General features: G+C 46.1%; 6 protein-coding genes across 6 annotated transcripts; 2 read left to right on the forward strand and 4 right to left on the reverse strand.

The window, feature by feature from the left end:
* Nucleotides 1-22,379: 22,379 nt before the first annotated feature.
* LOC119381215 (uncharacterized) lies at nt 22,380-27,964 on the reverse strand. The gene is made up of 3 exons (XM_037649162.2): nt 27,841-27,964; nt 27,320-27,413; nt 22,380-22,729 (listed from the first exon to the last, which is right to left on the reverse strand). Exons 1-3 carry the CDS (start codon nt 27,870-27,872, stop codon nt 22,469-22,471), a joined length of 387 nt encoding a protein of 128 aa, XP_037505090.1. The 5' UTR covers nt 27,873-27,964; the 3' UTR covers nt 22,380-22,468.
* Nucleotides 27,965-29,099: 1,135 nt separating this feature from the next.
* On the forward strand, nt 29,100-66,003 carry LOC119383310 (transcription elongation factor B polypeptide 3). The gene is made up of 13 exons (XM_037651388.2): nt 29,100-29,249; nt 29,772-29,828; nt 30,149-30,241; nt 32,259-32,579; nt 33,087-33,467; nt 35,044-35,164; nt 35,280-35,369; nt 39,631-39,684; nt 40,853-40,950; nt 43,510-43,611; nt 44,369-44,447; nt 50,186-50,389; nt 65,186-66,003. The coding sequence occupies exons 1-13, from the start codon at nt 29,181-29,183 to the stop codon at nt 65,248-65,250; spliced, it is 1,734 nt and encodes a 577-aa protein (XP_037507316.1). The 5' UTR covers nt 29,100-29,180; the 3' UTR covers nt 65,251-66,003.
* Nucleotides 66,004-70,256: 4,253 nt separating this feature from the next.
* On the reverse strand, nt 70,257-86,341 carry LOC119383311 (TAF5-like RNA polymerase II p300/CBP-associated factor-associated factor 65 kDa subunit 5L). Its single transcript, XM_037651389.2, has 14 exons — nt 86,158-86,341; nt 85,844-86,001; nt 85,288-85,406; nt 84,646-84,775; nt 84,332-84,395; nt 84,190-84,244; nt 82,843-83,077; nt 81,864-82,049; nt 78,766-78,863; nt 77,264-77,345; nt 75,323-75,434; nt 74,445-74,613; nt 71,113-71,296; nt 70,257-70,608 (listed from the first exon to the last, which is right to left on the reverse strand). The coding sequence occupies exons 1-14, from the start codon at nt 86,224-86,226 to the stop codon at nt 70,449-70,451; spliced, it is 1,821 nt and encodes a 606-aa protein (XP_037507317.1). The 5' UTR covers nt 86,227-86,341; the 3' UTR covers nt 70,257-70,448.
* A 356-nt stretch (nt 86,342-86,697) lies between these two features.
* On the reverse strand, nt 86,698-88,582 carry LOC119383313 (GRB10-interacting GYF protein 2). The gene has a single exon (XM_037651391.2). The coding sequence runs from the start codon at nt 88,378-88,380 to the stop codon at nt 86,743-86,745; it is 1,638 nt and encodes a 545-aa protein (XP_037507319.1). The 5' UTR covers nt 88,381-88,582; the 3' UTR covers nt 86,698-86,742.
* Nucleotides 88,583-89,210: 628 nt separating this feature from the next.
* Nucleotides 89,211-100,732, forward strand: LOC119383315 (acireductone dioxygenase). Its single transcript, XM_037651394.2, has 4 exons — nt 89,211-89,454; nt 92,268-92,387; nt 94,054-94,233; nt 100,485-100,732. Exons 1-4 carry the CDS (start codon nt 89,329-89,331, stop codon nt 100,614-100,616), a joined length of 558 nt encoding a protein of 185 aa, XP_037507322.1. The 5' UTR covers nt 89,211-89,328; the 3' UTR covers nt 100,617-100,732.
* Nucleotides 100,733-100,779: 47 nt separating this feature from the next.
* On the reverse strand, nt 100,780-118,069 carry LOC119383314 (uncharacterized). The gene is made up of 6 exons (XM_037651392.2): nt 117,562-118,069; nt 113,159-113,246; nt 111,868-112,160; nt 109,868-110,507; nt 108,154-108,293; nt 100,780-104,973 (listed from the first exon to the last, which is right to left on the reverse strand). Exons 2-6 carry the CDS (start codon nt 113,172-113,174, stop codon nt 104,863-104,865), a joined length of 1,200 nt encoding a protein of 399 aa, XP_037507320.1. The 5' UTR covers nt 113,175-113,246; nt 117,562-118,069; the 3' UTR covers nt 100,780-104,862.
* Nucleotides 118,070-144,179: the final 26,110 nt, after the last annotated feature.

Raw genomic sequence — 144,179 nt, forward strand, 5'->3', positions numbered from 1 at the left:
GTTGACTGGCAGTGGCGTCGATGCTGTAGCGTGGAACTCTACACGGATATAATCCCGGTGACATGGTAATGTCACTGTCGACCGGAATATATCCGCTAGACTTCACCCGCGCTCATGCAGATTGTAGTAGTGTTGTCTGGCAGTGGCATCGATGCTGTAGCGTGGAACTCTACACGGATATAATCCCGGTGACATGGTAATGTCACTGTCGACCGGAATATATCCGCTAGACTTCACCCGCGCTCTTGCAGATTGCAGAAGTAGTGTTGACTGGCAGTGGCGTCGATGCTGTAGCGTGGAACTCTACACGGATATAATCTCGGTGACATGGTAATGTCACTGTCGACCGGAATATATCCGCTAGACTTCACCCGCGCTCTTGCAGATTGCAGAAGTAGTGTTGACTGGCAGTGGCGTCGATGCTGTAGCGTGAAACTCTACACGGATATAATCCCGGTGACATGGTAATGTCACTGTCGACCGCAATATATCCGCTAGATTTCACCCGCGCTCATGCAGATTGTAGTAGTGTTGTCTGGCAGTGGCATCGATGCTGTAGCGTGGAACTCTACACGGATATAATCCCGGTGACATGGTAATGTCACTGTCGACCGGAATATATCCGCTAGACTTCACCCGCGCTCTTGCAGATTGCAGAAGTAGTGTTGACTGGCAGTGGCGTCGATGCTGTAGCGTGGAACTCTACACGAATATAATCCCGGTGACATGGTAATGTCACTGTCGACCGGAATATATCCGCTAGACTTCACCCGCGCTCTTGCAGATTGCAGAAGTAGTGTTGACTGGCAGTGGCGTCGATGCTGTAGCGTGGAACTCTACACGGATATAATCCCGGTGACATGGTAATTTCACTGTCGACCGGAATATATCCGCTAGACTTCACCCGCGCTCATGCAGATTGTAGTAGTGTTGACTGGCAGTGGCATCGATGCTGTAGCGTGGAACTCTACACGGATATAATCCCGGTGACATGGTAATGTCACTGTCGACCGGAATATATCCGCTAGACTTCACCCGCGCTCTTGCAGATTGCAGAAGTAGTGTTGACTGGCAGTGGCGTCGATGCTGTAGCGTGGAACTCTACACGGATATAATCCCGGTGACATGGTAATTTCACTGTCGACCGGAATATATCCGCTAGACTTCACCCGCGCTCATGCAGATTGTAGTAGTGTTGTCTGGCAGTGGCATCGATGCTGTAGCGTGGAACTCTACACGGATATAATCCCGGTGACATGGTAATGTCACTGTCGACCGGAATATATCCGCTAGACTTCACCCGCGCTCTTGCAGATTGCAGAAGTAGTGTTGACTGGCAGTGGCGTCGATGCTGTAGCGTGGAACTCTACACGGATATAATCCCGGTGACATGGTAATGTCACTGTCGACCGGAATATATCCGCTAGACTTCACCCGCGCTCTTGCAGATTGCAGAAGTCGTGTTGACTGGCAGTGGCGTCGATGCTGTAGCGTTGAACTCTACACGGATATAATCCCGGTGACATGGTAATGTCACTGTCGACCGGAATATATCCGCTAGACTTCACCCGCGCTCTTGCAGATTGCAGAAGTAGTGTTGACTGGCAGTGGCGTCGATGCTGTAGCGTGGAACTCTACACGGATGTAATTTCGGTGACATGCTAATTTCACCGTCGACTGGAATATACCCGTTAGACTTACCCGCGCTCATGTAGATCCAGAAGGACGCTCCCCTGGTGGAACTGTTGCCTTGGTGGAACTGCGGCATGCCTTTAAAAATCTTGTCACGCACGCAGCTTAAAGAAAGAGGTGTTGACTGGGAGTGGCGTGGATGCTGTAGCGGGGAACTCTAGACGGATAGCATTCCGGTGACAAGGTAATTTCAGTGTCGACTGGAATATATCCGTGAGACTTCACCCGCGCTCATATAGATCTTCAAGAATGGGAGACTTGCCTACTGGTGAAATGGCTGTAGGGTTTTAGCGTGCTGGCATGCACTAAGCGGTGAAGAAATGGCTTCGACGTTGTAGCGTGGATGTTTAGCGAATATTGGCCCTGTGACAAGATAATTTTACTGTCAACTGAACCAAATCCGCTAGACAGCACGCGCGGCTGTGTAATTCTTGAGGGATGTGAGATTGGCATCCGATTTTTGACTACTGTCATGCACTTAGCTCTGTGAAGGTCTTTGTTGCTGCAGCGTGGAACTTTTTAAGAATCATACTGCGTGCGGTAACATAACTAATTTGTTACCGAAAGATATTCGCTGCCAGGTCGAAATTTAGTTGCGTTGGGACAGTTGTGCACGAGTCTCAGACTAACACGTAGCCGTGAGAATTTTTCGAAACGGTACCGTAATATCGGAGTTACACGCGTTTGGTGATCGGAACGCTATGATCGCTTGTTTCACTCTTTCCTTCGCTACCCTCCGCTCGTCGGCTGGTCTCCTCTCCCAAAGCCGCTATGCCCTCATCGCCGAGTGCCCTTCCCAATCTCATGTGACAACCGTCATCGCTGACGCACTCTTCAATACAGCGGGCACTTCTGGTTGCCGCGACCCCGTGCTTCTCGGCTGATCGCTGTTGTTTCTTTGCCGGCCCGTGCTCCTACGAATTGTGCCGGTATGGACCCTGTGTTGCGCGCACGCCTTCAAAGGATGGCCAACCTGATGGACCCGTACGGCGACACGTGTCGCGTCTTTTCGTTTTTCCAGTCGCCGCTTTTGCAGCCAAGCACAGCACACTGATGCGTGAAAGCCATCACAAAACTCTCTGATTCAGTCCGCACAGACTATCAGACCGCTAGGCGTGACTGTGCTGGTACGCTAGCGATTTGGCACTTGCGTTACGAGCCGCAGTTGCCATTCGCAAGCGCGCACACGCGGGCAACACGACGAAGAACAGCAAGGAGCGCGGGCAGTTGCATGCAGACTACCCGGAAGTCGTAGATTCTTGTTCGACCAATCGCAGCATCGTCTACAAACCGCATCACAGATTCAACGTGTTCACGTCACACACGTCACTAGTGAGGCCGGAAAGGCCCGCAGAGGAGAAGGGATTGTTTCTTGGAATTTGTGGCGCGCCCGCGGCTTGTAGCGCTGCCACGTGTGGCATCGTTGATCGCGACCGCATTCTGCACACGATGCGCGTGTTTGCTTGAAATGTTTCAAAAAATATCGGAGGTTGTTTAGGGGCCCTTTAAAAAAGGGGTAAGAAACGACAAAATAACGATCGTAAAGTGCGTAAAGTGAGCTAGGACAGTTGATTTTTACGAGGTACTGAGTGCCTAGAAGTATCCAAACGACAAGATTGTGAAAAACTAGGAATAAAGATGAACGGAAAACGTTTTAGTAAAGCGCTGTTTGTGGGCGACATTGTTCTCTTAAACAATATTGGTGACAAAGCACTACGAATGACGTGGAAATTTTCGGATAGTAAGCATCGGAATAATTCGTGCCCTGCAGGCGTTTATAAATTATTACCCTCAACTTAACGCTATCCTTATAGCTAAGTGTAGTGAGGCGCAAGCTTGGAGGGTAGAAGAGATACGCGAAAATAAATAAATGACTGCCCAGCGTGCGAGGGAACGATTCGTGATAGGCCTAACATAACAAGACGTGAAGGCAGCAAGCAGGGCTATCAGATATCCTAGTTGATACCAGGAGATAGAAATGGAGCTGTACGGGACCCGTAATGTCTAGTGCGGCTAAGGAGCGGTCAGTAATAGCAACGCAGAATCTACGCTGAACGCAGGAATGGACCAAACTGGCCTTGTTGGTACATCGTCAAGACGGTGAAGGCGAATAGACCATGCATAGGAAATCATGACAGTAGGACTTACCGAAACGATGAGTTGAAATCCTCACTCTGAAGGGGCACTCCAGCTTCTCAGCGCCTACTGACTGCCGACGCATATTGTCACTGCTTTTTATAAGGATCTGTACCTATTCTTGAACGACCACCGGGAAAGGCAGAACCAATCGGAAGCTTCGAGTGGCGTTTCTAGCACTTTGAATGACGAAGCAACACCTCATTGGTCTCTCCTCGGTCACGCGAGAGAGAGAGATGAAAAGAGGAAAAAGGGGGGAGCAACGAAAGGGAGGAGAGGGAGAACAGTGGAGTGCTGACAGGGGAACCATGATAGGGAACCAAAGCAGCAGGCTGCGCCTTTTCTTCTGTATGATTCACGCTAGTCCCTTGTGTGTTTCCACTGGTTCCGAGAATCGTACAATGTAATGAACAACTCCTCCTTCCCCCCCCACTATCAGTTTTTGTAGTAATTTTTCAAAAGGCTTCGTGGCCCACGCAAACCTACTCGTGGTGCTGGGACTGGTAAACGAGCCGCGAAAAGCAGCTTATGAATGCATTTTGTAAAAAAAGTCTTTTGCTCGAAGACCACTTGGGCAGCTGATACTGCATGCACTCGTGTAACGACCGCGTTTTATTATTATCTTTTTTTTTCGGTCTTGACGACGTTCGGCCCTCAGATATGGCGTAATTTTTCAGTGCAATAGCTGTCTCCTTGCGGGCAGTACCAAAAGATCTCTTTGCTTCAAAAGAGGAAAAGTCATCGTTATCATAATGCATTGCTGTTTTCAAGGGCTGTACGTAGCGTACACATAATATTCAATATAAAATCGTTCAAGGACACCGTACGCGCTAGCTCTGGTCGAGGCATGTGCTTGTTTTTGTTTCTCGTATTCACCGCGGCGAATTTCATTTGCGACCCTTTAGTGATGTGCGTGTGGTGTAAGCGTACATCACGCCAGCCTGTCATATTGTGAGACACGCGACACAAACCTACTAGGCAGAGCATGTGTTCAATGCGCAAGGGACAATACAATATATGCGATGCATTGATGCATATTCATCAGTATTTGAGTACAATCAGGTTGAACTCTCTGCGGTCAAGCGCGCTGTGAGGAAGGCGTTTGGAAGAGAGCGGAAATGAGAGGCGAGTTTTTTAAATATGAGTACCCACAACACCGAGCACCAGACCGGGGAGGGTATTTCTCTATGTATTAGCAAAACCGAAATTAGTGAAGAAATGGAGAAAAATGAATTGAAATGGTGTTTCATCATGCTGCCGTGGGGCTCGAGTTAATCGGGTATAGGCAGAACTGTGCTCTTCATTTAAGCTGTTTGCCCAGAATACTGAGGCGTAATCGAATCAAACGATTCGGACGTGAAGTCAATTGCGTTTAAAAAATAAAACCAGTACTATGCCTGCGTCTTTTCTTTTTTTTTTCTTGGTTCTAAAATTGGGAACGCTTAACAATCGACGCATTAGTCGTTGCGCTCGTGTGACCAAAGCCACGAACACGCGCATCAGCAACACGCGTTACTGAATTCAGCTCATTCAACACAAGATGGGCACGTACGAGTCCTCACTTTCGAAGAAATGTTTTGTTAGAAAAACTGTGTGTGTCGTATGTAGTACACTAATTATAATAACGACAGCATGCCACGATCGTGGTGCTATTGACTACGGAAAGGTGTATTTGATGGTATTCAAACGGATGAAGACATATCAACGCATCGCGTATCTTTTATCGGCTCTCGCGTAGTCGACACGTTCCATGTTTATGTGGCGCAGCTAGCAATGTAAGAGGCGAGTGGGATGAGTTTATAAAGGCTTGCATTCGGGCCATACTCGAGTCGAAAACGATGTTCGCCGCTCTGAATTCGAGGCACAAAAACAAGCACACGCATCGGTCCGAGCTGGTGCGTGCGGTCTCCTTGAAAGTTTTAATTGTTAGAATAAGATGTACACTACGTACATCACATGAAAAATATTCTATATTATCACAGCGATGGCTTTTCCTCGGTTGAAACAAATAAATATTTCGGTAATTCTCGCCAACCCACAAGTATTGCCCTGAAATTGTCCGCCATGTCTTAGTGCCGAACCTGTTCAAGAAAAAAAAAAAGAAAAAAAATACTGCGGTCGTTACACGCGAGCACATGCGGTATAACCTGTCCACTAATTTTTCGTTTTTACTTAAGTACCGACAACTGCCTCCCTTCACGGCCCTCTCTCACGCGCAGCTGGCGTCCGACGCCATTTTCTTCCTAACTTGGAAGATTTACAAAGCCATGTGCATCTAAGTACATTAGCCACGCATCTTTCAGCGGACAATATGCTACCGCGACGAGCCTTTCTCCTCCCGTCAACCACCTGTCATTAGTGAATGGAGGACGCGTTTCACCAGGTGTTGGAAAAGAGTTAGGAAGAACATGGCTACCGAAAACGAGCGTTAGCCAATGAGATTCGTCGCCGGCGCTTCAAAAATCTAGGGACTTTAGTTTTCCGTGGAACAAAAATTTGCACAGGCTGTTTTTCTCAAGGTCGTTTACGAGCCCCTCTACATACAAGCGAATGGTTCCCGTGCACTACAAAGGCTTTTCGAAAATCTCCCCAGAAACTGACACTGCGGGAGAGGGGGGGGGGGGACACTTTTACGTGATATGGTTCCTGGAACCGCCGGACAGGCACCAGGCTTTCAAAAGAAGGAAAGCATGACTAATCAGGCTTATTTCTGTAAAGCATGAGATAGCAGGCCTATGCTCCCGCATGTTTTGCACTAGCCCATATCTGACCCACTGCGGTGAGTCAGATATAATCGACAGGTTTTCGTCTTAACTACAAGTCAAGGACACTGAGTCATTGATTCAGAGGACCTATTGGTCAAGAAAATAAAATAGAGGAGGGGTACAAAACTGACGACTTCGTGCTTCGTTATCGAAAACTAGCACATATCTACGCAATAGATATTATGAAGGAAGCGATACTAACTAGCACTTCCTGTCAATATCAACTCACCGCGGACTACAAATCGAAGAATCATGAAAAACACAAAGAAAACTTTTTAATATATTTAAATAAATAACATGTAACCCTGCAGTGGTGCTTCTGGAGAGGTGCATAGATTAGAAACTTCAAAATAAGGTAAAGGATGAACGACAACGTATCCAGTGGAGGATTATTGCATTAATATGCAGTTTTTAGTTAAACGGGCGTAGCAGAATACCGGGTTCGAAATGCGCATGCGCAGAACGCCATACGGGCCCATACCGTTTATACTTACGCGCGCTATTTGTCATACTTGACGTTACCGTATTTACGAGGGCTAGGCTGTGTGCATGAAGACTAGAAGTGGTTGGATTATGTATTCTGACTAATTAAAGAGGAAGGAGCAGACTCGAGCAGGTCATGCGGAACGTAGCACGAATGGTCCTGGTTCTGCTAGAGTAGACGAATGGTTACGAAGATAAGATATGGCATCAGTCACAATGAATTAAGGATGTGAAGAGCTTAAAGAGTCATAACTAAGCACAGAAATCACACGGGCGAGACGAGTTATATTCCTTATGAGTCATCTCGCCTCAAAAATGCGTTCCTGCATGCAGAGTAAGAGAATCCCCAGGAAAGCCTATATTCTGCTCAGTGTTGTAGGCGTTACTGAAAAAAAGTAACTAAATACGTTACCCGTTACACCATAAAAAAAGGAACGCGTTACCGCCCTACGTTACCTACAAAAAAATGTAACGCGTTACCGTTACCGTTACCGAAAAAAAGTAACGGACGTTACCTCTGCCGTTACTCCGCAATCATAAATTATAATCGATGTGTCTTTGCTGCACGAACCCACAATAGCAATAATTTAAATCTGAAATTTGTTTCACATAAAACTTCTAACCCAAACAACGAATATACCCAAAATTCTGATCTAATGAGTATTACTTGCACAAATGTACCGGACCTCAGCAATGGTATAGGGGCTTAAAGTTGCCTTTAGAGTTACGTGTGATGGCTTCTGACTCTGACACATGGTGAAGGCGTTTTTGTCAATGTGACATTATACAGAATATGAGAGTCAATCATCAACGCTATTCGCAAAGAAAGCATCAATGAAATCTCAAGAAATTTACAATAATTCTGATGGTGTGCTTCTGCTAGCAAAATAAATGTGCGAATTTTGTAGTAATAAAGAAATGCTTAAACGGGCTAGTTACGTAAAAAAATATCTGTGCATAAACATTTCTTGTTCACTTTAACCTGTATATTTACCGCAAAAATTGCGAGCGTTTATGTGAGGGTGTTCAGGATCAGCCTCACTCGCTGAGGAGTTCAATAACCAGAAACTTCGCTGCAGTTGCAGATAGAAAAAGCAAAATTTATTTTTTAAAACAAAGTTGATAGGCCTATCAACTTTGTAGCTACTATAAAACGTCGCATATTTAGACATTTTTCAAAAACAAAGTTTCCTTAGCTCTACAAGTTTCAAACAATCTTACTTTACTCTTTTTTGCGCATACATTTCATACACAAAATATCTTCTTTGTAACGATAATATTTCTGTTTACAGCGTCGTGAACTTTCGAGAACGACAGGCAATGAAATTGGTCCCTCCGGATTGAATGTGTTTGATATTTTTCCCTCGTAAATTATGCAGTTAATAAGGAAATTAAGTTCCTTTTCGGGCTACTGGCATGGGACATGCATAAAATATAAAATACTCAATTAAACTTAAAATATTTGTTTTCGGATCCGTGTCGATCTCTCGTGGAATCACCCGTTTGCAATAACCACGATTAGTACACTAACTGCGGTAATGTCTGCCGTGTAGCTACCTGTAACCGTGGTTAGCCGTAACCGTAGTTCGCTTAACCGCGGTTAAGGCTGTTCGTGTGACAGCGGTATTAAGGTAGTGAGTAAAAAAAAAAAATTTTTTTTTTTTGCGTTACAAGAAAAAGTTCTACGTTTCGTGTCCCGCTCGCACTCTTTTTCAGGGTTTTCTTCCAGCCGGGGGTCACGCCAATTCTCCACAATAAGGCAGACTCTTGATCGGCAGCGCACCTGTAGACCGGTTGACGTTACCGGCTGTCGCCTGGATCGGCCCGAATTCCACAGAAAGCCGTTTAAGTCGACGACGTGGGAGTTGTCGAATTCGATGCGGTGGTCGTTTACCATGCTATGCTCAGCGAGTGTACTCCTTTGTCACGCGAACTTGAGGGCATCGTTTTTATGTTGTCGCAGCCTTTCGGGGGAGTTCTTTGTTTCCGCCACGTACAAAATTTCACGACCAGCACGTGGTATGGAGTAAACCAGCCCCTGCGCTTTCTCTTCGGCCGGCCTGTCATTTGGGCACGAAAAGGCGCAGGTGCCAGCAATCCACCTGCTACATCCACTTCCACGAGAAGCATGTCCGTACAGTTTCTCATGGCGAATTATGCGGCTTTCATCAAGCTTTGTGTGGCGATGGCCAAAACCTCCACACAAGGAGTCGGCGCGTCTTAAGAAATTGGTCCCAACAATTTCCACGAAAAAGAAAAGCGATTCCGCCCGCGCTTTCTTGGTCAATTCCTTGGAGGCCGACAGCAGTCCGACGCTGCGACAAAAGAATTTGTCGGGGTGAGCTCTAAGACTGCATCCCCAGGATGAAAAAGTAACGAGTAACGTGACACCACACGTTACCGAAAAATGTTAACGTAAGTACGTTACCCGTTACAGTTTCTAAATTGTAACGAGTACGTTACTAAGTTACCGAAAAAAGTAACGCGTTACCGGTAACGCCGTTACTTGTAACGCGTTACCGCCAACACTGATTTCTGCTAGAGATGCGCTCACGGCGAAGGCGACCGATTCTTTCCTCACCGGGAACGTTATTTTTGTACTTCAGCTCTGGTGCATAGAGTGATGCATTAATTATTCCCGTTAAGACACGCTTTGTATAAGACGTATGTCACTGCGTGAAGATAACCACGTGGTAGATGATTACTGACAGGGAAAAAAACGCATATGTGTTGAAATTACTGCGAGTAGAAAAAAAAAACGAGTTCATATCATACGAAAATTTATCCGAACGCCTTATCTCGAGCAAGCAAGTGCTTAGCTGACTATATATGCGTTGCTCTTCACGTCCTCTTTGAACCATTTTCTGCTACCTCTTGCCACGACTGCTGATTAGGCTTAACCTCATTGTTCCCTTATTCGAGAAATAATATTCGTCTGCACCAACCATATTAAGAATGTCACGAGCAATGTTCTCAAAAGATGAATGACCAAAACGACATGCGCGAGTCCTAACATCGTAATCTTGTCTGCAAGAGTAAGTTTTCTCAGATGACGTGATTCGTAAAACAGACATAGGGGCCTTGGTGAGGACAGCGTTTTAAGGCTAGTACACGCCTTCGCTTTCTGTCACTTCACCTACGTAGCAGGTCTACTCAAATGGTCTCAGGCGGAGCTGAAAAAGCTCAATATTATTATCAGAAAGCTAGTTAAGATTACCTTAGGTATACCTAACAGCACCTCGAACGAGAAACTCATGAGCCTAGGCGTACATAATACGATGGAAGAGATGGCGGAAGCGCAACAGATGGCGCAGCAGGAAAGACTGACAAAAACGCGCGCGGGTAGGCTTATACTCAAAGCGATCGGGACAGACCCCAATAGATCGAGGACCCCGAAGGAGGCCGAGGTGGAGCTGAGCGCGGAACTTAGAGCCGCAATCAGAACCACCCCTCTCCCAAGAAACATGCACCCGGAGCACAATGTTAGCAGGAGAAAGGCGAGAGCGAAAGCTTTATTGAAAGAAATTGAACAGGTAGGTGAAGAGGCAGCCCTCGTAGACGCCGCCTGGGTCAAAGGCAAAGAGGCCTACACGGCCGTGGTGGTCGACAGCCAGGGCGAGATACGGGACGCCGTCACCCTGTTCACTAAGGAATCAACGGTGGCGGAGCAAGCCGCGATTGCTTTAGCTATCAGGAACCGAAATGGTCTTACATTTATAGCGATTCCAAATCAGCAATTAAGAGCTTTGACAAGGGCTATGTCGCTGGGACTGCTGTTAAACTTATCGGCAATGTAGAACCTATAGAAACTGAAATCCGATGGTTTCCTGCACATATGGGACAAGTGGATGAGGCTCGGGTCAACCTCAACGAGGTGACGAATGATCTGGCACGAGGACTCGCTTGCCGTGCCGGTCAGAACCGAACCGACGCCCACTACCATTCCGGGGATCATAAAGATAATTTACTAACCTACAACGAGATCACTAAATACTACTACTTGGGGCGTAGACAATTCCCACTGCCACACGTAAAGTTGAACAGGGCTCAGGCAGTCACGCTACGTTTACTGCAAACTGGGACGTACCCCACTCCGTATTTTGTAACAAAAATTCACCCTGAAAGTGAAATTAGAAAAGAATGTGACGCATGCGGTGGCATCATTGAAATCAGACACATGCTGGCGGGCTGTCCCGCGACTCTCGCCAACCCCGAAGAAAAATGGCTTCACTGGCAGAAGATGATCTCCAGCTGTTCGTATCAGGATCAACTACGGGCTGTCCAGAGGGTTCACGATGGCGCCCTAAGGCTCGGCCTAACGGTGCCGACGTGGACGCGGCCCGCCTCGGTCTGAAAAGACCGGGCTTCAGGACTCTTAATAAAGTTTTGTGAATGAATGAATTCACTGCTCTTCATGCTATCCCGTTTTCAACTGTAGCATACTATTGTAATTCGGGTGACAATTATACGGCAGCTGCAGTTTTTATAGAAAGTAGCATGCTGCTTTACTTACTGTTTTATTTCAATACTGTCGCTAGGCATAACGATTCTGGAAATATTGTAGTAGCCTAGTTGATTATTCAACTGATTTCTTTGGGAAAATAAAAAGAAGCGACGTTGCTCAGGATTAGGAGAACAGTTCTACAAAAATAGTTCTTATATCAGCGTACCCTCATTGCTATAATCTCTTGGTAGATCACAATTATCAACTAAATAGAAGGTATCTTTCGGGGATTTGGGTACTCATATTTCGGGAACTGGCCTCTCCTTTCCGCTCTCTTTCACTCTCATTCTTGATGGCGCGCTTGACCAAGGAATGTTCAGTTTGATGTTACTGAAATAATCACAAAAATGTATCAATGCCTAGTGTATATTTGTCCGCTCTGGCGTATTGAACCTATGCTCTCTCACCTATGCTTGTATGATGGGCGTACACTCCGTATACACTTCGATAAGAGCCGCAAACGAAATTCGGCACTCTGAAATTGAGGAAGAGAAGCACACGCCACGATCAGAGGTAGTGTGTCCTAGAGATATTTTATTATGAAAGTTAGATGTACACTGCGTACATCACACGAACAGTGTAATGTGTTATGACAACGATAGTTTGCCTTCTTTTTGAAAAAAAAGACAGAGAAATACTTTGGTACTGCGCGATGTGTGTTGTCGAACAGAACGATTTGTCCAAATTTGAACAGACCTTGGAAGACTATCTGTGCGAGTGTACCGCTTGACCTTGATGTAACCGGTATTTGTGTATTGCGAATGATGTTCTTTTCTGTTTTTATTACGTTACCCTCTCTGTAACAACTCTCGCAAGAGAGTTGACAGTATTGTGAAATAAATAAATAAAGCCGCAAATATTGCAATCATACAGCTCGCAGTGTAAAGGCTGCATGTCGTCAAGATCGCAAAATTAAAAAAAAAAGTACTGCAGTCACTACACGAGTACATGCGATATATGCTTCGGGCCTGCTTTCCGAAAAAAAAAAAGACAGGCTCTATTCACGCGCGCCCACAAAGGGTTTTCAGAAGCGAGATAAGTTAACGTAGCGAGGGGGAAAAGGGGGGATGTTGAGTGCTTGTTCCATACCCGGAACCTCGGTAAACGCACGGTTCCACCTGAAGTCCCTAGTCCATCATGTGACTCGATCATAGCAGGGTCACAGAGGCCACGGCCGGACTAGAGGAGCGGCACGCGCGCACTTCCAGGAAGTGCGCGCGTCCCGCTCTAGTCCGGCCGTGTACGGGCTTAGCAGACTTTCTTTCTGTAAAGAGAATGGGGAGGGAGAGGGTCGAAGTGCTGAACACACATCTGTTTTCCAAACTTGACAAACGGACGGACGGAAAAAACTTTAAGAAAAAAAGACACCTGCAAGGTTGCCGGCGAAAACCTGTCTACCTTTTGACCCATTCAGTATAGTCACTCACGTGGGCTAAGCTGGAATTTCCCATCTTATGTCTCAGCGCAAGAAAAGACGGGCGTGTAAAGAAAGACACGAGGACACAGCGCTGTTTGGAACTTCGTGTCAGTAGGTGGCGGAGGGGGAAGGGGGGGGGGGGGTCGAGTAGCGTGGAGAATTCCTACGCAGTGCCTCCGGAAACCTACTGGTTTTTTTTTTTTCATGCGGGGATAGGTACTTCTAAAGTCCCTAGATTTTTCCCTGTTCTTTCTTAAGTACCGACAACCATTGAAGCGCCGTCGACGAATCTCATTGGCTAACGCTCGTTTTCGGTAGCCGTGTTCTTCCTAACGCTTTTCCAGCACCCGGTGAAACGCGATCCCCCATTCACTAATGACAGGGGTTTGACGGGAGGAGAAAGGCACGTCGCGTTAGCATATTGTCCGCTGAAAGATGCGTGGCTAATGTACTTAGACGCACATGGCTTTGTAAATCTTCCAAGTTAGGAAGAAAATGGCGTCGGACGCCAGCTGCGCGTGAGAGAGGGCCGGGAAAGGAGGCAGTTGTCGCTACTTAAGTAAAAAGGAAAAATCTAGGGACTTTAGGTACTTCCACTACAGTGTCCTAGAAGGGGCGTTCTAGAACACCATACTTCCACGTGGCACTCGCGTCCATATTGAACATGACAAGAATATCCTGAGCAGTATTTTGAAAAGCTACATCGTATCTTGGGCCATGGGTTATTCATAACGCATTGGCAGCGTAGTAAGTGACACCGTGCAGAATAGTTGCTGCGCATGCGCGAGCAAGTATGTTTTCATACTAACATTCTCGACCAGAGACTAACAGGCAGATTATATTTATGGCGCTAGCACCTAGCGACATTATGTTTTTCAACGAGCATGCCGGAATTCGCCCCCAACCAACCGGAAGAGTAGCGTTGGCTCGAATGGGCCAAAACCCCAATACAAAAATAAAAACCCATATAAACAGAGCTAATGGTTCAGGTTAAGAGTTTTCTAGGATAGATGTGATATCGGAGCATAAGTTTACTTTAGGTAAGGGCCAATTAACAATCAGGAAAATTATTGACAATTAATAGAATAAGTCAATTGAAACAGGCGGTTTTCTTCAGAACAAATGGTATCGTTGCGGCCCCTGGCGGAGCAGATCTCAACTACACTCTTCTTTCTAGGTGGACTCTGCGATTCACTTCGGCGAGCTGCCGGAGTTGACTGCAAAGGCCACTTAGTGTATCCGACTTACTCAAATTACACAGGCATGTCGATTCACGTTCGTAAAACTTGAGTCAAAGCCAAAAAAAGTGGCACAAGCAGGTACTCGCTTAACTGCTTTTCATGAAATCGATTCCCACAAGGCGTGTGATCTGCCCGAAACCATTACTTAAAGGGGCCCCGCAACACCTTTCCAGCAGGGTCAGAAAACGCTGCCGATCGGTAGTCGAGGCTCCTGAAAACACGCGACTCAAATATTTTATCGCAGCACGCGGCCTGGAATTTACAATTAACTCTCAAAGTCGGCTATCGTTCGTTCTTTCTTCTCTCGACAAATGATGCCATAAACCCAAATGACCGCGCCATACACCCAAAGCCCACGGCCATTGGCTGATTTGAGCATCGTGAGCTGCTTATTTAGCGCGGCTGCCGTGGCATGCCGCGACGGACCCGTGCGCTCGCTCGCGATCACACTGAAAGTAAGCCGCACGTTCGATGAAAAAAAAAAAAAACGAAAAGAAAGCGCTCAAGGTCATGAGGCGCGCTGACGAAGGGACGCATCTTCTTGCCCCCTTGTGATCCCCCTCCCTGCGTAGCTTTCAGCGTGCTCGCTAGAACGAAAGGAGAGAGAAAGCGCTTGAAGCGTGCGTCGAATCACTGTAACTCCGCCCTTTACCTGACGGATTCTAAATATTTTTACGGCAGTCGATTCGTCAAGCCACTCGACGACTTCTTGGAAAACTGTTGCAGGGCCCTTATAAGATCGCTAGACTTAAAGATGGTAGAAACAGTCTAGTACCCAGTTGATCATTTTGCTTATTTCATTGAGGGAATAGGCCCCTCAGTGCAATGTACCTGTCTAGGTTTAAATATTGTATTTCTAAATATTGTATTCCAGCATTGCGTTTTAAGAAAGTTGTTCTAGCAATATATTTATACAGTAATCGCTTCCTGAATAACAATTATTAAGTAAATATAGTGTCCGCAATGTGTTCACGAAGGGCGTTTTTTCTTTTGTTTTGTTTTCAACTCTCTTTGATCAGTGCTGCATACCCGGTAGCGGTAACTTCCAACCAAAATCGTTCAAACCACACGCTAGCCGAACGAAGCACGGTTCTCATTTCAACAGCTTTATCGTCATCATGCCACAACTTTTGTCATGCTTGTGGGCGGCAAGTGCCGAAATAAGAAAAACGCCATTCTTATGCAGGATGTTTTCGTTGACGAAACGCCTTCCCTCCCCACCACTAGTATGTTTTCGCGAATAGATTTTGTTTGATATGCCGCAATGGAAGTTTTCACGGGCTCCCGATAGCCCAATCCCGTGTCCGGCCTGTGGGACGAGCTACGGTAGCCCGAAGTCACCATAACTCAGACCGGGGTTAGGTTATGTGCAAAGCCCTACTCGAGCCCGAAATATGGACGCTGTCCAGCATGTAGCACCTTCGCCTCCATCTTCTCTTGTGACGGTCTTTTAATACATTCCTATATGGTTCTCCGTTAATTTGGCCACATTCAGCACATAGCGCTAATGCGAGGGCTCATGCACGTGACACGCCCAACTTCATCCGAAACACACTGAATTCTGCTTACATTTATTCGCGCATTTGTTCGCTCAGTGGAGGTGATTCTTAAGAAGCAGGCAAGCATGACGCTATCTTCTGGCTACCTTTGCGGGAGTACTGTACATGCTACATTTAAGCAGCAGAGTTACACGCCTGTTTTCAAACGCCGCCAGCAACCTGGCATTGCGGGCAATCGGATGTTCAGGAGTATTTTTTGTTTTCTCCGATGCCTCCGCTGAGAGCCAACTTGATTGACACTTGCCATCGCTGGTCGGCGACACGCCAGATTTGACGCATGCAAAAACGGAGTGCGGCTTCGCCGTATAGCTGCGGTTGCTAGTAAGGCAAGACGGCGGACCTAAGCGTAAATCTGGCAAATCTGCTGCATAAAGATAGCATATACCAGGGGCGATTTTGCTTGCGTATATTACACGCACACATACAAATGCACACCCGAACATACATAAAGTATGGTAGAACCCCCCCCCCCCCCCGGAAGAACTTTCCCGCTATGCCCCTGGCATATACAGTAGCTTTATGCGGGCGCAAGGCTACGCGCCACAGCACACAGCAGCGGTCATCTCTCTTCCCCGATTTGATACATGCCAGCGTTTACAAGTAACATGCCAAACGACGTGACCGATTCGCTTTCCTGTAGTGCACTGTGAATCTTTACACGAATTGGACGAATTACACGAATTGCTGGAAGGGCGATAAGGCGTGCTGCAGTGGCGTGTAAGTAAACTGTGCTTCGTGCTGCACCGCTAAGTTCGAGGACGTTGGTTCGGATGTCTGGGTGCTATTCTGGACATATTCAAATTCCGCCATGTGTCAGATTCCGCCATTGGTCAACTCTGATTGGCCCAGAGAGCTGCTACGGCCTCTCTGATTGGCGTAAAATGCCGCCTTTACGAAATTTGACAATATGGCGGTATTTGACAGTGTCCAGAATAGCACCCCCGGTTATGGTGACCGCATTGCCACGGTGGCTTAACGGACCCCAGGTGGTCAAAACTAATTTAGTGTCCCCAACTTCGGCGTGCCTCAACCGTACCGTGGTTATGGCACGTCAAATTCCAGAATTGTTTTTGTAGTGTTAGCTACACCGGCCGAGGCGGAGCAGTTTCGCGTGGCTCTAGCGTGGCAATTCGAGAGCCGTGCTGCGCATGCGCGAGGAGCAGTGACGTCACATGGCGCACAGCTGGCGCACCGGAGCCGCCCCCGCCGCCGTGCGCTTCGCCAGTCTGCGCATTCCAGAGGAGTGGCGTCATAGCCACTGCAGACGCATTGGCGCAGGCGCGCGCCCAGCTGCGCGCCTCCGTTGCGCAGTGGCCGTCTGACGCTGCGCCGGAGCCGCTTGACAGCTCCTCTCATTTTGCGCACATGCGCAGACGTACCAGTGGGGGTATACATATAGCGGGGGGGAGGAGGAGGAGGAAAAGAAAAAACGGAAGGATCGGAAGGTTAGCCATTTGTCAGACCGGCTGGCTGGCGTTTGCCAGTGTGGTATATTCATGGAGAAGGAGAGCGCAAATGCTGCTAAGCGCGCAGAAAAGCGGACAAGCTTGACAACCAGGAAAGCTAGGAATAATCAGCTGAACCTTAGCTAACGCTACGTTTATATAGCCGAGCTAAGCCACTGCAAATTTTTTTATCCTTTGTAAAATTTACTTGACGCAGCAATAAAATGTCAGGCTATCAAAAAAGTATGTCCCGCCCCCGCTCCCCCCCTTTCCGGAAATCTTTTTCGCTGGTATGCAAGGTCGTTATTTAGTTTGTTTCGGGCAGGGCTGGGCAGAAAAGCATTCCGAAATACAGGTACAGGAATATATATTATATATATATATATATATATATATATATATACATATATATATATATATATATATATATATATATATATATATATATATATATATATATTCTTTCTTTTTTTGCTTCGGAGATACTGATGCTCCGTTATGGCATTTTTTAGGTGCAGGATAAGGTTGTGATTAATGTTCCAGCGTATTGAACCTTGCGAGGCGAGTATATCGCTCAAATCACTAGCGAACACTAGTAGATTACGAAAATGTATACATTTCTGTTTTGTTGTTGCGTTAATTGCACTTAATCAGCAGCAGCTTTTCAAATAGGCTGTCACTTAGACAGCGTCGGCTCGGCATCAACACAAGACTCGCGAACTCCTGAAATGGCTTGCCACAAAAAAAAAAAAAAAGAAATCGGGGTGTCTTATATACCTACCTTGAGAGACAGCTACTTTCGTCGGCAGAGGATGACAATATTGCTTCCGCGATTCTGCCGTCGACGGCGTCGGGCACTTTAGCACATGGGCCATTCTGTGCGCGTGGGAACCCTTCGCCGCCCTCAGTGTGACGCGGACCGGCAGCGCTCTTTGCTTGGATTAGGAAAAAAAAGGTATTCCTTCCCTATCGGAAACACGTCAGCTCATCTGCGACAAAAAAAGTAACGAGATGTCCATGCCCTGCACTGCATCGCGATATAACCGATACACCGTAAAAGCATTTAACTGCTGGGATACAAACACAGTTTGCTAACGTATCTCGATACAGAAATACAGATACTCAAAAGTGTCTCCAAGATACTATCGCGATAGTGCCCAGCCCTGGTTCCGGGTGCATAAGCTGACCATTGCATTTAGACAACCAAACGCAGATGTCAAGTGTAGCAATGTCTGCTAGTCATTCGCAAGTTTCACAAGCAACGCACCTTTTTTTCTAGGCAGCTCGGACACGAGAGCACGAGCTCAAACACGAGAAAGGAAATAAAGAAGAGTAGACTTACCGAATAGAATGATACCTACCATCAGCTTAATTCATCCTGTTGAATACAACGCGGTGCAGGTGACCTGAGAACCTCTTCCATCGTGGTGACAAATTAGTGAGAACCACGATTATTTCGAATAGATATACTGCAGACAGGTTCGTTGACAGTGCTGTGGTGGTGCTGTTTTATTATTGCTAGGCAATATGCAAAACTTGTCTACTTTTTATTTCACGCTTATTAGTAGCGATTGCAGATGTGGTATCGTTTGAGTTTCACGGGGTTTTTTACTGGGATAGCTTTTCTGCCCGAGGCGACGCCGTGCCTGCAAGAAGCCCTGGTGGTCGATGCGCACTGAGAGATATCTTTACATCCGGCGGTGCTGATCGCAGCCCAACGATGGATCCTCTTGGGGAAGAACACATGGTTCCTACGGGGCGAACCATGACAGAAAGAGAGAGACGACGTGATATTTACGTCAGTAAACGTCAAGCATGGAAACACTCCGTTTACCTGTCGCTCAATACGTAGCATACCACAATACTATAGTCTTCGAAATCTCGTTTACAGCAGATATCGCTTTTGCGTACCTGAATGGTTGTTCCATGTTACCCTTCCTTGACATCCCATGATCACAACTATATATAGTAAGACCGCGTTTCCTTCTCTGCTTAACTGTTGTTTCTATCTTAATCGTCTTAATATTTATTTATTTTTATTATATTATTTTGCCTCGCCGTTGCTAGACATAGCACACTGTTAGAAAGTAGTTGAGATTCGAACACGCGCGCTGCAAGAGAGTCAACCAGAACTCGCCTTTCCGCAAAGGTAGTGAAATTCTTTTTCCTTCCGGTCGTTTGCTGGAAGTAATTCACGTCTACCGAGTTATTTGGTTCTACGAGATCATTTAGCACGCGAAGACATAAAGTAATACCCGCCAACAGAACCCTCAGTAGAGCAGCTGGAATTGTTACGAGTCCTTTTCTGCAAGACCTCGAGGAAAGTGAGAATTCCGAATGAGGCATAATTATTGAGGAGTTATTTCCATATATTACAAAACATACACTGCGAAACCTAGCTAAGAAGGTACCATTTGCAAAGAATGTGTCATTGTTTAGTATGCATTATCGGTGCTTCCGCGACTCCAAAGCTAGAAATTGGGTAACTCCTGGTTGAAACCAAAGTTAACCCGCAGAAACCAAGGTTAACGATCGCAGCAGTACTGTTCTATATATAATTAGTCGCCGTGGTGGTCTAGTGGTTATGGTGCTCGACTGCTGACCCGAAGGTCGCGGGATCGAATCCCAGCCCCGGCGGCCGCATTTTGATGGAGGTGAAATGCTGGAGGCACGCGTGTGCTTAGATTTAGGTGCACGTCGAAATTTCTGGAGCCCTCCACTACGGCGCCGCTCATAATCATATCGTGACTATATATAGTTTCCGTAAGAAAACGTTTTCAATCTTTTCAACATGATATGTAACGACAGGAAGAGCAAAATGACGCTGATGAACAGCCCCAGAGGAGTTTAGGATGATAAATGTTTATTTGAGAACTTTATTGTCGTTAATTTACATCTCAGAAATATGAAGATCAAAGTTTTGTTTTTGAATTTGGCGCCGAAACTCCAGCACATGAATATCAGCGGGGACGTCACCGATTTAAAAAAAAAATGTATTTTAGTATTTTGGCCATACCGACACGATAAAACTTTCTGAAGCTTGCCATGACCAGCTGACACCGATGAAATCTATATGACGTCGTGGCAGGTTTGTGCAGGAACTTCAAAGCGGCGTGGCCGATTGCATTTTCTTTCCTCGCGTTTTCTGGCACGCCAAGCGTATTGTCGCCGCAACATTGGTGCTTTTGACATTGTGTTAGGGTACTTAATAGGGATGGGTGAATAGTAAATTTGAGGTTCAAAGCGAATTCAAAAATTGGGGGACGCTTAAGCTTCGCCTTTAAGAGTTGAACGCGATAGCGATATCCTGCCCCTAGTGCGCACTTCGAACGCTACGAGTGTTTAACCGAATGCGCGCAATAAGGTGTGTGCCTTATGTAATGGGTAGCATGCTTTAAACCAGGAGCAATTATGCGCGAGAAACTTTTTCGAAGCTGCGATTCACCCACTACGTGGTCTTAAGGGAATACGCGCAGTAATGTGTGTGCCTTTTGTAATGGGTGGCTGTCTTTAAACCACCAAGTCGTTATGATATTGACATGGTGTGACGCCCGATGGCAATGTACGCTTGAACCACCCAATACTACTGTGATATTACATCTCGTACTGTGACACCTGTATACAGGACGCGTATTTTTGGGAAGCATGAAAGTTATACTTTCAGTGCAGCTCCAAGCAGAGGCGTGGCTGTGTGGTAGAACACCTATTTGCCACGCAGACGGCCTGGATTCGATTCTCACTGGGACCCAACATTTTTATTATATATTTTATTTGCAGCTTTTTCGATTTTTCGGTCACAACCAATGGCGCCGACGCCGACGGCGGAATTTCTGCGATACGAGCTCTTTAACGCTATTGCGTTAAAATGAATTGTGGTCTGGTAGAATAATTTCGAATCAGATAGTTCGTATAGTATATATCACATATTATTAAAAAAATATGAGCATTTTTTCTTGACCCAACGAACTTGCAAATATTTTCAAAAATTATAACCAGGCTTGTGCGAATGTCCCTTTTTTGGTTTGAAGTGAAGTGTAAGCAATTTTAGTAGCAGGATTCGAATTATAGTAGGTTGCAAGTTATAGGTGGTAGAATATGGTACGCTTTAAATTTTGAAATACTTAGTCCACATAGGCTCCTGTCACGTGCTTTTGAATACGGCTGCAGGCAACATACACATTCAACCTGCAAGTGTGGTTTCGCGGCAGTGCGTACTTTTCCTGGAAAGCTTGTTTCATGGCACAACGGCCCCAAATGTAGTGAAGCCACCTCTTTAGGAGAGTATCAATGCGGTATACGTCTCTTCGTTTTTTTAGGGGCGAAGCTCCTTAAGGCGGCACCCGTTCGTCCCTCGTCGTGCTCGTAGTAGTGAGTAACAAGTCTTACCCTTTGACCTCCAAGGTGGTGCCTGTGGGAGATTTCTCCTGTGCGTTGTTGAACAATAAAAAATTCGCAGCGTGCGCGTTAACTAAAAGCCGAATTCTTCTGTCTCTGTAGAAGTGTAAGTGTTAGCTAAAAGCCGACTTCTTCTGTCTCTCATTCCCATTAGCAGCCATTGTTTACCTCCAAGGTAGTGCCTGGTGAGATTTCTCCTGTGCGTGATTAAACAATAAAAATTTTGTTCAAAACGCCGTTGATTGATGAAATAAACCAACGAAAGACGCCAGATGTTTTGTAAAAACAAAACGAAAGAACGCCAGATGTTTCTAAAGCAAAACGAAAAAGACGCCAGCTGCTTAACGAAAGACGCAAGGTGTTTTCTAAAGCAATGGTTTTCTAAACAATGAAAATTCACAGCGTACATGTAAAATTAAAGTGAGCTGCAAGTCGTCATAACTCATCGAACCTTTAGTATAAACGCGCCCGATCTCACGTCGGTGATGATGTACTGGGCAGAATTCACGGAAGATTCACGGTTTACCGATGAACCTCCGCAGCTTCGCCCACTCATCATCATTCACTCCGTGGATATGCTGTGATTTTTTTTTTTTCGAATACTTCGAAATTACGGAAATTTTAAATTCGTTCCTAAGCGAATTCGAATGCATTAATATTCGTTTTAATATTCGAAATTTTCGGATATTCTCCCGCGGCTAGTACTGATTTATTAACACGCGTGATTTTTTTTTGTGGTTCTTGTTTAATGTCCCTCTCAACTGCATGTTCTTGAATATATGTGAGAGACCTCGCAAGGTGCGGCACGAAGATTGAGCCGAAATAAGAGCTTCAGTTGGCTTCTTTCTCGTTGGCTGCCGACTCCGAAGACGAGTGTTCATCCTCCTCTTCTTCGTCGTCTTCGTCTCCGGAGCCCTCGAGTAGCGGAGTGGTCTCGTCCTTCCGGCCACCGGAACTGCTCGTCGGGCCGTTCGCACTGCTGCTGCTTTCCTTGGTACGCTGCTCACTGCCGGCTGGACACGACGACGCACTCTCCGAACCGCACGTCATATCCGGTCTCCGCATGAACAAGTAGCCAATGGAATACGTGATCTGCAGAGAAGTCAGCACCAAGTACGTCACTACATAACGCCAACAGGAATGGGGCGATACGACATTCACAAATAAGAACGCAACGTAGTCGTCTGCGGGGCTTGATAAAATTGTGGTCAACTTTGTTAACTCAGAACATTCAGATTTTTTTTTTTTGTAGCGTTAGCTACACTTGCCTAGCCGGAGCCGATTTCGCGTGGATGGTCATGAGCCGTGCTGCGCATGCGCGAGGATCAGTGATGTCACGCAGCTGGGTCACCGGAGCTGGCATCTCACGCGCTCTCCGACACCGCCGCGCGCGGCTCGCCGCTGCTGGTCTGCGCCGCGTTCGAGAGGAGTGACGTCGTAGCCATAGACACAGTGGCGCCGGCGCGCGCGCAGCTATTCGCCTTCGCTGTGCAGTCGCCGTCTGACACTGCGCTGGGACCGCTTGATAGCGCCTCTGACTGGCGTTTGCAGGTGGGTAATGCCATGGAGAAGGAGAGCGCAAATGCTGCTCTACGGCGCAGAAGAGCCTAGAAGCTTATCTCATCGGATCCCGAAGTAGTTGCCTGGCAATTAGCTGTTCAGCGTACGAAGAATGAACAGAAGAAGGCTAATAATCCTAGACAATCTGGAAAGCTAAGAATATTCAGCTGGACCTTTGCTAACGCTGCGTATATCCTGGCATAGCCGAGCTAAGCCACTGCAATTATTTTTATGGGGATCGCTTGCCTGCAAACAAAAAAAAACATCACTGCGGCATTGCTCAAACGTGGGCTGCTTTACTTAAATATTGCCATAAAGAGCTGTACACACTGCATTTGCACCGTGTTCGTGTTGCAACTTGCCTGAAGCCCTTTTGCGCTGCATGTATATTCATACACAAAAAAAAAAGCGAAACGGGGTGTTAAAACGTGGATAGATAACAATATATATTTACTGAAAAACTGCACATTTAATTGCCACAGATGGTAGCGCAACTTCTTCAACGCTACAGGTATATATACCTGTAGTCGCGTTTGCTGAGCATGAGCCCGTACGTCGGCAGCGCTGCGTATGCTTGCTTCACAAAACAGTTTTTTTTTTTCCTTGTGTGCTCGTGCTCCTTATATAAATATAGTCTCCAGCAGACTGAAGCGACGAAAAATGTGTTTCGGAAATCCTCAACATGAGTACATGGAAGCGGGAGCATGCTTTTACGTTCAGTCCGGGCCGTGCTATAGTACACGGCTGAGGTGTCCTCCCGGACGAGAGACATTTAATACACTGCGCAATTTTCTGTTCCCCACTCTTTCCTTATTTACAAGATTCTCATTCTCTCTACAGTGCACTACAGCTATCCGGAAACCTGCCGCGCAAACAAAAGGCCTTTTGTTTGCCGTTTTCGCACTCACGACGCACAAATGTGGTTGTCAAAAAAAAAGAAAAGAAAAAAGTTTCCTTCTTTCTGGTGAAATGAGCCGTGGTAAATCCGCAATCCTGACCGCCGATGAGGCTTATTCTAGAGAAATTGTTATTGAGAAAGAAAGTGAGACTACTCTCTGTAACCCTTGTGGGAGCACGGCTCAGCGCCAGCTGACCACATGTCCTTTTGAAGGAGGGAGGGGGGGGGGGGCTGAGAGAGGCATTTTTTTTTTTTAGGAACTGAATAAAGTTTTTGTACTGTTCTTTTATTAAAGCGAGGTTATATATAGTAGCGTATGCTCAACGCTTTCTAATTAATGCCTTCCTCCTTCCCCAGTTTATGAAAGCCTATTTTTTCCTTACTAATATAACTTGCAACGCCCATGTAGTCTTTTATTGAATTTTAGTATAGCGTCGCACGCTTACTGCAATAAATTTTTCCGATGTGAAACTGTGCAAAAATGAAGCATACATACATACATACATACATACATACATACATACATACATACATACATACATACATACATACATACATACATACATACATACATACATACATACATACATACATACATACATACATACATACATAACACAAGTTATCGGACCATGCAGGCGGACATCACATTCAAGGAAATCTCATTCACAAAATAAACAATATCAACTCTTATTTAAACATTTACACATTATAATAGTCATGAACGTATAGTTCTAACAGTGAAATGTCCCACTTGGATGCGGCTATGCGAGAAACGATTAGACCTGCTGGCATCGACTCGAATGCGGAATATTTTGTAATTTCCAACTCGCCACCAAATACGAAGTTCTTGCGTTATTGCGATGTTACAAATCTCTTGTTATCCCACAGGAACCTTGTTATCACACAGGAAGCGGAAAGAGCGCCACATTACACGCGATATGATACATAACGTACAGTTCGCTTACGTAAATCAGGTTAAAAATTTCCAGCGTTTCGATTAATGAATTGTGCCATCGTTTGTTTAAGAAGCCTCGGTAAAAGCGCTATCCAAAATTTTTTTCACTTATGACGGCGTGAGCCGTCTCAGCCTACGTATTGTCCCAACCTATGCATTGTCAGGATACGATTTCGTCAGAATCACTCCTTCAAAAATTTTATATAAAGGAGTGCAATGTCCCAAGAGAAGCGCTACCTGCTTAAAGGGGTACTGACGCGAAAATGTTAATTTTTTTTTTTTTGCGTCATATGAAAGGCCAGGCCCTCGAGAGCCTAGAAAATGTACTGCTAAGCGTGAGTGCGCCCTGAAGAAGTAATTACAGTATGTTTAAAAAAAAAAACTAGTTTCGGTTTCTACCGTACCCTGACGTCACAACACGGTATGAGCTTCTCGTCACGTTCTCGAGCAAGATATCGTGACGTTTCCGCTGCCGCTCCGCACCGTGGCTTCACTGATGACGCACAAGCGGCCATATTGAATGTTTTGGTGACGCACAAGCGGCCATCTGTTTTGGTACCTGACGTCATCAGAACTAGCCAGACTACTGCGTGAGGGCTGTAGCCTGACGTCAAGCTAGTGTCGATGTTGGTAGGTGCGCCATGGAAAAACTGATTTAATATCAAAATAAATGATCTTATCAGCATTTGCTGAGCTTCACACTTGCTCAGAGCCGTCTCTGCATACACGAGATTTCTACAGTAGTGTGACTCACCATGGGCGTAGCCAGAATTTGTTTTCGGGGAGGGGGGGGGGTTGCAGCCCCCCCCCACCCCTCCTGGCTACATTCCTGGAACTCACCTTCGAAAACTGGTGTCAGTGCACCTTTAACCTATCCATGGCTTCTCTCTTATTTATCCCATTTGTCAATGCGCATGAGTGTAATATTGGCTAAAAATATTTAAAAGGTCGCCATTTTATCAGACCTTGAGGTTTAGCGGACAGGCTACAGGTCATAGATGGCGTTGGATAGGTAATGTTAATTCAAGGGGAGACGCTTTACGGCTTGAAGCGAGGTCGGGTTGCCTTAGAACACGCAGTTATGAAGCGAGATTCAGTAAAGAAGATGAACAATGCACATGCTGTCGGTAAGATAAACGACGGAGCATGTTCTGATTGAATGTGGCGATATCCACCCAGGTGTACGTTTGGGCACGAGCGTACATGAGGCCTTGGGTTTTAGGGACAACAATGGAAAGCTGAACAAGCCCGCGATGGAAATAAGTAAGAGACGGCTAGAGCATTGGTGGCAGAAAACTAGAGAGAAAGGACAGAAATAAATAGTGGGAAATGGAAGGACATTCTGCCGTAAGGGGCAGAGAACTGGGCTGTGAATTTGTTTTGTTTTTCTCGATGGTAAGATTGATGTAATCGTAGTAGACAAGGCATTACGTCAACGTAAAAACAAACAAAAAAAAGCTCTCTTTTTTTTTTTTTTTGTCGAGCCTGGTGGCACACATGTCACCGCCCCGTTATAAAGGGTGAGCTCATAGCATCCATCCATCCATCCAGGGTTATACGGAAGATGGAGTAAATAAGAATGTGTGCCGATTCTTTTATGACACTTGGAATCCTCCAGAACGGATACGTGTGAATAAAAGTGTTTCATATCGAATAATAAGTAAAGAAGATTACGATTTTAAATTGTTTTACGTTGTATTTTGTATAGCTTAGAGAAAAACGATTTTTTTTTTCATATTAGTTAATTACTCTTTAACAATTCCGAAGTCACCACGCTTGCCGCGTGAAGACGCTTGGTAAGCGAGAAAACGCTCATAAAGAAAATGCGGGTGGCGACGCCCCCTTGAAATTCCCGTAACAAACACCGTGACGTCATAGACTTTGACGGCGTCTACTATATAGGCTCTACATAGGTCCTAATCCGTAAAAATGAAGTACATTGTTCTCTACGGGGGCCATAGACTAAACATACGAAGTTTCAGGAAATTTCGTTGAGCAAATGTCGCCCAAATACGAAAAATACTCTTTGAAATCCGTGACGTCATGCGCGGAGATTTGGCCGCAAAATTTAAACATGAAACTTTGACCTCGATTTTCTCCTCTGTTATTAAACCTACGAAGCTGAAATTAACTACGTTAGAGTTCGCAGAGTACAGTTTATCCATGTAAACCAATTCATTGTTTTACTTTAGTGTCCATTTACGAACGACACGGTGCTGTTATCACTGAAGAAACGGTCACATCAAAAACGTATACTTGAACTTACCACAAAGGCAAACACCAATATCAGCAGGAGGCTAGCGTTGCTGCTCCCAATTGTCTTGAGGAACATGCTGCCAAACGAAGATCCAAACAAGGCGCTGTAAAGAAATGTAACAGAACCGCCTGTAGCAGTGGCGTAGGCAGAAATTATTTTCGTGGGGGGGGGGGGGGGTCGCCTCCTTGATCTGATATTGGGTCCGGACACATAAAGGGGGGCGACTGTCATTTTGTGCTCTGCATCCCATGGGGAAAAAAATCCCCCCCGGCTACGCCACTGGCCTGTAGTGCCTGTAATCTGCTCAAACCATTCACGTTGTACAAGCAGAACCATAGGCGTGCGCAGGGTTCCCCATCAGGGGGGGGGGGGGCGAAGACTCATCGCAGCCCCCACCCTAAGTAAATGTATGGGGCAGATTCTGCACCCCACCCCTCCCCCCGTGCGCGCTCCTATGAGCACAACAAAACCTGCCACAGAAGATATTAGAATAATGTGCGTTCATATATACGATCTGGAAGCAAACTTACGTTGACGGTAGAACCATCGCATACGGCTTCATGTGGCTCTGTGTGGAAGTTTTCGTTTTCTTGATCACATGGCCTAGGTAGCGCTTCGCATCAAGGTTCACAGGTTACAACCTAGACATCAAGATAAAGAATCATGAAACGTTTGTGTCATGCAACAAAGCGTACTCTCACACACATATACGCATCAACACGTGCAATTTTAATTTATTTTTGTATGTATTGCATGAAGCCGCCGAGCCCAAAGCAGTATTCACCAGGCGACGTTATATGTCGGTTTTCTTCAACGACCGCATCACTAGCTTTAAACGGTAGTGGCTTTAAACCTGGGCCGTAACTAAGGGGGGGTTGATGGGGTTCTGACACTCCCCGAAATTTTTTCACGCTTAACTTTTCAGGTGACACTAAAATACTTGCACGCCCTCACAGCGACCACCAGTTGCCAAAGTGAGCCGTTCTACGCACAAACACCCCCCGAAAAAAATTCCTGGGTATGGCCCTGCTTTAAACAATATTAGAGAATACGGCAAACACTGTCCTATCAGTAACATTCTCCTCGCCTCTTCTTTTTTGCGTTTTTAGTGGCTGTCGATTGCAGCCAGACTTCTTCAGCCAAGGTTCTATCTTTCGTCATCGCCTATTGACGTATACTACAACCTTGGGGCAAAGATATACCTTGTCAATAAATTCTCAAGTACCCCTTTCGTGAACATCTGCAATGAGTGGCAAATAAGGCGAAAAGAAACGCTCACGTTCTTTCCCAAGCGCTGGTTTTTGCGACCGTAAAGAAAGCGGTCACGAATCCGGTAACTACTACGCTGAACAGCAGTTACACTGTAATGACGGTCAGTGCACCGTACGCGACTTGTACGGTGTGTGAGGTGTACGCGACCGCGTGACACACATTGATTGTTTCCCAAGAGAATTCATCGACCTTAGCTACCGTTGCTATAGGCGAAAATACGAGAGCAGTCGTCTCCGAATCAATGAAAAGCCCAAAATGTAAACGTAGACAGCACTACGTTGCACGCGCGCATCAGCTTGCTCTTGAGGAACGTTATTTCAACGCAGACCTCTTCGCAGTCCCTCGCAGCGACATCAAAACCCGACCTTTTCGCCCCACACCTCTTGTAAAAGACATAATCGACTTCCACGTTACCCATCAATTCAAGATTCCCGCTAAGACGTAACTTGGAAGCGAAACTGCGGTGTCGCTGCAAAAAACAAAAAACGTCACCAAAAGACACGTGTATGCGTGGCAAAACGATGACGTTCTCGGGTCAAGTTTGTCCCTATATGTAGTTAGTGCCAGCAACACTGGCAATTTTCCATCAGCTGGCAAGATGGCCGACTGCAAGGAAAAAATCTTGCACTACGGTAAACGACTAGAGAAAAATCAGAGCGATGAAAAGGCGAGTTTCATCCTATTTTGTACCGATTCGCTTATTTTGTGTTTCATAATCCTCTAGACCTTGCTTGTGGTGGGATTCGGCGGCAATATTTTGCGATGGAAACGTTTGAGCTGCGACTCTAGGCAGCCTCCGTCGCAGTGCCAGCGGTAATAAACACGAAACGTCAGCTATCGGCATGCTCACGCTGCGCTAAAAGTCGTGGAAGGACAACGGATTAAAGAAAGTGAAAGCAAAGGGCACGACCTCTCGAAACACGCCAAAGTGTCGCCGGCCGGCGATGGCATCAAACGAGACTGCACTGCTAAATATCGCGTCGTGCGACTACGACGTGTAATCTGCGCACTGCGGCTGGCTTCTGTTCATTTGTGTAGCGCTTATGTGCACAGCTGCCTTTCTCCCACCTGACCTCTTTGTATAAGAGCGGTCTGTCGGGGCAAATAAGTTGTGCGCGGTTCTTTGGAGTGGTGGCCGTCTATGGTGCTGGGGATCCTGGGGAAAAATAAGTTTTGCTTTATTGCGCAGGTTTTGGAAACTCTGCGGAAACTTCAGAAAGTGCCCATGACATTAAACCTACTGCAGGTGAGTGAAATGTGACGTTTTTCTTCTTTTTATACTGTGCTACAGTCGACGTAGGTAACGATGGAACCCGGACGAACAAGCGAGTGCATATTCGCGGTGAACTAAGTTGCGCCGCACGATCGCTTCGCGAACTCTTTTGCATTCGTTCCTCGTAAGCTTGACGTTGATGTGCTTCCAGGTGTTGTGTATTCGCAGTTTCGCCCGCTTATGATTTTATATCACCGCAAATGTTAGCTTGAGGTGTCGTTGTAGCTTTTTCACGAATGCTTACCCATAACTTTCTCAGTAATGAGCGAGCTCTCACCTTTCCTCTCGTACAGGACACTGGCATTGGACGAACTGTGAACCATTTGAAGAAAAACAGCGGCGTTATTGGAGAGTTGGCCCGGGCTATCATCAGCTCATGGAAACAGGTATTACGCCGTACACTTTATTTCACTCCTTCTTCCATTTGGCTTGCACGAGATCAGAAATGAATAACACGTTAAGAGTTATCTGTTTAACATGCAGGGAAACGCTCATATGCTTCTGTAAGGCTATTTCGCTGTTATACCTCGAAGGCTAGAACAGCCAGTATAACTGCAAAAGTTTTTGGGGCAAGAAAGCCACTGGAAAGTTAAATTTCTGGGAAACTTCATCACTGGGCTTGGAATTTTGATGAAACATTGTTGTGATCAGATGACAGAACTTGTACTGCCCCTAATTATTTGAGAACAGATGTATTGGCTGAACAAAATTTAATTTTTAAAATAAGATCTCGTGCTTCGAAAATGTTTGTGGTTGAGGACACATATATGCCTAAAAACACTTCGTAAATGTTTTGGGCAGAATGTGGCACTTGAATGATTAGAACGCTTATTTATAATTAAATTAGAAAAATGACTACTACTGCATTGCTGCTAGATGTGCACGTGGTCACACTCGCTTTTCCTCAATACGTCATACAAAGCTCTCAAGAGGCATTTAGTGCCTCATTGAAAGAACTTGTGAGGAGTGCGGTTGTGAGTCACGAGCCTCTGTTTTGTTTGTGTCTATCGTCACAATAATTTTCCTTATGGAGTCCTTCACAGCCTGTCAGAGAGGCCCTATTCTTTAGTGGCATTTGACAACGTGGCGTGCTGCCCTTTCCACTCTGATGTTTACAGCACAAGCCTGATCTCACATGATGACAGTGCACTGAAGCTGTCCATATTTTCTTATTGAAGCACGGGGAAGTTTCCTTTGTTTCCTCATATTGCAGACCTTGTGTCTACTGCAGTTTAGCTGTACTCAGAATAAGTCACTAAAGTCAGTGACACTAGCAATAAAAATGATATCACTTGTATCTGTAAATTACCAACAGTATTGAAAGTTGGGCTAGTTGGTACGGCAGCATGTTTGTGTACAGCATGTTTGTGTTTGTGTTCTTTCCGTGTTCGTCGATCCTCGCGCTGTACACAAACATGCTGTAAATTACCCTTTCACAGAACCAAAAACACCACTGTCGTCACAAGATGATGCTTGGTAAGCCGGAAAACTTGCTGAATGAAAATACTGGTGGCAAATCCGCCTTGATTTTCCCACACCAGCTCACAGGGGCTTTTTAAGATTTTTGTGGTGCCTTTTAAAGCCTCCATCATTCTTTATCAGCAAAGATTAATTAAATTGTGTACTCAGGGGGCCAATGATTCAACATGACATGTTTCAGGAAATCTCGTTGAACCATTGTGGCCAAAACACGATAAAGATGCTGAATTTTATGGTATCATGCTAGCATTCGAGTGCCGTTGTTTCGGCATGCAGTTTAAATATGAAACTGTGGCCTTTATTTTCTTTCCTAATAATGAACCTACAATGGTGAAAATTAATGAAAATAGTGTTGTCAAAGGATTATTTTTTTATTTATTTTGACAATACATTACATGATTGCCATGGAACAAAAGGCAAAAGTACAGGCTTGACTAGGATGTCAGTGCCGTAGATACACTAGAAGCACAACCACAAAGGTGAAGTAATCGTAAAATGATAACAGTACAAAATGAACGGCATGCAGCAACTTGCATGCATCAGAATGCCAAGTATCGTATTTTCTGAACACAAGATAATGAAGCACAAGTGTACATAACATTTGAAACTAAGGAGAGATGGCCAATTCAACAGCACTACATACACAGAAGCAAACTCAATACAAACAATATTACAACTTACGAATGTATTACACTATAAGCAGATAAAGGATTCAGGAAATGTCACATTACTATGACAGAGAAAACGCCTAGAAAAAGCTACAAACAATCTAGGAAGAACGTTTTTGATCGCTTTCTAAATGTAAGGAAAGATGTATTTATTTGTCTATAATTGATGTAGTGCTTCGTTTTGGTGTCTATCTCAACTAATTTTCTGGGCACTGTTGGCTTCGAGTGTTCCCACAGACATGCTTCCTCCTTTCAGGTGGTCTCGGACTCCACGGCCGAATACCCCGAACAGCAGCAGCAGCAGCCACCTCCGCCAGCGTCATCAAAAAGGCACCATGAGGGCAAACAAGATGGACCGCCAGCCAAGACTAGCCGGACATCAAAGCCGTACTCTATTGAAGTTGAGACATCTAGCCCCGTCGAAAATGCTTCTACGCACTCCCGGCACAGACAGAATGGGGACAGCCACCAAAACAACAGACACCACCATGACCACCACCACCACCAGAACTCATCGCGACATCATCACAGGGAAGAGCGGGCAGCTACACCGCCGCCACCACCACCACCATCAAAGGTACGATGTGATCTTTGTGTCATGCACAGGGTTTATTGCCGTTGAGGACTGCAGTGTACGAGTATGTCAGAAATTATGTTAATTGCAAGACGAACCACAGCCCCAACAGCTGTTATGACTGCATACCTTGAATCAGTGGGGAAAACAGCAGAAACACTTGGGTAAAAAGAAGACAGGACGAGCAATGTCTAACAACTGAAATTTATTCTGAAAAACGTTCAAAAAAGAAAACACCAGTTGCTTGCTCAGGCCTCTAGGTCACATGAAAAAAAAAAAGTAAGCGCACGCACTTCTCTACCTGACTAATTGATAAATGGCCAATGATTGCTAGTTGGAGCCTTTTGGTTTTTCCACTTTTAATACCTGGATGTGCTTCCAATGGTGAACTGCTTTTGTTTGATAACTTCCGTTAAAACAGATCCTTGTGGTACCTTTGAGTTTTTATTTTAAGACAGTCTGTGATGTTCACTCTGGCACAGTTGCATGACCTCGTAGTACCGTGCGCAGGTCGAGCCACCTCCAAAAAAGAGTGCGGAAAAGAAGGCGGACAAGAAACAGATGAAGAAGCTCCTCAAGAAGGCTGGCCACAGTGAAGGGGGCCTAGACGGCTCCATAGCCTCTTTCGAGGCTTGTCTCGGCCTCAACGACACAGTGCCCCTGCCCAAGCCCAAGAAAAAGCCCCCGCTCGTCAGTCCTTCCAAGAAGCAACAGCCATCCAGGGTTGAGCCCGCGAAGGAGGCGACCAAGCAACACTCTTCCAAGGGCGCTGAATCGTCTCGTTCAAAAAACGGTGAGAGCGGTAGCGGCGGCGGCCACAGCAGCAGCGGCAGCAGGAGCAGCAAACATTCAAACAAAAAGGAGCAGCTCATGCCTGAGGCTCTGCGAAAGGTGGGCTGCCTTTCCTAGTTGGCAGCTGTCCCATGGTTGCTTGCACTTTAAGGGGATGTGTACGAAAAGAATTCTTCACAGATGTATGCTGATCTTCTTACATTTAATATATAAATCACAGTGAAGCTGTATAAACGAGTTGTTGCACCTTTTGGAAGTACTAGGAGTCCATTTGCTCACAGCCCTGCGAAAATGTAGCAGTAGTGTGCTGCAGAGGCGTAGCCAGGGGTGGCAGACCAGGCCCGTGCCCCCTGCAATTTTTTTTTTTTTCCCTTGGGATACAGAGCACAAAATGACACTCGACCCCACTTATCTGCCCGGACCCTCTGTCGGATCAAGGAGGTAATAGTAATAGCCCTATTGCCGTGATACATTCAAGAATTGAGTTTACCAGTTCAATGCAGTCTTTCTCATGGTGTCCCTTCGATTACTCACTGCACAGCCACTTATCCACACAAATGCAATGCACAGCATGTCATTAAAATGGCTGCTCTGACTTATGGAATATTTTTGGAACTCCACTGAAAATTGTTTTGTGTGTTTGTTAGTATGACACTAGTATTTGCACATCATATTGCACACAGAATTGTGCCCTATGTTTTCTGCTTGATGCTTGCATGGCTGATGCGATAGGACAACATTTCGGATGTTAATTCTACCATAGCTTCCTACATGCGCTCTGTGCCTGCCAGATCTCCAAAACGTGTTCACGGTCTATGTGTTCGTGCCACTGGTGAGAGTTACGATTTCTTGTTGGTGTTAACAAGAAACATGTGTAGCCTAAGGGTTGAACGGTTTCAAATCCTGCACAAAATTTTTTTACATTTATTGTGCGTGTGTTTCGCATGTGCACACACAGACAAATAACTTGCCACCCTACCCGAAGTATAATCCTGGCTAAATCCCTGCTGCAAATCTTGCTGTTGCTCAATCGCTCACCATTGGCAGGGGAGAGTAAAAGTTGTCTGTACTCTAGAAACAACGGTGTTCTTGTGGGGTAGCAGCGGACATAGCAGATTGTTTCATATTGAAAAGGAGCTATCAGAGCTACCTTCACTAACACTGTTTCATTGATGCCTGTGCTTTTCTTTTTTGTGTAATCGGTGGTTAACAGGTATGATGCAATTCTCAAATGATGGCCTTCGAGATTCGCAGCATTCTGTGGGTACTGTTTAGTTTCAGAGGTCACTCCAAGACGTTGCGGAGGTTTTCTGGTGATGGGTTCCTCATAATTTCCGGTGATTGGTGACAGTCGCATTTGTTCCTGTTTTATGGTTTCCTTTGGAGCACGATTGACGAGGCACTTAGTTAGAGGGGTACTGACACCAATTTTTGAAGCTGAGTTTACTCCGTCATACAAATCCCACGTATACAGAGCTCACCTTGAGCAAGTGTGAACCTCAGTAAATGCTGAAAAGATATTTTATTTTGGTATTAAAATCAATATTCGCATGACGTACCTACTGACACAACACTAGCGTGACATCAGGCTTTAGTGTCAGCTTTAGTGATTTCACGCAAGCAGGGCTACTTTTCGAAACACTTAGTTATGGTTCGTATTTTTCTGCCTCTGCAGCCCGACTTGGCTCCCTTAGACAGGGACGAAGTATCGTCAATGCTGCCAGAGATACAGCCCGTATACAAGCCTCTGCCCCACAGGTTATTTGACGAACCACCGTCAAAACCACCCAAGAAAAGTGAGAATACCTTTCTTTCATTTCGTTTGTTTCTGCAAAGGCCAAGGGTGGATTGGAAAGCACTTTCATTCATGGTCTGCGTTGTATAATTTGTGCTTATATTTTGCTCATGCAGACTTAACAAATGAGGAAGCCATCATCTTCACGTCTTCACGGAAGGACAGAACACAAGTCTACTCCGGCCGACGAAACTGTTTTCTGCCCGGTAGGTAAAAAGTGTGCTGTCAGTGGGCTTCATAGTTTTGTCTGTAATTGTTTGTCACACATGCAAAACTGAAGGCATGTGTGGAACAGTGGCCACATTCTGTTAATGCTATTATGTATTAATCTAGTTTTGAATGAAAATATATTTTGTTGACCTGTAATGTTGATGGCTTCTAGTATCCACATTATAACAACAATTGTAAACATATATATTAAAAACGAAAACAAAACAAAAATGACAGTGGCCATGACAGTAGATGAGGTGGGCCCTCGACTTTGATTTGGTAGAGGAAGGAAGTTTAATGTCTCTTGCAAGTCCTTCTCACTCTTAAGAAATGGCATTCAGTAGTTGAGGCCTTGAGTTCCTGAATTACTCTTTCTTTTTTTTGTGGAGCTCCTGTACATCTAAGCTTAAAAGGGCCCTGCAATACTTTTTTAAGTAATCATCGAATGACTTCATTAAAGGAGTTTATTGCTTCATGAATTGACTGCTGCAAAAATTTTTAAATCCATCACGTACGAGCCGAGTTACAGGGATTTGTTACACGCTTTAAGCACTTTCTCTCTGCTTTCGCACCAGCTAGCGTGCTGAAAGCTACGCAGAGAGGGGATGAGAAGGGGGCAAGAAGCTGCGTCCATGCGTCAGCGCGTGTCATGACCTTGAGCGATTTACGGGCACGTTGCGGCATCCCGCAGCAACCGCAGTATCTATGCAGCTCACGATGCTCAAATTAGCCAATGGCTGTGTGCTTTGTGCTTATGACAAGGTCATTTTGAATTATGGTGTCATTTGTCGAGAAAAGGAAGAGCAATTTATCGCTGACTTTGAGAATTAATTGTAAATTCCAGGCCGCATGCTGCGCTATGATGTTTGGCTCACATGTTCTGAGAAACCTCGACTACCGATCGGCAGCGTTTTCTGACCGTGCTCAAAAAGTGTTGCAGGACCTCTTTAATGGCATTTGACCTGATGGTACAGTGACTTCCTAAGTGAACAATTTCAGTGTAATAATAAAAAATAAACGCATTATAAGAAGTATAAATTTGCATTCATGGCTAGTGAAATGTAGAAATAAGCATACTATAGTGCCATTAGCTTGAGTTTGTTGCCGTCTTTTACAATGTTGCAACCAACCAAAGCAACTTGGGCTGTTGCTTGTTTAAGCCCAGGAGCAACATGGCATCTGTCGTTGATGCTATTGCAGTTCTGAACGGAATTTCACTGTAGTGTAACTAGGGAATAACATGAGATTTGTTGAAAGTTATGTATAAAATATTTTTTACATGATAGACACTATTTTCAATGTTCACTTGTATAGCACTGAGCAAGCTTTGACGTTAAGAGCATGCATTTCTCTGTCGAATGAGTTTTAGTGAAGGCATTAGGTGATGAATGGCATTAAGGTGAATGCTATTTGATTTGCCTGTGTGGCACCACGCAAATGGCATTAAGTCTTAAAGGGGCCCTGCAACACTTTTTCAGCATGGTCAGAAAACGCTGCCGATCGGTAGACGAGGCTCCCGAGAACACGTGAGCCAAACATTATAACGCAGCACGCAACCTGGGATTTACAGTAAATTCGCACAGTCAGCTAAAAAGCGCTTCATCTTCTCTCGACAAAAACTTATGCTTATGGCGTCACAGGCAGGTTCCACACCATTGGCTGATTTGAACATGGCGCGCTCGGTAGTTACTGCGGCCGCCACAAGAAGCTGCCACTCGCCCACGTGCGCGCGATCGCACTGAAAGTACACAACGGGTTTGAAGAAAAAAAAAAGAAAGTGTGCTCAAGGTCAGGAGACGCGTGTGATGTGCCTTCTTACCCCGTGCCATCCCCCCCTGCTTAGCTTCCAGCGCTTTTGTCGAGGCGAGAGAGGAGAGAAAGCAATTATACAGTGTGCGACAAATCTTTGTGAATCCGCTCGTACTGGATGGATTCTAAATATTTTTGCAGCGTTCTATTCGTGAGGCAATAAGTTCCTTTAGTGACGTCATTCCATGGCTATTTGGAAAAGTGTTGCAGTGCCCCTTTAAAGGAGTACTGACACGATTTTGAAGTGCAGCAAAACGGACGTTTTTGGTTTCCTTGGCATGTAGTGTTAACGCTCTCCCCACACCGCATCCGGGAAACACGTATAAATATTTAAGTTTGATTTTAAAGTTTTCATCTACCGGCATCTGCAAGGCAGCTTCACCGCATGGAGAGCCCTATGACGTTTCAAGTCAGCTCACTTGGTTTGCGAAATCTGGGTTCTGCATGCAGCCTGAATCACAGAAATCGCTGTCGGAGGCACTGGACGACAGTTCGCTCGTCATGAACCACGTTCGACTGACAGCAAAGGACAGCAGGTGCATATTTCGTGGGTTGCAGTCTGCCCGTGACGTCACGGGCAGACTTGTCACGTCACTATGAAGCCGCCCTCTCGAAAGCGAAACCGAAACTGCTGGTTGAAAGAAGCGGTATTAAAAATATATGCAATGCATCCCCAGGCACCATGACACTCTTTTTAGGGTTCTCGACACCCGTGCTTTCATTTAGAGCAACAACCCGAAAAATTTTTAAATTCATGGCAGTACTCCTTTAAGGCATTAGAAGTTCATGCCATTTTCTGTGCCCATGTGGCATGAGTATAAGATTGTTTTCTTTTTCTCCTATAGTTTGACTTTTCATTTCTAATTCAAGTGCTGACACTTTCACATGTTTATCTTAACTGAATTTTACAAATTGTGCCACATTAAACTACGATAGCTCAGTCAGGGTTGCTGTGCTCTGTTGCCAAGCAACAGACCGCAAATTTTACACTTGGTTTTAGAGGCTGCATTCCAGTGGGAGCAATATAAGAAGACATTCACATGCCGCATTTTGGGTGTACATTTAAAAAAGACACCGAGGTAGTCAGCATGAATCCTTAGTCTTGAGCGACATCTCTCATAGCACTTGCATTGCTTTCGAGCATCTGAGGGATGCTGTAGAGAAACACAGTCAGTTTACACTGCCAAACTGTTTAAAAAAAACTTTGTTAATGTTGCAGTGATAGGTTAATTATAAGGAGAGAAAAATGAAAGTCGAAGGTTACATTTTAAAAAATGGGGAAACCCCAGCCTGTGTGCGTAAGTGTGACCTTTGTTCTCGTCTTCAACGTAGTATGCGGATACGCATGGGTAAAATATAGACCGTATGAAAACTTCACATGTGTAAAGCTTGCAGTTTAAAGGGACCGACAACTGGCCAGAACGGGTGATTAGATCCTGGTGGAAATGAAAAGGCCGTGAATTATAGTGACAGATTCCAGAATACTTTTCGCGATCTGAGTAGGATTTATATTTTTAAATCGCGTTTAAAAGTAACAAAAACCGGCATGTCGCGCAGCCTAGCGCGAGCGCCATGAGCTAGACTTATGCAGTCTTAAGCACTTTGTTGTACGTAGTCCAATGCTTTTACACGCACCAGAACGAGGGCTGAAATGTTGAATATGTGTGTTATTTCAAATCCCGTTTGTTTCTAAGGTAAAAGAAGTAAAACATGAGATGCGGCGCTGCTTTCGTGGCTTCGAGTGAAACGGAGGCTGCGGCGCATGCGCGAGGCGTCCGGCGGCGTTTCCCGCGTAGCTCGACTCTCATCTGCTCTCGTTGTATCGGACTTTTGAAGAGTAGCACGCGTGTTTGCGCTGCTGCTCGCAAAATGCCATCGACTTACTGTTCTGTGGAGGATTGCTACCACTTCATGAACAACACTGCTGGTGTATCCTACCACTTGTTTCGTTTTCGAAGGCTTAGCTTGGCTTGGCTTGACTAAAATGTGATAAAGCGTCCTGTGTACGGCCAAAGTACTTCTACAAGAAGCCCCAGAAAAACGCTATAACTATTGTAAAATAATTTAACAGGCTAGAAAGCAGTAGTCGCGGCGCCGCAGGCTTCGGAAAAATAACATTGCCTTTTTATACTTAGGGCATAACTTGTCACCACTGCTGGCGTATAATCGCTATCGCGCTCACATCTCACTGTTTGCAGCATGTGATATTAAGACTGCATAATCGCTGCAGATCGAAAAACTCTGATTACAAATGTTTTATGGCGTTCTCCGCGTTATCACTCCTTGATTAGAAGCTCTGACCGGTAAGCTTCCCATTGCACTCAAGAAAACGGGTACCGCAAACTTTGGTTGTCGGTCCCTTTAAGAATGTGGCATGGCATACACTCTTACATTGCGCTAGCAACAACAGAACCTCATTCGCATGTATTTTTCTCTTTCATCTTGTAGAGGTTCCCACTCTGCACGAAGCCTGTCTCAAAGTGCTTATAGAAAACATCGAAGGTAAGCTAAGAGTGGTCTATTTATCGGCTTATTTGTATAGGAGCCAGAGTTGTACGGAACGCATTACAAGTAGTCGATTACTTGTAATCAGTAACATTTTCTTGTAATATTGTAATATAATCGATTTCTTTTTTGGAACTGTAATGTCCTGGGTAATTTCATTACATTTTATTGTAATTGATTACCGGTAATCAATTACTTTTTTTTCCTCATAATCAAGTTGTAGCGAGTCTTTACAGCAGTTCTCATTCCGAAAAATATGCGAGCATCGAAGCACTGTGCAACTATGGGCTGGTGTGCAAGGTGTTCCTGCGTTATAATCAGGGCTTAGGATGTGCCCAGTGGGGTCCGGCACCACCTCCTTTTTGTAAGGTGGTGCCCCCCCCCACCCCCCACCCCCCCGCTTGGCAAGTCAACTGTAGCACTGTAGCACCCATTTGACAAGCGCTGGAGTTCGTTGTTTTGGCAGTAGTGCCTCGTGCGGGGAAATTTTAAGTCAGCAATTTTCCAAATAAAGATTTATTTAATCACGATTATTCAGTTTATGTTCAACTAAGCTTTTTGGCACCGCATACTCTTTCACGAGGCACCTGAGCATGAGGCTACCTGCTCATGAATTAGTGAGGTTCACCTTGGTCTCTTCACATTAACAGTTTACCAGTCAATATGAACATTCTTCAAATATTCAATCAAATACCAACATTTTGTGGCTCCCAAACAAAGTTAAATACACAAAATAGATTACATTTTCCAAAAGAAAAGAAGTTTCATTTGTCATTGGATACATATTGTAATAAATTTATTTGCCCAAATCAAGAAAACTGATTTGTAAGCTGGCAGAATGCAAGGCATGCTTATTGAATGACTACAAATTTTTTAGTGTAAGCTGTACTCCATTCGCTTGTTTCGCATGACCGTAGTTATGCCTCCGCATACCTGTTAGCATTTTTATTCATTGTTGTATCAGGACAGAAAGAAATACGCAACTTGAATGCGTTATCCAATTCTTGAATTGAATACAAGTATAATGTACTAAATAGTACCGTGTGATTCGCATTGGAAGCCTCGAATGTTCGTACAACCCTACTCCTTTATTGTTGCTTGCATGGATGGCAGAAATCCTGGGCTGTTAGTGCTGTTGTCTCATTCCCCTCCCGTCATCTTTCAGGTATGGCATACACAGGAGGTGTTCCATATGACATCCTCAAGCCTGTTTTGGAGAGGTGTACCCCCAAGCAACTGTACACTCTTGAAGACTACAACCCAGTGAGTTCCGATTGCAGTTTTGTGCTTCTGAAGAAAGATTCTTGCTCAGTTTTCTTACCTTTTATATAAGTACATACATGACTGATTTCTCTTGGAGCATCTTGTGAAACGATAATAAACAACAGTGTTCTCAGCCTTTTTTTTTTTCTTTACACTCCTTTATTTCTTAAGCCGATCATTGTATTAATTAAGCTATGTTTTTTGCTCTGCGATTTCTACCATCTGTACGTATTGAAATGGTGAAAGCTGCGACAGTTGGAAAGGATATAAAACTGTATGAGGTCGAACAGAGTCGGCACCTAGTGGCGAGTGGACGAAACCTCGTAGTGTGGATGGGTGTGGACGTCTCCTTGCGTTGTCTGCTAGCCACAATGTGTTCGCATGTGTATGAACATCATGCATGTCCTCAGAGGGCAGCTTATTCCATTGTGTGAGCACAGTCTCAAATGCTTGTACGCATGCCTACACAATATACTCGAGCATTTCGCCTTCCAAGTCTTATGTGCACTCTGATAAGACAAGTGAGGGCATGCAGATGTCGAAAGCGCTAGGTGTGATCATCGTACTGTCCATTCGCCAAAATCATTTCACTGTGGGCGCCATTTTGTCGTTCAAGCACATCACATAGTGCACTTGGCGTCGTCCTAAAGAAAAGAAGTGTTTATGTTGAGATGGGAATGCAGAATCTTAGCGACACCATCTTGTGAAGTGTTCGCAATTTCGAAATTCTTGTGATACTGCAAAACATGAACTAGTCGGTTAGTGGTATATTTAAAAAAAAAAAAAGAATTCAAGCTATGCGTTTATATAACAGCACACTTGTTATGAGTATAATTTGGTGACTCTCATTCAGTAGTTACGCGACGAGCTTTAGCTGCGCCTAAGATTTCCTTTTACCGTATGGTCCTTGTCCCGCTGCATAGAAATATTTATAATTGCAAGTGTAGTCTGGTGCTTTTGTTCATGAATTGTCCACTGGAAGGAGCAGAATACGGAATACAGTATTACATAAGGATTATGCATGACACGGAAGTACTAAAACCGAGTTGCTGGTGACTATATTGTAGCTTGGGAGAAATTAGTGCAGAAGAACCTATGTACTTGCTTGATTTAGGTACGTTTTAAAGAACCCCAGGTGATCAAAAATAATCCTGACGAATTATTTTTGATCATTTTATATATATATATATATATATATATATATATATATATATTGTAATTTGATCTCCTGTGTGGCGTTCATGTAATCATAGAAGGAAACCATCGTGTGCTGAACTTTTACATGCATCTTTTTATACTGTTACTTGAATTAGAACAAGCACGTGTAAAACATCTCCATAGTGCTAATGCGTTGTGAGCACCGTAGTTTCGCTGACTTAGCTTATTAACTGCTTTATTTTGTGGATAACGAAAAAAATGTTTTTACAATGCGGATAAGCATTTATGCAAACAGAAAAGCAGAGTGCATAAAGTGCTACTTCAAGTCATTACAAAGAAATGCCGGCTTTTTTTTTTTCTGGCCACTCAAGCAACAAGTAAATACTTACTTGGTTTAGTCACGCAACAGCATTACTATGAAACAAGAAAAAACATTGAGCAGAGTGCAAAAAACACACGACTGTCGCCGAAAGCCAGCGCCTCATTCATTGGCAGATTGTACCTCTCTCACATGTAATGAGAGTTTTAGGCAGGTTTTGTCCATTAATGTGGCTGTGGAGGGCGTATATATCACCATTAGGCTGCAATCAACCCATTTTATTCACCGAGAAACAGCTCAAACCACTCAGGAGCGAAGCGCCGCTGCGTACATTTGGATACTTCCCGCTGTTCGCCTATCCATACTAATGCGGTGATGGTGCTGTCACCTGTAGCCCAATCTCGCGGCAAATACATGTACTTCAGATGCATTGTCCCCATCTTCACCAAGCATCTTCACCAAGCTATGTCTCACAAGCTGTGATGCAGTAGGTTTACAGTGCTACACATCATTGTTATTAATTCTTTCCAGAAGGAAACATAACTTAACGATGTTTGGGGCAAAATAAAGAACATGCATTTTGTGAACAAGGATGTGATTTACTTGACTATTAGTGTACTAGTACGTAAAGTGGTGCTGTAAAAATTTTTATGGGCTTTCTTTTTATGCAGCTTTCCACACCAATTTAAAAGGATCAGTTTTGCACATGTGGAAAGGGTGTTGAATTACGTAGTTACAACAACAGTATTATGTTGGTATGTTGGATCTATCTTATGGTATGGTGCATCTATTCATGCCTTTTTAATGGGGAATAAGGTTGTATGTACACCTTGTTTGTGGTACAAAATAAATCTGAATGGTCTCACTTTCATTTGCCCTAAAAAAAATGAGGCTTTAAGAAGGTTACAGAAGTACTAAATTTTATCAGAACCCAGTTGTCCTGCCAACTCCTATTTGAAGATCGTTGTGCTAGCTTCTTAATGCGGTGTCATGGAGACACAGAATCCTTCCTGAAGTGTTCGTTTGTTTTATTCTAATAAAAAGTCTTAACCTTGTCATTTATCTTTTCTTTTATTTCCCAGTACCTGCTCGATGACACCGATGAACTATGGCAGGCACACTGTACTCGGGAATTCAAAAGCAGTTGTCCAGACGCTGGAGAGACGTGGAGGGAGTTGTACCTGGTAAGAGGCCCAGCCATCAATGTTTGTATGTTGGCTCTATATGTGTGACATGCCTTGACTGTGAACATGGCGAGGAGTCAATGATTTTAACATTCCAGAGCAAACACTTATACTGTGAGAGATGCTGAAATTGGGAGCATCAGATTATAATCTTCGAGTTCTTGAACATGTGACTAGATCCAAGGAACCAGTGCTTTCATGCTCCATTCCTATCTAATGTGCGGTCTCTTTTGAAATGTTATCCCTGCAGCCATGGTTGGCGTAAAGTATGTTTTGTAATGTAGCTGGTTACGTAACTGTGGGATCCAGACATTACTAGCTAAATCGTCGTGGCCATTCACACTCTCTGAAGAGTCCAGAGTATGTGAACCGTCTACATAAATTTTTCAGTTGTCCATTTGTATTTTTAATGGGCAAGGCTCCATAGTGTGCAATGTAAAGAGAAAAACTTCCTAATGTTAATAATCCTAGTATGTGAACACTGATTCATAATAATGGCCAAAAGCAACTGTTCACAATTTGCAAACTATTCTCGGAGTATTCACTGTCCAATTCAATTCAGATGTGGCATTATTTGGGTCATATGTAATTGATTCGATCTGAAAATTAGCTGTTTGCACACCTCTACAGTTCTTTTAATTTTGATGTTTGAACATTCAACACAACAGGTGTGTGTGTCTGGGCTGTGAAGCACTGTCATCGCCATTCGGCTCGTAAAGTGTTTCAATGGTTGTTGCATGTTCTTGTGCTTTTGCAGAAAAAATTTGATGAACGGGAAGAAAAGTTCAAGTCATTGACAGCCACGATCACTGCTTCCATGGCAAAGGCTACACCAGGTAATCATGCACTAAACTATGGGTTCTCAAATGGAGTTCCACGGAACCCCTGGCATTCTAGGGTTCCTTGAGCGGTCAGAACGAATGCGACCCACTCTCGTTTTATTCCCGTTAGCACCTAATTTATTGAAGTAGACAAGAAAATTTGCATTTAACAAAGCGATTCCACACCACATCCGCACATCGGGAACCCGTGGGTAACCAGAGACTCGTGCAGTAGCGGCACACAAGCGTGCCATGAAATTCGTGCGATTCACGGATCTGTGATAACAGGGATCACAGAGTGCTGGCAATTCATGCTAACGAGAGAAGTTTGTAACACGTGCGCGGGAATCAATTCAGGTAATTCTGCAAGTCTAGCATGGAAGACCACGTGGGCTGTTTAAACAGCACTAACGAGCATGCAGGGCGCGTTATTCGGGCTCATGGCGCACTGGCGTTCGCATGGCACAGTTTTTATACACGCTGATTTGCAACTACACTCCATTGGTTTTGTAATCATAATGTGCGCTTCTCGATGCATCTCGTGCACTTTGATGCACGTGAGAGGCATCGCTTCATGTCAGCGGTGGGCTACACGAGCATTTAGGCTTAGCCTTGAGATCATTGTATGGACGGCCGCATGCTTTAATATTGCAGTGATTCCACTCCTGCGCCAACTGCGCCAAAGTGCGCCAAATAGGATTTACTGCGCCATCTTGATAATATCGACGGAAATTGCGCCATACTGCGCCAGAGTCCCGGGTTTGGGGTCGTATATCACCGGCAATCGCACCGCCGGCGTGTCAAAACGTGCAGCTTCATCTTGGGGCTGCTGAAGTAACAACCACAGACCAAGAATTATTCCGATGAATTGCTCGCGCGTACGTCCCGAGTAAAGCCATTACGCCATACTCGTTGCTGACACAGCTTCTGTTGTGCATGTCGGCTCGACAGCAAAACGCACTCTCTGCAGAGGCTCATGGCGGCGATTTATGGGTGGAGGTTGTTCCAGAAACGCTGCTGATAGCCCGTTTCAAGCGTCGCACAACACGTAATTAAAGCAGTGTTCACTAATAACTAGGGGTGTGTGAATATTCGAAATTTCGAATATTTTTCGAATAGCGTTTGCTATTCGATTCGATTCTCACTGGAATTTTACTATTCGAACTATTCGAATTTCCCAAAAACAAATACAATCAACGACCAACTGAAAGTGCCCCCTTCAGATTTTTAGTATGCTTCACCGCATTACACGCTCGTATTGCGGCAAAGCTGCCTTTCAAGCTCTGTTACGGTCGAACATAGCCAAGACACAGTCAACGTCCGATTAGAAGTGGTCCCTAGATTTTCAGTGTGCTTCACCTCATAACACCCCCGCATTGCGGGAAGGCTGCCTTTCAAGCTCTGCTACGGTTGCAAGTGTATTAACTCAAGAAAACGCTGGTTCCAACATGGAGATGCAAGATGTGGCAGAGGTGGGGCCTCAATTAATGCTGTTTTGGACCTGAAACTTGGGCAGGAAGTCCGAAAAATTGGACGCCGAAGCTTTTTAGCATCCAAAATTTCACATGTTATATATCGATGTCTACAAGGCAGATTTGGAACTCTGGACTTGAAGGGAGCACACTTTTGTCCGCCACATCAGTTGGGCTTCCACAGAAGTTGAAAGAGGAGGAGAAGCTGAGGAAATGGCATCTTTGCCTACCACATGTAAAGTGCCGTCGGCAACACTTTGGTTGCACCAAATCATGTACATAAGTACAATTCAGCCTCTATATTGCGCTTCAACCTAGCAAAAAGAAACACTTTCATGTTGCTATCTCATAAGAATATGCTTAGGAATCGTCTCCAACTTTTTTTTCTGCAATTTTGCTTCGAAGTATTCGAAAAATATTTTAGAAATATTCGAGAAATATTTGAAAAATATTCGATTCGATTCGCACCCAAAATTTTGCTATTCACACAGCTCTACTAATAATTATATACATATGCGTGACGCGAAAATGTCTGTCACTTCTGTTTCTGGACATCGCGGGATGAAAAATATACTTTATCCTTGGATCTTCATCCAGAAGAGCTTTTTTGTAATTTCTTCCACCAGCACATCCGGGTTCGTACTTGCTCTTGTGGTAAATACCTCCCAGAAGCCCCTGCCCTTTCGAGCTCGTGAGTGATAGGGTACGTCCCAATTCGAATTTTTCGCTTAATTAAAAGAAATGGTTTCATTAATAAAAGCATGCCTCCTGGTCGGAGCAGCCGTAATTCAGTTTTAATACACTCGGCCATCTGCAGTGGGCCCGTCGCTGATGGCCCTGACGTCGGAATGCTCAATGTGAAGTGGCTACGCCATGTTACACGTCCTCCCCTCGCTTTCCAGGGGCTGACGGTTAAAATAATCACAGTTTCGCTTAAGGGCGAAGCAATGAATTCGATACCAACAAATTGTATTGTTATACGAAGAAAGGCTAGCAGCTGACTCTCGGATCCGATCTCGTGTAACTCAACAAAATGCTGGTTTAATTGAATGTGGCTGGTCCAGAGACTGAAGCGCTTTTCATGCTGTCAGTTCTTTAAACGCGAAGTAAGTGTTCAGAACACAGCAGGTTGACGAGCCGTCTGCTGATGCCTCGAGATAGCATGCGTGCCAGAGACCTTTGAGCGACGCACCGCCCATTCTCCTCCCCTGGCGTCCCTATATGCTCCTTACGAAAAACGGCCCTTGCGTTTCCTCTCTCTTTGATGAGCAATCAACGGCAGGCCTCGCAAGCAGGGTGATGTTATCGCATATGCACCCTCTGTGCGACGGAGACGGCCAGCTCGTTTCATCTCCGCTTCAGCCACATTCGCCGCCATAGCTCGCGATCTTTTACTCGCGGGTAGAACATACGATGCACGGGGTGATGTTATCAATTTGGAATTTATGCAGAACATGACGGCGACGGCAAAAACCCATCGAGGGTCCCCGTATAATTGCTATCGCAATAAAGAGAAAAAAAATCAGGAGCCATTCCACTTTGTGAGATGGATGACCAGCGAAGATGTTTAGTGTACGGGACAGTGGCGACACGGTGGAGGCCGGTTTGTTTTATACAAGGCCAGGCTGCTGTTAGCGTTCAATACACAATATTAACGTGAAAGCCTTAGATGCCTCATCAAACACGAAAATTGACCGTCGCCGTCGGCGGCGTCAACAGAAGTGATGCGAAAAAAATCATCACGTGATGACGTCATCGTGACATGATCGGTCGCTAAGACTTGTCACGTTATACACCGTGAAGTCACATGATGTTGTCATCACATGACATCGTTGCTTCGCACTGCCTCAATGATGGAGGCAGTGCAAAACCAGGCGAAGTGCAGAAAGCTTTGATAGGGGGGCGGGGGAGGATCAATAGATCGAGTGAGAAGAAGATGGCTGTCATCTTTGAGTCGTCTTAGGCGAATGCATAAGCGACTCAATGAGTCTTTTTTTCCTTTTTGCACTGCTTCCTAGAGGGCACTAGGGGTTTTTCGGCGCACAGTCGGAATGCCCTAGCTATATACAGCTTCGCTGTAAAAAGAGAGCGAAGTTTGTTAAATCATGCAGTCTTGCATTAAACGCACTTTCGGACACTTTCGCACACTTTCACGGAAGCTTGACCTTGAAGCGTATCTCCATCTTCCAGGCAACCCGGTGCAAGTGCAAAAGATAGCCTGGAAGCATTGTGAGAATGCTCTTGCTACAGCACAGAGAGGCCTCAAAAAGAGGAAGGGAGTGCCGGAAGAAGTTGGCTTTTTGAGGCTAGCTAAGTGACGTCATGTTGCACCCAGCAATACAGCCGATTGAGAAGAAAAAGAGCGTGGCTTTCGCCTTGTATTCATCCTAGGGGAATGCATTAGGGACATTGTAACTATTTAGCATTGAGGCACTGTTGTACGTCGCGGCATCTGTTTACCACGTCTGCTGATAACCACATAGACGTATTTAGAGTATTAATTTTATTGATCCAATATTCCATTTATTTGATAGTTTCGAAAATAATCGCTGCAGAGATTATTCCAGAACGCTCAACTGCAAGATGCCCGTATTTTTGTATTGTCGAGTGAAATATGGAGTGCTTCCAAGATGATTTTCCCTGTGAGGTTTGGAATGAATCGAAATATTTCTAGCTCTTCATAAGGGCCCCATAATAATTAATTATTCAGGTGCATGAATGTAAATGCAACTTGCTTCTCCAGTGTGCTCCAGGATGTGAAATGACTGCTCCAGAGTGCTCCCAGATGTAAAATTACCTGCTCCAAAGGGCTCCCAAGATAAAAACTTTTGCTGCTCCAAAGTGCTCCAAGATGAAAATTTTGGTGCTCCGAAAATTGCTCCAAATCAGAAGTCCTCAGTAGCGTCACTGATATTGTTTTCAGAAAAATAAAACAGGCTTTTGTACGTTAGCCACTTTGTTTGCATGAAAACATGGCTTACGGCGTGCGGTGCCTGAATCATGCAGTGTATACCGTAAAACCCTGAGCAAGCGCCCCTACTCGAGCAAGCACCCCCCTCCCTTTTACTGAAGATTTGAAATATTCGCCTATGACCGAGAAGGCATCCCCTCTGCCCTCCCGCCATTTTCACTGCTTCATTCAGTGTTTTTTTTTCTTTTTTTTTTTTTTTTTTTTTTGGCTTGATGAGGGCTAATAGCGTCAGTGAATGCATGCCTATTAGATAACGCATTTCAGTGGAATCACGCACGGTTCTTCTGCCTCCATCTTGAATTTTTATCCGTTACTGAGCAAGCGGCCCCCCTAGAGGTGTTGTCTTGAATATCCTTCACCGTAGGGGAGGTGCTTGCTTGGGATTTTATGGTAGTCAGCAGATTTACGCCACTCGCCGACTAGGGCGGGGAGGTGGAGGGGTTCGGAGAAATCGCGAGTCCATGTATTAGTATTGTGAGTGCCGCATCAATGGCGATGGTCTTCGAGACTAAAGATAAGAGGCTATTGCGGCACCATTAATAGTGCAGTTGTTTGCATAAAGAAGTGTTGCCGCTTACCTGAATTTTGACTCTGCGATTTTCAGACCTGCTCGTGCTTATAGCACCAGCCACTTCATAAAATTGTGTTGGTATTCTATGATAAAACTGACGAAACTTCTGCAGAACCTGTGCATAATGGTAGCTGAGATATCCGATGTAGTACCGAACCTTCCTGAATTCTTCGTACGTAATGCATGCATGACGACGCAGACCATAAAATCCAACAGCCATGAAAGAGGTTGGCATTATTTTCGAACCGCCCTCTTATTTGAACATTTCTTGCAGCTTCTTCCATGTAAAAAAAGAACCCATTAGCAGCTGTATTTTGCATGAAAGGTCATATTTTATGATAACAGTTTCAATATAACAGACTAAAGAACCAACATTGCTGACATTGTCGTGGCAATGCAAGACATGCTGCAGGCATAGTAACATGGTAGTAGATCCTTACAGGGAATAGAACTGATGAAAGCAGCATCATTGGTGTTATTCAACTTGGTTTCACTGTGTGGTTGGCTAAAACAAATTTGTTCTTAGATTAGTAATTCGTTCAAATGAATTTTTAAAAAGTGGAAATATTTTATCATCATCATCATTGCCTTGATCATAGTTTTGGAACAGTGTCACTTTTTTTTCCCTTTAACATATATACATTTTTATTTGTAGATTTGCAATCCTGCAGAAGACAGGATGGCACCTTATAGTATCTGTGGTGGTGCCTCGCTGACCTCGCCTCTTACGCCTTTGCAGTGCGTCAGACCAAGCTGGCTTACGTCGACACAGTGGCCAAGCCTCCTCGTAATGTTGCCAGGCAACAGGCCAAACACGGCACGGGTTTGCTGTCGGCCGTTCCAGTCAGGCCTTCCGACCGTCTGTCGTCTCGGCCCGTGTCCTCCCCGAGTGCCAGTGCTAGCGTCAGTCGGCCACCCGCAGCTCCACCGGCAATACCTAAGAGTGAGTGCTGCCAGCGGCACAGTTTTCTCCTTTGGGTGCGACATACATACGTAGCAGGTCTAAACACAGAGCACCAATGTGCAAGTCAAAAGGCTTAATTCAGAGGGACACCTATACTGTTGAACCCCTTTATAAGAGGCACTTATACAACAGGCAATTGGGTATCAGAGACACCAGTGTGCCTACATAGAAACGGGCTGATAGAAAAATGAGAACGGGGTACCCTGCTTATATGAGACACCTCATATAAGGAACAAGAATGGCTCCTTGGTACATGTCTCTTATAAAGAGGTTCAACTGCACTTGGTTACAACACAAGAAAAAATGTTAGCTCTACCCATAGAACTGTGGCATGCCTGCCATGCACATGCGAGAGAGGTGTGCTAGCTGGTTTCCGCTCGAACTGTAAGTGCTTTTTCTCGGCTAATGTAAATACTACGCGTATGAAGTGTTAAAAGTTCGTCGTTACTACCTAAAACATTACGTTTGGCTGAGCAGCGATGTCAAAGTCCTTGACGAAACTTACCCGGACGTTCAAGCTTACGCCCTAAAACCAGCTTCACGAGCGTGTGTCTGTATGGGAAAGTCAACTATATCTGAAACACTCAAGAAGTGCTTCATGTCAGGAAAATGACTAAGCGCTATTGAATGGAGCATTTACGCAAATTCTCTGTGGGCGGGACAGAGATGGCTGTGGGCGGAGCTGACATTTTTACTTAGGTTGTAACCGAGTATAAAAGAAGTCATAATTAGTTCGAGAAGTTGTACGGTGTGCTCTTAAACTTTCTTTACATTCTGTGGCGAAAATAAAGGTGGACTACAGCTTAATGTCTAACCACTCGAAGCCCCATTATGAGCGAAAAGTGCAGGAAAAGCACTTATTGTTTGTCCACAATAGCAGGCCAGTGTAACGTCAAAAATGAAACTTCATAAGAAAATAATAAGCAAAGGAATAACAAATATAAAAAAGTCATGTATCCACAGAATTCAAACACAGGACCTGTCTGCACAGGAACCCAAAACTGTAAACGTTGTGCCATGGACACACGTGTGCACAGTGGGGATAGAACAGCCTTCAAAATTTGCCACAGGCATGTGGCCGCTACCAGCTTGACACTGCACCTTGTTCTGCAGCAATTTTTGCAATGCCATGGCTAATCTGGCTCTGCGTGGCACCCTTCTAATCACACCGCTAGCACTCCCAAATTCGTGAAGGAAAGCCAACTTCTTGGGGGGTTTTGCACTGTTCGATGTTTGATGTATGAAGTGTTGTGGCTATTTTTGTTTGATGTAGCCATAGGTTTTGCTATGCATTGACACTAAAGCATTGTCGTGTTGGATATAAAGGATAATTCAGTTCATCCAAGTTTGATATGGTTGGGTTTGACCTAACGCTGTTTTGCTCGTTTGGCCAGTTTTTCTTGAAGCGAAAGGTCCCACGAGCGTTTGGCCATTTGTTTACTTCAACATACAATGTAATTTATCTGCATTAAAAAGATGTGCAACCACGAGCAGACACTGTCAAGACCCATGACATAACCGGTGCTCTTCAAATGTCATCAAGTCGCTGCTGCGTTATTTGTATCGACAGCGATAATTGGCACCAGTCGACTTGCACTGTAATCTTTCTACAGCAGAGCTGTTGTGGTCGAGGTTTGGCGTGCGTCATAGATAGAAAATTATCATCACCATGAACCGGCACGTGCTCTCTTCGTCCTCTTCTTCATTGCCTTTCTCCTCTTCCATTTCTGCTTCACTCCCAGAACACGTGCGCCGATTTGTGCAGTGTGATCGAGGGGAGATCACACTGCACAAATCGATGTGTGAAATGTGTGAGATGTGTGAAAGAGGGGAGATCGAGTATGGAGAGAGAGAAACAGAAATAGATAGAAAGAAAGGGCAGAAAGAGAAAAATATAGAAGGCGAGAGAACGACTACATAGAAAGAGAGAAAGAAATAGACCTAGAGGGAAAGAGATAGAAAGACACCGACACACAAAAAAACATGGCTGATCCCTCCGTCATAGGAATCGGTAAAACACGAAAGTGAAACATGTCTACACAGAAGTAGTGCTTATTCTGTAGTGATATATGAGAGATTGTACAATGTCTATTGGTGCTTGGCAGCTATAGCACCGATTGGCATGGATGCACCCATGTTGACGCCTAGTTCGTAGAGGTTCTTAGCTTGAGCCGCAAATGCGTGCGTCCCACTGGCCTCTGTCTCACTCCACCAAGGCATGACTTTCGCCCGTCAAAATGGTGTCCTTTCTGCAAGACGTATTGCAGCAGTTTTGTTAGTCAGTGCTCTCGCAATCGAAGCAATCGGCGGCAGAGAAATCCCGTTCTTGCATGTGGAAGCTGCACTACTCCGATGAGCTGGTGCACGCTCACACGAAGTGAAAGGCAAAGAACGTAACTGCGTCTAGGGTGCCTCGGCGACGCCAGCGCGGCCAGTGTCCCTCACTGGTATCGAGACGCTTTAACCATGACCTCCGATATCGTGCGCAATCTTGGAGTAAGCGCTAGTAAGTGTCGATCGTGACGCATTACTTCTTTTCACCTCTCACAGACGCCGGCACTGCGCCCGCTCTGCCTCGCCTATCTACACCGCCAACAGAGAGCATCGCGCGAGAGAGAATGTGTGAAAGATATAACGTGCGTTCGTGAGGTGTGCAGCATCTGCCAAGCTAGCATAGATGGTTTAGCGTTGGGCGCTTATCGTTGCGGCCGCTGCGTCGTGGGTTCGATTCCCAGCGGCGGATCTCTTTCTTGTTTTTTTCTTCTTTCTCACCCATTGGCGTCTATTTTATGAACGTCATATCCGGTAACGGAAGTTCTTGGTGGACCCCGGCATAAAACACTTTCGTGTTAAAAGAAAAATAAAGAGAGCAAGCATAGCCATGGATAGTATAGCAAGGGGTGGGAAAGAGAGAGGTGAGAGAGTAAAAGCCTAGCCAAGCCAGGACCAGCTAGGTGCCCACCAGGTCTGCTGTGACCCAGCCATGCACAACTTAGTCATCATCATCATCATCAGCCTGTCTACGCCCACTGCAGGGCAAAGGCCTCTCCCATGTTCCGCCAATCAACCCGGTCCTGTGCTTTCTGTTGCCACGTTATACCTGCAAACTTCTTAATCTCATCTACCCACCTAATTTTCTGCCTTCCCCTCAGGCGTTTGCCCTCTCTTGGAATCCAGTCAGTTACCCTTAATGACCACCGGTTATCCTGCCGACGTGCTACGTGGCCGGCCCACATCCATTTCTTCTTCTTAATTTCAACTATGATATCCTTAACCCCCGTTTGTTCCCTGACCCACTCTGCTCTCTTCCTGTCTCTTAAGGTTACACCTATCATTTTCCTTTCCATCGCTCGCTGCGTCGTCCTCAATTTAAGTTGAACCCTCTTTGTAAGTCTCCAGGTTTCTGCTCCGTAGGTAAGTACCGGTAAGATGCAGCTGTTATATACCTTCCTCTTGAGAGATAGTGGTAGACTACTATTCATGATTTGATAATGCTTGCCAAATGAACCTCATCCCATCCTTATTCTTCTAGTTATTTCACTCTCATGGTTCGGCTCCGCGGTTACTACCTGTCCTAAGTAGACGTACTCCTTTACAACTTCCAGCGTCTCGCCACCTATCGCGAAGCGCTGTTCTCTGCCAAGATTGTTCCACATTACTTTAGTTTTATGCATATTAATTTTCAGACCTATTCTTCTACTTTCCGTATCCAGTTCAGTAATCATGAGCTGTAATTCGTCTCCCGCGTTACTCATCAATGCAATGTCATCAGCGAATCGCAGGTTACTGAGATATTCTCCATTAACTCTTATCCCTAATTCTTCCAAATCTAGGGCCCTGAAAACCTCCTGTAAACACGCGGTGAATAGCATTGGAGAGATCGTGTCTCCCTGTCGTACGCCCTTCTTTATTGGGATTCTGTCGCTTTCTTTATGAAGGACTATAGTGGCTGTGGATGCGCTGTAGATTTCTTCCATTATGTTTATATAGGCTTCGTCTATGCCCTGATTCCGCAGTGCTTGCATGACTGCTGATGTCTCCACCGAATCAAATGCCTTCTCGTAATCTATGAAGGCTATGTATAGGGGTTGGTTGTATTCCGCACATTTCTCTATCACCTGATTGATAGTATGAATATTGCCACGCCCACTTCTTGTCCTATTTTGATGTTTTTTGGGTTTGACCTGCAAGGGCGGTTATCAGCGCTCGACGCTGCCCGCGAAGCAGTGTTCGAGAGACTTCTCGATTGTAGTAGATCGTTTTGTTAAGATTTCGCGCCGCACGCGAATGTTCCAGCTTTATCGAGAGATAACGCCGCCACCAGCGATATCGCTGGAAAGTTCCATAGCACCTGTATAAAAACCGACGCACTTGACCGCTTGTCAGTTGATCGACGGACGACGCCCTGTACGCCGCTATCATTGTACAGCGTGTATTGCTGTAGTTCTAGTTCTCATTTTCCCGGCCACAAGTTCGGCCAAATAAACAGTTTCATTCTGCAAACGCCGACTGCTTTCTTCGTCGACGTCACGACCACGTGACATCTGGTGGAGGTGCTGCTCGTTCATGTTCCGGACGCCCCCGACAAGCCTTGAACCCAGCCCACGTCGCGAAGAAGACACCGACACCATCAGCGGCAGTCGAGCCAGCCGCAGACTGGAAGGACTACCCCCACAATACGGACCCCTACCGGACAAGACCAGGATCACAACGAAGACGACAACAGCCACAATGACAACCGCTGTGGCGCCTACAACGGTCGTCATGCATCAACCGAGGGAGCCGCCGACATTCCGCGGATCACCATGCGAGGATCCAGAAAGCTGGCTGGAGGCATACGACCGGGTCTCCACGTTCAACAACTGGGACTGCGACGAGAAGCTACGCCATGTCTACTTCGCCCTTGAAGATGGCGCAAGGACCTGGTTCGAGAATCGAGAGTCCACGCTAACATCATGGGACCTCTTCCGCACCGGATTTCTCAACACCTTCACGAGCGTCATCCGGAAAGAAAGGGCTGAAACCCTTCTCGAGACCCGTGTACAGCTCCCCAATGAGAACGTCGGACTGTACACCGAAGAAATGACTCGCCTATTTCGCCATGCCGATCCAGCCATGTCCGAAGAAAAGAAAGTTCGCTTCCTGATGCGGGGAGTGAAGGAAGAACTCTTCGCCGGACTTGTGCGCAACCCGCCGAAGACGGTCTCGGAATTCCTTTCCGAGGCCACCACAATCGAAAAGGCACTAGAAATCCGCACTAGGCAGTACAACCGCCGCATTCCTACGACGACCTACGGGGAGGTTCAGGCGCTGCAGTCTGATGACCTGCGTGACACCATCAGAGCGATTGTGCGGGAAGAGCTGCGCAAACTGTTACCTACGCCGCAGCATCAAGTGCATTCAATCGCCGACGTTGTCCGCGAGGAAGTCCGGCAATCGCTTGGAATTCCCGAAGCACCGCAGGCTCAGCCAGAAGCAATGAGCTATGCTGCTGCAGCCCGACGCAACGCCCCACCCCCTCGCCCACGTCAAGACGCCGCGTCGCCGCAGCAGTTCCGCCGCCAGGCACCGCCGCCACCACCACCGACGCCATACCGCCCGCCGACAGGACAACGCTGCGCCCCCCGAAAGACCGACGTTTGGCGTGCCCCTGACAACCGACCGCTCTGCTATCACTGCGGGGAAGCCGGCCACACATACCGCCGATGCCAGTATCGACAGATGGGGCTACGCGGATTCGCCGTCAACGCGCCGCGCCCGCAGCCAGGCGAACGGCCTCGCGACATCCACGACTACCTCACCGGAACACAGTGGGAAGAACGACGACCTTCCCGCTCGCCGTCGCCCGGCCGCTACATGTCACCGCACCGCCGGCAGTACACTGGCCCAAACCGGGGCCGGTCGCCTAGCCCGTATCCGGGAAACTAAGCGCAGCAACCGATGGAGGTGCGGTTGCTGTACGACGAACTGCCGAAGATCCTCCGCGGCCGCCGACGACGACAACGCGACGAGGCCTTCAGAACACGATGCATACCGGACGGAGACCTCACGACGAAACTTCGCGGCCAGAAGAAAACCAGACGACGCAACGTCGAAACAGCGGGACAAATCGACGAAGCCGTGATCCGACGCCACGACCTAACCGCAACGCAAGACGACGAACAAGCGACCTCGATGTTCTTATCGACGGCCACAGCGTCACAGCTCTCGTCGACACCGGAGCCGACTATTCCGTCGTCAGTGGGCCATTCGCCACCAAGCTGAAGAAAGTAAAGACCGCTTGGAGTGGACCAGAAATCCGGACAGCTGGAGGCCACCTGATAACGCCGATTGGTGTCTGCACGGCGAGAGTCACCATCAATAACCGCACTTATCCTGCGAGCTTTGTAATCCTACAAGACTGCTCCAGGGATGTGATACTCGGAATGGACTTCCTAAGTGACCACGGCGCCGTTATCGACCTGAGGTCTGAGTCGATAACACTAACCTCAGACAAAGCGCTCCCGGCCCACGCGACGCCAGGGAACCATGCACTGAATGTGATAGAAGAGCAGGTGACCGTTCCGCCACGCTCCAGCGTCATTATTTCCGTTGGCACCGAAAAACCTGCGAACCTTGAATGCTTAATCGACAGCGATCAGCAACTACTCCTGAATCGTCAAATTTGCGTCGCAAGAGGTATCGCCGAGCTGCATGACGGTAAAGCAAAGGTACTGCTGACAAACTTCAGCCACGAATATACTAGGCACCTCAACATGGGTACGACGGTTGCCTACATCGACGAATGTGTAGGCGCCAGCGATGCTTTCGCCCTCTTCGATGCTGTCGAACCTGCTTCGACAAATAGAGGTCCCGAACGGGATTTTGACGTCAACCCGAGCCTTCCGAAGGTCAAGCAAGATAAGCTCAAAACCCTGCTCCTGCAATACAAGGACTGTTTCTCGTCGTCATCGCGGGTCCGACAAACGCCCCTTGCTAAGCACCGCATTATAACAGAAGAAAATGCTCGACCACACCGTCAGAGTCCCTACCGGGTTTCGACGCGGGAACGGGAGGCCGTGAAGAAACAGGTCGACGAAATGCTATGCGACGACATCATCCAGCCGTCGAAGAGTCCGTGGGCATCCCCCGTGGTGCTAGTGAAGAAGAAGGATGGGACTCTTCGTTTTTGCGTCGATTATCGTCGCCTGAACAAAGTCACGAAGAAGGACGTGTATCCCCTTCCCCGGATAGACGACACCCTGGATCGATTACACAACGCAAAGTACTTTTCGTCGATGGACCTCAAGACCGGTTACTGGCAAATAGAAGTCGACGAGAGAGACCGAGAAAAGACTGCCTTTATAACGCCAGACGGCCTGTTTGAGTTCAAGGTCATGCCTTTTGGTCTTTGCTCGGCACCTGCGACTTTTCAACGGGTTATGGATACAGTACTGGCCGGCTTGAAGTGGCAGACGTGCCTCGTGTACTTGGACGACGTCGTAGTGTTTTCCTCAAACTTCGACGAACACCTTCGGCGCCTTGAAGCTGTACTTCAAGCAATCAAGACCTCCGGACTCACTTTGAAGCCTGAAAAGTGCCGCTTCGCGTACGAGGAGCTCTTGTTTTTGGGTCACGTTATCAGCAGGGATGGTGTTCGCCCGGACCCGCGGAAAACAGCTGCCATCGCTGACTTCCCGACGCCCACCGACAAGAAGGCCGTACGCCGTTTTCTCGGCTTGTGCGCCTATTACAGACGTTTCGTCAAGGAATTTTCACGGATCGCCGAGCCACTGACGCAACTCACGAAGGCCGACGTCGAATTCAGGTGGGAAACATCGCAAGTTCAGGCATTTCAAGAATTGAAACGACGCCTGCAGACGCCTCCGATACTTGCGCATTTCGACGAGCACGCCGATACGGAAATCCACACCGACGCAAGCAGCGTAGGACTCGGCGCCGTCCTTGTGCAGAAGACCGACGGATTGGAAAGGGTCATCAGTTATGCTAGCCGGTCGCTATCAAAGGCAGAAATCAACTATTCCACCACAGAAAAGGAGTGTCTGGCCATCATCTGGGCTACATCGAAGTTTCGCCCCTACATCTACGGCCGGCCCTTCAAAGTTGTGAGCGACCACCACGCCCTGTGTTGGCTAGCCAACTTGAAGGACCCTTCAGGTCGCCTCGCACGGTGGAGCCTAAGACTCCAAGAATTCGACATTACCGTCGTTTACAAGTCCGGAAGAAAACACTCCGACGCCGACTGCTTGTCTCGTGCCCCCGTCGACGCACCGCCGCAGGACGACCACGATGATGACTGCTTCTTGGGAACCATAAGTGCCGACGACTTCGCTGAACGACAGCAAGCCGACCCGGAACTCCGGGGCCTTGTGGAATACCTCAAGGGCAGGACCGCCGTTGTTCCAAAAGTATTCAGGAGGGGATTGGCGTCATTTCTCTTGAAAAACGACGTCCTCGTAAAGAAGAACTTCTCTCCGGCCCGGGCTGACTACCTCATCGTTGTACCTTCGGCACTGCGACCAGAGGTTCTGCAGGCCCTGCACGACGACCCGACGGCTGGCCACCTCGGCTTTTCCCGCACGCTCGCGAGGATACAGGAAAAATACTACTGGCCACGCCTTCCTGCCGACGTCGCCCACTACGTTAAGACTTGCCGAGATTGCCAGCGACGGAAGACACCACCGACTAGGCCAGCGGGACTTCTGCAGCCAATCGAACCACCTCACCGGCCGTTCCAGCAAATCGGGATGGACCTACTGGGGCCGTTCCCGACGTCGACTTCCGGCAACAAGTGGATCGTCGTAGCAACTGACTACCTCACCCGCTACGCCGAGACAAAGGCCTTGCCCAAAGGCAGTGCCGCCGAGGTAGCAAAGTTCTTCGTGGAGAACATCATCTTGCGTCATGGCGCCCCAGAGGTCCTCATCACAGACAGAGGTACCGCCTTTACTGCGGACCTAACTCAGGCGATCTTAAAATACAGCGAGACGAGCCACCGCCGCACCACCGCCTACCACCCGCAGACCAATGGCCTCACCGAGCGTCTAAATAAGACCATCGCCGACATGCTGGCCATGTACGTCGACGTTGAGCACAAGACGTGGGACGCCGTCCTTCCGTACGTGACCTTCGCTTACAACACGGCCGTCCAAGAAACGACGCAGATGACGCCGTACAAGTTGGTCTACGGAAGGAGCCCGGCGACGACACTGGACGCCATGCTACCGAATGTCACCGACGAAGAAAACCTCGACGCCGCCGCTTACTTACAACGTGCCGAGGAAGCTCGACAGCTCGCCCGCCTGCGCATCAAGACCCAGCAGCACACCGATAGCCGTCGCTACAATCTGCGACGACGCTTCGTGGAATACCAGCCCGGCGACCGCGTCTGGGTCTGGACGCCGATACGCCGACGTGGCCTTAGCGAAAAACTCCTTCGGCGATACTTCGGACCCTACAAGGTTCTTCGACGTCTCGGCGCTCTTGACTACGAGGTCATCCCGGACGGCATTACGAACTCCCAGCGACGCCGCGCACGACCTGAAGTCGTCCATGTCGTGCGTCTTAAGCCGTTTTTTGCACGTTAGCGAATCTGGGGACGCTACTTTTACCTTTGTTATTGTAATTTATTTATGTATGCACTTGTGTTTTTTTTTCTCTTCTTTGTTCTTTCACAAGCATCGGGACGATGCTTTTTCAGAGGGGGGCAATGCCACGCCCACTTCTTGTCCTATTTTGATGTTTTTTGGGTTTGACCTGCAAGGGCGGTTATCAGCGCTCGACGCTGCCCGCGAAGCAGTGTTCGAGAGACTTCTCGATTGTAGTAGATCGTTTTGTTAAGATTTCGCGCCGCACGCGAATGTTCCAGCTTTATCGAGAGATAACGCCGCCACCAGCGATATCGCTGGAAAGTTCCATAGCACCTGTATAAAAACCGACGCACTTGACCGCTTGTCAGTTGATCGACGGACGACGCCCTGTTCGCCGCTATCATTGTACAGCGTGTATTGCTGTAGTTCTAGTTCTCATTTTCCCGGCCACAAGTTCGGCCAAATAAACAGTTTCATTCTGCAAACGCCGACTGCTTTCTTCGTCGACGTCACGACCACGTGACAATATGGTCTATTGTTGAGAAGCCTGTACGAAATCCTGCCTGGTCCCTGGGTTGATTAAACTCTAATGTCGTATTAATTCTGTTAGCAATTACTTTTGTGAATAGCTTGTAGACAACGGACAGTAAGCTGATGGGCCTGTAATTTTTCAGGTCCTTGACGTCCCCTTTCTTATGGATCAAGATGATGTTGGCATTCTTCCAAGATTCTGGTATCCTCCCTGTCGAGAGACACTTCGTATACAGGGTGGCCAGTTTCTCTAACATAATCTCTCCACCGTCTTTCAACAGGTCTGATGTTACCTGATCCTCACCAGCGGCTTTGCCTCTTTGCATTCCATTTAGGGCTTTCTTTACTTCTCCTGTTAATACTGGTGGGATGTCAGATTCCTCTGGGATATTACTGCTTCTTACGTTATCATCCTGACTGTCTCGGCTGCTGTACAGATCTCTGTAGAACTCTTCCGCTACCTCAACTATTCTATCCATATTGGTTGTGACCTTGCCATCCTTGTCCCTTAATGCATACATCTGATTTTTGCCTATGCACAGTTTTGTCTTCGTAGCTTTGAGGCTTCTTCCGTTCTTTAGAGCATGCTCAATTCTCTCCATATTATACTTTCTTATGTCGGCTACTTTACGCCTATTGATCGACTTCGGAAGCTCCGCCAGCTCTATTTTGTCACTTGCATTTGAGGCTTTCATGGCTTGACGTTTCTTAATGAGGTTTTTCGTCTCTTGGGATAGCTTACCAGTGTCCTGTCTAACGACTGTACCCCCGACTTCCACTGCACACTCCTTAATGATACTAGTCAGATTATCATTCATTGCGTCAACGCTAAGGTCGGTTTCCTCGGTTAAAGCCGCGTACCTATTCTGAAGTGAAACTCTGAATTCCTGTACTTTCCCTCGCAGAGCTAGTTCATTAATCGGCTTCTTGCGTATCAGTTTCTGCCGTTCCTTCCTCACGTCTAGTTGAATTCTAGATCTTACCATTCTATGGTCACTGCATCGGATCTTGTTAACTACTTCCACATCCTGTATAATGCCCGGGTGGTCGCACATTATGAAGTCTATTTCATTTTTAGTTTCGCCATTAGGACTCCTCCAAGTCCACTTACGAGTAGTCCGTTTTCTGTAGAAGGTATTCAAGATCCGTAAATTATTGCGTTCTGCGAACTCTACTAGTAACTCCCCTCTGGCATTTCTGGAGCCGATGCCATATTCCCCAACTGCATGATCTCCAGCCTGCTTCTTGCCTACTTTTGCATTGAAGTCGCCCATCAGTACAGTATACTGTGTCTTTACCTTACTCAGTGCTGATTCTACGTCTTCGTAGAAGCGTTCAACCAGTTGATCATCGTGGCTGGATGTTGGCGCGTAGGCCTGTATCACCTTCATCCTGTACCTCTTATTAAACTTAATCACGATACATAACACCCTCTCATTAATGCTATAGTATTCCTCTATATTGCCAGCTATATTTTTATGAATAAGGAACCCCACTCCTAGTTCTCTTCTGTCAGCTAAGCCACGATAGCATAGGACGTGTCCGTTCTTCAGCACTGTATAAGCCTCCTGTGGCCTCCTAACCTCACTGAGCCCTATTACATCCCATTTAACACCCTCTAATTCCTCGAATAGTACAGCTAGACTCGCCTCACTAGATAAAGTTCTAGCGTTATATGTAGCCAAGTTCAGATTCCAATGACGGCCTGTCCGGACCCAGAGATTCTTAGCACCCTCTGCTGCGTCGCAGGTCTGACCGCCGCCTTGGTCAGTTGCTTCGCAGCCGCTGGGGACTGAGGGCCGAGGGTTAATTGGTGTATTCATGTGGGAGGTAGTGGCCAAGTACTACACCAGGGTGGCCAATCCTGCTCTGGTGAGGGAGTGCATTGCTGGCTGTGGTCGCCAGTGAGGCTGCACCCCAGGCCTTTTTACACAATTCCATCATCACGCGGATTTTTTTTTTTTTTTTTTTTTAATCCGGTTGGGAATTGTCCGGCACCGGGATTCGAACCACGGACCTCTTGCATGCGAAGCTGATGTTCTACCCACTACGCCATCGCTACGTCCCGATAGGACTGAGCAAGTCTCGGGGATAGGGAGAAAGAGAGAGAGAGAAAAAAAAGCAAACACAATTGCTCACGTAACCTTTATAACGCTCGTGTCCCCGGCACTTATCACGTTCGTTATCTGATGGCCCGATATCTTATGCCGAGCCAGAACAGCTTGACTGTTAAAAAAAAATCTCATAGCGTACTTGATTCAGTTGGTATTCGTAATTCGCTCTTCCGTCATTATGAAGCCTCCCCCCTCCCCCCCGACAATATAATCCCGACGCACATTAAATACTAATATTTTATCACGAGATCACTCAATACCTATATGCACTTCCGTCACTATCACAGTCAATCATGACATGAACCGAATTGATAAACTGCGACGTAACTTACATCAGCATTACGTTGTGACAAGTACATGCCACGATCATAATATTTCCTTTTTGTGCCTTCTCTTTTCCTGCCCTCCTTCTCCCAGGTCCTTTCTGTCCTCCAATCCCTTCCCCTATACAGAGTGGCATGCAGGCACCTTTAAATACGGCGGCAGAATTCTCCGTTATTCATTAAAGGGATTTCTCTGTCTCCATCTCATGATAATTTTGCATGTATGCTCTTGGTTCTAATCGCAGTTGCACCAGCAAAGGCGGGGAAAACCCCTGCGACCAATAACGACAGCATCACTGCTTCATCTTTCCTCATTCGATGAATCATGACATTTGCAATGCTTGTAAGAGTTCGGGTTTTGATACACGGAGCTGTGGGAAGTTTCACAACTCGCATAATCGAAGAACTGTGACACAGAAAGACAGACACACTGACAGAGACACACACAGACATACAGACACAGAGAGAAGATAAGCACAGACACACAGACGGAGACAGATAGACGCACACAGAGTCAGACACACACACAAACCGACAGACAAAGCGACAGACAGAAAAAAACACAGACACACACACAGACAGAGAAAAACACACCAGACAGATAAATACAGACAGAGACAAACAGACACAGAGATAGACACACACACAGAAATAGACAGAAACATACAGATGGAACAAGACACATAGTGGGAGAGAGACACAGACAGACAAACGAACACACACACGCACACAATGACAAACACACAGAGACAGGCAGACATACAGACAGAGACAGATAGAAACACACAGGGACACAGACAACGAGAGATACACACACACACAGACAACGAGAGACACACAGACAGACGCACAAAGCGACAAAAACACAGACTCACACACAGACAGAGACAAACACACCAGATAGATTGACAAACACACACAGACACACGCACAGAGAGACAAATACACACAGAGAACGACACACACACAGAAATAGAAGAAACACACAGATAGAGCAAGAGACATATTGAGAGAGAGACAGACAAACAAACAAATACATATTCACACACACCCACAGAGACACACACAGACAGGCACAGAAAAACACACATACACACACGCACAAATACAGACGAACACACACACGCACACACAAAGACAGACGAACACACACACATACACACACAAAGAGACAAACAGACATAGAGAAAGACACACACAGAGATAGACAGAGACACACACAAACACACGCACATAGACAACCAGACACAGACAGACAGACGCACACAAACAGACAGACAAAGCGACAGACAGACGAAAACGCAGACACACACACACAGAGAAAAACACACCAGACAGATTTACAAACACACACACACAGAGAAAGATAGATAGAAACACACAGACGGAACAAGACACACACTGAGACACACAGACAAACAAACACTGACACACAAAGAGACGGGCAGACACACAGCGGGGAGGGATAGACAGACACAGAGACAGACACACAGAAAGAAAGAGACACACACACACAAAGACAGATGAACACACACACACACAAACACACACACAAGAGACCAGAGTTCTTCCGTTATACCAGTTGCAATAGTGCCTGCCCATGGACGATTCTGCAGGGGATGGATGGATCCTATGAGCGTCACCTTTATAGCGCGGCAGTGACATGCGCGTCATTAGGCTCGACAAAAGAAAAGAATTTTTTTTAAAGTTGGGCTAATGTCTTGCATACTTCGAATTTCTCGATCTTAGCATATAAAGAACAAATTCACAGTTCACCTCTCCGCCCCTTATAGCAGAATCAGCTTGTGTTAACAACTAATTATTTTTGTCTTTTCGGTCTACTTTTCTGCCACCAGCACCCTAACCGTCTCCTATTTCTGTAGCGCACGTGGTCAGCTTTCCATTGTTGTTCCTAAAACACAAGGCTTCAGGTAGGGTCGTGCCAAGGCGTACAACAGGGAGGATATCTCCACATTCAGTCAACATATGCTTTGTCGCATCCTTAGAGTTCCGACAGCATGTACATTTTTCTTCTTTTTTACGCAATCTCGCTTTAAAACTACGCCTTACAAGGCAATCCGACCTCGTTTCGAACTGTAAAGCGCTTCCCCTTGAATTATCATAAACTGCCTCCCTCCTTATTTCTAATTTGCCCTTTCGGTAATTACTGAGTGAGGGTTTTTTTGTTTTGCTAATTTTTTTTTCTCTGCCTTTCAGAACCAAAGGTTGCACCTTTAATGCAGAAGACCCTCAAGTTTATGAAGCAGCGCTTCAAGAGGTAGTGACGATTCCTGCGACATTTACCTTGTACAGAACGAGAGAGAAATACAGGACGTAACTGCACCTGATGATGATGATGAGACGTGCAAAGCAGGACGACGTTGGTCTCATCTCATCACCAACCTTGTAAAGGGAATGTTTGTAAAAAGTGCAGGAGTGTTATTTAACAGGACGTAGCATCCACCCACTAAAGCTCCAACAGAGGTGTGCAAAGCACACATCTGGAACATGATTCTTTGTTGCGCATACATTCGCTGCCATCAGTTTCGCAAAGTGTGTAGCACTGGAGCACTTCACGCTTTTGTTATTACTGTTTTTCGCCCGAGAATAGTAGCTTTTATTATTGTGAAGGCCAGGTCATGTTACGAGGCCGTGCCCGTTCAATATGACGGCAGTTTGCGCATCGTTTCGAAATGGCCAACTTTAATGCTATGTAAATAAGCCCAACATCTGCATTGTGTACACTAGACAAATCTTTGTGCTGCTGTCTTGTACAAGGCTAGATTGTGAACCTCTTTTTTTTTTTTGTGATGAAGCGTTCACTTCTGATCTTTTAACCGTCATCACCTCTCCTGCAGCTCTTCTTTAGCAGAAGTTTGTAAGGCTTCCAGAAAAAAATCAAGTGTTCACCTGTTTAGAGTATTTTCTTTCAAACCCAGCTCTTTTTGTGTGTATGTCTGCATAGATGTGTATGGTGTATTGATGTGTCTGATATGCTAAAAAGAATGCATGAAATAAACTACAATGTGGCTCTGAATCTTGTGCTTTTTTTTTTTTTCACTATTCTCTTTCCAGGAGTGAGTGGACGACTGCAGAAAACTGTTCACTGTTGACTTGTTGTCTGAAAAGTATAGCCAAATTTTTTTAGAAACATCAAACAATAATAATTAGTGCTTAGCAATATCATTGGTTTAACAGAGCAATGATAAAGGTGCCAATGATGACTTCTGTACGTGTAAACTCTAACAATTTTGATGCAGATATTTAATGCCAGATTTTTAGAGCTTGTTCACAGGCGTCATATCAACATCAGTGATGTTATGATTCTTCATTTCTGTCCAATTCATAGTTAAACTGATTTTTGAAAAGCCAGGTATAATGGAAACAAATCTTGGTTGCTGTTGATTCAACCGTTCTTGGAAAATCGTTGCAAACAGGGCTGTGCAAACCTCGAATTTTTAGTTTTGAAGTGAATTAAGGAAACCAAGTGCACATCTTGCAGAATTTTTACAAATTTCTTTTTACGAACCACGAATTAAAATAAGCAAGTTTAGTGCACAACAGGATTTTGCATTGTATAACGCTATTGCTTGGCAGTGTCACTGCTGTAGTTATCTGAAGTTTGAAATTTTAAAGGGCTTGTATATTTTGAATAGTAAAGGTCTCATTCAAGTCGAATCAAATGACATACAGTGAAACCTCGTTAATACGTACCTGCCGGGAACGCGGCATAACTACGCACTAAACGGTAGTACGCATTAAACACCAAGTACAAATTTGCATCTCCTAGCGTGCGCCATCGCCCAAATAAATAGAGTGCCACAGCAAATATTGCCTAAAGTACCCACCGCAAAGCCTTTTCTTTCCTGGCACACTCGCACGACCGCCCGATAACGCGTAGTGGCGACGCCGAAGAGCATTTCGAAACTATTGCAGGGTCCCTGATACGTGGTCAACGCAGTGACCGACATAGCGACAGAAGGGACAGTGTGATTTCCGCGGTATATGTGTGTGCGTCTAACCGCGATCTGCCACTAAACGAAAACTGACAGTTCCAGTGAAACGCGGTACGGCCGCGTGGAGCCGGGAGCCGATCGTCTCCCGGCTAGTTGTGTGCAGCGCGTCGCCTACTCGGCTCACGCTGTCACTACCGGGCCGCTTGCTGTGCCGCACGCGCGCATTTATCGTGGGAATGTCGTTCGTACCCACTTCGCTCCAGATCGTGCACAGATGCGGCGAGTAGCTTGTTCGGTTAACGCAGCGATGACGAGCTTCATGCAAGCGATGCGCACTCCGCGATTCTCTAGCGGTCCTGGCAGCGGACGGAGGCGCGTTGTGTGGTCGCCTAATAAAAGCTTGCAGTATGGTTACAACCACGCTACGTTTGCAGTATCGTACACGTGCGTTTAGTGTGATAGCGTCAATGCAGCGAGGTTTCTCGGCGCCCGCGACCCGCAACGCTAACTACGCAACAGCGATCTGCTTTCGTTTCTACAAAGCGGTGCGCGCCTTATGACGGCTTAGTAGCGTTTGCTGTCGGGCTGAAGTTCTTCGACGTGGTTGAAGTTCTTCGACCCTACCCGAGCATTTGTGCCATTAATTCAACTTCAGCCTTGAAGACGGCCGCGCACAACGAAGCGGCAGCGATCGGCGGCCCAGCGCGTTCAGGTTGTCGCCTAATAAAAGCGTGCAGTAGGCTTAAAAAGTAGCGCTGCGCCGCACGCGTGCCCGAGCAGATAGCTGAAGATACTTATTGTGATAAGGTTGTCGGCGATAAGTCATGTCGGCGCGTTCGTCGGTGGCCGCCACCTCGCCTTCGTTCTTTCACGATGCTTACCCGCAAAGGCGTCGCCGCAATCGCGCGGAAGTCGGAATCGGGGATCAACTGATCTGCGCACTTCTCAAAAAGGTGGAAGACCTTTGGCGGCACATTCTGGCGTCAGGAAGTTGAGCAGCACAGTAAAATTTTATGGCACAAAAAGTTATCGCGGTACGCAGGGTACGCACTAACCTGTAGGCATAGGGCGAACCACTACGGCTTAAGCGGTCAGCGAATGCATTGGGCTCTATGGGACTCGGTCGGGGATTCGTCGCAGCTACGTTTTAACCGTTAGTACGTTTAAAGCGGGTACGTATTAACGAGGTTTGACTGTACGATAAAAAATATTTGAAGTTTTGAGCATTTGCACTTTACTGTTTGCAAACATTTTTGTTTACCTGTGGTGCAGATCATTCTTTCTGTGGGCACAATGCAGAGTGCCTGTTGACAGTTTCCACAGGATAAGAAGTCTGCCAATTCTTTAACAAATTGTCAAAATGTTGAGTGATCAGATAGTTTATACTAATTATGTACTCCAAATTTTAGTATTTCTGACCACGATATATTGAAATTGTTGAGGTTCACAGGTGTGCGGCCTTTCCAGAAAACACATTTGTGGTCGGAAGAAAATCCAGCGCCCGCTTGTGTATGTGTGCACTTTGGTCATCAAAAAACTTGGCAGATGCTTGAGCTTCACTTTCAAGAGTAGAATGCAATAGCGTAATTGGACCGTGTTCGTATCGCCTTCCCAATCGCTAGTCTGGCTTCGCTTCTCAGCGGACACCTAAACCGTGCCACAAGGAAAGCAAAAGTACAAACGCCCTCCGGCTCCTATATCCATGCATGTGGCGCGATGGAACACGACGGGGCGAGCGCACCCATGGAACCTTTGCGCCATCTCCGGGTGACAGGGGAGACCTGTACCGGTGGAGGGGCACTGCTGCTGAGTGTGGAGCAAAAACTCATAACACAACTTTACACCTCTCCGCTGTCCCTTTCACGCCACCTTGAGTTCCCATTGCTTTGCACACGCTCTGCACATGTTTTCGCATGTGCAGAGCGTGCCTCGCGAGGCGTTTTAAGAAGATCCACATGACTGAGGACTCCTTTCGGAGCTGCAGTGTGGCGAAAGGGCAGAGTGTACTCAGGAGATGCAGAGCAGGTAATAGCGGACATCCTCCTGGTCTGGGCAAAGTGCCTTTTGCATGACGAAATATTTGTGCCACAACTGAGAACGAGGAAGAAATACGAGAGACACCATCTAGTATTTAGGAACCAGTAGAATTTTATGGGTCGAGCCAACCCTTCGTGTTTACAGTGCTGTTATGGCAGTTAACAACACAGCAGTATATACCAGTCCCCCGTCAGGGTGACATCGCAGAATGAGAGACGTTTCACTTGCAGCACGAGCTTCGCAAGTGCGTGGGAACCAAGGGGAGCGAAGGGGTTCGTGCCCAGTGGCTTAATTTCGCTTTCTCCAGTAGGGGAATGGCAAACTATGGCAAAGGTGGAGAAACCTAAGCGCTTCTCCCCTATAGTCAAGTCCTTGCCATGCTGAAGCACCTCCAAGACGTGCATACCACCAACAGTACATGGTGTATATAAATAGCTCGCTGTTGGTGGGCGAGCGGCTGAACGCATCACACCATGTAGCGAGGGGTTGCAGGTTAAAATCCCGGTCCCACTTGAACCAAAGATTCTTTATTATATTTCTTTATTTGCATCTGCCTCGAATTTTCGCTCACGGACAACACTGATTTTTTGCTCACAAACAACGCCGTCGCCGACACCGGAATTTCTGCGAAACGAGCTCTTTAATGCTATTGCGTTAATACATCACTTTGCTCATTTTGTGGCCGAGTGGTCTAGACGTCCAGATTTAAATTAGAAAGTGCGTGTGCCCAGCACTCTGCCTAGAGAATTGTTCTATTTTATATTCTTATATGAATAGCTGAAACATTGCCTTGTGTGAACATTGTGAAGCACTTTTCAAATGTGTTGCATGACTTGAGATTACACGCCACGCCACGAAATTGGTGCAGCACTTGGGCAGTCAGTGCCTCGCTACATGTCAACAGCGTGTGTGAATTTCTCACAATATGCTGAAGATGAAAAACTGAGAACTGGAAATTGATCTACTAAAGCCTATGACAAGCATTTTTTTTTACTCACCAGGAACTTTGCCCCTGAGCATTAACACTATGCGCGAAGACAGAAAACCTGTTACTGAAAATAACAATGAATATTGGAAGGAGCACATGCCTGGTTTGTCTCTCTCATCTCTCTCACATGAGGTTGCACCTCCACAAATACCATGAAATTTTAAAGTATTTTGACACCAAAAAATACCTGTTATAAAACTGGGGAGTGGCACAAATTTTTCTAATATAAATTTCTAATACAGATGCAACATCGAATTCAGCTGGCTGAATTCTGTTCACATAAAAGCAATTGACACAGCATAGTGAGTCCATCAAAATCCATTATATTTCTTTTTTAAACAAGCACAAGAAAATTTGTGGCACTGTGAGTCTCCGTGGCTGTCTCTCGGCCCGAATGTCTTTCAGCACTGAATGAGCAAGAAGGCAGAACGCGGCACGGTGGGTTTCCAGTGGCTCGAGAGCTTGCGAACTTGGCCTTGTGTTTAGTGCACCAAATGTGTCAAGAAATGGAAGAGATGTCGGCACCGGTACCAGCCGCTGCAGAACCAGCAAGGGTGAGGAGGTTTCGAGGTGCGTATCGCACCAGATGAAGTGCAGATGTGGATGTGGGAAAGCTTGCCAGATGCTCCGGAGACATGTGGCCATTGGGATCTGCGTCACTGCAAAGGCGGCAAAGGCACGAGTTGGTATTCACAATAAGCTTTCACGTGTGTGTGCGCTTGCAAAGAACGTGTGCATGGCGCATCGTTACAGGACAGAAAGAAGGCAAGATAATACAAGGTTTGCCAACTACATTAAGCTCAATAATGATTTCTGTGATAATGATTTCGCTCTTATCAAGACTTCATTTTTTTGGTCGGTCACTTGTCTTGCTTCCTGTATATACTCTTAACCTGTATTTTAAGACAGTTATAAACCATTTTGTGTAGACAAGACAATCACTGACGTGACAAATACCTGTGTGGATGAGCATGCAGGTACCTCACAAAACACACACAAAAAAACAATAATCCATGCACTTGAGCAACGCAAAAAAAAAGACTCGCTGCAATTGAAACAGTGTAGTTACATGCAACACAGCATATTCCAGCTAACCCATTCATATGCAATACTGCAGAAGTAGCTTTTGTGATAAGATCTCAGGATGCCTCACAGACACGCACCTCGGTGAAGATCCAACGCTGCGTCGAAGGTCCCAGAGGTGAACAAGTGGCTCTGCACCACCAGAGGCAAGCACTGAGCCATCACGACTGAAAGAGATGCTGTAGACTGCGTCCGTGTGGCCTCGCAGCTCCTTGAGTAAGCTAGAGCTCCCCAGGTCCCATACTTTGATCCTGCGGTCCTCACCTGCGTGTGGCAGAGTATATTAATAAAGTATGTCAAACCACGTCTCCTCCAGTGGCCAATCGACTAAGGGCTGGTAATGGTATACAGTTGAACCCCACAATAACGACATGCGCGGGGAAAGTAATAAATTTCGCTTTCGTGACAATTTCCTTGTAGCAAAAAATTTCGCTGTTGCGAGAATTTTCTTATCGCAAAAAAAATACAGTAAAAATATGGAAACAGTCGGCAAAAAGAAAATTTAGTGCCAAAAATTCAGTTAGATTGCCTTGACGACCGTTTTCATGTGGTAAACACACAAATCATTCTTCATAATGCAGCAATTTGTATTACCTATGCGACACTGTCATTGCACATTACGAGGAATGCCTGCATCATTTCGAAAGCGTCCAACAAAAGCACCGACTTAGCCATGGCAAGCATCGTCTGTTGCTGATTGCCCGCATCATTGTGCGGCTGCCGCAGAACGTCACTAAAATAGGTCCTGGACCTTTTCTTCGAATGGCAAGAGAAACTTCACGTGCACGAGCAAAATCACTTGCGCATGGCAGCCCACAAAAGGTAAACAGCGAGCAGCCATCCGCTAGCATGAAAGGCGATGTGGCTACACTGTAATCTGCCTGTGCATAAAGAAAAAATCTGTCTAAACAAGTGAAATCTGGCACATGCGACTGCTTCTGACACAGTGCAGATTTTTTAAACAAGGATAGTGGCACCCACACATGCGCAATGCAGTGGTGCTTAATGCAAGTTAAGTGCGGGGCAAATACTAGCAGAAAATGTGTGGGAAAACGTCCCGTATATTTCATTGTTGCGGGATTGCAGTTTAGCAACATTTCGTTCTTGAGAAATGCAAGATGCATTGAATCATACAAGCATTTGCCAGGGACTGGGAATTATTTCGTCACAAGAATTTCGTTGTTGTGTGATTTCATTTTTGCGGGCTTTGCTTGTAGTTTTCTTACCAGCCTTTGAACAGCACCTAAGAAAATAAAGCATGCATCTGGTGATTGTCGCTGTGACATAGGTCCAGGCAAGCCACCTCTGAGATATGTCGGTGCCCGCTTATCATGCATCACTGCCAGCAAGTGGTAACGGCAGCGTTTTCTTCAGTTTCGATACCAAAGACAACCATTCTTGTAAGCTTGTCACGACACTTCTGCTGATATTTCAACCGCCCAATTTTGCAAAAAGATTCCTCCCTCTCTGCGATATCTGAAAGTTGGCGTCTCATGCGGTCTCAGAATTCGTTGGAGTTAATCTTTAGGTTAATCTTTAACCGGACAACCGATGTGGAAATGTGCTGCTTTGGAGATTACAGAATGCTCGCTGCAAAGAAAAACATAGCTCTATCAACACCAAGCAATGTCGTGCCTGATTCACAGTGGAAATACGTTTCATGTGGCTGCAGCTTAAATCATTCAGTGACACTTAATTCAACTTCGGATGACTCAAAAAAAAAAAAAGAATCAATGCCAGTTGCACCCCAAGTGAAAGCTGTACAAACAGCGGAGTATTGATTCACCCGTGTTTCCCTTGTGGTTATCTTGTGTTTACCTGCTCTTCTCAGCTTCTTCTTGTTGATCATGTGATATTTTCTATCCTTTTCTGTTCTTCTCTGGTGGTTACCTGATTTGTTTTCAGATTATCTATCTAGTATATTCTGTTCTATGGTCTATTGTAGGGGTGTGCGAATATACGAAATTTCGAATATTTTTCGAATATTGTTTGCTATTCGATTCGATTCGCACTGGAATTTTACTATTCGAACTTCCCAAAAACAAATACAGTCAACGTCCGATTGAAAGTGACCCCTTCAGATTTTTAATATGCTTCACCTCATTACACCCCGTCATTGCGGCAAAGCTGCCTTTCAAGCTCCGTTACGATCGAACTTTGCCAAGACACAGTCAACGTCCGATTGGAAGTGGTTCCTAGAATTTCAATATGCTTCACCTCATTACACCCCAGTATTGCGGCAAAGTTGCCTTTCAAGCTCTGCTACGGTCGCAAAAATGTACTAACTCAAGAAAACGCTGGTTCCGACATGGAGATGAAAGATGTGGCAGAGGTGGGGGCTCAATTAATACTGTTTTGGACCTGAAATTTGGGCAGGAAGTCCGATAAATTGGAAGCCGAAGCTTTTTAGCATTGAAAATTTCAGATGTTCTTATATATATTTTCTTTGTGTGTAATTGAATTTTTGCTATTTGTATTGTTATATTGTAACAATTCAATATGCCCTTCCTGTGAAGATCCCTGATGGGATCGACAGTTTAAATTAATTAATTAATTAATTAATTAATATCGATGTCTACGAGTGCAGATTTGGAACTGAGGAAATGGCATGTTTGCCTGTCACGTGTAAAGTGTTGTCGGCAACACTTTGGTTGCACCAAATCATGTGCATAAATAAAATTTGGCCTCTACATTGCCTTATTCTTGATAAGACAACTATGAAGCACCACCCCGCCAGTGCTTCATCAACCTAGCGAAAAGAAACACTTTCATGTTGCTATCTCATAAGAACATGCTTAGGAATCCTCTCTAACTTTTTTTTTCTGTAATTTCGCTTCGAAGTATTCGAACAATATTCGAGAAATATTAAAAAAATATTCGAAAAATATTCGATTCGATTCGCACCCACACTTCATTATTCGAATTCCCTTCGCACCCAAAATTTTGCTATTCGCACAGCTCTAGTCTATTGTTTTCTACTGTTTGCTGCTCTGTGCGCGGTGCGTCGAACTCCTGGCACTGGCGTTTCACCTCCAATTTTCTTTTCCATAGATCTAACCCCCGACGCTGGCGTTTCGCTGTCGCTTTGCTGACTCGGACAAACAAATTAGCACTTCGGCAACACTGAAATTAACGGGCAAGCACTCACTGCTGTTCCAAATGTGCAGTCTGCTCAGCTTATGTGCATCAAAAGTTCATGACACCAACGTGAGACAAAACCTGTGTGACACCAATGCGAGACATGAGACGACAACAGGGTGGTCTCTTAAACTGCTCCGCATTAAAAATTGAGCTCCCCAAGATCTAAAACTGACGTGGCTCAACATGCTCCACGGTTTCTGTAAGCCGTAAAAGCTCAATGCGATTCACTGAAGAGGGCTGAGTCAAACTGACATCAGCAGCTTGTCCTCACCAGCTGAGGCAAGCAGCTGCCCGTCGGGAGAGAAGGCGAGAGCAAAGATGGTTCCCCGGTGAGCAGGCAAACTGCGCACCACCCGGCCGTCCTGCACTGACCAGAGCCGCAGGCACCGGTCACTCGAACCAGTCGCCACGTAGTTGCTGTTGGGATGGAACTTCACGCACTGTACGAGAAATCAAGAGGACACAGGCACTCAAATTAATCACTATATTGCAGGTGGTCTCATATAGTGGTGCACAGCGCAAAGAATACGAAAGACAAGTTAGATCAAGAGGCAACACAAGTGGGCACCAAAATTTCAATTACATTTGTTTTAAAGAAATTTAATATCGACATTCTGTGTGCCAAAGGTACCATCTGGTTGCGAGGCATGTTGCATTCAGCGACTCTAGATTAGTTTTGAACACCTGTAAAATTTCTTTAACATGCACCAAAATCCAAGTATTTCGTCCCTGTTGAAATGCAGCCACCACAGCCGAGAATCGAACCCGCGGCCTCATATTAGGTAGCGCTGTGACAGAGGAACTAAGCCACTAGCTTTCGCTAGTTCATGTTATGTAGTATGCAGTAAATTCGATACACAAAAGCAAACACATAAGTGGCTTCTAGTTCATGTTATGTAGTATGCAGTAAATTGGATACACAAAAGCAAACACAGAAGTGGCTTCTAATCCCACATATATGCAGTCACTGCAGTCACATATATGCAGGCACAACAGTGCATTATCACTTACGACAGATACACCTAGAGATTACACTGTTCTTCTTCTCACACAGAGCAACTCCAAGGCTGTGACCAGCTGATCATAGAACCATGGTATGTATAGAACTGTGCAAACTTACAAAGCCTTGACAAACAGTGAAAGCCTTACATCCACGTCCATGTTGTGGCCAGCTAGTATCCTCAGTGGGTACGTTCTCTCAAGTGTCCAGATCTTTGCCGTGCTGTCTTTTGACGCCGTGGCAAAGTACAACCCCAATGGCCTGCATACACCGCACAACTATAGTGAAACCCTGAAACATTACACAACACTTACAGGCTCAAACGAAAGCCGCAGCTTCAACAAAAGGACGTGACACAGGTGCTCTACACACTGGTTCACTATGAATGAACAGACAGGAGGCCTACAACAAAGCCAGGCCTTAATTAAAGCAGGCTTTTTTAACTAATTAACCTAGTCTACTTTGCATAGCTATAATAGAAAGCAGCACAAAAAATCCCAAGTCTCAAGAAAGGGAATGCAGGCAATTTCAAAGCCACAATAGAACAAAATGCTTTTCCACTCGCGTTTGAACACAATTGAAAGTGGCGCTCCTGTGTAATGTCCTGTGTAATGTAATTAATGCACTAGAGCTCAGTCATAGCCAAGCCAGTAAAGGGGCTACATTTACACGTTCCCACAGTGCTACCAGTAAAAGAGTTGGCCGACAATGCGGGCATAAGACGAGCTAGCACTACTTCGCAGAGCCAAACTAAACATATGTACTTTAAAGCAAGTATGTACAAAGAGGCCTTGAAAGAGTTATACAGTCGAGCCCGACTATATCGAACCCGTTTATATCAAATTATCCCGTATATCGAACAATTTCTAAACACGGTAAATTTACATTGAGAATACATAGCAAAAGTTACTGTTACATCGAACCAAAATAGCAACGACAACCGATATATCAAGCTCCATGTGCCTCAAAAGTGCCCCAGCAAGTTGGCTTTCCCTCGCGGTGGCGGGGAAAACTGCCGGCGCCACCCTAGAAAAAGTGGTTTAGACCCGGTTGTGCACGGGCGAACACCCCCCTGCAAGAAATGATCCTGGCCCGCTCGCAGCGCTTACAGCCAATCAGAGACCGTCGTGCTTTCTTCGAGGCGCGGAGGCGGTAGAAGTGAGCGCCATTTTTTCTTTCTTTATGCTTGTGTGCCTGCTGCTGCCTGTTTTCGAGTCCTCATTCAGCGTGGTCCGTGCTGGTGGTGTTGCCTGTTGGTGCTCTGTGAACTTTATTGGCGCGCTGTCGTCATGACTTGTGCAAAGAGGCAGAATTTGCCGTTCGCCGCGAAACTCGAAATCATAAATCGGGTCGAGCGCGGTGAAAAGAAGTCCGACGTCGCCGCCGCGTACAAAATTCCAAGGAGCACCTTGAGTACTATCCTGAAGAACAAGGCAGACATCAGGGCCAAGTCGGACAAAAGGCCAGGTGCCCGTGGCGCCCGACATGTGCGCACTGCTGTGTACGAAGATGTTGAAGCGGCCGTTTACAAATGGTTTGTGGACGTTCGGTTGCGAAACATCCCGGTGTCCGGCCCTATGATCGAGCTATTACCGTCAGCTATTACCGTAAATTGACGATGGCCCATTGCCTACATCCTCCGAAGTGATTAGTGCACTTGCGTTGGTCCGGCGCTATTGCGTAAATGTGGAAGGTTGCGGCCTCAGCTGCTCCGACTCATTGGACAATGTGGAGGCGTGCGTGCTGTCGCAGGCAGCGAAGTCGTTGACACAGAAGAAAATCCAGGACTATTTTGTTCCAAAGTAGGGCACGCAAGTAAGCCACCATATTAATAAAGTACTTTTCTTAATGTTATGTGCCTTTGTGTCAAAATCCTATAGCGGGCCTATATCGAATTATGCCATATATCGAACTAATAAACGTTTTTTGGCGAGTTCGATATACCCGGGTTCGACTGTAGAAGTCAAAATAACACCTGCACCTGGTTTGCGATGCATTAAGGGAAAACAGCAGCACTGGCAATAGATCAAGTGCAAAGCTCTAAGAGTGTGAACCAAAACTTCAAATCCCGAAAGAAAGGCTTCTCATACCCAACATCAAGGTCCCAGACAGGATATGAGTGACCTCGGTAGATGGAAACATTGCTGTGAGTTTTTAAGCTCCACGCTCGCACTGCAAAATAAGAAGAGGGGGGGGGGGGACATAAGAAAGAAAAGCTTTTGTGCGAAGTGCTTGCAGTATCATATTCTCTAAATGCATTGCTCCAATTTGTCCAGCTATATACATGTGAGGGGATGAAGACCTGGATCCCTTCAGTGCTAAGACTTTTTATACTTTTGTTAGGCAGTAACACTTAAGTGACTATCTGACACTCAAGTGTCAATCATGGGCTGTCACATGGAAAAGTATAGCAACAGCTGCTGTAGAGTGTATTTGATAGTTAGTGCACTTGTCATTACTTTGCCACTTTACCACATTTTTCCAATTTCAAATGATCCAACTCAGACGCGTTATTCAAAGGTCGCAGGTTCAGTCCCTGCCGGCGGCAAGTTATCTTTTCGTCCACTTTACTTTCTTCACATTTATATCCCAATTATTGCAAATAACATCTCCTATACTTTCCTTGGCATTACTGTCTGTTAGTTATCATTAATATTGTGTCTAACAAAGAAACACGAGCCCTTAAAAGCCATCTTCTTTCCTCACTGCTATCGGTTACAGAAACCTCTATTCTTCCAATGGCAACAAATGCCATCTAATCTTTTAGGGGTGGCCACTGCTCTGCCACTCAGTAACACTCAAGTAAATTCCATTTTGCAGCACCCAGAAAAGCCAAATATAAAAAGTTTCTTGGTTTCCAGTTGGCACCAGGACGTCTGTCATGGGTTGCAAAAAAATGTCAAGTTCTGCTTCAGAAAAATACAATGTTCAACTAATTGTTGCGTAGAAGTCAAAATAAGTGCAGCGAAGGGTAAAACACAAAAAAACATTTGTTCTTTTTTGTTACACCTTGTTCCACACACTTCGATATCTCGTTTCTACTTACGTCTGGCCGTACGGCTCTTAAATGAGGAAAGTGTTTTCTCTCCAATCATGTTTCCTCTAAGCTTTTCAATGCCAACCAGGGGCGTAGCCAGAAATTTTTTTCGGGGGGGGGTTCAACCATACTTTATGTATGTTCGTGCGTGCGTTTGTATGTGTGCGTGTATTATACACAAGCAAAACTGAAAAATTTCGGGGGGGGTTTGAACCCCCCAACCCCCCCCCCCCCTTGGCTACGCCCCTGATGCCAACAGTGCATTTAACATTAGCATATAGGGCAAAGAGTACCATAGCTGGACATAATCCACAAGAGGCACCGAGAACAGCCAACACATCGAAATTAGGAGTGTATGAAACTCAAGTAGTTTAGAAAACCAAACAGGGGAGTAGTTACGGCTGTTAACGATTCCACAGTAGTTATAGTTTGCTCGAAGTTCATTTTTCCACCTGCCTTTCTATGCGACAAACCCCTGGCCTTCCCTTATTTTGGCAACAAAATCGGTATTACAGCACCAAGCAATGCTGCTGCTAGAGGCATCTGTGAACTTGCCTGTGGTGTCTTCGGAGCACGATAGCATCAACTCTTTTCCAGGCAGGAAGTCAAGGTCATACACGGGGCCGCGGTGGCCTCGCAGCAATCTGCTATCACTGGCAATGTGAAACAAAACACTTGCTTCAGGTTGTGGGCTTCTCACCCAAAGAAATCACATATGCACTCAAACAATTTACTCGCGAGTTTTATTCCTTTTACAAAACTGCTGTCATTTCAAGTTGCGTCAGAATACTTCGAATTTTGACCATTCAAGCTTGAAGCTCGTCTTAAAATTTTACTTGGCCTGACATCTTGAGGCCAGAGACTTGTGGTGAATTCGATCAATTAAACCTTTCTGGCCTTCCAGATCAGAGCAGCATGGTTAAAGAGACCGACAACTGGCCAGAACGGGTGATTAGATCCTGGTAGAAATGAAAAGGCCGTGAATTATAGTGACAGATTCCAGAATACTTTTCGCGATCTGAGTAGGATTTATATTTTTAAATCGCGTTTAAAAGTAACGAAAACCGGTATGTCGCGCAGCCTAGCGCGAGCGCCATGAACCAGACGTATGCAGTCTTAAGCACTTTGTTGTACGTAGTCTTAATGCTTTTACACGCACCAGAACGAGGGCTGAAAATCTGAATATGTATGTTATTGTCAATTCCCGTTTGTTTCTAAGGTAAAAGAAGTAAAGCATGAGATGCGGCGCTGCTTTCGTGGCTTCCAGCGAAACGGAGGCTGCGGCGCATGCGCGCGGCGTCCGGCGGCGTTTCCTGCGTAGCTCGACTCTCGTCTGCTCTCGTCGTATCGGACTTTTGAAGAGTAGCACGCGAGTTTGCGCTGCTGCTCGCAAAATGCCATCGACTTACTGTTCTGTGGAGGATTGCTACGACTTCATGAACAGCACTGCTGGTGTATCCTACCACTTGTTTCGTTTTCGAAGGCTTAGCTTGGCTTGGCTTGACTAAAATGTGATAAAGCGACCTGTGTACGGCCAAAGTACTTCTATAAGAAGCCCCAGAAAAACGCTATAACTATTGTAAAATAATTTAATAGGCTAGAAAGCAGTAGTCGCGGCACCGCAGGCTTTGCAAACGTAATATTGCCTTTTCATACTTAGGGCATAACTTGTCACCACTGCTGGCGTATAATCGCTATCGCGCTCACCTCTCACTGTTTGCAGCATGTAATATTAAGACTGCATAATCGCTGCAGATCGAAAAACTCTGATTACAAATGTTTTACGGCATTCTCCGCGTTACCACTCCGTGATTAGAAGCTCTGACCGGTAAGCTTCCCATTGCACTCAAGAAAACGGGTACCACAAAAGTTGGTTGTCGGTCCCTTTAAACATGCCAATACTTGATATGCAGGCTCCCATGTACATTTACAGGTGCCCTCTCGAGCATTCAACGTTCAATGACAAGTCCTTGGGACCTTCAATTAATGTGGCGGAAAACCAATTTTTATAGCACCTGTTTTCTTTAGCGCAACGGAACGCTTACCGATGAGGGGGTCTAATTATGGAATGATAAAGCAGAAAACGCCATGAAACATCTATAATCAAAATTTTTCTATCTGAGGCTACTATGAAGTCGTATACACACAGCACATGCTGCAAATAATGGGAGGTGAGCGCGACAGCGGTTCATATTTGTGCCACTAGTTGTTGCGAAGGCAGCGCTGCCTCCCAGCATGCAACTCCTTTTCCCTTGCAAGCAGCACAGAATTGAGTGGGGATAGATAATAAGAGACATACTCTAATTTTGAGCACTAATTATGATGCACATGAAAGCATCAGACTACGTACAGCAAAGTGAACAACTCTGTAATCCAGCTTCAAGGCTCTTCCACTAGGCTGTGTGACATACCGTTTTTCTTTTGCGACATTTTAACATGATTTAAATATATAAATCCTACTCAGATCGCGAAAAAGGTGCTTGAATCTATCACTATAATTCACAGTCTTTTAATTTCCACCAGGATTTAATCACATGCTCTGGCCAGTTGACGGACCCTTTAATACAAATTGAATGTACAGGCTGTTTCACACTTAGGGGAAAACTCGAAGCACATTGCAATGCGCTACAAGCTTTCCCTTAAGTGTAGAACAGTCTGTACATTTAAAGGCCTGACCACACGCACGCTTTGCAGCGCGTGGCTTTTAGCCTTGGCGCCGCCGCGCCCTCTCCCTGCGGAGAGAGGGGGCATCCAGCTTCCTGTAGCCACGCGCCTCGTCTAAATGCCACGTGCTGGCGCGCTGCAACGGCTATGTGTGGTCAGGCTTTAAGAGTCTGCTGTAAAATGCCGTTCAGCAAAAAAACCTTGGGACTCTGGCAGTGGAACCACGAAAGAGATATATTCAGAGTTCTCGACTTTTCGCCAACTGCAGAAGACCGTGCCAACACAATGAGTCAAATCAGCGATGGACAGAACTAAAAAGTGCATTTCTTTGCTTTGGCAAACTGACATATCTTCGAGTGCAGTAAGCACAATAAAAAAAAAATTGAAGACAATGAAAACAAGGCCTTCCTCCTTAACTTCACTCACATGAGGCTTATTATAGACGGTTAGAACCTGGGAATAAATGTAAGCTCCGCCCACAGGCATCCCTGTCCCAGCAAGAGAGAATTTGCATAGATATCCTATTCAAATGCATTAGATAATTTCGGTGACATCAAGCACTTTTAGTGAGAGTCCTGTAGGCAAGTTTCCTATTCAGACACGTGTTTGTGTCACTGGTTTTCGGTCGAAAACTTGAGCTTCGTGACAAATTTCAGCAAAGATTCCGACATCACTGCTCAGCCAAACGTGATATTTTAAGTAGCGATGTCGACCTTTTATTCGTAATGCGCCTGTGTTTACATTAGCAGCGAAAAAGTACTTACGATTAGAACAGATACAACCTAACACAAGTCTCTCGCACAGATTAACGGCAGGCGCGTCGCAATTCACGGGGCAGAGCTTGTACTTACTCTCATGTTGTAACCGACTATAGTTGGAAAATATACTTTGGAAAGTGACACTTTTGAATATCAGACAAGCGGAGCATATTTCTTTAAAAGCCCTTTTAAATGGCACACAAGGCTGATACATTCGTACACAGGACAAACCTCTCCTGGGGTGCGCCGCAGTGACCCATCTCGTCATCATCGCAGTACAGCCTGACTCTGCTGATGTCCACATCGGGTGGGTCTGTCCTGAGGGGACGTGGCAGCAGACTCCAGAGCCGAATAGATGAGTCTTCAAAGCCACAAGCCAAGAGGCTGCCGTCTTCCACTTGCGACGCCGAACAGAGCCTGTTTGCGAGAAAAATGTGGAAGAAAGAACATTCTCAAGATGGTTTCAGAACAAAGGCATTCTACAACATTGGTGACTTAATGGTCGACTACCACTGCGTGCTAAAATACAGTTGTGCTTCCATGTAGCAATATCTGATATTAATGGGCTATAACATACAACAAAGTCAATTTAAAAAATTCCACGCAAACATCAACCTGTAACGAATATGTACTTATAGTAGTACAGGACATAATGAAAATATATTGTAACATTGGATGCGACATCATTGTAATTAGGTTCAACTGTTTCAACACCTAAAGCCGCGGTTTCAGGAATGGCTCACTGCGGTCAAACTTCCAATATACCACCAGCTCACACAGAGACTTAGTCCGTTTCAAAAAGTTCAGAGCTAGAATTCCAGGAAGAAGGGAATCGGCCCACCTGATTGCCAAAACCTTTATGGAACTGTGGCAATAATGAGACAAAAATGAAAAAAAAAAAACACTTTAAGACATCTCAAAATCTTAGCGCCTTTTACTTGTTTTTCACCGACAGCCCGTCCTGGTGGTTGGGCTTATGGTTTTTAATGGCATCACGCGTAGTGAAGAACTTCAAAGTATGCATCTAGTCAACATACATTACACATAACGCTAACTTGTACAGTATTCAATACTAAGTTAGAAAAATTACTAGGCTTGAAAAGCACTACTCTGAACAAACTGCGACTGATGGAATTTATCAAACACCGATCTTTGTTCTGCGAAAGTAAATGCCTCGCACGAGATGCACGTTGCTCTATGTTGTGCTTACCCAGACAGACGGTCGTTGACCGTGTAGAGGCAGATGGAAGGAATGCAGGGGGCCCCTTCCTTGACGTTCTTGATGGCCTGACGTAAGGAGGTTAATGATTCCTTGCAGTGTTCAATGGAAGGTGCCTGCTTGTTATCAGCACTGCCAGCTCTCGCTGCTGTCGATGATGAGACCAACTGCTGCTGCAAGCCCAAGGCTTGCGCATCCCCATTCATTTTTTCATGCGCAAGCTGTACTGCAATTTGAAGGACAGAATACAGAAACGCTCAACATAGCATTTATTTATAGATACAGATGCACGGGCTCCCTTGGTGGAGTGCTATGCAAACAGATTGGGCAAGTTACGTAATTTGCAAACTGTTCATTAGAGAACCACGCACTGCCTAATACTGTGCACATAAAGGACGCAAGATTAGTTATTGAGCTATTTATTTTTTAAGAATTAGTGTTAGATTTTCGAGAAATGAAAGAACAAAGTCAGCGAAAAAGCAATATTCAACGCATGTGCAGCAAAAGAAAAACGCAACACTTAGAACAATACACAATGAGAAAATTAATTCAGTGACATTTTGCTTGAGTGACTGCCTGCACAATATGTATGTGAAACGTGTATTCTTATTATGATTATCACGTATGCCTGAACAGACTGATCGCATGTGAGTCACTGTTTCGCATACAATGTCAGTCAAACAGAAGCATCAACATGAGATCACATAGGCGGATGAGCAACTGAGCAAAAGCAACAATCACGGATGTGTTCATTTGCTATTCCCCTGTTTCCCCAGCTCTGCTGGTTTTGTGCAATTCTTTCTGATTATGTTATGTGCACCTCTGTAAAGGCATTCACCAACAGTTTCATAACTAAAATGATAAAATACCATCAAAGCAGAAGCTCAATGCAAATGCTTGCAGTGGAAGCTATAGATTGCTACAGCTATTATGTTGCTATGGTAACGTATGTGTGGCCTTCATACATGTAGAAATGCTTCTTGGTCCCACTGTCCTGGAGTTTAGCCACTGTCGCTCCTTTGTTACGATGTTTACTCATACTACATAATTCTTGCAAAAGTGGATAAAGAACCCAATTTGCAGTGATAAAGATGCTAGATTAAAAGAAATATGTGTGTCCCTAAAGCAATCAATACACTGCAGCGCTGGAAAAGATTTAGACGGCCTTGGCAAAAGTACTTGAAGCAACTAATAAGACTGCATAAAGCAGTTTAGATGTACCCAAGCATGGCCTGGATACATAGAAAGAATTCATTCATAACAGCCACTTCTGTAACATACGAATCAATGAGAGACTGAACAAATAAAAATGTGCCTCTTGTATGTGCATGCTCTCACCATCAATGTCAATGTGCAAGTTGAAGACTTGTAGCAAAATGAGGTTGTCGCTATCCTAGAAAACAAGGAGGAAAAATTAGCCTGGAGGATAATCTGTCCCTTCATGAGACAGCACACCATACCCCAGGACAAGATTTCTTACCCTCAAAAAATTTAAAACATACTCCAAGCTGTCATCCGAGAGTTTTACCGAATACTTGTTTTCTCTGAAAAACAAGGGGGAAACAAGTTTCACTTTACGAACACGACTTCTTTTCACTCGCATAAAAGCTTGTTCACAATAATCATCATAATGTGTTTCACATTCCCATTCTAAGCATGTCAATAACGGCGAAGCCCTAACGTTGCCATAGGGTAAGAGGAGGGTTGTTCAAACCTCTCACCACCTATTACTAGATTCTCGCCACTAAAGAGTTTACAAGAGCATCAGAATCATCACACGAAAAGATATATTACCTGAATTCTTTTACATGAGGATGGGACGGTACATCTGATGCAGAAGTTATGCTGGGCAGCATGTCCATGATCATACGATATTGGTCTGATGATTGAAATGTGCTTCGATGACGATTGTGAAACTTCTGAGCTGTGGTCACCATTTGAAAAGGAAGAATAGGCCTTGTCAGTGCATGGGCAGGAAAACAGAGAATATCACAAAAACAGCAGTCACATTAGGCCATGGCACACAAAATAAGGGAAACTATAGGCACAGAAGATGCAGGCCCTTTCTCACAACATCACTAACAGTTCAAGTTGAGGTCTGTATCTGCGAAAGCACTCCGAACTTGTCATAAGCTCTCGTAGCAATACTATTAGCACATAACAGGAAATGTGCCTCTTTTTTTCTGTGGGTTATGATCAGCTTGTTTAAGTCATCTAAATGCCAACAAGAGCTACAATTTGCATGCCATGGAAGATACAACAGTCACGTGAAAATAAAAGTCACGAGCTGATTAGATGCAGAATGCAAGTAGTGTGTCATGCAAAATGGAAGAAGACACAGGACTATTACTTGTGATTGTGCTATTCAGTAGGCATTTAAGCAAGCGTGGCAGGCCGATGAATAAAGCATACGTAAATACAACCAAAGTGAACTACCTGAAGACTTTTGACCATTGCTGATGAGTTCAAGGTACAAATGCACAAACACTGGGAACAACATGAAGGTGAGTTCGGACTTGAAGGGTTCGCAAGCGTCGGCAATGAAGTTCTTGAGCCTGCACGTGGAAAAAAAAAAAAAGGTAGCACGACTAACGAAACTGCTTCGCAGATAGCGGCAAAAGCGGCACACAGATGTAGTAGTCAACTTTTTTTTTTTTTAAGAGAAATCACGTAATGATAGCTTTGCAGAAAGAACTGCTCCGTAGGTTGTTCATACGACGACGAGCATTGACAGCTACACTACCGCGCATTTTTCTTTTTTTTTTAGAAGTTTGTTAACTGCTATTAAAAAAAAAAAGTACGTGTGAACGTACTTATCGGCAGATGGACAGCTACTTGACATTAAAAACCGAGACCTGTAGGCTCTGTACACTATGAGCGATGCAGCCTACAAGTAGCACACTTTTCCAGAGAGAAAAAGAGAACTAAAACAAACAGGAAAAGACTCGGCAATTGCCTAAAGTTCAAACTATGCTGCAATAAAGTAACTTACTTGCTAAACTGCTGCTCTACAGCTTGAGCATCCTTATTTACAGGGCTGTAGCTTAGAACATTTTTGGCTCCCGTCTCGGAAGCCACCGTTCCATTCAATGCATAGTCGGCTACGCTTTGCTGCAGCTTCACGTCAGCTTTCTTGAAGGAATCGCAGTCCTGCGAAGCAACATTGTCCTTATCATTCTATAGATCTTGAATGAAATCAAACATGACGCTATTAGTCAGCAGCAAGTATACTGTCAAAAGGTTTCTTCTCCGGACAACTTTACGCGAATCCCCACCGTGCTTATACTTTGCCAAAATAGTGATTACCATGTACTGCCTTCCTTTTAAGTAGCGACCGACTGCTGCAGCAACCATTTCGTTTCTGTTCTTCTTCATAGTTGGCAATCATTGGAGTGAATGTCACATGTTTACACTCTTTTTAACGCTTAACGTGCGCTCGATCCGCATCGAGCCGCCTAAAAAAAAAACACAAACGTCCATTCAGCGACTGATGTCGCCAGCGATACGCGCAACACAGAATCCAAAGCCGTAAAGGAGCCTAATTTACAGCCGTGAAAGCAACGTCGGTAATGTTTGGTCACGTCGGGTTTGAGCTGAACCAGTACAGTTTTCCCGAACATTTAAGTTGCCTTTTATTTTTTAGCATTTGTACGACTGTAGCGCGACGGGCCCGCGGCGGGCTGTGTATGGGAGTGTGTGTGCGCGGGAAATGCGAAAATGCATATTGTTACAATGTGGTGACAGATCCTCCTCTTGGCTGAAGTGCCACCGCATGAGCATAACGCCAACAACTGGAATACTCTCTTGAAACCCTTTATTTTTTTTCAGTGTGCTTCACAAACGTCAAAAAAAAGAAAAAAAAAGTGTCCAACCAGCCAGCACAGGCAGCCTTCAAGCTTTCTTGAAAGCTTCTCCCGCCACTACGAATCCTAGGGCGGTGCCGTTCAACTTTTGCACTTTCTTTTTGCCCTTCGGTGCCATGTCAACCCCGGCGGTCGCCTCACGCAGCTCAGCAGGACTCTTCCAGCCCGTCAACTGCTTCCATTGAAACCGACGCTGCACGAACTCACGTGCGAAGCGCGAGGCCTCTTCTCCGTTGCCGAAATGTTGGCGAACGTACTCTTCAATTTCGGCGCTCGAGTCGACGTCCCTCAGCAACTCGAAGAATGTTGGCACGTGGACGTACGACGGAAGGTTCCTGAGCCTGTCGTAACACCAGCGGGTGAAATCCTGGTCCGCGGCTGCGCGTCGTATCCATGCCGGGTCTTGCTTCTGGTTCCTAGTCTTGTTCTGCGAGGCTTCCGCGAAGGCTTTGCCACCGAGCGATGGGAACCGCACCATGTTTTCGATGGCAACGGGCTCCGGCGCGCCAACTGGATCCCCCCATCCATGTCCGAACTGCGGCTTGGTCGGCGCTTTCAGGCACACTTTGGCCCAGGTCGTCGGAGCAGTAGGAGTGTCGACTGCAGCGGTGGATGTACGGCGGTAGACCGCGTTCTTTGTATCGGCTGGTTGCGTCGCCGACACGAAGTTTCGTGCTGCTGGCTGGTACTTCTTGTAGCCTCCCCAAGCTCCTTCGTGCTGCTTCACTTCCTTTTTGGGGCCTCCTCTTGAGCGGTTGTCATCAGCCAGTGGTTCTGCAGTGTCGCGAAACCCCAGTTCAGCTTTGACGCGTTCGGCACGGCGAACTCGCGTCCCCGGTGGAACAGCTGGGTGCGTTTCTCCAGTCATAGGTAGCGCGGCCTTGATCGATACCACTGCGCGCGGTTTTTCTTGCGAGTCAATGAACGTAGTCTGACTGTCTTTGAGGAGCTTGTCGTCACAATCCAAGGGTTCATTCCCAGGGCTGCAGTCGGATGATGACAGTGCGACCGGCGTGTCTGCGGCCTGGAGTTTGTCAGCGCTACAGTTCGGTTGGTTTGGCGAGCTCCGATCGGCGACGAACGGCAATCTGCCCAAGGTGTTCATGAGCTGGCCAAGCAGCTGGAACTCTCGGTCGCAGGTGCGTTTCACGGGCAACGACATGCGGAAGCACCCGGAGGCGAACCAGGAGAACATGCAGGCACCGGAGAAGGGTCCGTGCACACAACCCAGCTGGTCCTTGTAGAGCCAGAGCTCGCAATCGCGGGAGCCATTCGTGTTGGGCATCGAGGCTTGTTGTTGCTTGGACGGTTTGGCGGAGCGCAGCTGGACTCTGGTCAGAGTGGAGTCTTCGTCGCAGGAGTCCGGTGGCGTCCCAGATTTGAATTCGGTGTTTGTCTCCCCAGTTCTCTCCTGCACCGTTTGAATCATGGCTTTGTGGCCTTCCGACGGGCCGGAGACTGCGCTGACCTTATTCAGCGCGGCGGATTCTCGGGACCTCGGTGACATGGGCGCCTGTTCGCCTCGGAACGTGCTCCGCTTCTCGCCCTCCGCACGTGCACGGGGTGCGGGCATGCTGCAGGGCTCGTTTTCCTCGTCCGCGATGCTGATACTGTGCACGCGCGCGTCTGCCGCGCAAAACATGCCGTGGATAAATTGCGCAGCCATAATTGTGTGGGACACGGGCTTCAATGCGTGATTGCCGCGAAATCAGTTTATTTTGTTCAGTCGATATTTTTTTACTCACAGATCCAGGGGATAAATTGACCACCCCACCCAAATTTCCTGATATTTCTGTGTGTAGTGCCAGAGTGCGGGCACGCGACAAACTTGTGATTGCAAATGGACCCTATATGTTGACGCTCAAGGCCTTGAGCGGTTGCAGCTCAGAAAGAAAGGAAGCTCGCTGTAAGGAAAGTAGGCAGCGCTATCGGACAGGGGCGTAGCCAAGGGGGGGATTGGGGGGGTTCAACCCCCCCCCCCCCCGAAATTTTTCAGTTTTGCTTGCGTATATATACACGCACACATACAAACGCACGCACGAACATACATAAAGTATGGTTGAACCCCCCCCCCCCCCCCCCGAAAAAAAATTCTGGCTACGCCCCTGCTATCGGACTTGGCTCTTCCAGCCAATCTACAAGGGACAAAAAAAAAAAAAAGAAGTCAATAGCACAGAAAACCTAAACTTCAATACTTACAGGCGTGGCTGGGGGAGGCATGTATGCAGAGACGGCGCACCTCATAGTGCTCATAGCTCCCAACGCGGCATCCCTGCTGTGTGACAACTGATACCACAGAAAAATGTGCTAGAACACTTGTTTGCTAGTCGCAAGTAGCTGCGATCACCGCAACGCAGAACGTAAAACATCCCGTCGAAGAAAAAAAAAATCCGCGCCTGGCCACAGTGGTCTCAGCAGTACAAAAAGCATGGCCTTCAAGATTTGAACCGCAACGTTTTGGTGCGCTATCATCATCATCATCAAATAAGAGTTTTGAGGAGAGGAGAAAGGCATGGAGAAAGGGGGTGGAGTTTGTTGCCATTTCTGAGGTGCGTGTTCGCTGCGCTGACGCAGTTTTCGATAATTTCGGAATTTGACGGCCAGGCAGATAGAAATGGTGCGAGCCTGGTATATGGACGACGACTCGTCAATCGACCAACGAGAGGAACACCAACTGGACCCGCCTGTGCCGGTGTCGTTGGACGAACTTCGTGAGAAGAGCGGAGTCCTCTATTGGAAGGTATGTGCGAGCTGTCCCGTTGACGACAGCTTTCCGTGCTATCGACAGCAAACACTCTGATGTGAGCATAGAAATGATGTGTGTTATACCCAAGGAGGATGTTATACCTGTGTCACACGGGCACTTTCGATCGCGATCAAGGCTGATCCGGACTGGCACGTTCCGGGTCAAGTGCTGCTACACGGTCACTTTTAATCGCTTTCAAGACCGATCGCAATCAGAGCAACGCGATCTGGCTCCCAGACAGGGGCGTAGCCAAGGTGTGTGTGTGTGGGGGGGTCAACCCCACCCCCCGAAATTTTTCAGTTTTGCTTGCGTATATATACACGCACACATACAAACGCGCGCACAAACATACATGAAGTATGGTTGACCCCCCCCCCCCCCCCCCCCGAAAAAAATTTCTGGCTACGCCCCTGCTCCCAGATCGCGCTTTGGCTGACGTCTGCGCCAAGCTCGATACAGATTAGTTTGGACCGTGTACCAGCGACCATTTTTGATCGGTTGGATCGCGATCAAGAATTCCGATCCGGATTGGCCCTGATCGCGGTCAGAAGTTCCCGTGTGACCGTGTGAGACGTACCGGTATTACATAGGCGTGACATCGTGAAATTCCAATCGCGATCGAGCCCCATCAGGATCCAATACCTCAACGCTCGCTTCCTCATGTGAGCCAATCACGATCAAGAGATTCGATGCGGATCGCGATCGAAAGTGACCGAACGACACCGGTGTTTACAAAACAGATACGATAAAGAGATGCCGTAGTGGCAGACTTGTGGGGCCATAGGCTCTGTGCAGACGTAACTCCGCCGCCAATGAAGCCGCCCCTAGCGGCAACAAGCGCAGACTTGACGGGATACTCTCACCCGCTCGCCCTGCTCGCGCAACGGTTCCGCGATGACAGCGCGCGGCCTTCTCGCGGGCCGTTCGTTTTGTGTCGGTTATGCCAAACTCTAAGAATAATTGCTGCGTTGTTGGGTGCAGTAACACCTACAGAAATTCTCCAGGTACGCGATTTTACTGGTTTCCAATCAGATACCATGCGCAATCTGCACGTTTGCCTAGCATGTCAATTACCCTGTGCGCCTTGGAGATACAAAAAAGAAGAAAAAATGTGCCCGCCTAAATAAGTGCACTAAATGTACATCGCAGAGCAGACTCATTGCCAAGACGAAGTGTCAAAAGGTATTACTTCACACCTTTGTCGCAGTAATTATGCAGAAACGCTCATTTGCCGAAGCATTTCTGTTTAATAACATGCGTGCTGACAGTTCGGCCACTTCCTGATGTGGCACTTCGACATACTGCTTGTATATACTCAGCAGCTTGCCTGAGAGCCTACATAAAAATGAGCAAATAATCCATTTCAAAACAAACAAGCTCAGCGCTTGAGAAGAGCTATAAGGTGGGCTAGTTGGTGTTGATTCATCTTCCAAGGTGCGCTTAGTGAACACAAACAGCACAAACGAAAAAAGTACAGGACATAAGCAACGAGCGCTTGAGTAGAGGCAGGAAGGAGCATGAGGTGGGACTGCGATGCCGCGTCGCTGGCCTCTGCCCGGAGCACGTCAGACAAAGTGCACTCAGTGCTGCCGAAAAACCTCAGCATGTGCTCGACGTCGATGCTCTTTGCCCTAACTGTAGAGGCAGAAGTTCCTCCAGATTATCTGTAATGAAGCTGACAAAAGGAGAGAAGAAAAAAAACACTCGCACTTTTTTTCTCTTTTTTTGTGATTGCCACAGTTAAGTATTTCGGGTAGACGTTTTTAATTAAAGGCAAGCCCCATGATCGCGGTTTGCTTGTCTTCGATGCGCAAGTAATTTTATTCAGGCACAATGGAACTGCCGCGGCGGTTTTATACTTTCCTGCGACTCTGGCACGGCACTCCCAGTTGGCTGCACGGATGTCCCTGCTTTAAGTGATAAGAAAACATTACATGACCTGTAACTAAGAAAAAGCAAACTTAAGCGACACATACCTCGATTTTCACGGATCTTCCCGGCGCGTTCATTCGCATCTGTGGTGCGCACTTCCCCGTGACTGACGATCCGCCGTGCAACGTCTCTTCCACGAAGCCGTGAACATGCCTCGCCAGCCTCGCTTCGATCGAGAAGCTCTCTGCCCTTATTTAGATTAGCTCCTCGGAAGAAACCATCTATAGCACGTAGCTCTCTGAACCCAAATGTAATAATAATTGACACGCTTTGCAGTGCCATGGCTAGCTAACAGCCGCTGTGACGACCGCTCGGCTGCACTGGTTGAAATCGGCGCAGTGAACGCAATGCAATCGCCGGTGTTGTCGTCTCTTTCAAGCAGCCGCCAAGTCTGCTGCCACGTTAGCCTGAGGGTGACAAGCTGTGATCGTTTAGTGAACGAAGTGGCGCGCAGTTTCGCTCAACGAGCCCGTAGCCCCCGTGCCGTCTTCCCTTGCTCGTGCATTTTATGCTGCCGCGTTCCCCTGAGGGTGCACGAGGTCTGGCGAAAAGAAGCATACCCTCTAACATGAAGAGTCTGTGGCAGCTGCTAACAATTTAACGTCTTTTGAAAGCGAGCGGAAATGAAAATGCGTCGAGCGAAGCAGCAGAACACGGCGCAGAGGCTTGCTGCCGCTTCATCGTCTGCTCCCATATCCCGTCAAGTTTGCTGCCATGGCCGCTGTGGCGCTGGAGGCCGCGCGCGACAGTGGCGGCTCCTAACGTATGCACGGTGCCTATACCAATTCTCCGAGCATGCCGTTCTTTCAAGTAGTTGAGTCCACGCTGACAGGCTGCAGGCTTATCGTATTTGTATGCTTGTGGACATTTTCTAGTTGAACGCCGACACATACGAGGAGGATGGCGAGCTCGAGAAGATCAGGAAGGAGCGAGGATACTCGTACACAGATGTCATTGAGATATCCAAGGATAAACTACCGAACTACGAGGAAAAGGTATGTTGGTTGCTATCTCAGGAATGGATGGGATGGCATTATCAATGCAGAATTTATATGAGCGGCTCCTGTGACGCCGTGTAACACCAGTACCAAATAAGGTACATTAGACTGTTCATTTTTATATTTCAGCTATAATACATCTATATGCACCGTGGTCTGTTGTAATTTGGAAGCAAATTGTGCATTCTGACACCAAATAGTGTTTATGAGTCTTGAATATAATATAGAGCATTCATTTTGACCAAACGTAAACATTGTCACATTTTTGCTGCATGAATTAGAGTCAGATTTATTTTCCACATCATACTTTACTAATCTTGCCTTACTTTGTATTAAGGACACAAACATGCTATCAATAATGGATATCTATATTTGATGCAGTCCTGTCTGTTTTTCAAAAAGTGTTTGATGGACTCTGTCTGCCACAGTCTGTTTAGCTAAATTGTTTGTACTAAGAATTGTTGGCCTTGCCTTATTGCTAATCAAAACTTATTAAATGGCCTGCAATAGCGGTAACGACTCTGGGAATCGTTGCAAAATGCACAACATGGAGGACTGACTGCCTATGGAAATGTTTTGTGGAGCAAAATATGGGACTAAAGAAAGAAGCATTAGTTGTCATACAAGGGGTAGGCACTCAGCTTCAGTACCCTTTTCAGTCTCAAATTAACACGGGCTGTCGTTAAATGTAGTTTACATAATAAGGAGTGTTTATTTTAGAAGAAGTTTTATTGAATTCTTGCAATTGTAATGTAATTTCGGGTCTATAGTGTGCGAAGTTGTACCTTGCTTTGTTTATTCCGTAATGCAAATAAAATGACGTACCAAATGCACATGTAAAAATTACTTGTTTCTGTCATAATGAAAAAGGATGAACTGTGCTTCTTGAAGCTAAACAAAAAAAAAAAGATTCGTTAGCCTTGAGCATTAGTCTAAACGACTTTCAAGCGATTTTCCGTTCTCATTGCAGCAAATTAATTGCAGAAAGCAAACGTGCATACTACTCAGCATTGTGACTACGGAGTACTATCCTATACAATGCTTTCTCTATCATTGCATGCTTTCTAAATTAATTTTCTTGCCGGTGGGAGACCTCTGATGTATGGCAAATCATATTCTGCTAAAATTTTGTTCACTTGCAGCTAATGACTGCTGTCAGCGTTCTGTGTGTTTTGTACGGCTCCTACCCACCAACACATTTCTCTGTGGTTTGTGATAGCTTGTCATTACTTGCATGTTAATGGGGCAGCCATCTCGTTAAGCTACTCAGCACCACAACTTCTAGTGGTTTCTCCTTTCTTTCGCATAAGGTAAAAATAATTTGAATTCGTATAGTTCCAGTTTGCATGTTCAATGCCTTCTGCTTTGTATTCAATTTTGTCATTGCTGTTCTTGTTCCCTACATTAAGTGATGAGGGATTTTCATGCAACTCTGATATCCGGGACCTCCTTCATTATCTTCATAAAAGAATGTATGACGATCGTTTACCTGAATATATAGATAACTGAAAAGCTGATAACTTGGTGATAATCTGTTGTCTGCTTATGTGTACAGCATCTTCAGGAAACCAACCTTCTGGCTGCTGTGCCATGGCCGACTGTTGCCATGCTATACAGATCATACTAACCTTGTATTTTTGAAATGCTTCAAATGTTTTATTAGATAAAGACATTCTTCCAAGAGCATCTGCACTCTGACGAGGAGATTCGCTTTGTCTTGGCTGGGAGTGGCTACTTTGATGTTCGAGATTGCCATGACAAGTGGATAAGGATCGCGGTAACGAAAGGAGACCTCCTCGTTTTGCCTGCTGGCATCTACCACAGGTTCACTCTTGACAAGCAGGTATGTAAAAAAAACAACAAGCACTGCTTAACGGTGCAGTCTTGCCGTGCACTTTGGCCTAGATGTTTGGTTGGTGTGAAGAGGTCAGGAATAAAGAAGGTCTTGGTTGGAAAATGCACGTCCTTCTTATTATGGAGGCTTTATTTTACGAGTTATCTTTGCGATCATGTCGAGGCGTAGCAAGATGCTAAGAAACAGCTGTACATTTGACAAAACTGATGTTTACGAAGACCTCTTGCAACACCTTTCTTTCAGGCCTGAAAAACACACTGATTCAGTTTAGTGCCTATCAGTGAATGTATTCTCAAATAAATTTTGCAAATTACTTAACAAAAACAAAATTTTTTAAAGATTACATTGTTTACTTTTTCCACGTGCAACTTACCTGAACGATTTTTTCATAGTTGGGCTGGTATTTATGCTGTGCTGCGCACTGCCCATTGCTTCTTTATAACATGCAGCAGAATACTTGGCTTGCATGTTTGTGACTGCATTGTTGGCAGATTGCAAACATTTTCTCAACGTATTCAAAAAAGCATTGCAGCCACTTTATTTTCGTCTGTTCCATCCCTGAATTGAGCACTCTTGCGTGGCAGTAACTTCTGTGACGTGCGCTTTGGTGTCATTGTCATGTTTTGATGCCTTCAGGCTTCCAACCACAGCTTGATGTCACCGAAACATTGATGGCTATATCTGCTTGTCGAGGTACAAATTCCTAATGGAAGGTCGGGGCTTCTTGGGATACTTGACGTGAAATCAACCTATTTAGTCCTCAGTTGCCATGACTGCAGCTCTGAATGTTATTGTGTACAAAAAACCTAGATTGCAGAGTGGTACGCTATGTATCGCCAAAGAGAGTTAATAGGCAATTCTAAACATTCCATCATTATGACTCTGTGCTGATTCATTAATGTTCTTCCTGCAACTAATTTTAGTATAAGTATTTATGACACTTGATAAGAAAATTTTTTTCTTATCAAGTGTCATATAAGAAAATAATTTTTCTCTCTTTCTTATATATTGGCTTTTTGTCACTATTGCTGGTGAAATTGCTACTTCAAATGAATGCAGTATATAGTCATGGTCAACTTAGTCACCAAGCGCGACCGAGCTCATCTTGGTGTAGTCGTAGTACCAGCAAGCCAATCAGCGGCTGTAGTGTTGCTTTCCTTCAGACATGTATGACTTGAGCAGGTTATTTTAGCTGCAAGTGCAGTTGAACGACTCTTCCGGCTTGGTTGTTGGCAATATAACTGATAGTTGCAGCCGAATAGCAAATAACATTGTGTGGACACACAAAGGATTCTTGATAAATATAGAAAGAAACCAGAGGTGCATTCAAAGTGATGTCTAGATTTTCTAACTGAGCAGAAATAGCTTGTCATGTTTTCCACATGCGTAGTTGAAACAATAACCTGTTTGGACTTAGGTACTAGGTAACGGGGTCATGTTATATTTAAAATGCCAGCATTTCTTACTTTTCGGGTGAGTGGAAACATTTGCTGGATTGGCCACCTTGAAACCTTGTGATGTTTGTTTTACAAGAGAAAAAAAAGTGTACAAAAAGAATACAGATGTGCAAAGGCGCAAGTCTTATGCACCTCCAAGTAGACCACAGTCATACAGGTTTTTCTGTATTGTTTCTGGCCACTACCAGCTGTTTTCACTGGGAGGGCTGTACAGATAGTGTGGCACAATCCTGTTACGACTTCGAATAGTGGTGCAGAGAGGGGAGTGTCAGCGTGCTCTCTTGCAGGAAAATTGGCCGAGGTGCAACCCACTATGTCGAAATGCAACATTGTAAACTTTACTGTTGTCTACGGTTACCGTGGCTTTTCATCACATCCCCAATTACAAATGGGGCACATCATGCGGTAGGCACAATGTTACCACACTGGCCTCACCAATCCTGTGCTACACTGCACAACTTTTGTAATCATTACTCAACTTCAGCATTTGTGTTTGTCTTTATTTGTACTTTTAACCCTTTGCAGTCCACTGTCGGAAAGCACCTGCCATCAAAGAGTGGCTCATCCAGTCCGCTCTTGGGAGGTTTTTAAACTGTGTGTGTTTTTGTTTAGAAAATATTTGTAGCGCCATCTTTTGGATAGTCCTACAAATGCTTAGAACAGTTATCACATCATATTCTCAAGAGGTGGCAGCGCCATACAAAGAAAAAAAATATATAAAGAAACGTTAGAAAAGATATCATCAGCCAGTGCCGTTATTTCTTTGTTGGAGCATGGCAGCGTTCACGTGACACGCATTCCACTGGGGGCGATTCCCGTTTCTGTAGAAAGTGATGAAGAGGAAAGTTATGTTCCTTTCATCTGACGAAGAAGGCTCATCAGATGAGTGCTCTGGTGACAGCATTTATGAAAAGAACAACAGCAGCTTCCAACAGCAGCTTCCGATGTGCATGTTGGAAATGCTTTGAGTTTCAAAGTACCACTGGACTGGAATACAAGAGAATGGAGGAAAAATAAATATTTTGCTGTCTGTTTGCATATGCAAATGTGTTTTCGCACAGCACGTAAAGCTGGTGAAAAAGATTCGAACCGGACCAGTGGTAATGTGAGTGGAAATTTAGGACCTCTGAGGGTTAAAGGAGTAGTGACATGAAATGTTCAGCCTGTTCACTAAAGTGCTTGTTTCTATGAATGAGTTTTGACATCTAGACAGTCAATGCGTCATAATATGTTGGCTTGCCCCACTTGTGTGATTGTGGCAGCTGCCACATGGAGTGTAACATAAGGTAATGCATGCAGAACTCTTTGATCTTTTGACCAACATTATTGCACCCAGCTCTTATGCTACACGAGATCAGCAAATTTAGCTGTGTCAATAGACCTAGGTCCGCATAGAGCAGGGGTCTCATACTCACCTCAGCTAGCCGGCCGCAGCCATGAAATTTAGTCTCGCAAGGGCTAAGGCAGTGAAGGTAGGGGGGGAGTGACCTAACACTGCCATTTCAAAGAACGTGTTTCCCATACCTGGCATCAGGATTCTTGGAACATATTGATACTGATCTTCAGAGTGACTCACATCTGGACGGCAATTGTGAAATATAGATTTTTTGTTCCGCGGTTATGTTTCAACCAAGGAGGTTGAAAAAAAACTTCTGGAGTGGAGGCGGCGAGCCGCCGCTGAAGCCGACGACCGCCATATTGCTCCGGGCAGAAAACGTGTCGGTCGTCGCTTGAGCCCGCGCGGAAGTTCCACAGATGGCGAATTTCTCCGCTCCTTTGGTGACAAGTGAGTGTTGTGGATGTCTCACTTGTTGGACTGCGATCTACTCGATAACCACATTTACAATTTGTCGAAGATTACCAAGCTGTATATAAAAAACGCCGGGCCTGCGCGCAGCACAGTCACAGCGAAAGCTGGAAGAGCGGCCTTTCTAGAGCCCGTTCTAAACTCTCTTGGGGAAACTAATACAAGTACACTTTCAAGGTACCCACTACGTCGCAAATCATAATTTTTGTGAAGTACGGAAGCAATCACTATGCCATTATTCGTTTTTCTGCGGATAAGCGAGGTGCCGCTACACATCTGTAAGGCATTATGTGAACTTTGTTGATGCTGCCTGTGGTTCCTGGATGAAGAATTATGGCTGAGCCTTTTGTAATGGATTTGAAGCAATTAACGATCCGGTCACTCGTTGCGCAATTAGCATTATGTGACGCCTGGTCGTTATTTTACTCTTCTGACACGCTATATTACACATTTAACGCAATTCCTTGCCCGACATGACGCCTGTAAGGATGTTTTTGCAAAGGAGTTCCAGTCACTAGCGTGGCTCTGTGGTGGAATACTTGACTGCCATGGAGAGGACCCGGGTTTAAATCCCATATGAGCCTGTTTATTTTTATTTATTTCATTTTTCTTATTTCGCACGATAGTAGTTACGGACACCGGCGGCGGCAGCGGACAACCATCCCACAGCTGTTGTGATTTGATAAAAGCTTTCGCTGTAAAATCAGGCTTCACCACATTTCAAAAGAAATAAACCGGAAGAAAATTCGGCAGATCCCACGCGTTGTGGGAATCTGTTTCATGCGAAGCAGTCAGCGAGTACTGCTATGCTGTATTTTATGGCTTTGAGCCAAGCGTTACGAGGTGGATCAACGTGTTTTTGTAAGTGTAGTAGCTGTGTGCACATCGTGGGCTTACCAGGCACGTCAACACTGGCGTTTAAACGGTAACTTTGAGGTGCAACGTAACGTCAGCCCTCACGTTAGAGCACACACGTCAGTATTATCGAAACTAAGTGCACATTATGGTGCAACCATGTGGATATCATACGTAACTTTCGTTAATGTATTCCTCTGGGTCGAGCAATGCTTCAATATAGCGTGCTGAAACATAGGAATATAACTGTAATGTTTATTACACTACTATAAAAGCGGAGCCAACACTGGAACCGCAGACGTTAATCTGATATGACGCCTGTATCGTAGGTGTACATACGTACTGTGCATTGCTTTCTTGCAAAATTAGATAGCCAGCACCACAACCACACTTGACGTTGCACAGACATTACGTCTGCATAGGCTGTTTTTACAAACCAGTCTGTATACCCGACGTACCTTTGTGGTAGAATACTTGATTGCCACGCAGAATGCTTGGGTTAGATTCCTGCTGTGATCTTAATATTTATTCTTTCCATTCGTCGGGTCAACGCTGCCGATGTCGGTTTTTCTTAACGCTCTTGCATTTAAAGTACCAATGTCTGTTCTCGCGGTTCCTGGGTAGATATAAACTGTCAATCACATGTGGCGCATACCCGTACACCACGGCCAGTGGTAAACGGCTATGTGCCACACGTGTCTGGAGGAAAGGGTTTGACGACCTACGCGACAGAATTTTCCCGTTATTCATGTCATGATACGACAGCCATATCCGTCCAATCCTCCTACCCTCCCATGCCGATGTTGGTCTGCACCAAGTAAAGGAGGCGATCACGAGAGCACCTCGGCGTAGGTGGCTAGGCAGATAGATTCGTAGATAAAAACGCTGAATGTGCCAAAGGTTCGCTAAGAAATGCCTCGCATTTAAAACTCCCAGATCGGAGTTTTAAACGGCTGACAATTAAGGACTGTTATATTGAAAAAAATTATAGACGAGTGTAAACAAGAGCTGCAGCAAGCTAGTCAATTAATCTGCTTTCGTGTCTCTTCTTTTGCTGTGCTTACTTTTTAAGGGTGCGTGTTTCATATGGTTAGTTTCGTGATTGTCTGCATTATGCGTAAACCAGAGCAGCAGCAAACTGGTCAACTAGTTTGCTTTTGTATCTTTTCTTTTGCTGTGTTTAGTTTTTAAGGACGCGTGTTTCATACGGTTAGTTTCGTGATTGTGTGCATTATGATGCATTTTGAAGTTATTTTGGATTTGTTGCTTTATCGATTCACGTATAAACCACATTGTATATTCTTCTTTTTTCTTTTGAAATTGTGTAAAAGCCGGGGGTGAATAAAATTTTATGTACCACTTATTAACTCCTCCATGTGCTTCATTTCGGGAATGCTGGAAGCGAATTCTACGTGTTATCAGGCACGCTTCAGCCCATGTATTATGGTGGAAAAAACTGCCTTCTTCAATCCTGCAGGACAACAAAAAAATTCGGCCAAACAAGTGACACTAACTATCCAGTTCTCACGCTGAAACGCCCCCGCGGAAGCTCACAATTACGCTGTCCGCGCTCAAGCTGCGCTGCCTCTTGCCCGGAGCAAAATGGCTGCCAACCGGTTTCCCAGGCTTCACCCGCTCGCGTGGGCGCGTATAGGGGACCTCCACTCCAGAAGTTTTTTTTAAACCTCCTTGGTTTCAACACATAGTGACCGCATGGGGTACCTCACGAAAAAAGAATGCTTGAGAACAGTTCAGTCTCTGTAGCTTACCTGAACAAAGCGTTATTAATTGCAATGGGCAAGTAAATAGTAATGCGAGTATCATTTAGCAAAGTCACAAACATTTTATTCCTTGTGAAGCTGCGGGCCGCAAGCGAAACGTCCACGGGCCGCATGTTTGAGACCCCTGCCATAGAAAGACCAGCATTTGTGTAAAAGTAAGTCTGAATGTTGGTAATCGTAAGGCATTAATAAGTGTAATGATTTGATGTGCAGAAAGCTTGTGGTAAAGATTCTGTCTACAGCTCACAAAAATGTGTCGGTACTTATTCAAAGCCACTATTATCATAAAGTTAACAATAACATTTCAGCGAGTGTTCAACCATTCCATGGTAATTGCAGAACTACATCAAGGCCATGCGGCTGTTTGTGGGAGAGCCCGTCTGGACACCGATCAACCGTCCTGCCGATGAGCATCCAGCGCGCCACCAGTATCTCGAGACTCTTAGACAAGCCTGCGATTGCGCTGTGTAACCTGGAAACAGGCACACAAGCAAGACACTACAAGGAAACCATGTGCCTTATATCGCTACACAAATATTTAATGTAAGTGTAGCGGTCCATGTTAAATAAATATATAGATTTATTTTCCGACACTACTGCAGTAATTTTTTTTCTTTATTAAGTATTTCATCATCCACGGTGGAACAAACTGCTGCAGGACGAAAAAGAAGTACAGCCGGGAAAAATAATAAATAATCTGTAATATCTGAGGCCACGACTAGAACTAATAAGAGTGCACGTGAACAGAATGTACACACAGCCGCTTTGAGCCTCTCTGCCATCGTTTTGTCACATAGTGCATATGTACTACATATAAACACATGCAGTTGAACCAGGATATATGGAACCGTTGTAAGATCGCGTTACAAATTCTATTCGACGGTTTAGCACTCTGCTATGCCTGTACTGAAGACCTTTACTGCCACTTTTGATATATGCCCCTGCAAGAGCACTTCTCTTAACAGCACTGCGATTACTTCTCGACAGAACGGTAGTTTGGGCTAGTTGGTGATTCAGCATTGACATATTTGCACAGCACAAAATGCACGAGGAGAGATGTGCTGTGTCCTCTCATCTGTGCTCGTTCATTTTGTGCTGTGCAAATATGTCAACACTTCTTGACCACATGCCATGGATGAAAATTAGGCATGCTGCATCTCGGTATGTGAGGGCTTGTGCGGCAAGGCTTATTTGCTGTCCATAACGAAAAATTTTCTGTAGTAAGCTTCAGTGCAACACTACTAGTCATGTGGTGTGGTGAAGAATACTAAGTGCAAAAGGATGTAACCTCCACGCAGTGAAGGATTTATACCTGGGAATTTCTCGTAATTTCCTATAAATCAAGCTACTTTGAGATCTCCGCGTTCAATATATCCGTGTTCGACTGTGTTAACAATAGAAACATGCATCACAAGAGTGCTGTCAACAAATCGGCATATATTTGTCACTGTTTCTTTCGCAAAAATCTAAAAGTGGCAAGCATAAAGTACAGAGTCTGAACAGTCTTGCTATGTGCGTAGCTTTAAATAAAAGTAAAAAAATAACGTTCTCAGGTGATGTAAAGAAGCAGTTCAGACAAGCCAGTGCTAGCTACATTGGCTTTCGTACTAGAAAACTTGCTTTGATGTTCATGACAGTTGCAGAGATCATAAAAAAAGTAAATATGAATAAGGCTCTTGGTATGAGGGGGAAGTCTTAAGCTACGAGCATGTGGTCTTTCAGAGCTCTTTATGTAGAGACACATCCACAACAGAACAAGTGCTCGTGCATAGTTTCACTCCAGAACCACTTCAGTCTGTGGATCTGCATGTGTGTCTGATCACTGCGATGCTCTTAGCTATAGTGTAAACCAACAGGTGTCGGAGATCAGTGGTATCAAATCCCTGACGACTTTCAGTGTGTGCAATAGGCTTCGTGGCTGAAAGACAGGCTTCAGTTGTATATTTACAGTGTGTGTAGCCTTCGGAGGGGGGGAAAAAGCATTCAAGTAAATTAAATCCACATTCCATCAAGGATCAGAGTAGGAGATATGAAGTGCTCAGTAGACTAGCGTGCAGATCCTCGTACGTAATGTTAGCAGCACTCACTGTTGCGATGCCCAAGATGCAACAAGCGCTGCACCTAATGCCGGAGTGCTAATAGAACCTACAAACAACAGCACGAAGCATCGAAAAGAAGCATTAGTGGGGGCATTTTGTGACACCGTGCTCAAGCAAACTGCATGGACACTCTTATTGCAATGTGTGGCTGGGTTCATTTGTCTGTGCTATCATGTAGAGCCCCTAACATGAATTGTGAAAAGTGTTTGAAATTGCATGTCACCTAGGCTGCATTATGGGGCATAAGCAAGAGCACCATAACTGCCAAGGGAGCAAATTACTCTCTGCCACTCAAAATAATGCCACCATGGCTAGCAAAGCACGTGGCCTTTTCACTTACTGCTTTGGCGATCAGCACCTCTGGTTTACGTACGGCATCTGACAAAATTCCAATCTGATTATAGTCAAGCACAACTTTAGATGGCAGGAGAGACTATGCCCAGAGGACCAAAGTGCGGCAGCTGATCGCATCCACAACTAAAGAAATGGTCCCACTCATATTCTCGGTCCCATTTTTCATTGGCTGAATCACTTGGCCGTTAAAATGACACTGTTGCGACTGATTAACAAAAACTCGTTAATTAACTTTTTCATTATTGACCTGAGGGCAGGTTTTTATATGACAAAGTTGTAGTGCGTGATGTAGGTCTAGAGTGTGTGCCCATTGGTGCAGGCTCGTGTGCATCTGCCTTAGAGGTGGACATGCCATTGCCTTCTAATATTGCACCCGACTATAGGTGAGCTCATGGTTCTGTAAAAGGAGCCCAAGACAAGATTAGGCTCTTGTGTCGTGCTTAGAGCTTTTGTTTGCCTTCTTTAGAAAGTGAAGCTGCACTTAGAGGTGAAGAAGACAAACTGCCCTGTAAAAAGCGCCCTTGCACGTTGTCTTGGAGAGTGACATCGGAGGCTATTCAGCCCTTTTTTTCCTTACATGGCTGATGTAGAAGCTTGTGCAAAGTACAAGATGCTGTACTGTTTCATTTTTGCCAGAAAGTGTGGTGCAAAAGAAAACCATTCCAGCACACTGAGGTTGCACATAGTACCACAAGCTGCCTCTACTAGTGTTCTTTGCATAGCCTAGTACTCTTGTAATGTAGCTTCAGACTAAAATGTTCCAAGGCTTGGACTGGAAATCCATCGGAAGGTGAAATTACGTGGCAAGCTTTGCCTTACTCTGTGTTCCTTAATGTTGCCTGTTTGGTTCATTCAGAACTATACTGTCATCTGCAGTTGTGCCAAACTGCCTTTCTTTATAAGTTTCCTGCGCCACCATCATAGCCTGAATCATAGCAGCTGCTAATAATGTCATTGTGAATTCGTTGCAAACTTATAATAGTGATTACAATGTGTCAATCATTTCTGACAAAATGTTTCAATTTTATCAATGCTGATACTTAAAAAAAGATCATCAGTGGTCTGATTATGTACTTAAAGTTGGTTTCCGCAGCTACATTAGAAGCAATTCATAGTTATTTCTATGAAGTGAATTGGGTGGTAACCCAAGGAGGGTATTTTTGTGTTTTGAACATGTATTTGAGAAATAAGAGCCAGAACTAAAGCTTTTTTTCTTTAGGCTTTTTTTAAAAATAAGGCATCACTGCTGCTTGCAACATTAATTTCTCTATTTCTGAAAAAAGGCCTGCTGCAGGCAACTGCATACTCTTACCTTGGACAAACCAGAAAAGAACTGTCACTAAAATTTGCATTGAAAGCACTCAATGCCACTTCATTTCTTAGCAGTAAGTGCACTAGTTATTCAGGCTACAGAAGTAGTCGATGCCAACTTGCAATAGCCAACGCAGCAGTCTACATTACTTGCTGCTCTCGACGGCTTGATGCGATGTTGTGCCTACAGGCCAAAAAAAAAAAAAAAAGAACTGTAGTAAACTAATTTTTATCAAAGGAAGGTGCGAGACACTCTGCAAACAGACAACTTTGCGTGAGAATGCCATCATTAAAAGAGCGATGCGCAGGATCGCAGTGTATGTACAATAGAGCGGATACATGAGCATGTCCTAATCTCCGATTCTTGCTCTCTCAGCGCTCAAATTCCACTTTGCTTCTTTCCTTAAACACGCAAAATCCATGACCATATTGGTGGCATTCATGCTGAGCGACGAAGCCCGCTTGTCAATTCTGCATACAGTTGACTATTACTATGACAAAGTCGCATGACACAAGAATGCCTTCATTATACTACGTCAACATTTGAGATTTACTTCATTATGTGTCATAACTCATTATATTCATGTGCATCTGACAGTGTTGTGCTGAAGAGCAGTGCCCCACACTTAAAACACACAAAATGATGTCGCAGCTTTCCAACCTGACACTACAGTAAAAACACGATACTGGGCAAGAAGAGCTTTACGCGTCGTTGCACATAACAGCTTCGCGCATATAGTCAGTGAGAGTGTTTGAAAAGTCAAACGAACCATGTGCACGATGAAAAAATAAAACAAAATGCAGGGTCGCCATCACATAGTGCCACTACTGCATCTTTTCAACAACAGATAAAAACAATGCAGCGCGGCAGTTTCACTATTCTACCTAGTATTCACAAGTTAAAGGAATGCACAGCAACAGAAGCTGGGCCCTTTGTCAGCTCGCGTGGTCCTTTACACGTTCGTGTTTTTGCTGGTGTCAGCCCAGTAGTTCTGTATGGTCACTGCTTCCAGGCTGTTGAGAAACGAATCGTTGTCCAGAGAAGTCATTTCTTCCGAGCTTTCCTGCAAACGAAGATCACAGGCAATGAAAATGGCTGAAAAGTTCCTGTGACAGACAAATCGGACCACAAGGATCATGTGAATGTATTTGAACAGACAGTTATGGTTGTTGGCTCCCGGAATATAGGTTTGTAAGCAGCTAGTGGGGCCCTGCAACACTTTTGCAGCATGGTCAGAAAACGCTGCCGATCGGTAGTCGAGGCTCCTGAGAACACATAAGCCAAACATTATAGTGAAGAATGCGGCCTAGAATTAACAATTAATTCTCAAAGTCGACTAGAAATCATTCCCTCTTCTTTCTACAAATGATGCCATATACCCAAATGACAACACCATATACCCAAATTCACGAACATTGGCTGATTTGAGCATCGTGAACTGCATAGTTATGATGCCACCGCGGGAGGCCACTACGTGCCCGTGCGTGCACTCGCGGTTGCACTGAAGGTAAGCCGCGCGTTCAAAGAAAAAAAAATGTGCTCAAGGTCACGACGCACGTGACGCAACTTTTCTTCCTCCGTGCCACCCCTCCCTGCTTAGCTTCCAGCGCGCCCGTAGGGACAAGAGAAGAGAGAAAGCAATTACAGCTTGCGACAAATCTCTGTAACTCCGCTTGTACTTGACGGATTCTACAAAAATTTGAGGCGGTCGATTCGTCAGGTAATACATTCCTTTAATAAAGCCATCCGAGGGTTACTTGGAAAAGTGTTGCAGGGCCCCTTTAAGAGACACTAAAGAGAAAAAAGAGAAAAAAGTTACCCTTCCATGACATGGCAAATCTCAAGAAATTTTGTTGAGCCAATGTGGCTAAGTACGAAAAAAAAAAAAAAAAAACTGAAATCCATGAATTGAAATCCGTACTGACACTGCTTTTGGTGAAATTTAAAAATGAAACTTTGATTTTCATTTTCTCTGCTAAAAATAAAGCTATGATAGAAAAATTATAGACAATAAAGTTCTCGAAGCTCAATTTGTTAGTCTAAACTGATTTAGTGTTCCACTTCAGTGTCCCCTTAAATACTTACCTACTCCTCGGGGCAAGCTGCTGAGACAAATGCTTCAGGCATAAATTACAATGCTGACTTAATATACCAGAGAAATCTGATGTTGTGAAACACAGGCAATTCCATCCCATCTATGCTCAACTAAGCCTACGATAACACATTTTTAAAATAACAGAGCTGAGCTAGTTGGTACGTATTCATCTTAAAGACAGGGTGTGCAAACATGGACACACACGGCTAAAGTGTGTGTGTGTGAGGGGGGGGGGGGAGAGATACGGCGTTAATGCTCTTTTTACGGCTGCCAATAAGCTAGGTAAGATATGTGCCGCTGCACAGAGAAAGAATGAGTGGGTGATAGACAAGAAGTGGACTGACATTTGTTTCGTGAAACATACCAACAAATTTACTGATTGCCGTACGTGTGTGGTGTATAAGATTGCGTTTAGCTGCGGCTGCTTCTACGTAGGGCAAATGAGTCACTGTGTTAACCAGATATTAATGGAACATAAGAGATCGATAACTGGAGGCTTACCATCTAATCTATCTTTACATTGTCGTAAGTGTAAGTGCACGCCAAAATTCGATAAATGCGCAATTTTGTACCGGCACAGGAATGAAGAAGCGCGTGTAATGGTTTAGGCCTGGCATATCGATAATAGTGGTAGCGCATGCATGAGCCAACCATCGATTAACCTGCATAAAGAAAAAATCAAGTGTCTTAATAGTTATCTCTCACGTAGACCTCCTCACATGCCAGATTGATAGGTTCACCTATTGCATGGGCATGTGCAGATGAGTTTTAGTGCCTTCTTTCTTTTCCGCTGTTGCGCACCTTTGCAGTTGTTAGTTGGCGTTCATGGCGTTTTGACTTCTCTCTTGTGTCCGTGTTTGCATGCCCTATCTCTTTAAACACATCTTCAAACTTTCAATTTCGTATCTTCTGTTGGCAGTTTCACTAGACGAGGAAGTTAAGTGTTATCTCAAGCAAGAGTGAGATTACCTTTCTGCACCTATTTCGCACGAGGAGTTGGCTTCATCACATAGAAAAGTGCATTAGTAGTTCCATTTGCATGAGCCAGGCAATAAGGAGAGGGGAAGCGTAGGGGAAATTTAGAAGTGATAAAAACAAAGAAAGCGAAAGTGGGCAGAAAAAAAGGAGTTGACCACAGGGGAAAGCTAAACTCTCACTACTGCTTTATGTGTGCAATACACCACCACTGATCCATCATGGCATCAGTTTCCGGTTATGCATAGGCCTGCGCAGGGTTCCCCATCAGGGTGGGCGAGGGTTCATCGCAGCGCCCCCTTCTACTAAGTCAGTGTACGAGGCAGATTTTGCACATCCCCTTTTAGGTGACAAGGGGGGTCAATGTATGGGGCAGATTTTGTGACACCCACCCCCCCCCCGTGCGCACGCCTATGCTGTTATGGATTGTTGGGTATTTATTGTGTGTGTATTAGATCTAGCTCCGAGTGTCAGCTGATGCTGCTCGCAGTCATGGCTAGATATAGTACACATACACAAATACCAAGGAAAGTTGATGGGAAGATGGCTAACACAATAGCTCAATGATAGAGCATTGCACGGGTAATGTAGATGTAGGTTTGGCTTCCTCCTGTTAAGGGGTATTCACACGAGGGAGAAATCCTCGGGGGAGACGGGGGGATTGCGGATCACGTGACTGCGACGTCACAGATTAGTGAGTGGACGCGACCTCCCCCCCCCCTCGCCTTGGAGGAGACAGGGACCTCTTCCTCGACAGGACAAACGATTCCCTGGCAGTGGGGGATATGGCAGAATTTCGGGCTCTTGTTTGGCCACATTGTTGCACTTGCTCCTGCAGAGAGTGGCAGTGGGTGTCCCGTCTGCAGCTGCATAGTCGTCAGCAGCTCGTCAAACAGGTGGTGCAGGCCACCAGAGTAGTCTAGTAACACTGCTCTCCCCCTCCGTTCGCCTTATCCGTGTGAGTGGGGGACATTTGTGCAGACTTCTCCTCGCGAGCTGACGTCACTAGGCTCCACCTTTATCCCCCGAGGATTTGTCCCCCGTCTGAATACCCCTTTAGTAACGCAACAGGTAAGAGGAACTAAGCCAGGGAATAGCTAAGGCAGTAAAGGGGGCTTAGTTCTAACAGAAATGAACAGAACATTGGTGCGTGTAAACAAAAGGGGGAGGTACCTTGGGAAGCTCAATATGGGTGTTCATGTAGCTACTGCGCACCGAGTCATCGATGTAGGCGACGTTATCTGTAGACGACTTGTCCTGACCATTCAGCAGCTTCAGGAAAGGCCTCCGTAAGACAATATATGTTATCAGACCTGAGCAGGAAAAAAATGGCATACAATTATCATACTGTAGCATAAGGTAATATCTTTGATTTTCGTAAAACCAGCACTGTATGTTCATATCAGTTTGAAATTGGCAGCCTCCTGGAGCTGATGTGAGTACATTTTGCAGCGTCACATTTAAAAAGCATCATGTTATGGTCAAGATCCATTAGTCCTGACTACTGTTGGCTGTGTAGAATTAGTTCGAATCATCAACATTTTGAGTTCCATCATGTGTCTCATTTATCTATAGTGTGAGAACAAATAAAGTGTATCCTCCGCCCTTTATCTCGTGTATTTATAATATACATGATGAATTTCAACCATTTTGTCTCAGTGGCTTACTTTAGGTGGCGCTAAAACACTTCACATCATGTAATTATCAAAGAATGTAATGATGCCATGAATGCTTTGGCCTCTACAAGTACGTAACTATATGATGCTGGGCAGCCTGGTAAGAACAAGCTGTACAACATTTCCACACATGAACTAAGTGGAAAACTTCACTCGCGATGTTGCCCCGGCACGGTGGTTATGTCGCTCAACTGCTGACCCAAAGGTCGCGGGATCGAATCCCGGCCATGGCGGCTGCATTTTCGATGGAGGCGAAAATGTTTGAGGCCCGTGTACTTAGATTTAGGTGCACGTTAAAGAACCCCAGGTGGTCGAAATTTCTGGAGCCCTCCACTACAACGTCTCTCATAATCATATCGTGGTTTTGGGACGTTAAACCCCAGATATTATTATTATTATCACTCGCCATGTTGGAAAAGTGGTAGTTAAGGTATGGTATGTGCACTTCAGTCATCTAAGGTAGTTTCAGCACAAACGAACTGCAAAGACAGTTTCAATAAGCAAGAAGCTAGGAAGAACTGAAGAGACAAAACTGTCTTGAAACATTGTTTGATTCTAAACATTATTATGACACATTACTCTTCATGGTACAAAATTTAAAGCACTGTTTGCTTTGAAGAGCTCACATTTTATGTTACTGTTGAAATATGTATGCCAGAGGATAAGTTGCTCATATTCTCTCTCATGTCAACAGTTCTGTAAACACTGTTTAAAGGCAACGTCTCAAGACATTGACACCAACGCCGATGGGGTGTGACATCATCAGGCAAAGGGTGGGCAGTAGAGGTGACCTGTTACTGTGTTGAGACGCTTCATAGTAATCTTCAAAAGTAATTTTCAGAAATGTTAAGCAACTTAAGGAATGTGAGGTGTACAATACAAGCAGGATGATCAAGCATCAGCCCTGAAGTGAGCTCACTGCACAAAGCTGGCCACATTTTATACTGATGATTACAAGAAGTAATTATAATCGCAGTAAAAAGGCGGTGCACATAGCAAACATCTCTGCAACCTTAAGCTGCTACCCGTTGCAGACAATGAACAATGATCGCTGTACTGCATGTATTAGCATAAACAAGAAAGGCTCATGTGAAAAATCTAAAGAATAGACTAAGTGTGCAAAGTAGACAAGAGGGCAACTGAGTCGCAGTTTCCTTAGCTGAAGATGTGTGATCAGTTATTTTAGTTACTCTTAATATAGTGGTACTTGCCTGCAAGGAGTGCTACTGATGCTATGGAACCGATCACTATTCCAGCCACTGCACCTCCTGCTAGAGGGTAGTCTGGAGACTCAATGTTTGGCGAGTCCTTGTCAACTGTGGCCGGCGTCGATGTCTCATTAGGCGTGACAGTCGCACTACCACCCGCATCAGCATTCACAGTTGCAACACTTTCCCGGTGCACACTGCTTTGGTCTATCACACCACCAGAAACACGAAGTGGGCTGGAGTCACTCGACGTAGGACTGGGCGTTGCATTGCTCTGCTGATGCACACTGTCATGTCCGTCAGACACTGTGTTAACAGAGAGAGACACCGTCGCGTCTGTAGCGTCCGTAGCCTGGGTAGTGTCCGGGAGTCTCTCAGTTGCAGGATCCGTTCCGGAGATGGGATGCGACACGGTATTCTCACTGGGTGTTGTTGGTGAACTCGTCCTCACAGGGGGAATCTCGTTGGAGAGCTGAGGTAACGTGTTTGTCTGTGGTGGAACGGTGTGCTGTAGTGTGGATGGAATGGAGCTCCCCCAGTCTGGATGTGCAGTGGGGCTTTGTGGCACTTGTGGGAATGAGGGAGGGGCAGTGATGGGAGGAGGAGGGGGCCCGTTTCCAGGAAAGACGTACGATGAAGGACCCTGCATTGGTGCACAGATGTGTCAGTTTCCTCAAGTTTAAAAAAGACCACCTATCTAGAGATTTGAAAAGGACATAGGTATTTGAGTTAACCGAATACGGAGTTGCCATATAAGTGGATGGCATTAACAATGTTGGCAGTGGTAACTTGTGACGCTTTGTCCAACCACAGCACATCAGAAACTTTTTGTGTTATGTGGGTGTCTTCTGTTCAATGCAAACGAAAATGTACATATGCCAGCAATTATGTCACTGTGAATACACCAGCAGCAAATGGAGTAGTAGACTATGGTTCATTATTGTGAAAATGAAAAAGGGTGCTAGTAATGCAACTGCTCATGTAAACATTTTCTTTAACCACGCATTCTGAAAAATTGAATATAAAGACAGTACCGCTTCGCTAGGTGGTGGGATCAAATAGTTACTTTGTATTTTCTATTTTTTCTTTTTAATAGAAATTTTAGTACATTTTGTTCTTTTATCTAATTTATCGATTTTGGCCTGCGATACTTAGGTGGTGCAGGCAGGGTATAGTTTTTTTTACTTTATATTTCATTTATTTTCGCCCAACTCCACTTTAAAGTTAAAGTACCTAGCCTCTCAGGTGCACTGATAAGCCAGAAAAGTTTTGCTGGCATAACACAATGTTCAAGACTTGCTGATGCAAAAACGTATTTTCAAAAGTTTGTTATCTGGCAAGGTGCCAGGGTCATACCCAATGGGCTGCAGCACCTGGCAACAACCAACCCATTTTTCTGTGTGTCCAGAGTTCGCTACATCTAAAGTGGCTGGGATGCTATACAGTTGTACATGCTAGAAATTCTCCAGAATTCCAAGTACTAATAAAAAGGACAAATTTCACATAGCATGTCTGAAGACGCTTGTGCTGGTTACGAAGCGTGGAGTGCATCAGAGAAAAGCATTAGAAAATGAATATCAGAGTCTTTGCTGCCGGCACCTTCATGTGACCAGGCAGTGCTGGATGCTTATTTGCTGTGTGACAGCAATTGCTAGTACCAGAAAAATTTCTAGAATTCGTTAATATCTGCCAGATACACTCAACATGAAGGGACTGCATCAGTCCTGGCATTTGAAACACATTTTAGAGTTCTCCAGTCACAAAACTTTATGAATAACAGCATTCCTGGTGACACTATGCCAGAAATACTGTCACCTATAGGTGTTTACATGTCTAATGCTAGTCACATAAAACAGAGCGAAAGTGATTGTTGCTCGAAAAGTGAACTACCAAGGATGCTTTTACAATACTGCGTAAACGTCGAAAATGTCCCTTACCAATAACACAGCACTCCAGTAAGACATCTGTGCGCTCCCAAATTGTTATCCCCTACTGGTACTCACCGTGCTTATGGGCGGGTTGTCTGGGTGGGGCTGCGATAGCCAGCTGGCTGGGTTGTGCATGGGCCGCCAACCCGTGCCCTGGGGCTCACTCAAGGGTATGGGCTCAGCTCTCACAAAGATTGGGGAAGTGTGTGGGGCCTCGTATGTTGGTGCCTGCTGGCTGCCAGTGCCTGCTTCCCAAGGAGGCAAGGAGCCGGGCACAAACACCACAGGAGGTGGGGCATTGCCCCCTTGGGGCACACCTTGACAGGGTTCTTGCAGGAGCATGAGGACACCCCACAACGCTGCAAGCACTGTGCCAAAGACCCAAGTGCCTTCTTATTAGGATATACAGCGAATGCGGGAAAAACCAGTAAAGACTAGTTTAGTGCACCTGTTTACAGTCAGCTGCAAAAGCTTATGGCAGTGGCTCTCAAATGGGGGTCTGCGAGACCCATCCTCAAAAAAAAAGCACAAAAAAAAATGCGTGTTTTGGAGGCACACCATGTCCCGTGAAAGCAGCCCCTTCTGATTTTTGGTATGCTTCCCCGCATAACATGTTTACATTGCGGCGGAGCTGACTTATGTTTCCCCTTCTCCATGAGATGGCTCTAGAGAGAGTTTTTGTTGCAGTTTTCTACGACATATGCACGCGAGCATGCTTTTTCCAGGCTTGCATATTTGAAGAACAAACATAGCTAGAAACACGTTGAATGTGGCTGCAGGCCGCCCAGCTTATTGACAAGATGTTGAGATCGAATTGGCGTGGCACTTTAGTTTGACCATTCTTTGCCTGGGAGAAACAAAAGGCACCTATTTCACGCTGCATGTTGCGTTAATTTATGACCCCCCCCCCCCTTTCTCTCACTGCAAGGGGTCCCTCATCACTTCCAACAGTTCACAAGGGGTCCCCGAAACATCCACGGCTGAGAATTGCTGGCTTATGTACTCCAGCCTCTGAATGCAATCTGTATTATGTGAAAGCAGCATGTTGTCTGGTTTTATTGGCTCTGGTCATTAACAGCTCAGAAATTCAGCGTTTTCTCAGATCTTCCAGTCCTCAAAAGATGGACTATCCTTTTAATTCAGAAAATTTATTTTGTTGTGAAGCCTTAAAATTACTGCATAAAAATTTTCCTTTGTAGGCTGTAATGCCACATGCAATACCTTTAGTTCACTGAAGTGCTAGAATAAAGGCAACTCAAGCTTTGGAAGATCTTAAAATGTTTGTTGTATAAGGAGATTGATAAAAATTTATTAAATGGGGTGCTGTAAGTGTGAATAAGAGGACTTGTTGATTTTTCTGTCCTACCTGTTGAGATGTCCATTTTCTGTTACGTCAGTAACATCATGAATATTCCACATGTTGGTCAGGAAGTAAAAACAGAAGCCATGCCCAGCTGAAAGAAAAAAACGAAGGCACCAGTTTTAAAAAGCTTAACAGTAACCAGTTATCAAATAAAGAGAGAGTCCCAGGATAGTTTAAATGTATAGGTGCTCTGTCTGCTGACAGCAACGCAACAAATGACACCTAAACATTGCCACCGTAACAAATATCCATCATCAATAACAAAAACAGCTTAATAAAGCAAAATCTTTTATACCTAAGTGTTCCTAGCTGCGGCTAGTTGGTTTACATACTACAATATGGCGAGAGAGCGCAAGAAGCTGCTTTATCGTTCATGCTGTTTCACAATAATATCCTATATTTACTTTCCCGTGGTTCCAGGTATGGCTCCTCAGCTTGGTTGGCCTCTCATAAAGTAACTACGGTTTACTATTTCATTATCTCCAGAATCAGCGCACTCTAGTCTTCATCACTAGAGGATGGGGCCCAAATAGACTTCTGACAATGGCTATGCATAGGTGGGCATGCTAAAGAGGGTATGTGAACAATCTTGGATCGAGCAGGTGAACCTGAGTGAACACAGATGAATCGCAATGTGCACCGAACGACAAGCATTAAGCTATGTAGAAATGAAGGAGGAGAAATGGTGAAAGGACGTTTCAACAAACACGAATTAATGCTGCGGTTACAACCTGTTCCCATGTATGTGTGTGATCTACAGCAATAGTTACACACTTTTGTGGTTTACCAGCTGCTTTATCACAGTCACATGCAACTCAAGGTGTTCTTTGCTTCTGAGTTGACTTCGTTTCATCTCGTGACGGTTTTGTGCTGGCAGTCAAAGGTGTAAAAGCGTGCAGAGAAGACGCGAGTATAAGGCAGCGAGCGACCATTGGTCTCTTTCAATTTTTACGAGAGGTGTTGTCAATTGCGGAAATAAAAGTGAAAAAATATCCAGCATAAATTAAGCAAATATAAATTTTTATTGCACCATCGACTTATCAGAAATTAGCATTCTTCTCAGCTTTTCCACTTTACGCAGTTGCTGCCATTCAGTGCTTCATTATTTCTTAGAATAAGCAGAATGGCTCCACTGTGCTATCTTGAAAAAAAAAAACAGTAAGACAGACATTTTGTCAGGAGCTTTTGGATATTATGGTGATTTTGTTTTTCTTTAATAGTTTAAGTGTTATAGTGGGCACAGAAAAGCCTCATGAGGAAATGAAGAACAAACATTGCAGCTTTACTATGAACAGCAGGCAGGTACATAGCTTTTACATGGCTAATAGTTTAGTAAAGAAATGTACGTTATCAGCTCCTTAACCATAACAGACAATGTAAGACTCCTGGTGTTCCCTGCTCTATATAGGGAGGGGTAGGGCTGTACTGCATGACCGTTGCATCACTATACGTTAATTGCCATGTTCATATATAATGTAAACTGTTCATGTATGATATAAGATGGTAGTTCCGCACTCAGTACTTCAGTTAAGAGACACGGACAACAAATTGTGCAGAGGCAATATGTTTTCACAGTTGGATTTGAAATACGTTTTCGATGCTGCGGAAAATATAAAGCAGTTGGAAGTTTTTCTGTGAACATACCTGTGTTTGCGAGCTGAGAACTCACGGAAAAGTGTGGACAGCATTTTTGGAGCTTACACAAAGCTTATACTTGAGGGAGTTGCAATATTTAGCAAGAGTATGTTGGTCGGATGCACGAGATAACCATGGTGCTGCACATCACAGAAATTTTCTAGTGGTTGCGATGCCTCTACGAAAAAGTAATTCTCATTGAAATGTTCAATTAATACATGCACTCACTGTTCGATCCCTATTGTTTCTTAAATGATCAGCCATAAAAAAAAGCCTAGCTGTGGTTTATCCGTTTCTCCCACACAAGCGGGTGTGCAGTGTTAGCGGTTCTGCAATCAACAAGGATCTTCAGCCACACTGGCAGGTAGGAAACGTGCAGCTGTCGCGATATCGAGTTTTCGGTTTCTCTTATCGCGAAGCTCCCCTTCGAGTACCTCGGCGCCTTAGTAACAGCAGAATATTGAAGGTATCTGGTTACATCTAGCTTCAACACTCCAGGTGTTCCACGCTATATGGGAGACCAGCGCTGGATAGGTGGCGCGCCGAAAAAGGGCGCCTGGCGGGGAGTCGCGACATAACTCAGCCGCTCGCATGGCCTCCGCGCCGCCGGCTAATCTCGGAGGCCATGCCGCTCGCACTAAAACGACCGGCCGCACTGCACCGCAGTGAGCGCACGCGCATGTGCCGTTCCCGTGCTTCATTTTGGCGCGAACAGCTCGAGCAGCCATTGCGCCAGTAATACTGCTCTATGGTTTAGAAAAAAATATAACTTTGCCTGAACGCTACTTTCTCAGGAAAGCATTGGAAAACGGAGAGAAGTCCTACAAAGCAGACTACGTCTGTGCATACGGCGTCAAAGAGACAGTGCTGTGCCTTGGTGGCGACTCCGTTGTCACCATTTTCTGGTTGCGTCCTGGGATTTGTGTCAAGCTAGTGCAGGCTCACAAGCCTCCATTGATAAGTACGTGCTGTGTCGATACCAGCTGCCCACTACTGCAATAAAAAAAAAAAAAATAAGAGGCAAGGGGTATCTGCGTCAACGTTTTTCTGCCGTGCTATGTATGCCCAGCCAGCGGTATGTATGCACGCGGACGTTCAAGCAAAGCACCGTGCTAGAAAAGCATGTACGGTGTCGCGGTGTTATGCTCGAGGTGGCGGGACAGATTGCCGGCCACAGTGGCCGCATTTCGATGGGGTTGAAATACAAAGAACACCCGCGTACTGAGATTTATGTGCACAATAAAGAACCTCAGGCTGTCAAAATTAATCCTGATTCCCACACTTTGGCGTGCCTCATAATCATACCTTGTTTTGCCCATAAAACGCTAGCAAGTGTCGATGTTGATCAAACACGTTTATTCTAAGCAGGCACAGGCAAGCGAAAAAACTAACACAGTACGTTAGACGAATTAAACGGCGAGTAAAAATCCAAGATATTTGACCCTTTTCTAGCCAGGCATAATTGCGATGGCACTTCGCCGCGGCAGCCAATACACAAAGAAGCTTTACCGCATCGGCTGACTCCAGTAAGCTAAGCTTTGAGTAGTCCGCTGATGTGTTCGTGACAACTCTGTCTGTAGCACAAGTGAAGTTCAACGGAGGCATCCATCGCGGGCGTATTTCGTATAACTTTGCAGCGGCTTCGGCGAACCTGCCCCCGTACACATCAGCTTTCCTTCTGCGTAACTGTTTGCAAATGATGCTGACTACCTGCCTATCGTATCATTCATTGCAAGCGGTGGCATCAGAAGTGAACTTGGTGGTGGTCAGATGAAAAAAATTGTTACATATGCTGCATCCTGCATAATATGTACGTTTTTTTACGACAAAACTCCGATTAAATTCCTCTCGTTGGCCCCGGTTTCCACTGGTGGCCCTCACTATCGAATAAATTTAGCAGACACGCGCAATTTGGTTTAGAAACCAGCCCGACGCCACTAGACAGTAGAGCAAGAGCAGAACATACTGTGCTCGCCTGACTGCCGGGATGCAACGCCGCATCCGTTCATATTCATATGTTTTAGAAGGAAAAACATAGAAGGATACGTCCTCCCTCATTTCTACGTATTGTGGCAGTTGAATGCGCAACAGTACCGCCAGCATCCACTTGTTTTGTTTCGGCGATACGCGCCCGCATCGCCTCAACCAGTCGCCACTCTCGTTCGCGGGAGCGGCTGGAGTATGCGCGCTTTGACCGCTAGGGCGGCCGCGGAAACTCCAGCGCTGGTTCCCTATAGGGAGTGGTCGCAAGGGACGGTAGGGCCGAAATGCATGAACGTTTCGTCGAGAAAGTAATAAAACCGTCAAATGACACTGGATATCGGCACATAACATGTTCACGATTTCGTCACATGCCCACGCAAAATTTATTCTCGACGACTGCCGAGCTTTTCAGGCTTTGTTTGAAAGAGAAACGACACAGGTGCATTCGAGTTTCAGCACAGTTGTGACCGTAAGATCCGTTCAAGGTCTGCGCGTGTGTCCCTCACTTTTACGCATCAGCGCGGCAAGAACGGATCTCGCAGGTGTTCTCGTGATGGTTGTCCTTTGTTTTCGCTCTTTCTGAAACGCTCCTTTTCTATTTCTATATAAATACACATGGAGAGATAAGACGCGTCGACAGCCCAGGCAGTGCCGCGTCAACTTGACTGTCGCGTTTACTAGTACGCACGCACCGTGCATAGGCGGAGCCTCGCGCGCGATCCGTGCAAGGCAAGGCCGCAAATCCGCGCACAAGTGAAACGCTGAGAGCCGAAGAATATGCAACTCACCTTTACCGATGTGCACTGCTATCCCTTTCCTGACCCGGCGTCTTCAGGTCCCGTCGTCGTCGTCGTGCGTCCCGCTGATAAACGAAGGCACGCAACACACACACACACACACACACGCACACCGGAGCGCGGATATCAGCACGCTGTCACCGGTTGTCACCGGAACCCCAGCACAGTACCGCTACCGCTACGGGAAGCGTTGACATCTCGGTGGCTCACTAACGTTGGGCTGGCCGATGAGACGACGGCAGCGAGTTGGGACGTTTCCGAAACTTCGACGAATGATCCGAACGTGCACAAAACACGCGCTCGATGTTGTTCGACCCCGTTGCCTTCAACGACGCTCCTCGGTTGTCGTCAAGCGCGCGGTCTCAAGAAGGTAAAAGATAAAACAGTTTTTTCACGAGCACCGCGCAAATCCGTTCGGTTACGCTTCGCACACTCCACTGCGGCCGACTCGGCCAGCCAGCTCGACGCACAAGCCAAAACAAACGCATTCAACGAGAGAAGCAGCGAAGCCAGCGAAGCAGGGAGAGCGGGGGAGCGGTAATGGCTGTTGGAGAAAGGGAATGGCGCTCTCTCAGCGTGTCCTCCTCGCGGGTTTGTGACGTCACAATACGAGCGCTGCATGGATAACGGCGCTGGTGGAGGACAGGTGCTGCTTTCACTCTGGGCACATCGAACCGGTCGCAGTGGTCTCGAAAATAGAGGCGTGTAACGGTGCACGGTAGCCTTAAGTGGTACAGTTTCGATTTTTGTCTTCCGGCTCTCGTTTTCTATTGCTTTCTGTGGCGCTCGCTCGACCGACTTTTCTGTATTCGCTGGCCCAGTAATGGATAGAATCAGACAGAATTAAGTGTTTCACTCCGCTGCACACAGAACAGATTACTAATGTTTTACTGTTCTTCCGAACCCCATTTTACTTTTCTAAAGGAGCAGCTGTAGTTAACCGAGCATTTGGTCTTGGGTTCGACTTCCTGCCGTATTCTGACGGGGCCCGAGTATAAAAACGCATGAACGTTAGAGAACCAAAGGAGGTCAAAATTCAACATGCATATAGGCAGCATGGCCTGTGATGTTTCGAGACGATAAACGTAAGCAATATTAATTAGTCAACAAACACCTGTTGGAAAATTAGCATTATTTTGCTTTAAAATACAGAGGGTAAGCTTAAAAGGCTCAGTGATTATACAACCTTCCCAACTGAAATTTGCCGACGGCCGATGGTTGGTAAACAAGTGGGCAGCACTCTGCAAATGCTCTGCAACCGGTATTGTCGGCCGACCAATGGCAGCCCAAAGTGGGGCCCTGATCTGCAACCAATTAAGCTGGTTATTAGTTGGCCGAAGACGTTCAGCGAACGGTCGGCAAATGATAAGGAAAGAGTCGGCACCCAATGCTCGGGCGACCAAACGTGGTCCTCCGTAGAGCCATGCTTTGCTACCTACCACGTTGGCCAGGTACTATGAGCCAGCGACAAGCCGACATTGCATTATGTCTGTGGGCGCAATTGTTTTTTTCCTCCCCCCCCCCCCCCCCGCGCATTATTTCTTGGTCAGCGAAAATTTCTTGTTTGAGCGTTCAGCGTCGGCTGTCACTAGATTGCGCTAGATTATTCGGACAAGCTTATTTAATCCATCTGTGGGCCACCTGAAGTGGCCTTGGGCCTATGTTAGCAGCCAAAGGTCGGCCGGTGTAAGGCCATTAACCAATCCCGACCTCGGCCCAACTCTGTCATCCAAGCTCGGTCCATGGCCTGCGAGGTCGGCCATGCACGTTGGGCCAGCATAGAGCCGAGGTCGTTTATTCAGTTGGGTTTCACTGGCTCCACATCGACAACACTAAATACAGAGAGAGCTAGAGACGTGAACGACCAATTCGAGTTGCTGCACGGCACTGTACTCGATCCATCGTATCTTACACATGACACTTCGTCGTTCGTGTGCTGTGGCAGATGCCATTGATTCAGCAAGGCAACAAACAGCTCATCGTGATTTAGCACGATGAGCTGTTTAGCCATGAGGCCTTGACTATTTTAGAAAAACAGCTACTTTCATTATTTATTGTCGGTAAAACACCCCCCCCCCCCTGGCTTCGGGCCTGCGGATCACATTGTCTGGCCCAGAATGGATGAGCATGAGCTAGTTTAAATGACAATAAAGTAAAAATAAATGTGTTGAGTATCGTCCACACTGCAATACATAGCAGATTTGTGCAAAGTTGGAGCCGCCGTGTTGGGTCGATTTCATTTCTAAGCTCGCCCACGGCCGGTCTGGAGGCGCGCGAGCGCCTCCAGACCGGCCGTGGCTCGCTAAATGTCCGCGGGAACAGGCATGCCACGCTATCAGTAAGATGGACGACAGGAGAATACTGAACAGGGCCATGGTTGGTGCATGACGAAGCGGAACAAACAGCGCAACAGCGGGACGTGGTAAAGACGCCAGACACAGCGCTGACAAATGAATGATTCTTTTGAACATTATGAAGCAAGCTACAGCCAGCTACAGCGCATGGGACGAATTTGCCACGTTTTATGAGCAGAAGAAAATCTCCATCTCATCGCCTGCCATTCGTCCGTGTCATTTGTGATGAGCGAGCAAAATAGAAATAACCACGACGGGGACCAAGACGGGTGACGAGTCAAGTCGAATGGAGCCATTTGCGGCCTAAACGAGCACCTTTTGTCTCGGATGTGCTGCCCGCTCGCGCCGCAGTTGCCGCCCTCGGAGGCAGGCATGGCGGGCAAAGTGCTCTAGGTCAAGGCGACCACGCCGACTGCTGAGGCTGGTCGACCAGTGCGTGGTGCCCAGTCGGCCCTTTTGTGCCAATCTGGGTCGCGCTCAGACAAGCGCTCCTTTGTGCGGGAAACGCCCGTCGTGGGATAAGAGTTCGACACTGCATGCATGGCTCTTCGCGCCGTCTTTGTCCATGGGAGCGTTCCCTCCCCCACTTCGCAGACCGTGGCTGTCGCCTGGTTTTCGGTGTTTGTTCTCGTCTTCACATCGTCTTGAAGTCTGTCAGAAGATGCGCTACTTCGACACGCCGCGTACACAATACCTCTGTCTCTGCCTTTGTGGATTCGATTCAGTTCACTCGCGGCCTCAACGTCTTCGTTTATCGCAGTACCAGGGGTTCTCCATTAAGTGGGGGTAAGGGGGGGAGGAGGCAGTTTGAGCGCAGCGCCCCCCCCCCCTTTCACCCCTGTGATCGAGTACGACCGAAAACGAGCTCCGCAGTGCATGCAAAAATGAAAATGAAGCGATGACGTGCTTATCAAAAGGCCTGCCATTGGTCCCCGCCTTTCCGGGGTAATGGCGGGAAGTAAAGAGTCCTTTGCATGCAATATCAGAGGTCCTTGGTTGGCATTATCGTCAAAGCCATAACCCTGCTCATTAGAAAGTGACGTGAAAGGTCCGACTGATTAAAGCTATGGGGCAGAATTGGCACCCCCATTTAGATGATTAGGAGACCCCTCTTATCGACCCCGTGCTCGCACATGTGATCGCAGTACCATATAAAGACCACCATTTATTTGCCCGTAGCTTCTGGGAGAGGTAGAAGCAGAAATTGTTTAGAGAATGATGGAGATATTGGCCCTAAAGAGGAAAGGGATCGTATCCTCCGATCCAAAAATAATGCGGTTGATGGACTGAAATGTCGGCAGTAACATCTCGCCAGCAGATGGTTTATTACCGTACGAGCATTACAGCCATTTAAAGCAAGCTGACAAGTGCCGGTTTGTACATGATATTGGCTGCGAAAACAACTTTACGCTGTCAGGCACGTCGCCAACGTTGATTTCATATAATATATAGAGGCCGTTCACCTCATCATATACCGGGAACTTTCCACGAAACGCCCCATCCTGACGGGGCTTTTTACGAGTTCCATATAACGAGCACCGCAGTGTTTTATGAACCGGCGTATGATAAAGTATATTGTAAACTTATTGGGTGATTGTTCGTCACCAGCTGGTGCCGCGATCGCTTGCTGCTGGGAAGGCGTTGCACAGAACGAAGCGAGGCATATAGTTTTGTTTACAGCTTCGGAATATACCCGCAGAACGGACGACTCGAACACTAGCCAATACAATTTCTTTGTTTTCTTGATAGTGACGTCATTAGTATACTTTCTATAGAACATGATATTTCATCTTGTTTCACCCGCATGGATAGGACTTCTTTGTTTTATTGTTGCCTGTGTAAGTAAATAACATAATAAAAATGTGCGCCACACACTTGTACGTCGACAAAGGTCGAGGGCTCGGACCAGTACCGAGTTAGAAGCAGAAGGAAGAATATCCGTGACTCTACAGATGCACGCAGGCGGTCTGTGTATCCACTGCGAATATTGTTTCGTTTAAGCTGTGCCGCACAGAAAATTGAAACGCTTACAACAGCTATATAGTATAATAATACACTGGCTGTCGCTGCATCCCGCTCTCGGTGAAACCCGTAATGCTTTTTATACCTATCAATCTTAGTTTATGTTTTGCTACAAGATACGACAATCGAGTAACCATGAAACTGTGGGTTTTATATATTTCGTTCAATTTGAGATTTAGTTTATTTCACCCCAATCGATACATTTGTAACAAAGATGAATAACAAGAAGAAGAAGAAAAAAAGTACCACTTAAGTTGAGGATAGCAGGGTAAAAGCTACAATATCTACAGCTTGACTAGCCCCGTCACCCCGTCAGAATGACAGCAACGTTGGAACATAACATCGAAACATAAAATTAAATGTATTATACGTATAGGCTTGAATGGAAGACGGATCAGTTTACTGAAGTACATAGTATGACTGTATACATGCGGAAAGCATTGTAGACTTACTCGAAAGGCAAGAAATAATCCCATGACGAGAAGGGTTTTCCTTTTTTCTTTTTTTTCCCCTCTTTTGGTTCTCTAGGTCGTAGCATCTCTGCATAACGCAATCACAGAAAATGTTTGCCGCGCCTTATTTGAAGTAAGCCATTCTTTTTTTTTTCTTTCTTTGCAGCTGTGAATAAAGCTAATCGTATCTCGTAAGTTTGAAGGGTATAAGTAAGCCTTTTGCACGAAACGCAAGTGCATAATACCGTAATCATTTTAGGTCATCTTGAGAGGTACAGGAAATGGGCGTCTCCACACCGGTCACGAAATGCGAACTTCTTATCCCTTATCGCGGTTGTGCTCGCATTAAATGCATGTTTTCCCCCACTGTGGCCAGTGCTGGGAAAAGACGACAAAGTTCAGGAGATTGCTTCGTTGCCGCGCGCAGACAAATTCAGGCACGCCCGGACAGTGCGTGTTTACTGAACCATCTCGAATTAGCCACTTAATTTCGTTTTCACATTCTCGGTCCAATGTTGAAATGAGAGGGAACGCTTGTCGTACCAATGAACAACAGCTGAAATTATTGGTCACAACAGAGGAGGATTGCCTCGGCAGCTATGGTAACAAAATAAGTTATAACGAGGCTAGAAACAATATTTACGCAAATCATAACAAATGGCGCAGTGTCTAATCAATAACGTCATAGTGAAAGTAAACTAATCGGCAATAAAAAAATAGCGGAGAGTCACCAAGAATGAATCCCTACGTTGAGGAAACTGCAGCGTAGAGTGTGTTTACACGAAATAAAAAAGAAAAAAAAAACAATAATGATGCTTGAAAATAGCATTTAGCAATTATTTATTTATGACATCATTGGAGTTCGTACTCGCTACATATATGGTGGTAGTCAAATTACAAGACCTGACATACCTATATCTCCTTTTTTTTTCTCTCTCTCTCTCTCTCTGCGGGCATAAAAATTTCAATCGATTGGTTATTCGTTCGGTCCCAAGTACAAAAGACAAAAAAATATAAGACAAAGCCTGACATTGCATTGTAATGACAATTCCAAAAATAAACAATTAGAAAAATTGTAGCATCAACGAAGAAACCAATAAACTGAGCGAAGTTTCAAAGACAGAGAGGCCCTTATTCTTGGATGTCATTGACCGGTCGGATTGAGGCCGTTGCTGCCTGAAATAGCTCGCGAGATTTTCGCCGACGCGACAGATGACCGGTGGTTGTCGACATTCATATATGCAATGCGATAAGGCTCAGTGACATTTATCAGGACATGGAGTAACTGTGCGTGATACCACTCGCACAGTTTCACCCCCCCCTCCCCCTCTTCTTCCACACCATTACACGAGTCCGAGGAAAACGAGCTTCGCAATGGATGAAGCGAGAATAGCTTGCCGCTCACAACGGTCTGCCTTTTGTCCTCGGCTCTGGGGAAGTAAACCGTTCTTGGAATGCAAAATCAGGGGTCCTCGATCGGTCGCCATTATCGTCAAAAACCTGCATGACCATGAGCCTGGACATCAAAACATAAACAGTGACGGGTCAGGTCCCACTGAGTAAAGATATGGGGCTGACTCCTTAGCACAGAGCAGGCGAACAACGTCGGAAGCCGCAATCGTATCGTCCGTTTTCGTTTGTCTTCGTGGCGTTAACTGTTCGCGTTGTCCAATAGGGGAATGATTAATTCCATGTAGTCGCTTGATCGGAGGCCCTGCGAGGTGTTTTCCTTCTTTTTCTGTAAATCGCATATGTACTTCAGAGGTGACGAACCAAATTAAATAATGAGGACCGCACAACTACGACAGCATACACATGGGATGTCTAACAACATTCAGGTACAGCCTATAAATGGCGTTCCTGTCTATACGAATGAAGTGAAATTTTCCGAGGGGCTCGTTTTCTGTATTAAACACAACTATTGAAACCGCTACATACAATTAAGGCAAGGAAATTATAGGGGACATTATTTGTGATTTCTTAACTGTGTTGTAATTATTCTCACTTAAATTGAAAGAAATTAAAGTGGATTCGAATGATTGGAACAAACTTAATTGTCCGCACTGGCGTGCTCCGGGGCTCTGTTCAAAAATGTACTAGAGTCCAAATACTAAGCAATATATATATATAATCACGCAGGTACTTGTGCTGTACGCAATATACGCATATTGTCACGTAGGAGTGCCGTTATATATGACTGCTGAAGTACGACGTTACTTGTTCCCGAGGTCTCATGCCCGCTCAAAATATATCGGCTACCTCGTTTGCATCTTTCTTTGCATCCTCGCCAGCAGGTCGGCATTGTACACGCACCGCTGACTCTTCTCGTTTGCCACGCACCGCGGTCTGCTGTCGTAACATCCTTCGCGCAACGTACAACTACACGCGAACGGCGGCAGCCACACGTGCGTACATGCACGTTATATTCAAAAGGCCCAGCGGTCATTCCCTGCGCTGCGGTCCGGCCGGGCAATATACTTTCCCCGCCGGGAAAACGTCGACGAGGGACGCGAGGGTCCATTGTGTACGTGTGTGTGTGTGTGGACCCCGGAAGTACACAGCCTCACGCACAGACGCGTGTGTACAGGCTCGCGATGACGGCGGCGTCGTCGGCGTCGCGTAACGCACTTCCCGTCGTGCGAGATTGGGCTCGCCCAAGCAAGACCCCACCGTCTTGAATCAATCTGTCCTGGTGCGCGGGGCGCCCTTCGGGCTCTCGCGGTTCTCGTTCCGCATGTGAGGCGTGCACAACGTGCCGTGGCGTGTCGTCGGTAGGGAGAGAGCCGGCGCGCCATTTTGGACGCGCACACACACGCAGACGGCACGCCGAACCAGCGTCATGGATCGGCTGTCCCGGGCAACGGCGCTGCTGGTCGAACGGACGAGGGAAAGCCAAATTGTTTGCACGCAACTGCAAGCCGGGCACGCCACCAAGGTTGCGTTATAGCGCCGCTGTCGCCGCCAGCACGAGCGTGTACGGCCGAGCCCCTCCTTCCGCCCACAGCTGCTGCAACCGCTACGTCGGGACGACACACGTCCGGCTTCCGAATCGGGCCGCTCGCGACTCCGCTCTTGAGAGGAAAAGTTTTCGTTGACATTGAGCAAACATCGGCGTGGGAGGCCTATTGGAATTTGTATAGTCCTTACGAATAGGAAATATAGCCCCTCGTGTACGATGTATTACGCGACGCCGGCCTTATATATATAGTCACTCCCCATCACGAGACCTCCTTGTAAGGTGAATGCGGTGCCGAAGGCAAAACACAGCGTTCCCTGGCATTCATTCCCGTCCACTGCCTCGGTTGCGCTTGTTGAAACGCGATGCTCTTGCTTCAATGCCAGAATCCTCTTACGTCTCCTTGAACGGATCTCTCTCCCCCTCTGCAGTGTGTAGGTGCAAAGAGGTAACGAAGTGTCCTGTCCTGGGCGTTGCCTATCACGTTCCTTCTACCGATGCTTGTCGCTTCATTAGGCCTCCTTTATGTATAGTAGCCTTGACGTACGTATATATACTTTCACTTCGCTTGAACGCTGTTGGGTACGTTGCTTTGATCACATAAAGATGAGGCGTGTATAAGAGGTTAGATGAGGCTAACTTGCCATCCGTATTGCATGTGTCTTTTAATGATTTGAACCAATTGCCTTTTATTCACCCGCGGCACATGCGCACGGACAACGGTGCAAACCAAGGCACTATCTCTCCATACCTATCGTTAACCCCTTTCCTTTAGGAGCGAAACTTCTTTGTTAGAAATCGTTACTGACGGGTGACTGATGCAAGATGATCCCCTGATGTGTATGTGATAAGCCTCTGCCAGTTCTCGCGTGTTGCGATCACGGTGCTTAAATAAGGTGACCGTGTCAGAGAAGCGTGCTTCGCATCCACACTGCGCAGAATGCATTGCTAAGTGCGTGAGCGGCTTTCCTTTTAAAGACGAGAGGTGCTCCCTTAAACGTACGTTAAGGCAGCGACCCGTCTGCCCCACATACATCCGTCCACAACTTAATGGAATGCAGTACACAAGGTTTGAGGCACATGTAACAAAGCTGACTTTGTGCTTGACGTTGCAAGTACGAGAGGCCCCCCTGTCTCCAGCGTCCAGCTTATTTCCAATCATGGAGCACATCTTGCCTAGTTTATTCTTGGCTGAGAAGACCACATTCAGTCAAACTGTCAACGTGAAAATGTCCCACGAATGCGATTGGGTTGCAAAAAATAAAAGACCCCCTTGGAAGCAAGAAACTGAGTGATGAAATCTCCCTCGAATTTCCGCCGGATAGCTCGAATGACGTTGGTGGTCGTGCCAACTAAGTTATTTCGCACGAACGGAAGCAGGCAGCGCCGCATCATGATTATCCTTTCCCCAATCAAGCAGCCCTTCCAATGATTGCGCTTATATTTTAACATGCAACCTGCCCCTTGACTTGGCTCACTGCCCTGCGGTTCGTACTGTAGCAAGAAACATCGAGCATAGACACTGCATTTACACACGTGTAAGCATCGACCAGCGAAGCATATATACCGACTAAAGCACAACAGGTATACGAGACGACGCACAGCGATATTTCCCGACAACAAACTTATATTTCTGGTTTTCGCAGCCACACCGATATACTCAAAACGCAATAGAACGCACGTTAAAAAAAAGGGGGAAAAAAAAGAAGAGTAGTTAACTGCCGGGCTCGACAAGGGGTGCCGAGCAAGAAAAAAAATCACAGCATATCCACGGAGTGAATGATGATGAGTGGGCGAAGCTGCGGAGGTTCATCGGTAAACCGTGAATCTTCCGTGAATTCTGCCCAGTACATCATCACCGACGTGAGATCGGGCGCGTTTATACTAAAGGTTCGATGAGTTATGACGACTTGCAGCTCACTTTAATTTTACATGTACGCTGTGAATTTTCATTGTTTAGAAAACCATTGCTTTAGAAAACATCTGGCGTCTTTCGTTAAGCAGCTGGCGTCTGTTCGTTTTGCTTTAGAAACATCTGGCGTTCTATCGTTTTGCTTTTAGAAAACATCTGGCGTCTTTCGTTGATTTATTTCATCAATCAACGGCGTTTTGAACAAAATTTTTATTGTTTAATCACGCGCAGGAGAAATCTCACCAGGCACTACCTTGGAGGTAAACAATGGCTGCTAATGGGAATGAGACACAGAAGAAGTCGGCTTTTAGCTAACACTTACACTTCTACTTCTACTAGCGTTTCCTACTGGAACATGCCAATGGCTGCTAATGGGGAATGAGAGACAGAAGAATTCGGCTTTTAGTTAACACGCACGCTGCGAATTTTTTATTGTTCAACAACGCACAGGAAAAATCTCCCACCGGCACCACCTTGGAGGTCAAGATCTGGTACTAGCGTTACGACTGGTTACGCACTACTACGAGGGACGAACGGCTGCCGCCTTAAGGAGCTTCGCCCCTAAAACGCCCTCATCAAGTACGGAACACCAACTAGCCCAAGCCGTTAGTTGCGTTATAGAGAGATAGATAAAATAAAACGAAAAAAAAATTCACACATGCACACATACGCAGTGCGCTCCAGAGTCGTTCTGATAGACCGGTGGGACGCAGAAAGCGCAGTAGCGCTTGCACAGCCTTCTTCTGTGACGTAAAGTCGCGTCGATGGCGCAGGACTCTTTCTTCTGACAGAGGTCAGTCGTCCAGCTGTTACTCTTTGCATTCAGTAGACTACCTGTGCATATTTTTCTTAGTGTACGGTTGCTGGGCTTTGTAAGATTGCGTGAACGACCCTACATTGTATGCTGCACTGCCGTGGCTTTGGGGACACTAGTACGGTAATAGGCAGTTTTCGAATAGCGTACGCTAAGTTAGCGTTAGCGTTTGCGGCCCGCTATTTCCGTCACTTAACGGAAGCCCGCAAGCGGTTTAGCGTACGATGCATGCGCAGCTGCGGGAAAAGCTAACGCAAAGCTTTGCGTACGCTATTCGAAAGCTCCCTAATAGAGAGTTTTAGTGCCGCGGCCCCAAAGCGGCTTGTGTACGTAGGCCTTGCGTTCCTTTGTATTCTCCGTGGATGCGGCTGGAAGTACAAAGGAACGTAAGAGCGTGCGCACGCGGGCCGCTTGGGGACGCCGGCACTAAAACTCTCTAATAAGTGCTAATGCGGTAATGCGGGCCTGCGTTCGAGCACTTCGGGACTGTCCCGGAGCAGCCGCTGCATCGTCGAGCGCTCTCGCTGGCCCTCTTGGAATACGTAACACGCGTTCTTGCCTGGAAGGCCGCGCCCATGCGCGGCGGCGCCCGCGGCAAGGCCGCTTCCAAGGCAGCAGGCTGCCACCGGCATCACGTGTACTATGCGTTCCCTTAGCGGACGTACGCCACTTCGGATACCAACCAGGACTAGCGCAATTACTGCGCCGACAGCCGCTCTGCGCGGCTGGCGATCACGGGAGCAGGAGGGAGAGAGAGACACACAGGCTCGCAGACCGCGCACGGGTCAGCAACAGAGGCGGCAGCTTGCTACTGCTGCTGGGTGGCACACTGGGCCTGTTTCATTTTATTTTGCCTCGTCGCGGGGACTGCATAAACGCGCTCTGCCAAGGCCTACTTGCGCGGGACAATGGAGCCGCGCGTTGCGCTAGCTTCTTCTTCTTCGCCTCCTGCTGCTGTTTAGCGTCGGGGCGTCGCGCTCGCGACGTCGCCGTCCCGGCAACCGCGCTCACGTACTCACACGCATCAGTTTTGGGGCGTCGTCTCCGCAGCCACCAGTGCGGTCGTTTCTTTCTGCCGACGAGATAAAATTGGCCTCTATCGTTGAGCCGTCCGGGCGTAATCTCGAGAAGTCGTGCGACTCGACCAGCCAGCCAGCGGAGGACGACGTCGCGAAGTACGCGTAATTGCTCCGGCACTTTGTTACGCGAGCACGGAAAGCTGCGATTTCGAAAAGTGGGGCGCGCTCAGTGGGCGGCTTTGTCTCCCTGGGGGGTGACCAATGCGGAAGGTTAACGCTCGTGGCGTATATTCGTGCTCGTCCGTCACACGAAGGTCGGCTCAGCTCTCAGCCGCCTAAACACCTCCAGGATGACCAGGGATCAGATCCACTTTGAGCTGGTGACGTCACAAGGGATGTGGGGATTGGGGGGCGGGGGTGGTACTTGAAGCTTGTACGCATTCAATAGGAGCGTCGCGGCCTCCTTTTTCTGACGTCACTAGCAGAACGTCGCATCCAAGTGGTTGTTCCGCTGCCACGCTTTGACGGATGAGGGTTAAAGGATCTCGCATAAAAGGACGTTTTCTAGACAAGTGTTACCGCAGTCTGCTCAAAGGCAACGTAAATGAGAGAGACAAGAAAGAAATCACAAAGGCGGGAAATCTACGAGAACTAATTGTCCTGGGCTAGTAATCGCTAAAACGTGTTAGAATCGTTCATAAGAGAAAAATTTAACCGATCGTGATGCTGGACATTACAAGTCTAAGCCTGCTGACCAATAACGACGAGCCCTTACGAAAGAAAAGCTTTGCAAGTTCGCAGTAGTTCGAACTTTTTGCAGTCCGGAGTGTGTCCCAGGCTTGTTGTGTCGATAGGAAAATCGCATCTCAATTAGGCACAAAGAAACATGGTTTGACTTGTATATCTAAAAAGTATATATATATACTGTTTTTTCGATTAAGGTCGCCAATTTCTGAAATAGGTTGTCAACCCATGTGCGCAGACCGATAACCTAGTTGCAGATGACTTTATATTACGTCAACTCCACACATGACGCCATCGTTATGTGACGTCAGTAAAGTCTTTGCAACTAATGCGTCGATGATGACACGCCCATCTTTGACGAAGATGTAAGTGCACTGTCGAAACGTCGACCAGCAGGGGCGTAGCCAGGGGGGGTTCAAACCTCCCCCGAAAATTTTCAAATTTGCTTGCGTATATATACACGCACACATACAAACGCACGCACGAACATACACAAAGTATGGTTACCTCCCCCCCCCCCCCCCCGAAAAAAATTTCTGGCTGCGCCCTGTCGACCAGCCTGTCTGAGGCACTTTAACCTGTGTACACAGGTTTTCGTTCACTCGGGTTTATTTTAGAAACGTTTGGTTACGGGTTTCTACATTTTGTGTGTGATCTGTAATTCAACTTGGTCTGCACCGGAGCTTGCCTCCGTTGCTAGGTGCACGTCTGGTGCTCTATTCAAACGTATGACGTGTAAGGGCCCTCGCTTGTCCTCAAGGTAATCAGCGCCACACGACAGGCGAAGTTCGATAACGCATGCAAACAAGCGAGCTGCGACGCTTCACCTGACAAGCATAAGTTGCTTGTCGCCCATGCATCTTCCGCCGCGGGTCCAGTGTCAAAAAGCAGGCCACGCTCGCCTATGTTTGCCCAATGAGAGATCGACTGTGGAAACACTCTTGTAAGTGCTCTGTACACGATGTCTTTCCGCAGACTGGTCCAACCCGCGGGCTTATCTGGATACACTCTCAGTGTCTTCCCGTGTGGTTCCTGTACTTGGACGGGATACACCCATCCTGTGTAAGAGTTCCTCGTCGCTCCACGCTTTGTCAGCTGAAATATTGCCGATGCTGACGTTTGTTTGGATATATATCGCTGCAATGACGGAAAAGCACCCGTCAGCACTCATCTACCTTGAATATCCCGCTCCATGCACTGTCTACACTCATCTCTCATGGCTGAACTTGCTGTAATGGCTTATTGGACGTTGATTTCAGATCAATATAGCGTATATCGTCTGTGTTTCTATAAAGTGCTTGGTAAACGCGTGCGTAATATCCGACCGCGAGTGGGAATGAGCACGAGAGCTTCAGAGCTTGACAGCGGCTGAACAAACGACTTTGCTTTTGACTTCATAGGCATCACTTCCTTTCTGTGATTGGTCATCGAGTCCTCCGACTGGAATAGTTCGAGCTTTCGCTGGGAGGACTTAATTCTAGTGATGCAGAACTATCGGTAAATTGACTATCGATAGCATCGATAGTATTTCTTGAAACTATCGATAGTGTAGACAAACTATAGATAGTACTACTATCGACAAACTATCGATAGTGCAATAGGTAGTACCATGGTCAATATTACTAGCGATATTACTGCCACGCGTGTTTATTGCTTTGTTTTGATGTATTCGGGTTTCACCCACAAACAGCAACATTTGACGCAGACCGCGCCGTAATGTTGGAGAAGCTTCACGATTGTTTGCGGTCATTCTGTTAAGATTACGCGCCAGACACAAATAGTCAAGTTTATTCGAGAGCTTATGCGAGCACCAGCGATAACGCTGGAAGGTTCGATGACTGATGTATAAAAGACGACGCGTTCCACCGATTATCAGATTACTCGACGGCCGACGAGTGTTCTCGCCGCTATCAATGCGCAGCGTGCATCGCTTGTGTATTGAGTTTTGATTTTCTGGACGGAAGTTCACCCAAATAGAGAGCTCCGTATTACCCAGTCTTGCTGCAGCATTTTCACCGTCACAACCACGTGACACTACTATCGATGTGAATAATGATGCTGTTGCTGGCCGGCCAAATTGCCAAAATATCTGCGATAGCCTACTATCAGCTTCGCTTAATTTATGAGCAGTCTTTGGTGAAAGAAATGAATTATTTCCGCTGTGAAAATGGCGGAATATGTCCATTAATAAAGTCACATCCAAAAGCAACCAGCTACACCCTACAATTAACCAACCTAGTTCATGGTAATTTTTTTTTTATTTTGAAATCTTAAAACGCAATAATGCAATATAAATTTGAAGCCGCGCAGTTCCACCACTTGTAACGCCTTCCTTTCCGCTACAGCTGAAGAATTTGACCTTATGGTCATGTGTCAGCAAAGCACTCAGGTGAAGAACAGAAGCATGTCAAATTTCTTGCCCTCCAGCCTGCTCCTCCGGCTCCACTATGTACCACGCGCGCGGGGAACCAAGTTTATTCTGCAATGAGTTAGTGCTGTTGATTTTATACTATCGATAGTACCATCGAGTTTTTTACTATCGATAGCGCTATCTATAGTATTTTTTACCATCGATAGTTCGATAGTGACTCAGCTATCGATAGTATCGATAGTACCATCGATAGTTCTGCATCACTACTTAATTCACTCGCATCGTTCTTGTCATGGCACTTAATTCACACCAGCCCGATATGTCATACATTTAGGTCGAATGAAGAAAGGTAATTTTGAGGGCTCGTTTCTTTGTTTGACACAACCTTAATGAAAATTAGCGGATAATGAAGCCAAGCAAGTTATGGATGTTAATTGTACTGTTTTAAGTTTATTGTAGTAATTGTCACGTATAGATGTAAAGAAAGTATATATACAGCGGACGAAAAGACAACTTGCCGCCGGTAGGGACCGAACCTGCAACCTTCGGTCGCACACATCTATATATATATATATAATGTCACAATTGCTACAGTAAACTTAAAAGTTAAAACAGTACAATTAACATCCCCTATACATTTCTTAGCTTCATTATCTGCTGGTCTTCATTAACATTATTAGGTCGTGATACAAAGCGCGGCCACCTCCACAAAAGGCGATTACAGTTGCGCTTTTGCTGATCGAGTCCAATGATTTTCATATCTGTCTTTTCAGTAACCCGTGAAAGTAACGCACTTTCGAAAACTGATCTATACTATAGGTGGCAGCGCTCTTGTGTCCCAAAGGTGTCGCTAGAGCTGACGCGTACTAAATGCGCATGATTGTGAGTCTATAGACTGAGCTCGGCGTTCGTCAGGACCTAATAGCTGGCATTCTGTAGCGCCTTCAGAAAACGTTCGCTTTAATTAACCCGCTGTGCATAGTTCTTAAGCGGCTAAGGTGTTTCGCTGCTAAGGTCAAGGACGCGGTCTCGACACCTGACCACGGCGGCCGCATTTAAATATATGGGGGCCAAATTCAAAATCACTCGTGTACTTAGGTTTACGTGCACGTAAAACGTACATCGGGCGTTCAAAATTAATCCACGGAGTCTACCACTACGGCGTGCCTCATAATCATGTCGTCGTTTTTGGCACGTAAAACCCTCAGAACTCAATAAATTTAAAGCGTTTGCGCTAAGAGTCCAAAAGGTACGCCTGGGCCGTATCGACGCACCTGCCAAGACAGTTGGAAACGATTGTGGAAAATTTTCATGCTCCATCTGCCGTAAACAAAGCATTCTTGTAATTTTCGTCTGTTGCTTTTAGTATAGGAGACAGGTGTTCTCGTGAAGCAGTGCCGGCCGCCTCTGTGCGTCGTACTATGTCAGGGATCAAAAAAAAAAAAAAAAAGAACACTGCCCTAACTTAGGACAATATAGGCCACGAATACAATATACTTGAGCAAACTTTTCGCATTCAATGTGACTAGCAGATTTCTGAAGTACAGCGTACATATACACCGTAATAAATACAGCGTAATAAATACTTACATTTCAATATTGAAGGTTAAAGCTTACGGGGCACTGAAGATACAAAATGCAAACAGATGATAGGTTGACACTGCTATATCTTCACGTTTCTTAAAAATCTTCAAGTAAACAAAATGGCGAGTCAACAGCTTACATACCAGCTTACCAGCTCGCGCACCTTTAGGTTCTATTGAAATGTCTGTTTTGTGTTTTCGCTATTCATCTAGTTTACATGCTGTACCGTGCATGGCCTTGAAAGAAAGAGCCTCGCAGGGGGTACCTCTTACGTCACGTTGTACACGCCCTCTTTCTCATTTGTTGGTTGTTGCATGTCCAGAGAGAGAGAGAGAGAGAGAAAGTAACCCTTTTTGTTTTTGCTCACTCTGATATGTCATGCTCGTTATCTCTAGACTGTCTACACGGAGCGTTTCTTACGTGGCACAGTTCTCCGGCCATGGTGCGCGTAGATCTCAGACCGACCGACGCGTACGTGTCTGTACGTTCGCGATAGAGGTTGCCGCGCGTGTCCACAACAATGTCCTAACAGAGTCATTGCGCAGCCCTATTGTGATAGTAAAGAACACCTCTCTCGGTCCACTGTTCTCGCTGTTGTTAGTAGTCATTGTCGAGCGAGCTTACAAACGACACGTCGCGCTGTGGTATCGCGAACCCGAAACGCGCATGCGCCCTTGCCTGCTCCTACAGCGAGTCACGACGCTGACGCGAACAGTGCATGCGCAGGCCACCCGCTTTCTCGCTGATCTTCGCGAGCTGTGACGGACACAAAGGCGACGCCTGTGTGTTGCCCTCGCCCAGCCCCTCATTGACCCGGGTTGTGCCTCGTGCGCGCATGCATAGTAGAGACGAGAATGGCCGGCGACCTTTGACCCCGAGACAGCGCCATCCTCGTGCGGGCTGCACGGTTGTCGATTACGTCCGCGGCTGTCCACTGCTGCGCATCAGGCGTGGGAAACTGACGCGCTGCTGGCGCTGCTGCTGTCGGTATTGCGAAACTTCCCTGGGTGTATGGTAGCAGCGCGCAATGACCACTGTGCAACGGCTGTACTGCAGAGGATGCCGTGTGTAAGAGCTTCGGCGTGTCCAGGATGGACGCATTGAGGGTGACATACGGGCAACCGGGTGCCGTGTGTACGCTGAGGCAATCATGCAGCTCGTCTCCTGTAAGCTTCAGCTTCCGCATTAAAAATTTTTTTTTGTCGAAAACGATAAGTGGAGCTTTTCAAAGAGCTAGCCTGGTGCAGCGTGAGATTGCTTGAAACCTTTTCTACCGAGGTCCTTTCTTTCGTCGATTGTTTAGCTGGCACGGCCGTGTCCTGAGCGAAAGTGGTCTTGGTGCGCTTCTCTCTCTCTCCTTCTTGCTTTTGGTGGGCACTGAAGAGAAAAGTTAACGGGCTTCAGTATAGCGAGTATCAAGGATAACTTCTCTTGCCATCATTATGATCAAATTCAATGTCGGTTACAAGCCTGCGTGTTTAGGTACCTTCTTTTCTACATCACTGTGGTGTCTATTATAGCTTGCAGCACACTTCATTAATCTCCTCCGCGCGTCTGAATGGGAACGATTGCGCCGCTAGTGAATATCCTTATCCTAAGAGCAATGGTGGTCTAGCAATGCACTTGGCTTGTGCCTTTTTCTCGAAACGCCAGTGATTCCAGCCTATTAAGTCTCGCTTGCGCCGAGGTGATTTTCAACTATCGCTCTATGGCGGACTGCAAGACGTAGTGGGCTCAACACTTTCCTGTTCGCGCCTATACCCATCGATAGCCCGCTATCGATGGTTCTCAACTTAAATTTCGCCGCGTTAGAAGCGCTTACGGACAGCTAACGTTATCCATCGTATAAAACAGGTACTATTTTTCTAGTTCCACAGTGTCATTTACTTTTTCCGCCGCAGAGAGAGCTTTGAACTGGCTTTTAAGTCGAGAAGGTCGAACGCCCGTAGCTTCAAAGATGGCGTCGACATCGCGCGCACCTGCCTCTCGGAAACGGCAAATTTCGGTGGATTCCAAAGAGTATGATTCATAATTTTTTTTATGATGGCAGCAGCGAAGACTCGGAAGATAATTTTGACTCATCGGACAGCAGTGCAGACAGCGAAAGTGTGTCGAACAGCCGCGGAACGTCGACAAATATCCGCCGGTAACTTTCGTTTTGATCCCCGAACCGAGTTGTCGCGGTCGCGCTCCGTTCAAAGATATCCGACGTGTTATAAAGGTCACAGCTGTTATCTGCAGGGTGTCAACACTGTTTGGGCGGGACCGCTTGCCGGCGGCTGCTCAACGAGTGGAGTTTAGCGCGAGAAGGCAAGGCGACACGCAGTGGACTTCGCCATTGCGCTCCGTAGTGCCGCGCGGCATTTCGTCTGACCCGTTGATTTGTTCGTGCCTTTCTTTGCCGAAGAAATAATCTCCGAGATGTGCGACACAACTAATGAATATGCATGGATGTATACTCTTGAGCCAAAAATAGAACAGAAAATGAATGTTTTCTGCAAAACATGCTGCGCAAACCTGTGCTTAAGCGCATCACATAACTGCATTGCGCGATGGCACTATAGCCACTTGAGCTAACGTTTTCTTTTGTATTTAAATAACGGCTGCAGATAGAATGCTTATATTTTCAGGGATTTTTTATATGACATTTTTAGTCAAAACATATATTTTGAAATTGTTTTGTGATCACTTGGTGCAAAGCAGCATTGCTTTATTTACAGAGTGTTCTTGTTTTTGTTAAAAAGAATTTCCTATTAAAGTCTTTTTTTTAAAAAAAGTTTTTAGCAATACATGCTTTAAACGTAATGCCATTTGAAAGCGCGTTCCTTGTTCTACAGAATAGTACCGTATATTCAGTGGCGTAGCCAGGGGCGGAGGGGCACACCGGGCACGTGCCGCCCCTGAAATATTTTTTCTGCCATGGGATACACAGCACAAGATGACACTCGACCCCATTACCTGCCTGGACGCCACGTCGGACCAAAGGCGTGCCCCCCCCCCCCCCCCCCAAAAAAAAAAATCTGCCTACGCCACTGCATATATTGTAGTATCAATAACTTCGTGTGGCAGTAGAAAATTTGTTTACTAGAGTACCCAAAAATGGCCTATTTTCCCGTGGACAGGAAAGTGTTAAAAATTACAGGAGCCCAAGTAGACCTTGTGTACCTGCAGATGCTGGTGATATATCCATGAAATATGTGGTAAGTTGCACAAGCCTGCAGTTGCAGTAACGTGGTACAGAGCAGACGGTTGTGCAGCGACAGCCGATGTCTCGAGTGAGTCTGGAGCATCAGTAAACGTTTGCAAGCCACAAGTTAAAAGCAACGAGGTTACCTAAAGTAGAGCCGTGGTGGCAACACAGTCGTTGGGGAAAAGATAAAGGTATTGGAAGTGGCATGCACGCAGACACTCGAGCATACATTTGCCAGTCATAAGAGGTGATACAAATACGTGGATTTCGAAAAGAAAAAGAAATGTTGCACGTCCGCGGCATAAAAAGTGGTGCTATTGGTAGCTTTACGCTTGCAGCTGATGCATCTTTCGTTGCATAGTGAATTAGCTTTATCAACCGAAAATACTTTCGTATCATTGATATTCATGCAGAAGGAGTTGTTGCATTTCTATGTAGGCGGAATGCCAAAAGCTTTCACAGGGGTCGCAATCAACTCGGAGATCCTGCAATACGGTGCCTCCCGGGACCTCTACGTATTTAAGCTGCACGAATAAATTAATGAATCGCGTCATAGTTTCAAACGCTTGAGAACGTACAAAGATTGCGGAATGCTTGCATAAATTTCCAGGTTCTTCGGAGACACAACATTTGAATGCGTTCCCTGCATGCGGTCTCCAGGTGGTTAGAAGCTTACGCAATATTTCACTGTATACCAGTTTCTCCGAGCGCCACGAATCTCGCATTGTCATCTAAATAACCACGCATTTTTTCGCTTCCTTTTTTTTTTTCCTTTCTGCTCAGCTCATGCGGCCGGGCGGGTAAGATACGCCAACTAGTCCACCGAGTTTGCCCGGCGGCTCATCCCGCACTGACTGCGTACAGTGCACAGGACTTTGTGCTCTTTTGCCGCGGCACGCGACAAAAACCAGTTCGCGACGGCGTCGGTTGCATGCACCGTCGGCCCAGTGGGCTTGCTATATGCCAGGCTTTGACGCTGACCGGTTCCCGGCGGCTGACCGTCGACGGCGATAACATTAACTATTCCGCACGGCACGTCGCTCTCCAGGCACGACTCTTCTTCGTCTCCTTGCTGGATAGATCAACCCTTACAATGTCTGGGGTCGTTTGCACGACGACGAATACCCGTGGACGGATCGAGACTCGGTCCCTGCGGCGTGGCCTTCTCAGATCTTCTCTCCCAAGGTCCTTGAAAGCGAACCACTGACCGGAACCGACTTCGCTCTGGAAACGGTCGTCCATTGTTGCGCGCTGCGAAACGCTTGACGCCCGCTGCAATACCGTGGCGGCGCGAACGTGCTTCGAGGAGGGAGAAGCCTTCGGTGCGGGCCGCTATATGTATACATACACGCACTCTCGACGGAGCGCCATGGAATTCTTACTATATTATTCTTTGCGTGGCAGCCTTGACTGTCTATACGGCTGTACGACTGCGATGATCCGCAAGGTAGCTCGCTTTCATTGTTTTTTTTTTTTTTCCTTTAGAGAAGTGTACTACGAGTCGAAGGCGAAGAGGATATCTGCGTCACGCACGATGTCGTCACGTTCGAGCCGATGTAATAGTGCCAGGTTTCCTCGTGCGATTCCTTGCAACGGCAAGTTCAAAAGTTGACGAAATGTGGGCTCCGCGGAAAGGTCGAACATCAGCAATGCTTTTATTCGCGGTGGCCTCAATCGAAATGAGGCCGCCGTGGCGGGGAATCGAACCCGCGTCCTCGAGCGCGGCAGCGCGACACCTTACTGTCTAAGCTACGTTGGAGGGTGTTCAAACGTTCGTAGCATGTCAGTTAGTAGTTACTATCGGTTGTTTCCATAAACTCGAGCAGCATGATCACCATCTCGACCATTCATTGTCATCGTCATAATTTCGAGCGTCATCACAAACATTGTCATCATAATCATTTAGCATCATCATCATTTCGTCTTATTTACTTCATTATTCACGCCCCCCGCCCCCCTGGTCACGTGACCTCCATGACACCGGACAGACATGTAGAGGGAGCATCGATTAACAGCTCCGCTCTTAAAAAGCAAGGCGTACACGTTAGCTTACTGAAATACAAGAAAGATGCGTACCATCAAGGAAGGATTCAAGACAGGACAGAAAAGGACGCCCTTTTCTGTCTTGAATCCTTCCTTGATGGTATGCGTCTTTTTTGTATTTCAGTAAGCATGTACCAACTAGCCAAAGAACAGGTTTTACAACGTTAGCTTAATTCCGCTTGTTTTTGGCCTTTAAAGTCCACGTGTTACAAACCGCACAATGCGGGATCAGCGCGGTGCCAGACGCACCAGCCAGTCAATCAGTCATTCTGTCATGGATGGATGGATGGGCTAACTGAGCGGGGTTGGTCTGTATAGATAGACAGACGCACGGATGAGCGAACGGTGGATCGATGCTTCTATTTCGTGCCCGAGGTGAACTTTCGCGCGGCTCTTACACCGATGTTGCCGCGCCACCGTTCAGCCAGGATGAGGCTTAGCTTGTTAAATGAGCACGCAGGCATTACCTCGAAAAGGACAACGCCATCAACTGGAGCGGCTGGCAGCTGTAACACACTTTCACTTTTTTTTTTTTTCATGCGACGGGAACGCAACGTGTGCAACAAAAGAGGGACGATACCAAAATAAAAGCGGCAAATAAATAAAGGACAGAGAATGCAACAGAGAACGCAATAACATGGCGGCAAGCTTCACACTGTGTGCTCTATGCGCTATGGAACAAAGGCCGTGCATGGCGCGAGAGGGCAGACGCGCCCAACAAAGCGAGCGAAAAAAAGAAAAAAAAGCGAGAACAGGAAATGGGACGGAGACAACAAAAGCCGTCGGCGAAATTTCGCAATGAGTCGGGAAGCCAGCGAACTTGCTGGGAAGTTTAACACCTGCAAAAAAAAAAAAATGCAAGTATGAAAAGTCGCCAGGCCTGCGCGGAACACGCAGCACAGTCACAGCGAAAGCTGGAAAAGCGGCCTTTCTAGAGCCCGTTGTAGACCCTTGGGGCAGCTAGTACAAGTGCACATGTAAGGTACCCACTACGCCATAAATCATCGTAACTTTCATGAAGTAGGGAACACCCGCTATGCTATTACTCGCCATTCTGCGGAGAAGCGTGGTACCCGTTACACATCTGTAAGGCATTATGTGCACTTTGTTTATGTTGTGGCTGATGACGATGAAGAATTATGGCTGAGCCTTTTGTAACGTGTTCGAAGCAATCAACAACCCGGTCACTCGTTGCGCAATTCGCATTGTGTGACGCCTGGTTGTTATTTGCTCTTCTACGACGCTATATTACACACGTTAACACGACTGCTTGCCCGACATGACACATGTATAGGGCATTTTTACGAAAGGTTTCAAGCACCGTAGCTCTGTGGGGGAATACTCGACTACCACGCAGCGGGACCGGGTTCAAATCCCGTCCGTTCCTAGAAATTTATTCCTCGCTTCATTTTTTTTTTCTTATTTCGCGCGATAGTGGTTACGGACGGCGGCGGTGGCGGACAGCTACCCCACAGACGTTGTGATCTGATAACAGCTTTCGCTGTAAAAAGAAATGAAGAGGAGAGACAACGAACGAACAGGTAGAATCAACCAAAGTTGCTGTATAGTTTAAATTTAAAAAAAAAATTAATTGTGCTTTTAAGAGGGTGTCACAAACGATCGCGTTATAAAGCGCGCGCGAGGCCGCTTTCAAACTGCTACGAGACAGAACGGCGCGAATCGCGCGCCCAAGAAGCGCGAAAGACGAAAAAACAAGCATCAAAAGACGCCGGCGCGCCGCATCCTCCTCACCCACTCGAGCCAGACGCCGTAAACACGATCGAACGCCTGGCAAGGCCTGGATCTTTCTAGAAGGAGAGGGTGACGCGTCCGCGAGCGATTCCGTCGCGATTCGAACATACGAGAAAGCTCTCGCCCTTTCCCCAGGCTTAGCTGTACTGCACGCAGAAGAAACATCCCGACGCTTCTAGAAACCGGGGAAGAAGGGATAAAAGCGTGCAAACGACGAGGCCAGAGAAGTCAGTGAGACAGTCAGAGAAGTCAGTGAGCGAGTCAGTCGGCCCGGTGATGGTGAAGTTATGCGAAGTGTGGCTCCGTTAGCCAAAGAAGACGTGTTTATGATGGTGTGCGGTCGGCCGATCGTCAATTTGGAAGAATTGGATGACGACGCCGTGTGAGCCGTGACAAGTCACGACGACGGTTGAGCTACGACGATCAACGCTGGAGCTGGCGTGAGTGTTTCCTTGAAGAGAAGCATTCGATTACCGTCCAAGTATTGCGGACTGGATACGCCATTGTATATTCAGGACTTTAACGGTCATTGAATAGTTGTAATGCATGCGATTGCATTTGTAGCGTGTGATCTGTTTGTTTAGCTCCCGTTGTGTAATCACCATCTGAGTTATATTGTGAAGCTGTAACTGGTACCAGCCGAGTGTGCACGTGTTTGTATTATTTGTATTGCCTTAACTGAGAATATATTTCGTTTTCGGTTGTGTTATCGACTCTCGGCTCTGACTCGGTCTTTGGACCACAACCGGCGTTCGCTGGCGCACCAAAGGACCAACTCTAAATTGTCCGCGCTTTCGTGGTGCGTTTTCGGAGGGCCTTGACGCCAGCCCTTAGAATCCGCCCGGCGATTGCCGTCCCCATTAACGGGATTAGTGACAGAGGGGCTGGCGCGACATGTGTGATGCATGCTACTTCTTAGGCAAGCAGTGCATAGCAAAGATAGTCCGGGCTCGAACAAACAAATGATATAACGAGACACAGAGCATAGCAACACAAACTTGCGCGTTAAAGAACCTCAGGTGGTCGAAATTATCCACAGCCCTGCTCTACGGCGTCTCTCATAGCCTGACATTTGCGTATACCTATAGGGTGGGGAGTGGGGCTCAAGACCCCTCGAAATTTTTCAATTAGGCATGTGTACATAGACACATACACATGCACACGCACATGTACATACACACATACGTACACTCACACACGTACACATATACGCACACATACAAACGCGTGCACGAACATATCATACACAAAGTATGGTTGAGCCCCGCCCGGAGGAGAGAGAGAGAAGAAATAGTAGAGAAGGAAAGGCAGGGAGGTTAACCAGTATAGGACAACCGGTTTGCTACCCTACACATGGGGACAGGGTGGGGGAGATTTAAAGATGAAGAGGAAAGAGAGAGAGAGAGAGAAAGATAAAAAGATAGCACGACACAGCACACATAGAATCAGTCGGTCACTCTTGCGTGGTAGCATAGCACACATAGAAACAGTCGGTCACTCTTGCGTGGTAGTTGGTCACTCCTGCGTGGTACGCGACATTTCTGTCACAGGCGCTTGGCCAAGTTCGTCGCTCTCAAAAACCTCAGCAGTGCCTTCGTCGCCTTCAGTTGTGATGTCTTCTGTTGACAACATGCAAGTATTGTTTGAACAGACATTGGTCTACTATCAAGGCGCGCTAGAACGGACGCCAATGACTGTCTCTGAGCATTATATACCGGACAGTCGCACAGGACGTGGTATAGCGTCTCCTCGCAACGACAGGCATCGCAGAGAGCGTTGTCGGCCATTCCAATTCGAAAGGAATAGGATTTCGTAAATGCCACCCCAAGCCACAAGCGATAAAGCAGTGTGGCCTCTCTTCGGCGGAGTCCAGTTGGCATACAGATATGCATCAAAGATATGCCCGGAAGAAATTTCTAGCTATATATACGGCCTTATAGTCTGAGTCGCTTTGAGACGTTAAACTATAAACCAACCAAACCAACCAGATTGTAAACCTCTGAGTAGTGTGAAGCAGCGAAAGTTCATAGGTGTTGTCCTATTTATAGAAAAGTATTACCACGACCTTAAGTGAAGTATACATAGAAAAAGTCACGTGGATGCATTCGCCTGAGACGACTGGAAGAGGAAAACCATCCTAATTCTTTTTCTTTTAAGTCGATTGTATCGATTGAATTAGAGATCCATGCCTCGACCGTTTGAAAAAATCATTGATAGCATGGAGGTGGATGCATTCGCCTGAGACGACTGGAAGAGGAAAACCATCCTAATTCTTTTTCTTTTAAGTCGATTGTATCGATTGAATTAGAGATCCATGCCTCGACCGTTTGAAAAAATCATTGATAGCATGGAGGTGGATGCATTCGCCTGAGACGACTGGAAGAGGAAAACCATCCTAATTTTTTTTCTTTTAAGTCGATTGTATCGATTGAATTAGAGATCCATGCCTCGACCGTTTGAAAAAATCATTGATAGCATGGAGGCCTTCTTGCAGATTCGTATGACATGGGTGTTTGAACAATAGAGGTCCATGTATGCAGATCTGCATCCTTGTGTACGCGAGAGCAACTGCTCAGTCGTTGGACCGAGATTCAATGAAGACGATGCTGCTGCTGTTAGCGACATTGTTGCTGACAATGTTGCCAACGCTTACCATCATTTAGCCAACGTGCGGCAACACTAGTCGACATTTGCCAATAGTAAGCCAACAATATCCAACGTTAGTGATAATTTAGCCATATTTAACCCATATTATACATTACCCAGTACTACTAATTAAGGCTGGTTTTATGCGTGCAAACACGGTATGCCAGGACGCCACCGCTAGTTTCACGGCTCGTTCGGAAATCGCGTGGGAGTGTACGCTAAGGTGCGCTATCGTCACATATAAAAGAAAAACGCGACGAAACGATCCGAAATAGCCTCGACTGCTCGCTCACTCAGCGGGGACTGGCCGCAATCGAAGCTTATGCATGTAGAAGCACGTTCGCCATCGAGCCGCGTGACTCACACAACCGAGCCGCCCTGGCGCGCACGGCAGGTATAACTTTATAAAGCGCGAACGAGCGGACGCGTGCGTCATTGAGCCTCTCTGATTACGTTTATCGAGAGCTGCGCTCAAGGCGCGACGGCGCCAGCGGTCGCCGGAGGAAATGCGCTGCAGCGGTAATGGTGATTGCCATGATGACGGGAACCATGGATAATAAATAAATAAATAAATAAATAAATAAATAAATAAATAAATAAATAAATAAAATTGAGGCGTTGTATAAATTTCACAACGACACGGGGGACACAAAGAAGCTTATACCGGACAGTACTGCACACCCCGTATCTTTTCGCTGCTTCACACTTTATAATAAATGATGTATGTATGTATGTATGTATGTATGTATG

This window comes from Rhipicephalus sanguineus, chromosome 2, assembly GCF_013339695.2.
Source record: "Rhipicephalus sanguineus isolate Rsan-2018 chromosome 2, BIME_Rsan_1.4, whole genome shotgun sequence".
In the NCBI taxonomy this organism is placed as follows: domain Eukaryota; kingdom Metazoa; phylum Arthropoda; class Arachnida; order Ixodida; family Ixodidae; genus Rhipicephalus; species Rhipicephalus sanguineus.

Bases quoted from the DNA above. Each gene is read 5' to 3' on its own strand.
- LOC119381215 (XM_037649162.2), bottom strand. From the start codon at position 27,872: ATGAAGCCGTATGCGATGGTTCTACCGTCAAC. The intron at 27,414-27,840 runs GTAAGTTTGCTT...ATTTCTTTACAG, and splicing joins GCGATGGTTCTACCGTCAAC to CGCCTTGTTTGGATCTTCGT. The intron at 22,730-27,319 runs GTAAGTTCAAGT...ACTTCTCTGCAG, and splicing joins TATTGGTGTTTGCCTTTGTG to ATCACGTATTCCATTGGCTA.
- LOC119383310 (XM_037651388.2), top strand. From the start codon at position 29,181: ATGGCCGACTGCAAGGAAAAAATCTTGCACTACGGTAAACGACTAGAG. The intron at 33,468-35,043 runs GTGGGCTGCCTT...CTGCCTCTGCAG, and splicing joins TGCCTGAGGCTCTGCGAAAG to CCCGACTTGGCTCCCTTAGA. The intron at 44,448-50,185 runs GTAATCATGCAC...ACGCCTTTGCAG, and splicing joins CATGGCAAAGGCTACACCAG to TGCGTCAGACCAAGCTGGCT.
- LOC119383311 (XM_037651389.2), bottom strand. From the start codon at position 86,226: ATGAAGAAGAACAGAAACGAAATGGTTGCTGCAGCAGTCGGTCGCTAC. The intron at 83,078-84,189 runs GTGAGAGCATGC...TTCAAATTGCAG, and splicing joins CTTGCACATTGACATTGATG to TACAGCTTGCGCATGAAAAA. The intron at 75,435-77,263 runs GTATGAGAAGCC...CGGTGTATGCAG, and splicing joins GTCTGGGACCTTGATGTTGG to GCCATTGGGGTTGTACTTTG.
- LOC119383313 (XM_037651391.2), bottom strand. From the start codon at position 88,380: ATGGCTGCGCAATTTATCCACGGCATGTTTTGCGCGGCAGACGCGCGC.
- LOC119383315 (XM_037651394.2), top strand. From the start codon at position 89,329: ATGGTGCGAGCCTGGTATATGGACGACGACTCGTCAATCGACCAACGA. The intron at 92,388-94,053 runs GTATGTTGGTTG...ATGTTTTATTAG, and splicing joins TACCGAACTACGAGGAAAAG to ATAAAGACATTCTTCCAAGA. The intron at 94,234-100,484 runs GTATGTAAAAAA...TGGTAATTGCAG, and splicing joins GGTTCACTCTTGACAAGCAG to AACTACATCAAGGCCATGCG.
- LOC119383314 (XM_037651392.2), bottom strand. The intron at 110,508-111,867 runs GTGAGTACCAGT...GCACCAATGCAG, and splicing joins ACAACCCGCCCATAAGCACG to GGTCCTTCATCGTACGTCTT. The intron at 104,974-108,153 runs GTACCTCCCCCT...CTTCGTTTGCAG, and splicing joins CCCATATTGAGCTTCCCAAG to GAAAGCTCGGAAGAAATGAC.